Here is a 144,179-nt window from a genome sequence, read left to right on the forward strand (position 1 = left end):
CCTCTAGCCTTCCATCAGGAGTCTTGGCTAGAGCCAGTGGGCCCATTGAGGATCTCCTTACCCAGTCAATTTCCTGGGAAATACGTCTCTCAAGCACAGCAATGTCCTCTATCAGAAGTGATCCTGCTTTAACAAAATAGTTATCGGTGGTACCTTTAGCGGCTCCTGCCGCAGCCAGCGAAGATTTGCTCCTTGTTTCCCTGGTACACATTCCGACGTCTGTATGATCCGGTCTTTGTGGGATGGGATGGTGAAAAGGTCCGACCAAGGGGAGTGGCCCGGTCCCGGTCTCTCCCGTCCTTGAACGGCCTCAAACTGCCCGCCCTTTGCCCGGGCTTCGCTCCGCGCGCGTCCCGCGTGCGCGGGTGTAGGTCTGATTATGTACGTGTGTGCTTGGGGCGTGCCTTGCAGGGAGAGTGGGCCAGGTGTCGACTATTGGCCACGCAGGGACTCCTGGTAGATGGAGTCCCTGCCGTCATGCTCGCAGCCCTGTTGCGCTGCCACAGACCCCGCTGAGTGCCCTTGTGAAGCGGGACCCGCGGAGCGTGTCCGGCAAACAGTCTTTGGAGGCAAAACGGAGCAACTTGGTCCCAGCACAAAGTTCCATGGTCCGGTTAGTCCAGGGTGCAAGTGGATATGCGGAGAGTCCCACCAGCACAGGAAGGAAGGGCTGACTTTCAGGCAACCGGTGCGCTGGGGGCGTGGCTTGCAGGGAGAGCGGGCCAGGTGTCGACTATTGGCCACGCAGGGACTCCTGGTAGATGGAGTCCCTGCCGTCATGCTCGCAGCCCTTTTGCGCTGCCACAGACCCTGCTGAGTGCCCTTGTGAAGCGGGACCCGCGGAGCGGGTCCGGCGAACAGTCTTTGGAGGCAAAACGGAGCAACTTGGTCCCAGCACAAAGTTCCAGGGTCCGGTTAGTCCAGGGTGCAAGTGGATATGCGGAGAGTCCCACCAACACAGGAAGGAAAGGCTGACTTTCAGGCAGCCGGTGCGCTGGGAGCGTGGCTTGCAGGGAGAGCGGGCCAGGTGTCGACTATTGGCCACGCAGGGACTCCTGGTAGATGGAGTCCCTGCCGTCACGCTCGCAGCCCTGTAGCGCTGCCACAGACCCCGCTGAGTGCCCTTGTGAAGCAGGACCCGCGGAGCGGGTTCGGCGAACAGTCTTTGGAGACAAAACGGAGCAACTTGGTCCCAGCACAAAGTTCCAGGGTCCGGTTAGCCAAGGGTGCAAGTGGATATGCGGAGAGTCGAACCAGCACAGGAAGGAAGGGCTGACTTTCAGGCAGCCGGTGCGCTGGGGGCGTGGCTTGCAGGGAGAGCGGGCCAGGTGTCGACTATTGGCCACGCAGGGACTCCTGGTAGATGGAGTCCCTGACGTCACGCTCGCAGCCCTGTTGCGCTGCCACAGACCCCGCTGAGTGCCCTCGTGAAGCGGGACCCGCGGAGCTGGTCCGGCGAACAGTTTTTGGAGGCAAAACGGAGCGACTTGGTCCCAGCACAAAGTTCCAGGGTCCGGTTAGTCCAGGGTGCAAGTGGATATGCGGAGAGTGCGGTGCCCACAGGTCGCGGTGTGAGCAGCGGCTCGGTGGCGCCACCAGATGGCGGCGTCGTGAGACCAGGGTCAGGGTGTGATGTTGCGGCGGTGCCCTCTGCAGTGCCTTCAAGACGTGCACCTCTTTACAGACACAACTGTGGCATGCACTTGTTTACAAGCACACCTGAGACGTGCACCTCTTTACAGGCAAAACTGTGGCATGCACTTCTGTACAACACACCTGAGGCGTGCACCTCTTTACAGGCAAAACTGTGGCATGCACTTCTGTACAAACAGTGTAGAAAAAAGAATTTCCTTTCTGTGTAATTCACTATATCTAGACTCAAGACCTTATTATGTAGTTTAGAGTAGAACCCAAAGCATTTATCTCCCCACACAAATTTTAAAAAAATTCCCTTGGTTTTATTTTCTAAAAACTGGCATTTGATGCCCCAATTGTCATAAAATATTCACAATATATCAAACATTTATCAATTTTTCACAAAATACATAATGTGCATAAATAAAATACAGTTAAAAAGAAGTCCTTTTGTCGACGCGTTTCGGTGTATTGTTCTTATTTTGTACACACCTTCCTCAGGACTGTTCAATTTTAAAAAACAAACATCAAATTTAAAAAGTATGTGTATCTATTCTTCAAGATATTCAAATTTTCCTTAGAAGTTGACCGGTAATAAGCTTTTGGTCCTTCTTCCAGAGGTTCAACGGGACATCTTCATTTGTATTGATGTTTTTATCGCGCAGTGTTATTCAAACTGTAGTTGCATCGTCTTGGTTACTGATGCTCCTGATACCATTATTAAACCCGGAAGGTGGCCAACGCGGACGACTCTTCACTTTTACGCAAGGTGTATTTACATTTATGTACACCGAAAGGTATCGAGGCGAGGTGTGGCTCACTGGTTAGAGGCGGCAGACCCGGAGGCTGAGAACGGCCCGGGACCAGGGTTCGATTCCCGACGCGGCAGGGTCGAGGACCAGGGTCAGCGGACTGATAATTCTCGCCTCGGTGCCCACTTTGGGCAGTGATCACACTCGGTAACTCTGGGCATTAAGCTTGCCTCATCGCTACAACGGCCCCCCACAGACGCCGGGGATGCCTGGCTTCACCTTGGAGATACCCAGCATGGGACCATCTCACAGGGAAAGCCAGGACGGGTTCCCCAGCGGTCATTCGCGCCAGGATACTCCGGTAGTAATTGAGCGCGCTATAAAACACCTTACATTTACATTTACATTTACATAAGGTGACACGAACAAGATTAACACAAACTGGATTAAGCAATTAAGGAGGATCTAATTCCCCTCAGGAGCATCAGTAACCAAGACGATGCCCCTACAGTTTGAATAACACTACGCGATAAAAACATCAATACAAATGAAGATGTCCCGTTGAACCTCTGGAAGAAGGACCAAAAGCTTATTACCGGTCAACTTCTAAGGAAAATTTGAATATCTTGAAGAATAGATACACATACTTTTTAAATTTGATGTTTGTTTTTTAAAATTGAACAGTCCTGAGGAAGGTGTGTACAAAATAAGAACAAGACACCGAAACGCGTCGACAAAAGGACTTTTTTAAAATGTTTTTTATTTATGCACATTATGTATTTTGTGAAAAATTGATAAATGTTTGATATATTGTGAATATTGTATGACAATTGGGGCATCAAATGCCAGTTTTTAGAAAATAAAACCAAGGGAATTTTTCAAAAATCTGTGTGTGGAGGTAAATGCTTTGGGTTCTACTCTAAACTACATATTAAGGTCTTGAGTCTAGATATAGTGAATTACACAAAAAGGAAATTCTTTTTTCTACACTGTTTGTACTTCCCAGTCCTTTCTGGTACAAGGGAAACTCTCTTTTTTTGAAAAGATGCACTTCTGTACAACACACCCGAGACGTCCACCTCTTTACAGGCAAAACTGTGGCATGCACTTCTGTACAACACACCTGAGGCGTGCACCTCTTTACAGGCAAAACTGTGGCATGCACTTCTGTACAACACACCTGAGACGTGCACGTCTAAACAGACACAACTGTGGCGTGCACTTCTGTACAAGCACACCTGAGACGTGCACCTCTTTACAGACACAACTGTGGCGTGCACTTCTGTACAACACACCTGAGACGTGCACGTCTAAACAGACACAACTGTGGCGTGCACTTCTGTACAAGCACACCTGAGACGTGCACCTCTTTACAGACACAACTGTGGCGTGCACTTCTGTACAGTACACCTGAGGCGTGCACCTCTTTACAGACACAACTGTGGCGTGCACTTCTTTACAACACACCTGAGCTGTGCACCTCTTTACAGACACAACTGTGGCGTGCACTTCTTTACAGCACACCTGAGACGTGCACCTCTATACAGACACAACTGTGGCATGCACTTCTGTACAAGCACACCTGAGCTGTGCACCTCTTTACAGACACAACTGTGGCATGCACTTCTGTACAACACACCTGAGCCGTGCACCTCTCTACAGACACAACTGTGGCATGCACTTCTGTACAACACACCTGAGCCGTGCACCTCTTTACAGACACAACTGTGGCATGCACTTCTGTACAACACACCTGAGCCGTGCACCTCTTTACAGACACAACTGTGGCATGCACTTCTGTACAACACACCTGAGGCGTGCACCTCTTTACAGACACAACTGTGGCGTGCACTTCTTCACAAGCACACACACCTGAGGCGTGCACCTCTTTACTGACAGATCTGCCGTGCTGACTATAACTACCTACAGCTCTCGCTGTAAATACTTACTTCTGTGTCTGTGCACAGACCTCTCTACAGACCCCCTGATACCTCTTTTGTCTCTTTAGAGAGACTCTCCGCCTGCACCGCCTGTCATTGCACAGACACCTGAGGGCGCACACCTGGGCGCTGGAGACGCTTCTCACACTGTACTTGGCGCTAGATGGCGTGGGCCTCGAGGCATACATCCACCGGTGTGTGCAGCCCCTCCCCCGCCCTGGGGGGGTACATTCCCCACGCAGTGTCGACACCCGCTGCAGGGGCCCCCGGCCCTCCCCGGAGCCCCGGGACACACATTCTCGGAGCAGAGACAGCTCCTGAGCGCTGCGCTCTGCTTCCAGGCGCACAGCGCCCCCTCCCGGCCCTCCCCGCCCTCTCACACTCCCACAGCCTGTCCCTCTGTCTGTCACACGCTCAGTTACAGCTGAAGGTTCAGGGAGGACGGTCACCTCCACCCCGGCTCCGAGGCCCCCGGGGGCGCAGGGCGGACCCCGCTGACCGCACGGGTGGAGAGGGAGTGACAGCGGCCCGGAGACGGGGTAAGAGACAGCCGGGGACGGCGAGCTGGGAGGGGGTGTGAGAGAGTGACAGTCCCGGGGAGCCCTGGGAGAGGGTGGGAGAGAGTCACAGGGGAGGGAGACGTGCGCTCTGGGGGAAGAGACAGCTGGGAAGAGAGAGTGCAGAGAGAGTGTCAGGGGAAGAGAAGAGGGGAGACGTGTGACCTGAGAGAAGAGACTGCTGGAGAAGAGAGGGTGCAGAGAGGGTGTCAGGGGAAGAGGGGAGACTTGTGCTCTGACAGAAGAGACAGCCAGGGAAGAGAGAGTGGGAGAGAGTCACATGGGGGGGCGTGCGCTCTGGGGGAAGTGACCGCTGGGAAGAGAGTGTCCAGGGAGAGTGTCAGAAGAGGGTAGACGTGTGACATGGGAGAAGAGATAGCTGGGGAAGAGAGGGTGCAGAGAGAGTTTCAGGTGAACAGGAGAGATGTGTTTTCTGGGAGAAGAGACAGCCGGGGAAGAGAGAGTGTCAGAGGAAGAGAAGAGAGTAGACGTGTGACCTGAGAGAAGAGACAGCCGGGGAAGAGAGAGTGTCAGAGGAAGAGAAGAGGGTAGACTTGTGACCTGAGAGAAGAGACAGATGGGGAAGAGAGCGTGCAGGGAGAGTGCCAGACACAGAGAAGAGGGGAGATGTGTAACCTGAGAGAAGAGACAGATGGGGAAGAGAGCGTGCAGGGAGAGTGCCAGACAAAGAGAAGAGGGGAGACGTGTAACCTGGGAGAAGAGACAGCTGGGGAAGATAGTGTTCAGAAAGAGTGTCATGGGTAGCCGGAAGACTTGCGCTCTGGGAGAAGAGAGAGAGAGATGGACGCGCGGCAGAGGAGAGGCGAGTGCTCTCGGACATGGGACAGCGGGGCAGAGAATCAGAGGGGAGTGAAGCGAGAGGGGCGCACTCTGGGAGAAGAGAGACGGGATTAGAGAGAGTGTGGCAGAGGGACACGTGAAAGTGAGCAGGGAGAGGTGTATTTTGGGACAAGAGACAGTGTCGGCAGAGAGAATCACCGGGGAAGAAAAAAGACAGAGGACGTAGAGGGAGAATCAGAGGGGAAGGGAAGAGATGGCGTGTTTTTGGGGATAAGAGACAGTGCAGAGACGGTCAGAGTGGAAAGGGAAGAGTGAGAAATGTGTTCTGGGGTGAAATATGTGTATGTGTCCGTGTGTGCATGCATGGCTGCACGTAGGAATCTCTCTTCACGTGCGCACTGTGGGATATAGACCTGTAAGTCTGTGTGCAGCGGAGTCCAGCGCACTGAAGCCACTGACGCAGAGCGCAGCGCTGGATGCTGCCCACCGCTGAGAGCGCGGGAGGGGGGTCCTGTTTAGAGAGAGGTTGGCGAGTGGGCGGAGCCACAACCTCAGGGTTAAGGTTCTGGCGGTGACACAGACCGGTTCAAGGTCAGCACTAGGGCAAAGGTCACGATAAGGTTAAGGGATGCAGTCACGGCACCTGTGAGGCAGCGTTTCCCAAATTGTGGGGCGTGGTCGGAGCAGGCTTTTGGTGGGTCGCGAAAATCCGAGGAATAAAAATAAAGATGCATTTATTAATTTAATTATTAGGGAGTTTTATAAAGCGCGAACATGACCCGAGAGGAAGAGAGCGCTGTAAGTGAAGCGTACATATAAAGATAACGGCGTATGTGCAGGCAAAGAGCATTTTAAAAATAATGGTTATTAGGTAGTTAAGTGCACAGATTGCATCGAAGCACTTTATGTTAACTTTGGATCATGGAGGTTCAAAATATGATACGCGGCGCACATAAACTCCAGAATAGACGCGATTACCCAGTATTGTTGTGTTATAGCCCGATCCGTCACCGCACGAGGGATTTACAAGAAGAAAAGCGTTCACACCTTTCTTGGAAGCCCAAGAGAAGGGGTTTGTGAGGCACTAGAGGGAGGGAGGCCCATGTCCCGTACACACTACCAGTAAAGCGTCCAGAACAGGCGCTTTCTGGTTTTTTATCCAGGAGGTTCGAGGAAAAGATTTATCCAGTCACATTTTCTGGCTTTAAAGTCAGAGGTCAAGTGTCAGGCAGTGCCTTTCGACAAATTGTGCTTATGTTTTTAACATGGGGATTGGTGTTTACAACTGCTCTCTCTTTGCAGGCAGGGAGAGAACAGTAAAGGGAACCATGCAACAGCCCTGCTGTGTTACAGGCAGGGTTTTAAGTGGGCCGGGTCTCACCGGTGCTTAGCAGTGGTAGTTTTGTAAAGGAGGACTCGAAACGGGTCTCTATCCTATCGGGCTCTGTTTTGTGCCCGTTTTGTGCTTTTCCGGACTGCAGTGACAACAGGCACATGGATGTGCTCATACTGCTCACTTGTCACTATGACGTCATGGCAGGTGAGCCTTGTAGGGTAAGGAAACCCCTTTAAAGAGAGCGTTTTCTCTCTGCATTCCCCTTCTCTTTTTGAAACTCAAGAGCAGCAACATCGTTGTGGTGTCACCAGGGCTTTAAGTGGAAGCTTTTTCAATATTACTTACAAGCCATAGTTGCTGCTTATTTATCTTATGCAGTTAACAACCATTGACAAAGCCAATAGTCCTGAGATTTTGTAGGTATGATGTTACTTGTTGTATCACATATCTGGATGCAATGACAGAAACAGCAAAATACCAGTCGGGCGGCACACCATGCTAAGCACACATTTCTAGCTTATGTGTTTTAAGCCACGCCCTTAATTACATTGGCCACGCCCCTTTGAGAGACCCCCCCCAGTTTTTTCATCCCATTTAAAGACCTGGGTACAGGGACTGTGAAAGGAAAGGCTGAGGTGTCAATTTTGTGACACACAACAGAATGTAAACACCTGTAAAGGTGCTGTGCCTATTCAGCCAGTGGCTTAGCATAGGCCCCGCGGTGCGGGGGGGGGTGAGGGGGAGGAAGCTCCAGGGCCCTCGTTATCATTTGTATGCAGTATAGTGTCATCAGTAAAACTGTGTCTGCAAATGTAGTGTCTGTTTAAATGGAAAATGTGCCGTTTGTAAATGACAGAGCGCCACCCCATGATGCTTTAGTTACATAAATAAGATGGCGCCGCCTCGTGTTCAATAAAGCTGGGTGGGCGGCAGAAGTTTGTCGTTCTAAAAAGGGGGTCGGGGTTCTAAAAGGTTTGGGAAGCACCGATGTATGTTTACGGTCATGGCCAGAGCCAGGCTTAGGGTTAAGGATAGAGGTAGGGGTGGGGTTACGGCTAGAGTAAGGGGTAGGGCACGGTTGTGGTTACAGTAAGGTTTGGGGTTAAGGTTTGAGAAAGGCTTAAGGTTAGGATTTGAGTTCTGGTTATAGATAATGTCAGGGTTAAGCATAAGGATACTGCTAGTTAGAGAAAGATTTATGATTAATTTTAGGCTTGCGGTTAGAAAAAGCGTCAAGGCTATGAGATGAGTTGGGTATAGGGTAGGCCCAGGTTATAGTTGGGGTTACAGTAAGGGTTTGGGTTAAGGTTAGTGAGTGGTTTAGGGTAAAGGTGAGGATCACATAAAGGTTCAGGGTTATAATCAGAGCAGGGTTTAGGGCTAGGGTTATTGTTAAGGGTACAGTAAGGTTTAGGGCTATGGTCAGATAAAGGTTTGGGGCTATGATTAGAAAAGACAGGTTTGAGGTTATGGACAGGGTTCGAGTACACTGTGGGCAGCTAGGATGCAGGGTTACGGTTAGGCAGTAGTGTTAGGATAAGGTTTGGGGTAGATGCACAGTCAGTGTAGTAGTGTTGTTGTAGTGCTAATTACATTTCATGCATGCCAGGTGAACGCAGCGGCTTCGGCTCACCTGTAGTTCAGTGTAGCAGCATTCTACCCAGGTGCCCTCTGGTATACAATTGTGCATGTTGCATGTGTGTGTGTATGTGTATTTCTGGTGCTTCCTGCACAGTGCATGGTGCTGATGGATAGCTCATGGCCCTGTAGGTAGCTAGCGCCTTGACACCTTTGAGTAATTGTATTGCGCTTTATAAATCTCTCTTTCATTTCATTCATTGCGTGGGTTCCCGCAGAGGGTAAGTGTGGAGAGGACATCATTCTTGACATATGAGGTTCTACTCCTGACCGAGTATTGATAATTGAACCAACGGCAGCATTTCCACTATAAATGTCGCACATAGTACGCGGTCTTCTGGAGTCGGGTGTATGTGGAGCCAACGTCGCGGGTTTCTACATAAAAGTGATTGATACGCTTATGTGAGGAGTCTTTCTATAAGACAGGATACTCAGTGTTATTTCGTGGTGAGATACATTCAGAACACCTATTTTGGGTATTCATACCCTTCTTGCATTTAGCCACTTCCGGCTGGAAGTCTCTTGAAATATATATATGTGCAACATTTTTCGTCCTGATGATGGTCCTGAGGATCTAATAGACCGACGGGGGACCGAAACGTCGACGCACAACATCGTTTTGCTTATACATTAATTTTTGTGATTCTGAATTTGACGATTTGTAACGTGAAATTTATGTTATGTATGGTATTTTACTCATCCATACTGGAAGCAAAAGGTGTTTTATACACTACTACCAATTGTTTTTAGAACCTGAATAGTATGTGTGTTGCCATGTTGCAATTATAAGTAAATAAAGCACAAAAGTGTAATTAAATATTTGTGTGGCATTTGTGCAAATTTCCCTGCATTTGTGGATTTATGATCACTGTTGTGACATCTTTAAATTGTAATTATTCTTAAACAATTCCTTGGGGGACAATTTATGCTTCTGTTATGGACGATACCCAGTCCTTATGGGATTATTGGGTGGCTCTATTGTGTTTAGCACATAGTACCGACCACGGACCGGCGGAGGGGGTCCTGCTGGGGGGATCACTGTGGGGTGGTGAGGCAGTGAGCCAAGTATGGTGGTTCTTGACCCACACTGATCATCGCATGGTATATATTGTTCAGCATTAGGGTTGCTGCGAGTGGATGGTTGATGGTGGGGGAGTTAAGCTATGGAGTAAGCTGGGTTGTAAGATCAGGAGGGCGGAGATCACTAAGGGTGAATGCAGGGGGCATCGGAGTCTGAAACTCATGAATCTGTTTGCAGCACCGCACGCTGCGGTTGGCAGACTGAAGTATCCTGCTGCGGTGTTGCAAGGGAACATGCTGTTGATGTGTAGGACAGTGTCCTGAGTGCCTTGAAGACAGGTGGACAGTGCCCAGTTTTAAGAGTCTAACCATCCATCCATCCTAATGCTGGTGAAGAGGGTTCTCTTGGTACACCTGATGTTCCTCATTCATAGAAGAGCTGTTTCATTCATGAGCTCTGAGGGAATGTTCCTCTTTCATTCATGAGCTCCGAGGGAATGTTCCTCATTCATTCATGAGCTCTGAGGGAATGTTCCTCATTCATTGATGAGCTCTGAGGGAATGTCCTCATTCATGGATGAGCTCTGAGGGAATGTTCCTCTTTCATCGATGAGCTCTGAGGGAATGTTACTCATTCATTGATGAGCTATGAGGGAATGTTACTCATTCATTGATGAGCTCTGAGGGAATGTAACTCATTCATTGATGAGCTATGAGGGAATGTTCCTCATTCATTCATGAGCTCTGAGGGAATGTTCCCCTTTCATTGATGAGCTCTGAGGGAATGTTCCTCATTCATTCATGAGCTCTGAGGGAATGTTCCTCATTTATTCATGAGCTCAGAGGGAATGTTCCTCATTCATTCATGAGCTCTGAGGGAATGTTCCTCATTCATTCATGAGCTCTGAGGGAATGTTCCTCATTTATTCATGAGCTCTGGGGGAATGGTCTTCATTCATTCATGAGCTCTGAGGAAATGTTCCTCATTCATTCATGAGCTCTGAGGGAATGTTCCTCATTTATTCATGAGCTCAGAGGGAATGTTCCTCATTCATTCATGAGCTCTGAGGGAATGTTCCCCATTCATTCATTCATGAGCTCTGAGGGAATGTTCCTCATTTATTCATGAGCTCTGAGGGAATGGTCTTCATTCATTCATGAGCTCTGAGGGAATGTTCTTCATTCATTCATGAGCTCTGAGGGAATGTTCCTCATTCATTGATGAGCTCCGAGGGAATGTTCCTCTTTCATCGATGAGCTCTGAGGGAATGTTACTCATTTATTGATGAGCTATGAGGGAATGTTCCTCATTCATTTATGAGCTCTGAGGGAATGTTCCCCCTTTCATTGATGAGCTCTGAGGGAATGTTCCTCATTCATGAATGAGCTCTGATGGAATGTTCCTCATTCATTCATGAGCTCTGAGGGAATGTTCCCCATTCATGGATGAGCTCCGAGGGAATGTTCCTCTTTCATCGATGAGCTCTGAGGGAATGTTCCCCATTCATGGATGAGCTCCGAGGGAATGTTCCTCTTTCATTGATGAGCTCTGAGGGAATGTTCCTCATTCATTCATGAGCTCTGAGGGAATGTTCCTCATTTATTCATGAGCTCCGAGGGAATGTTCCTCATTCATTCATGAGCTCCGAGGGAATGTTCCTCATTTATTCATGAGCTCTGAGGGAATGTTCCTCATTCATGAATGAGCTCTGAGGGAATGTTTCTCATTTATGGATGAGCTCTGAGGGAATGTTCCTCATTCATTCATGAGCTCTGAGGGAATGTTCCTCATTCATTCATGAGCTCTGAGGGAATGTTCCTCATTCATGAATGAGCTCTGATGGAATGTTCCTCATTCATTGATGGGCTCTAGCTCTCCGTCGTAAGGTTGCGGTGGAGCACGTCTACCTCTCCTATGTGTTGTCATAAGGTTGCGGTGAAGCATGTCTAGCTCTCCTTTGTTTTGTCAGAAGGTTGAGGTGAAACACCTGTAGCCCTCCTTTGTGTTGTTGTACGGTTGCAGTGAAGCACGTTTACCTCTCCGTATTGTCGAAAGGGGTTAGTGAAGTGCCTCTAGTTCTCCTTCATTTCGTTGTAAAGTTGCAGTGAAGCGCGTTTACCTCTTATTTGAGTTGTCCTAAGGTAGTGGTGAAGCACATCTAGCTCTCCTTTGTGTTGTCATACGATTACGGTGAAGCGCTTCTAGCTCTCATTCATGTTGTCGTAAGTTTGCCATGAAGCAACTCAAGCTCTCCTTCATGTTGTGTTGTGTTAAGGTTGCGGTGAAGCACATCTAGCTCTCATTTGTGTTGTCATACAGTTATGGTGAAGCGCTTCTAGCTCTCGTTCATGTTGTCATAAGTTTGCCATGAAACGACTCAAGCTCTCCTTTGTTTTGTTGTATTATTGCAGTGAAGCACGTCAAGCTCTCCTTTGTGTTGTCGTAAGCTTGCGGTAGAGGGCCTATAGCTCTCCTTTGTGCTTTCGTAGTTTTGCGGTGCAGCGCGTCTAGCTCTTCCTGGTGTTGTCATAAGTAGCTGTTAAGCACATCTGGCTCTCTTCATCTTGTCAAAATGTTTCTGTGAAGTGTGTCGAGCTCTCCTTTGTGTTGTCATATGGTTGCGGTAGAGCGCGCCTAGCTCTCCTTCGTGTTGTCGTAAAGATGAAGTATTTATAGCTCTCCTTCGTCTTGTCATAAGGCTTTGCGAAACACATCTTGCTCTTCTCCGTCTTCGTTTTGTTGTATTGTTGTGATGGAAGCACCTGTAGCTCTCCTTTGTGTTGTCTTAAGGTTGCTGTAGAGCGCGTCAAGCTCTTCGTTGTGCTGTCGTAGGTTTGCGGAGGAGCGCACCTAGCTCTCCCTGGTATTGTCATAAGTTGCAGTGAAGTTCGTCAGGCTCTCCTTTATGTTGTCGAAAGGTTTCAGTGAAGTGTTTCTAGCTCTCCTTCGTGTTGTCATAAGGCTATTGTGAAACACGTCTTGCTCTCAGTATTGTTGTAAGGTTGCGGTGAAGCACGTCTTACTCTCCTTCATGTTGTCGAAAGGTTGTGGTAGAGCGCATCAAGGTCTCCATGTTGTCATAAGATTTTGGTGAAGCACATCTAGCTCTCCATTGTGTTGTCATATGGTTGTGGTGAAGCATGTCTTGTCCTCCTTCATGCTGTCGTAAGGTAGCGGTGAAGCACGTCAAGCTTTCCTTTGTGTTGTCATAAGTTTGCAGTGAAGCCCTTTTAGCTCTCCTTTGTGTTGTTGTAAGGTTAGAGTGAAGCACTTCTAGCTCTCCGTATTGTCGTATGGTTGCAGTGAAGCCCGTCTAGCTCTCCTTCGCTTTGTGGTAAGGTTGCAGTGAACTACATCTAGCTCTCCGTTGTGTTGTCATACGGTCACGGTGAAGCGCTTATAGCACTCGTTCATGTTGTTGTAAGTTTGCAGTGAAGCGAATCAAGCTCTTCTTCGTTTTGTTGTATTGTTGTGATGAAGCACCTGTAGCTCTCCTTTGTGTTGTCATAAGGTTGAGGTGGAGCACCTGTAGCCCTCCTTCGTGTTGACATCTAGCTTTCCTTTTTGTTGTTGCGTCTAGCTCTCCGTATTGTCGTACGGTTGCAGTGAAGCCCGTCTAGCTCTCCTTCGCTTTGTGGTAAGGTTGCGCTGAACCACGTCTAGCTCTCCGTTGTGTTGTCATACGGTCACGGTGAAGCGCTTATAGCACTCGTTCATGTTGTTGTAAGTTTGCAGTGAAGCGAATCAAGCTCTTCTTCGTTTTGTTGTATTGTTGTGATGAAGCACCTGTAGCTCTCCTTTGTGTTGTCTTAAGGTTGCTGTAGAGCACGTCTAGCTCTTCATCGTGCTGTCGTAGGTTTGCGGAGAAGCACACCTAGCTCTCCCTGGTATTGTCATAAGTTGCCGTGAAGTATGTCTGGTTCTCTGTTATGTTGTCGAAAGTTTGCGGTGAAGTGTTTCTAGCTCTCCTTCATGCTTTCATAAGGCTTTGTGAAACACATCTTGCTCTCCTCCGTCTTGTCGTAAGTTTGCATAGAAGCACATCTAGCTCTCCTCCGTGTGGTCATAAGGTTGCGGTGAAGCATGTTTTGCTATCCTCCATTATGTTGTAAGGTTGCAGTGAACCATGTCTAGATCTTCTTCGTGTTGTTGTAAGGTTGCGGGGAAGCGGTCTTGCTCTTCTTCTTGTCATAGGGTTGAGATGAAGCACGTCCTGCTCTACTTCATGTTGTCATAAGGTTGAGGTGAAGCACCTGTAGCCCTCCTTTGTGTTGACGGCTAGCTCTCTTTTTTGTTGTTGTAAGGTTGCAGGGAAACACGTCTACTTCTCCGTATTGTTGAAAGGGGTTAGTGAAGCGCGTCTAGCTATCCTTCATTCCATTGTAAGGTTGCAGTAAAGCGTGTCTAGCTCTTATTTGAGTTGTCCTAAGGTAGTGGTGAAGCACATCTAGCTCTCCTTTGCATTGTCACACGGATGCGGTGAAGCACTTCTAGCTCTCGTTCATGTTGTTGTATTGTTGCAGTAAAGCACGTCAAGCTCTCCTTTGCGTTGTCGTAAGGTTACTGTATAGCGCGTCTAACTCTCCTTTGTACTGTCGTAGGTTTGCGGTGGAGCACGCCTAGCTCTCCGTGGTGTTGTCGTAAGTTGCAGTTAAGCACATGTGGCTCTCTTCATGTTGTCAAAAGGTTGCTGTGTAGTGTGTCGAGCTCTCCTTTGTGTTGTCATATGGTTGCGGTAGAGCACGCCTAGCTCTCCTTCGTGTTGACGTAAAGATTCTGTGAAGTGTTTCTAGCTCTCCTTCGTGTTGTCATAAGGCTTTGTGAAACACATCTTGCTCTTCTCCGTCTTGTCGTAAGTTTGCATTGGAGCACGTCGAGCTCTCCATCGTGTTGTCATAAGGTTGCAGTGAAGCGTGTTTTTCTCTCCTCCACGTTGTCGTAAGGCTGAGGTGAAACATGTCTAGATCTCCTTCATATTGTTGTACGGTTGCTATGAAGCACATCTTGCTCTCAGTATTGTTGTAAGGTTGCGGTGAAGCACGTCTTGGTCTCCATCATGCTGTCGAAACGTTGTGATAGAGCGCATCTAGTTGTCCATGTTGTCATACGATTTTGGTGAAGCACATCTAGCTCTTCTTTGTGTTGTCATATGGTTGTGGTGAAGCATGTCTTGTTCTCCTTTGTGCTGTCGTAAGGTAGCGGTGAAGCACGTCTAGCTCTCCGTGTTGTCGTAGGGTTGTGGTGAAGCACGTCTAGCTCTCCTTTGTGTTGTCATAAGGTTGAGGTGGAGCACCTGTAGCCCTCCTTCGTGTTGACATCTAGCTTTCCTTTGTGTTGTTGCGTCTAGCTCTCCGTATTGTCGTACGGTTGCAGTGAAGCCCGTCTAGCTCTCCTTCGCTTTGTGGTAAGGTTGCGCTGAACCACGTCTAGCTCTCCGTTGTGTTGTCATACGGTCACGGTGAAGCGCTTATAGCACTCGTTCATATTTTTGTAACTTTGCTGTGAAGCGAATCAAGCTCTTCTTCGTTTTGTTGTATTGTTGTGATGAAGCACCTGTAGCTCTCCTTTGTGTTGTCTTAAGGTTGCTGTAGAGCACGTCTAGCTCTTCATCGTGCTGTCGTAGGTTTGCAGAGGAGCACACCTAGCTCTCCCTGGTATTGTCATAAGTTGCAGTGAAGTTCGTCAGGCTCTCCTCCATGTTGTCGTAAGGTTGCAGTGAAACATGTCTAGATCTTCTTGATGTGTCTGTAAGGTTGCGGTGAAGCTCGTCTTGCTCTTCTTCATGTTGCATAAGGTTGAGGTGACCTACCTATAGCCCTCCTTCGTGTTGACGTCTAGCTCTCCTTTGTGTTGTTGTAAGGTTGCGTGAAGCACGTCTTGCTCTCCGTATTGTCGTAAGGTTGCGATGAAGCGCTTCTAGCTCTCCTTCTTGTTGTCATAAGGTTGAGGTGAAGCACGTCTAGCTCTCCTTTGTGTTGTCATATGGTTGTGGTAAAGCATGTCTTGCTCTCTTTTGTGTTGTCCTATGGTAGCGGTGAAGCAAGTCTAGCTTTCCTTCGTGTTGTCTTAAGGTTGTGGTGAAGCATGTCTCTCCTTTGTGTTGTCATAAGTTTGTGGTGAAGCACGTCTGGATCTCCTTCATGTTGTGGTAAGTTTGGGGTGAAGCACGACTAGCTCTCTTTTGTGTTGTCATATGGTTACGGGGAAGCACTTCTAGCTCTCATTCATGTTGTAAGTTTGCTGTGGAGTGAATCAAGCTTTGTATTGTTGCAGTGACGCATGTCTAGCTATCCTTTGTGTTGTCGTAGGTTTGCGGTGGAGCACGTCTAGCTCTCCCTGGTGTCATAAGTTGAAGTGAAGCAGATCTGGCTCTCTTCATGTTTTCGAAAGGTTGCGGTAAAGTGTGTCTAGATCTCTTTTATGTTGTCATATGGTTGCAGTAGAGCACGTCTAGATCTCCTTCATGTTGTTGTAAGGTTGCGGAGAAGTGTTTCTAGCTCTCCTTCGTGTTGTCATAAGGTTTTGTGAAACACATCTTGCTCTCCTCCGTCTTGCGTACGTTTGCAGTGAACACGTCTAGCTCTCCTCCGTGTGGTCATAAGGTTGCGGTGAAGCATGTTTTACTCTCCTACATGTTGTTGTAAGGTTGTGGTGAAACATGTCTAGATCTCCTTTGTGTTGTTGTAAGGCTGCCGTAAAGCACATCTTGTTCGCCTTGTTGTTGTCATAAGGTTGAGGTGAAGCACATCTTGGTCTCCATACTGTCGTAAGGTTGCGGTGAAGCGCTTTTAGCTCTCCTTGTTGTCGTAAGGTTGAGTTGAAGCACGTCTTGCTCTCCTTCATGTTGTTGTAAGGTTGTGGTAGAGTGCATCTAGCTCCCGTATTGATGTAAGATTTCAATGAAGCACGTCTAGCTCTCCTTAGTGTTGTCATATGGTTGTGGTGAAGCACATCTTGATCTCCTTCGTGTTGTCGTAAGGTAGCGGTGAAGAACATCTAGCTCTCCTTCGTATTATCGTACGGTTGCAGTGAAGCACGTTTTGCTCTCCTTCGTGTTGACATAAGGTTGCGGTGAAGCACGTCTAACTCTCCTTCGTGTTGTCATAAGGTTGCGTGAAGCACGTCTTGCTCTCCTTCATGTTGTCATAAGGTTGCGTGAAGCACGTCTTGCTCTCCTTCATGTTGTCATAAGGTTGCATAAAGCACGTCTTGCTCTCCTTCATGTTGTCGTAAGTTTGTGATGAAGCGCCTTTAGCTCTTTCTCTAACTCCCTTGGGTGCTTCGGGTTTGTGTTGTAGGACATCTCAGCCTGTGGAGGATGCAAGATACAGCTGGAATATGCTCTGGATCACTGAGGAGTGGTCCGGCCAGAGCTGGGCCTTCACCACGAGGACATTGTCAGTGTCTGACCGGAAGTGCCACTGGGTCCTTCACCACTTGGTTTCAGTGCAGATCTTTGATGTTCTCTGTGGAGACCAATTCACAAGCTTCATTTTAGGAGCCAAACTCTCCTCATCATGCTTACTCACGCAATTTGGGTAGATTTCCTACTATTTTAGAATTCACAAAAAATCCCCAGGAATACATTTTCTTGTGTACTCCTACCTCCTTCCTTTTACCTCTAAATTGATCATGCGTGGCACAATTCTCTACACTCCGACGGGCTTCACTTATTTTCTGCACCAGAAAATTATTTTCCAGCTGGAGAGCCCACTTCTGTTCAACTCCATGAAATTTTATCAAAGTTTTCTTTGCTTCCTTCCTAACATTCTCGCACTCATGTTTTGGAGTTGATTCACACATGTTTCCTGGTGACAATGTAAGCTGAAATGCTTCATACATCCGTGAGGATCTGGTGCCTGGTGATCTGTGAGCTCCTAGTGCTTGGTGTGCACAAGTCCTGGTGATGCCGTCAGCAGACCTTGCCTGGACGTACAGTGAGCACTTTGTGTGCAGTGCCGGTCGACACTGTGTGCATACAGTGCCGAGCAATACTGTATGCATACATGGCCGAGCGATACTGTGTGCACAAAGTGCCGGGCAATACTGTATGCATACAGTGCCGGGAGATATTGTATGCATACAGTGCCGAGCAATACTGTATGAATACAGTGCCAGGTGATATTGTATGAATACAGTGCCAGGTGATATTGTATGCATACAGTGCCAAGCGATACTGTATGCATACAGTGCCGGGAGATATTGTATGCATACAGTGCCGAGCGATACTATTTGCATACAGTGGCGGATGATATTGTATGCATACAGTGCTGAGCAATACTGTATGCATACAGTGCCGGGTGATATTGTATGTATACAGTACCAGGTGATACTCTATGCATACAGTGCCGAGCGATACACTATGCATACAGTGCCAGGCTATACTCTATGCATAGAATGCCGGGTCATTTTATATGCCTACAGTGTCGAGCGATACTGTTTGTATACACTGCCGGGTGATATTGTATGCATACAGTGCCGATCGATATCGTATGCATAGAGTGCTGAGCGATACTGTATGCATAGAGTGCCGAGCGATACTGTATGCATACAATGCCGGGTCATTTTGTATGCATACAGTGCTGAGCGATACTGTATGAATACAGTTCTAGGTGATATTGTATGCATACAGTGCCGATCGATATCGTATGCATAGAGTGCCGAGCGATACTGTATGCATAGAGTGCCGAGCGATACTGTATGCATAGAGTGCCGAGCGATACTGTATGCATACAATGCCGGGTCATTTTGTATGCATACAGTGCTGAGCGATACTGTATGAATACAGTTCTAGGTGATATTGTATGCATACAGTGCTGAGCCATACTGTATGCATACAGTGGACAGCGATATTGTATGCATAAAGTGCTGTGTGATACTCTATGCATACATTGCCAGGTGATACTCTATCCATTTATTGCCAGCTGATACTCTAAGCATACAGTATAGGATGATACTCTATACATTCAGTGTCAGGTGATACTGTATGCATACAGTGCTGGGTGATACTGCATGCATACAGTGCCGGGTGGTAGTCTATGCATACAGTGCCATTATGAGACTCCATGCAACAGTGCCGGGTGAGACTCCATGCATACAGTGCCGGGTGATACTCTATTCATACAGTGCCGGGTGATCCTGTATGCATATAGTGCCAGGTGATACTCTATGCATACAGTGCCGGGTGATACTGTACTGTGCTGAGTTATACTGTATGCATACAGTGCCAGGAGATACTGTATTGTACAGTACAGGGGGATAATGTATGAGTACAGTGTCGGGTAATACTGTATGCGCACAGTGCCAGGTGATACTGTATGCGTACAATGCCGGGTGATAATGTATGCATACAGTGTCGGGTGATACTGTATATGTACTGTGCCGGGTGATACCATTTGCATACAATGCCGGGTGATACCGTATGCATACAGTGCCGGATGATACTGTATGCATACAGTGTCGAGCGATACTGTATGCATTCAGTGCCGGGTGATAATGTATGCATACAGTGTCGGGTAATACTGTATATATACAGTACCGGGTGATACCATATGCATACAGTGTCGGGTGATACTGTATGCATACGGCGCCGGGTGATACTCTATAAATACAGTGCCGGGTGACACTCTATAAATACGGTGCCAGGTGTTACTCTATGCATACAGTGCCGAGTGATACTGTATAGATGCAGTGCCTATTTATACGGTATGCATACAGTGCCAGGTGTTACTGTATCCAATACTGTATTCATACAGTGCCGGGTGATACCGTATTCGTACAGTGTTGGTTGATTCTGTAAGCATACAGTGCTGGGTGATACTGTATGCATACAATGCCGGGTGATACTGTATGTATATAGTGCTGGGTGATACCGTAATTGTACAGTGCCGGGTGATTCTGTATGCATACAGTGCTGGGTGATACTGTATGCGTACAGTGCCATGTGATTCTGTATGCATACAGTGCTGGGTGATACCATATGCGTACAGTGCCAGGTGATACTGTATGCGTACAGTGCCGGTGATACTGAATACATACAGTGCTGGGTGACACTGTATGCATACAGTGCCAGGAGATACTGTATGCATACAGTGCTGGGTGATACTGTATTCATACAATGCAGAGTGCTACTGTATATGTACAGTGCCGGTGGATACCATATGCACACAATGCCAAGCGATACTGCATGCGTACAGTGCTGGGTGATTTTGTATGTGTGCAGTACCAGGTGATACTGTGTACATACAGTACCGGGTGATATTGTATGTGTGTAGTGCTGAGTTATACTGTATGCATACGGTGCATGGTGTTACTGTATGATTCTGTATGCGCACAATGTAAGGTGATACTGTATGTGTACAGTGCCAGGTGATATTGTATGTGTGCAGGGCTGGGTGATAGTATGTGTGTTCAGGGGCAGGTGATACTGTATGATACTACATACGTACAGTGCAGGGTGATACTGCATGCATACAGTGCCGGGTTATACTGTATGTATACAGTGCTGGGTGATACTGTATACATACAGTGCCGAATGCTACTGTATGCATACAGTGTTGTGTGATAATGTATGCATACAGTGCCGGGTGATACTGTGTATGTACAGTGCCGGGTGATACCATATGCATACAGTGCCGAGTGATACTGTATGCATACAGTGCCAGGATATACTGTAAGCATACAGTGCTGGGTGATACTGTATGCATACAGTGCCGGGTGATACTGTGTATGTACAGTGCCGGGTGATACCATATGCATACAGTGCCGAGTGATACTGTATGCATACAGTGCCAGGATATACTGTAAGCATACAGTGCTGGGTGATACTGTATGCATACTGTGCCGGGTCATACTCTATAAATACAGTGCCGGGTGACACACTATAAATACGGTGTCAGGTGTTACTCTATGCATACAGTGCCGAGTGATACTGTATAAATACAGTGCCTGTTTATACTGTATGCATACAGTGCCAGGTGTTACTGTATCCAATACTGTATGCATACAGTGCTGGGGGATACCGTATTCGTACAGTGTTGGTTGATTCTGTAAGCATACAGTGCCGGGTGATACTGTATATATACAGTGCCGGGTGGTACTGTATGCATACAGTGCTGGGTGATACCATATTCGTACAGTGCCGGGTGATTCTGTATGCACCAGTGCTGGGTGATACTGTATGTGTACAGTGCCAGGTGATTCTGTATGCATACAGTGCTGGGTGATACCGTACGCGTACAGTGCCGGGTAATACTGTATGCCTACAGTGCCGGGTAATACTGTATGCCTACAGTGCCGGGTGATACTGTATGCATACAGTGCCGGGTGATACTGTATGCATACAGTGCCAGGAGATACTGTATGCATACAGTGCTGGGTGATACTGTATGCATACAGTGCCAAGTGGCTGGTGATACTGTACATGTACAGTGCGGGTGATACCATATGCATACAGTGTCGAGCGATACTGCATGCGTACAGTGCTGGGTGATTTTGTATGTGTGCAGTACCAGGTGATACTGTGTACATACAGTGCCTGGTGTTGCTATATGATTCTATATGAGTACAATGTAAGGTGATACTGTATGTGTACAGTGCCAGGTGATATTGTATGTGTGCAGGGCTGGGTGATAGTATGTGTGTACAGGAGCAGGTGATACTGTATGATACTACATACGTACAGTGCAGGGTGATACTGCATGCATACAGTGCCAGGTTATACTGTATGTATACAGTGCTGGGTGATACTGTATGCATACAGTGCAGAGTGCTACTGTATGCATACAGTGCTGGGTGATACCATATTCGTACAGTGCCGGGTGATTCTGTATGCACCAGTGCTGGGTGATACTGTATGTGTACAGTGCCAGGTGATTCTGTATGCATACAGTGCTGGGTGATACCGTACGCGTACAGTGCCGGGTAATACTGTATGCCTACAGTGCCGGGTAATACTGTATGCCTACAGTGCCGGGTGATACTGTATGCATACAGTGCCGGGTGATACTGTATGCATACAGTGCCAGGAGATACTGTATGCATACAGTGCTGGGTGATACTGTATGCATACAGTGCCAAGTGGCTGGTGATACTGTACATGTACAGTGCGGGTGATACCATATGCATACAGTGTCGAGCGATACTGCATGCGTACAGTGCTGGGTGATTTTGTATGTGTGCAGTACCAGGTGATACTGTGTACATACAGTGCCTGGTGTTGCTATATGATTCTATATGAGTACAATGTAAGGTGATACTGTATGTGTACAGTGCCAGGTGATATTGTATGTGTGCAGGGCTGGGTGATAGTATGTGTGTACAGGAGCAGGTGATACTGTTGATACTACATACGTACAGTGCAGGGTGATACTGCATGCATACAGTGCCAGGTTATACTGTATGTATACAGTGCTGGGTGATACTGTATGCATACAGTGCAGAGTGCTACTGTATGCATACAGTGCTGGGTGATAATGTATGCATGCAGTGCCGGGTGATACTGTATATGTACAGTGCCGGGTGATACCATATGCATACAGTGCCGGGTGATACTGTATATGTACAGTGCTGGGTGATACCATATACATACAGTGTCGAGCGATACTGCATGCGTACAGTGCTGGGTGGTTTTGTATGTGTGCGGTACCAGGTGAAACTGTGTGCATACAGTACCGGGTGATATTGTATGTGTGTAGTGCTGACTTATACTGTATGCGTACGGTGCCTGGTGTTACTGTATGATTCTGTATGCTCACAATGTAAGGTGATACTGTATGTATACAGTGCCAGGTGATATTGTATGTGTGCAGGGCTGGGTGATAGTATGTGAGTACAGGGGCAGGTGATACTGTATGATACTACATACGTACAGTGTAGGGTGATACTGCATGCATGCAGTGCCGGGTTATATTGTATATACACAGTGCAGAGCGATACTGTATGCATATAGCGACTGGTGATGCTGTATGCATAGTGCCGCGTGATGGTGCATGCGTACTGTACCGATTGATGGTGTATGCGTGCAGTTCACTGGATATGCATACAGTGTATATGCATAAAGCGCTGGTGATACTGTATGTATGCAGTGCAAGGTGAAACTGTCTGCGCACAGTGCCTGGTGATACAGTCTGCAAGCAGTGCTGGGTGATACCTTATGTGTGCCATGCCGGCTGATACTATATGTATAGAGCCGGGTGATAGTGTATGCTATAGTGCGGGGTGTTATTCTATGTATACAGTGCCGGGTGATACTGTATGTGTGCAGTGCCGGGTGATACTCTATGCATACAGTATGAGTACAGTGCCGAGTGATACTGTATGCGTACAGTGTCTGGTGACACTGCATGCACACAAGACTCATGATAGTGTAAGCACACAGTGCCCGGCGATACTGCGAGTATGTGCTCGCTGGTGATACTGTGAGTACACGGTGCCTGGTGATACAGTATGCACACAAAGCCTTGTAATACTGTAAGAGCACAGTGCCTGGTGATACTGAGTATATGTGCTGGCTGGTGAAACTGTAAGTACACAGTGCCTGGTGACACTTCAGAACCTCACCCGCAAGCTACAGAACATCCAGAACGCCTCCGCAAGACTGGTCCTCAACCGGCCAAGCCACTGCCACATCTCCCAGCACCTGCGCACACTCCAGTGGCTCCCCGTCTAGGCGAGAATCACTTTCAAGATACTCACTTATGCACACAAGGCCCTCAAGGGCATCAGACCAGCATACCTGAACAGCCGACTCAAATGCCACGCACTGCAAAGGACCCTACGATCAGCCTAGCTCTCCTACGACGTGGTCCCCCGCACCAGAAAGACCAGATCGGGAGGCCGCTCCTTCTCCTTCCATGCGGCCAAGGCGTGGAACGCCCTTCCGCTCCACCTCAGACAGACAACATTGGTCCCCATCTTCATAAGAGACCTCAAGACCTGGCTCTTCGACAGACCCCCGACTGGGACCTGCACCCCCCCGCCCCCAGTGCCTTGAGACCCTCCCGGGTGAGTAGTCGCGCTCTACAAATGCCTGATTGATTGATTGATTGATTGATTGAGTATGTTCTGGTTGGTGATACTGTAAGTACAGGATGCCGGGTGAGACGGAATGCACACGATCCTTGTCATGCTGTAAACACACGGTGCCCAATGATACTGTGAGCATGTGCTGGCTGGTGATACTGTAAGTGCTCGGTGCCCGATCACATTATGAGCACACCGTGCCGTGCAAAACTGTACGATACGTCATGACACTGTAAACACACAGTGCCTGTCTGATATAGTGCCTCGAAATACTGCGAGCACATAATGTCTGCTGATGCCGTTCAGTATCTTGTGACACAGTGTTTGGTGCTACTGTACAGTACCTGGTGATACTGTGTGCACTGTGCTTCATGATAAAGTGAGTACACCGTGCCTTGTGATACTGCGAGCACCCGGTACTTATACTGTGAGTACACCGCGTTTCACGACACTGCGAGCACGGTCCCTGGCAGGTGACACTGTTCACTGAATCGTATTACTGTGAGTGCAAAGTGACAGGTGGTACTGTGAGCACACGGTGCCTGGTGATACTGTGAGTGCACAGTGACAGGTGATACTGTGAGAACACGGTGCCTGGTGATACTGTGAGCACACGGTGCCTGGTGATACTGTGAGCGCACAGTGCCTGGTGATACTGTGGGCACACAGTGACAGGTGATACTGTGTGCTTGGTGCTACTGTGAGCGCGCAGTGCCAGGTGATACTGTGAGCGCGCAGTGCCTGGTGATACTGTGAGCGCTCAGGGCCTGGTGATACTGTGGGTGCACAGGGCCTGGTGATACTGTGAGCGCACAGGGCCTTATGATAGTGTGCAATGCCTTGTGATACTGTGAGTTCACAGTGCCTCGTGATGCTGTGAGTAGACAGTGCATTGTGACACTGTGAGTACACAGTGTCTTGTGATACTGTACAGTGCCTCGTGATACTGTGAGTACACAGTGTCTCAGGATGCTGTGAGTAGACAGTGCATTGTGACACTGTGAGTACACAGTGTCTTGTGATACTGTACAGTGCCTCGTGATACTGTGAGTACACAGTGCCTCGTGATGCTGGGAGTACACAGTGCCTCTAGATAGTGTGAGTACACCATGCCTCGTGATGTTGTGAGTACACAGTGCCTCGTGATGTTGTGAGTACACAGTGCCTTGTGATGTTGTGAGTAGTGTCCCGTGATGATGTGAGTACACAGCGCCTCATGATACTGTAAAGTGCCTCATGATGTTGTGAGTACACAATGCCTCATGATTCTGCGAATACACAGTGCTTCATGATGTTGTGAGTACACAGTGCCTCTGGATGTTGTGAGTACACAGTGCCTCGTGATCTTGTGAGTACACAGTGCCTGGTGATACTGTGTGCTTGGTGCTACAGTGAGCGCACAGTTCCAGGTGATACTGTGAGAACACAGGGCCTGGTGATACTGTGAGCGCACAGGACCTGGTGATACTGTGAGCGCACAGGACCTGGTGATACTGTGAGCGCACAGGGCCTGGTGATACTGTGAGCGCACAGGACCTGGTGATGCTGTGAGTAGCCAGTGCCTGGTGATACTGAGAGCACACAGGACCTGGTGATACTGTGAGCACAGAGTGCTTGGTGCTCCTGTACATTGCAGTGTGATACTGTGAGCACTCGGTACGAGCAATACTATACAGTGGCTGTTAAAACTAGTGATACTGTGAGCGCACAGGACCTGGTGATACTGTGAGTACCCAGTCCCTGGCGATACAGTGAGTACACAGGGCCTGATGATACTGTGAGTACCCGGTGCCTGGTGATACTGTGAGTACCCAGTGCCTGGTGATACTGTGAGCACACAGGGCCTGGTGATACTGTGAGCACGCAGTGCTTGGTGATACTGTGAGTGCACAGGGCCTGGTGATACTGTGAGCACACAGGGCCTGGTGATACTGTGAGCACACAGGGACTGGTGATACTGTGAGCACACAGTGCCTGATGATACTGTGAGCGCACAGGGCCTGTTGATACTGTGAGTACCACACAGGCCCTGGTGATACTGTGAGCGCACAGTGCCTGGTGATACGGTGAGTACACAGTACTTGGTGATACTGTGAGCACACAGGGCCTGGTGATACTGTGAGCACACAGTGCCTGGTGATGCTGTGAGCGCACAGGGTCTGCTGATACTGTGAGTACCACACAGGGCCTGGTGATACTGTGAGCGCACAGTGCCTGGTGATACTGTGAGTACCCAGTGTCTGGTGATACTGTGAGAACCAAGTGCTTGCTGATACTGTGAGCACACAGGGCCTGGTGATACTGTGAGCACGCAGTGCTTGGTGATACTGTGAGTGCACAGGGCCTGGTGATACTGTGAGCACACAGGGCCTGGTGATACTGTGAGCACACAGGGCCTGGTGATACTGTGGACACACAGTGCCTGATGATACTGTGAGCGCACAGGGCCTGTTGATACTGTGAGTACCACACAGGGCCTGGTGATACTGTGAGCGCACAGTGCCTGGTGATACGGTGAGTACACAGTACTTGGTGATACTGTGAGCACACAGGGCCTGGTGATACTGTGAGCACACAGTGCCTGGTGATACTGTGAGCGCACAGGGTCTGCTGATACTGTGAGTACCACACAGGGCCTGGTGATACTGTGAGCGCACAGTGCCTGGTGATACTGTGAGTACCCAGTGTCTGGTGATACTGTGAGAACCAAGTGCTTGCTGATACTGTGAGCACACAGGGCATGGTGATACTGTGAGTGCCCAGGGCTTGGTGATACTGTGAGCGCACAGGGCCTGGTGATACTGTGAGTAGCCAGCGCCTGGTGATACTGTGAGCACACAGGGCCTGGTGATACTGTGAGCGCACAGGGCCTGGTGATACTGGGAGCGCACAGGGCCTGGTGATACTGTGAGCGCACAGGGCCTGGTGATACTGTGAGTAGCCAGCGCCTGGTGATACTGTGAGCACACAGGGCCTGGTGATACTGTGAGCACCCGGCGCCTGGTGAGCCTGGTGATACTGTGAGCACCCGGCGCCTGGCGCCTGGTGATACTGTGAGCACACAGGGCCTGGTGATACTGTGAGCACCCGGCGCCTGGTGATACTGTGAGCACACAGGGCCTGGTGATACTGTGAGCACACAGGGCCTGGTGATACTGTGAGTACCCAGTCCCTGGTGATACAGTGAGTACACAGGGCCTGGTGATACTGTGAGTACCCGGTGCCTGGTGATACTGTGAGTACCCAGTGCCTGGTGATACTGTGAGCACACAGGGCCTGGTGATACTGTGAGCACGCAGTGCTTGGTGATACTGTGAGTGCACAGGGCCTGATGATACTGTGAGTACACAGGGCCTGGTGATACTGTGAGCACACAGTGCCTGATGATACTGTGAGCGCACAGGGCCTGTTGATACTGTGAGTACCACACAGGGCCTGGTAAAACTGTGAGCGCATAGTGCCTGGTGATACGGTGAGTACACAGTACTTGGTGATACTGTGAGCACACAGGGCCTGGTGATACTGTGAGCACACAGTGCCTGGTGATACTGTGAGCGCACAGGGTCTGCTGATACTGTGAGTACCACACAGGGCCTGGTGATACTGTGAGCGCACAGTGCCTGGTGATACTGTGAGTACCCAGTGTCTGGTGATACTGTGAGAACCAAGTGTTTGCTGATACTGTGAGCACACAGGGCATGGTGATACTGTGAGTGCCCAGGGCTTGGTGATACTGTGAGCACACAGGGCCTGGTGATACTGTGAGCACACAGGGCCTGGTGATACTGTGAGCGCACAGTGCCTGGTGATACTGTGAGCGCACAGTGCCTGGTGATACTGTGAGCACACGGTGACTGTGAGCACACGGTGCCTGGTGATACTGTGAGCGCACAGTGCCTGGTGATACTGTGAGCACACGGTGCCTGGTGATACTGTGAGCACACAGGGCCTGGTGGTACTGTGAGCGCACAGGGCCTGGTGGTACTGTGAGTGCACAGGGCCTGGTGATATTGCGAGTACCCAGTCCTTGGTGATACTGTGAGTACACAAGGCTTGATGATACTGTGAGTGCACAGTGCCTGGTGATACTGTGAGCACACGGTGCCTGGTGATACTGTGAGTACCCAGTGCCTGGTGATACTGTGAGCACACAGGGCCTGGTGATACTGTGAGCGCACATGGCCTGGTGATACTGTGAGCACACAGTGCCTGGTGATACTGTGAGCGCACATGGCCTGGTGATACTGTGAGTACCCAGTGCCTGGTGATACTGTGGGTACCCAGTGCCTGGTGCTACTGTGAGCGCACAGTGCCTGGTGGTACTGTGAGCGCACAGGGCCTGGTGATACTGTGAGTACACAGGGCCTGGTGATACTGTGAGTGCACAGTGCCTGGTGATCCTGTGAGCACACGGTGCCTGGTGATACTGTGAGCACACGGTGCCTGGTGATACTGTGAGCGCACAGTGCCTGGTGATACTGTGAGCGCACAGTGCCTGCTGATACTGTGAGCACATAGGGCCTGGTGATACTGTAGGCACACAGGGCCTGGTGATAATGTGAGCGCACATGGCCTGGTGATACTGTGAGTACCGAGTGTCTGGTGATACTGTGAGTACCCAGTGTCTGGTGATACTGTGAGTGCACAGTGCCTGGTGATACTGTGAGCGCACAGTGCCTGGTGATACTGTGAGCACACAGGGCCTGGTGATACTGTGAGCGCACATGGCCTGGTGATACTGTGAGTACCCAGTGCCTGGTGATACTGTGAGTACCCAGTGCCTGGTGATACTGTGAGAGCACAGTGCCTGGTGATACTGTGAGCACACAGGGCCTGGTGATACTGTGAGCACACTGTGCCTGGTGATACTGTGAGCGCACAGTGCCTGGTGATACTGTGAGCACACAGGGCCTGGTGATACTGTGAGCGCACATGGCCTGGTGATACTGTGAGTACCCAGTGCCTGGTGATACTGTGAGTACCCAGTGCCTGGTGATACTGTGAGCAAACGGTGCCTGGTGATACTGTGAGCGCACAGGGCCTGGTGATACTGTGAGCGCACAGGGCCTGGTGATACTGTGAGCGCACTGGGCCATGTGATACTGTGAGCACACAGTGCCTGGTGATACTGTAAGCGCTTAGGGCCTGGTGCTACTGTGAGCGCACAGGGCCTGGTGCTACTGTGAGCGCACAGGGCCTGGTGCTACTGTGAGCGCACAGGGCCTGGTGATACTGTGAGCGCACAGGGCCTGGTGATACTGTGAGCACACTGGGCCTGGTGATACTGTGAGCACACGGTGCCTGGTGATACTGTGAGCACACAGGGCCTGGTGATACTGTGAGCGCACAGGGCCTGGTGATACTGTGAGCGCACAGGGCCTGGTGATACTTTGAGTGCACAGGGCCTGGTGATACTGTGAGCACACAGGGCCTGGTGATACTGTGAGTACCCAATGTTTGGTGATACTGTGAGTACACAGGGTCTGGTGATACTGTGAGCACACAGGGCCTGGTGATACTGTGAGCGCACAGGGCCTGGTGATACTGTGAGCGCACAGGGCCTGGTGATACTGTGAGCGCACAGGGCCTGGTGATACTGTGAGCGCACAGGGCCTGGTGATACTGTGAGCGCACAGGGCCTGGTATACTGTGAGCACACAGTGCCTGGTGATACTGTGAGCGCTCAGGGCCTGGTGCTACTGTGAGCGCACAGGGCCTGGTGATACTGTGAGCGCTCAGGGCTTGGTGCTACTGTGAGCGCACAGGGCCTGGTGATACTGTGAGCGCACAGGGCCTGGTGATACTGTGAGCACACTGGGCCTGGTGATACTGTGAGCACACGGTGCCTGGTGATACTGTGAGCGCACAGGGCCTGGTGATACTGTGAGCGCACAGGGCCTGGTATACTGTGAGCACACAGTGCCTGGTGATACTGTGAGCGCTCAGGGCCTGGTGCTACTGTGAGCACACAGTGCCTGGTGATACTGTGAGCGCTCAGGGCCTGGTGCTACTGTGAGCGCACAGGGCCTGGTGATACTGTGAGCGCACAGGGCCTGGTGATACTGTGAGCACACTGGGCCTGGTGATACTGTGAGCACACTGTGCCTGGTGATACTGTGAGCGCACAGGGCCTGGTGATACTGTGAGCACTCAGTGCCTGGTGATACTGTGAGCGCACAGGGCCTGGTGATACTGTGAGCGCACAGGGCCTGGTGATACTGTGAGCGCACAGGGCCTGGTGATACTGTGAGCGCACTGGGCCTGGTGATACTGTGAGCGCACTGGGCCTGGTGATACTGTGAGCGCACAGGGCCTGGTGATACTGTGAGCGCACTGGGCCTGGTGATACTGTGAGCGCACAGGGCCTGGTGATACTGTGAGCACACAGGGCCTGGTGATTCTGTGAGTACCCAATGTTTGGTGATACTGTGAGTACACAGGGCCTGGTGATACTGTGAGCACACAGTGCCTGGTGATACTATGAGCACACCGGGCCTGGTGATACCGTGAGCGCACAGGGCCTGGTGATACTGTGAGCGCACAGGGCCTGGTGATACTGTGAGCACACAGGGCCTGGTGATACTGTGAGTACCACAGGGCCTGGTGATACTGTGAGCGCACAGGGCCTGGTGATACTGTGAGTACCACAGGGCCTGGTGATACTGTGAGCACACAGGGCCTGATGATACTGTGAGCAAACGGTGCCTGGTGATACTGTGAGCACACAGGGCCTGGTGATACTGTGAGCAAACGGTGCCTGGTGATACTGTGAGCACACAGGGCCTGGTGATACTGTGAGCGCACAGGGCCTGGTGATACTGTGAGCACACAGGGCCTGGTGATACTGTGAGCGCACTGGGCCTGGTGATACTGTGAGCGCACTGGGCCTGGTGATACTGTGAGCGCACTGGGCCTGGTGATACTGTGAGCGCACTGGGCCTGGTGATATTGTGAGCGCACAGGGCCTGGTGATACTGTGAGCACACAGGGCCTGGTGATACTGTGAGTACCACAGGGCCTGGTGATACTGTGAGCGCACAGGGCCTGGTGATACTGTGAGTACCACAGGGCCTGGTGATACTGTGAGCACACAGGGCCTGATGATACTGTGAGCAAACGGTGCCTGGTGATACTGTGAGCACACAGGGCCTGGTGATACTGTGAGCAAACGGTGCCTGGTGATACTGTGAGCACACAGGGCCTGGTGATACTGTGAGCGCACAGGGCCTGGTGATACTGTGAGCACACAGGGCCTGGTGATACTGTGAGCGCACAGGGCCTGGTGATACTGTGAGTACCACAGGGCCTGGTGATACTGTGAGCAAACGGTGCCTGGTGATACTGTGAGCACACAGGGCCTGGTGATACTGTGAGTACCCAACGTTTGGTGATACTGTGAGCACAGAGTGCTTGATGCTCCTGTACAGTGCATTGTGATCCTGTGAGCACTCGGTACTAGCAATACTATACAGTGCCTGTTGATACTGTGTGCACAGTGCCTGGTGATACTGCAAGCACTCAGGCCTTGGGGATATGTTACAGTCCCTCATGATACTGAGAGCACATGGTGTCTGTTGATACTGTACAGTGCCTTGTGATACTGTGAGTACACAGCACTTCGTGATACTGCAGCAGGGTTCCTTGTGACACTGCACATTGACTCGTGTTACTGTGAGTATACCGTGCCAGGTGGTACTGTGAGCACACGGTGGTGGTGCTACAGTACAGTGCATCATGCCTGGTGATACTGTGGGTGCAGAGCGCCTCCTGATACTGTACAATGCCTTGTGTTAGTGCAAGTACACAGTGCCTCGGGATGCTGTGAGTACACAGCACCTCTGATACTGCAAGCACATATTGCCTTGTGATACTGTACAGTGCCTGTACAGTGCCTCATTATGTTGTGAGTACACAGCGTCAGTTGATACTGTAAAGTGCCTCATTATGTTGCGTACACAGTGCCTCGTGATTCTGCGAATACAGTGTCGTGATGTGAGTACACAGTGCCTCATGATGTGAGTACACAGTGCCTCGTGATGCTGTGAGTACACAGTGCCTCATGATGTGAGTACACCGTGCCTCATGATGTGAGTACACAGTGCCTCGTGATGCTGTGAGTACACAGTGCCTCATGATGTGAGTACACAGTGCCTTGTGATGCTGTGAGTACACAGTGCCTCATGATGTGAGTACACAGTGCCTCGTGATACTGTACAAGTGCCTCATGATGTTGTGAGTACAAAGTGCCACGTGATTCTGCGAATACACAGTGTCTCGTGATGTTTTGAGTACACAGTGTCTTGTGTGGTTGTGAGTACACAGCGCCTCGTGATGCTGTGAGTACACAGCGCCTCGTGACACTGCGAGCACGGTGCCTGGTGATGGCTCAGCGGGTTAACTGCCAGATGCATTCTGATTCCTCAGCTGATCTGCAGCCCGCTGCCCCGGCCACATGACGTCATCTGCTGTTATTGATCCTAATTAAAAACAGGATGTTTGTTCCCCTCGCGTCCTCAGGGGGAGTCAACAACTGGAGTGAATTGTAAAGTCACGGATCCGAGGAAGAGATAAGGGGAGGAGGGGGGAGGGGAACGATGAGAGATGGGGAGGGTGAGGAGGGAGCAGGAAGCATGAGGAGAGAGGGAAGGAAGAAGAATGGCGGGAAAGCAGGGAGTGAGATGTGAGAGGAAACGAGAGGGAAAGAGGACAGGAGGAAAGGTAGTGACTGCTGCTCTTTTGTGACAGTTGTGAGAGAGAAGGAAGAGACAGCTGTGAGAGAGAAGGAAGAGACAGCTGTGAGAGAGAAGGAAGAGACAGCTGCGAGAGAGGAGGAAGAGACAGCTGTGAGAGAGGAGGAAGAGACAGCTGTGAGAGAGAAGGAAGAGACAGCTGTGAGAGAGAAGGAAGAGACCATGGTGGGAGGGGAAGTGACAGCGGTGAGAAGAAAAGACAGCTGTGAGAGGGAAGGAAGAGACAGCTGTGAGAGATAAGGAAGAGAAAGCTGTGAGAGATAAGGAAGAGACAGCGGTGAGAGATAAGGAAGAGACAGCTGTGAGAGATAAGGAAGAGAAAGCTGTGAGAGATAAGGAAGAGACAGCGGTGAGAGATAAGGAAGAGACCATTGTGGGAGGGGAAGTGACAGCGGTGAGAAGAAAACACAGCTGTGAGAGGGAAGGAAGTTACTACGGTGAGAGGGAAGGGAAGAGACAGCGGCTAGAGGGAAGGGAGCGCCACAGTGAGAGAGAAGGAAGAGACAGCTGTGAGAGATAAGGAAAGGGACAAAGGTGAGAGGGGAAGTGACATCGGTGAGAGGGAAGGAAGCAACAGCTGCGAGAGGGAAGTGAGTGACAGCAGTCAGAGGGAAAGGAGTGACAGCAGTCAGAGGGAAAGGAGTGACAGCGGTAACAGGGAAGGAAGTGACCTGTGAAAGGGAAGGAAGTGACAGGTGAGAGGGAAAGAAGTGACAGGTGAGAGGGAAGGAAGTGACAGGTGAGAGGGAAGGAAGTGACAGCGGTGAGAGGGAAGGAAGCGACAGCGGTGAGAGGGAAGGAAGCGACAGCGGTGAGAGGGAAGGAAGCGACAGCGGTGAGAGGGAAGGAAGTGATAGGTGAGAGGGAAGGAAGTGACAGGTGAGAGGGAAGGAAGTGACAGGTGAGAGGGAAGGAAGCGACAGCGGTGAGAGGGAAGGAAGCGACAGCGGTGAGAGGGAAGGAAGCGACAGCGGTGAGAGGGAAGGAAGTGACAGGTGAGAGGGAAGGAAGTGACAGGTGAGAGGGAAGGAAGTGACAGCGGTGAGAGGGTAGGGAGTGACAGGAGAGAGGGAAGGAAGCGACAGCGGTGAGAGGGAAGGAAGTGACAGGTGAGAGGGAAGGAAGCGACAGCGGTGAGAGGGAAGGAAGCGACAGCGGTGAGAGGGAAGGAAGTGACAGGTGAGAGGGAAGGAAGCGACAGCGGTGAGAGGGAAGGAAGCGACAGCGGTGAGAGGGAAGGAAGCGACAGCGGTGAGAGGGAAGGAAGGGACAGCGGTGAGAGGGAAGGAAGTGACAGGTGAGAGGGAAGGAAGTGACAGGTGAGAGGGAAGGAAGCAACAGCGGTGAGAGGGAAGGAAGGGACAGCGGTGAGAGGGAAGGAAGTGACAGGTGAGAGGGAAGGAAGTGACAGCGGTGAGAGGGAAGGAAGCGACAGCGGTGAGAGGGAAGGAAGCGACAGCGGTGAGAGGGAAGGAAGTGACAGGTGAGAGGGAAGGAAGCGACAGCGGTGAGAGGGAAGGAAGCAACAGGTGAGAGGGAAGGAAGTGACAGGTGAGAGGGAAGGAAGTGACAGGTGAGAGGGAAGGAAGCGACAGGAGAGAGGGAAGGAAGCGACAGCGGTGAGAGGGAAGGAAGTGACAGGAGAGAGGGAAGGAAGCGACAGCGGTGAGAGGGAAGGAAGTGACAGGAGAGAGGGAAGGAAGCGACAGCGGTGAGAGGGAAGGAAGTGATAGGTGAGAGGGAATTAAGTGATAGGTGAGAGGGAAGGAAGCAACAGCGGTGAGAGGGAAGGAAGCGACAGCGGTGAGAGGGAAGGAAGTGACAGGTGAGAGGGAAGGAAGTGACAGGTGCGGTGAGAGGGAAGGAAGCGACAGCGGTGAGAGGGAAGGAAGTGACAGGTGAGAGGGAAGGAAGTGACAGGTGCGGTGAGAGGGAAGGAAGTGACAGGTGAGAGGGAAGGAAGCGACAGCGGTGAGAGGGAAGGAAGGGACAGCGGTGAGAGGGAAGGAAGGGACAGCGGTGAGAGGGAAAGAAGTGACAGGTGAGAGGGAAGGAAGTGACAGGTGAGAGGGAAGGAAGTGACAGGTGAGAGGGAAGGAAGCGACAGGTGAGAGGGAAGGAAGTGACAGGTGAGAGGGAAGGAAGCGACAGCGGTGAGAGGGAAGGAAGCGACAGCGGTGAGAGGGAAGGAAGGGACAGCGGTGAGAGGGAAGGAAGTGACAGGTGAGAGGGAAGGAAGCGACAGCGGTGAGAGGGAAGGAAGCGACAGCGGTGAGAGGGAAGGAAGGGACAGCGGTGAGAGGGAAGGAAGTGACAGGTGAGAGGGAAGGAAGTGACAGGTGAGAGGGAAGGAAGCAACAGCGGTGAGAGGGAAGGAAGCGACAGGTGAGAGGGAAGGAAGTGACAGCGGTTAGAGGGAAGGAAGCGACAGCGGTGAGAGGGAAGGAAGCGACAGCGGTGAGAGGGAAGGAAGTGACAGGTGAGAGGGAAGGAAGCGACAGCGGTGAGAGGGAAGGAAGCAACAGGTGAGAGGGAAGGAAGTGACAGGTGAGAGGGAAGGAAGTGACAGGTGAGAGGGAAGGAAGCGACAGGAGAGAGGGAAGGAAGCGACAGCGGTGAGAGGGAAGGAAGTGACAGGAGAGAGGGAAGGAAGCGACAGCGGTGAGAGGGAAGGAAGTGACAGGAGAGAGGGAAGGAAGCGACAGCGGTGAGAGGGAAGGAAGTGATAGGTGAGAGGGAATTAAGTGATAGGTGAGAGGGAAGGAAGCAACAGCGGTGAGAGGGAAGGAAGCGACAGCGGTGAGAGGGAAGGAAGTGACAGGTGCAGTGAGAGGGAAGGAAGCGACAGCGGTGAGAGGGAAGGAAGTGACAGGTGAGAGGGAAGGAAGTGACAGGTGCGGTGAGAGGGAAGGAAGTGACAGGTGAGAGGGAAGGAAGCGACAGCGGTGAGAGGGAAGGAAGCGACAGCGGTGAGAGGGAAGGAAGGGACAGTGGTGAGAGGGAAGGAAGTGACAGGTGAGAGGGAAGGAAGCAACAGCGGTGAGAGGGAAGGAAGCGACAGGTGAGAGGGAAGGAAGTGACAGCGGTGAGAGGGAAGGAAGCGACAGCGGTGAGAGGGAAGGAAGCGACAGCGGTGAGAGGGAAGGAAGTGACAGGTGAGGGGGAAGGAAGCGACAGCGGTGAGAGGGAAGGAAGCAACAGGTGAGAGGGAAGGAAGTGACAGGTGAGAGGGAAGGAAGTGACAGGTGAGAGGGAAGGAAGCGACAGGAGAGAGGGAAGGAAGCAACAGCGGTGAGTGGGAAGGAAGTGACAGGAGAGAGGGAAGGAAGCGACAGCGGTGAGAGGGAAAGAAGTGACAGGAGAGAGGGAAGGAAGCGACAGCGGTGAGAGGGAAGGAAGTGACAGGTGAGAGGGAAGGAAGCGACAGGTGAGAGGGAAGGAAGAGACAGGTGAGAGGGAAGGAAGCGACAGGTGAGAGGGAAGGAAGTGACAGCGGTGAGAGGGGAGGGGGTGACAGGTGAGAGGGAAGGAAGCGACAGGTGAGAGGGAAGGAAGCGACAGGTGAGAGGGAAGGAAGCGACAGGTGAGAGGGAAGGAAGTGACAGGTGAGAGGGAAGGAAGCGACAGGTGAGAGGGAAGGAAGTGACAGGTGAGAGGGAAGGAAGCGACAGCAGTGAGAGGGAAGGAAGCGACAGGTGAGAGGGAAGGGAGTGACAGCGGTGAGAGGGAAGGAAGTGACAGGAGAGAGGGAAGGAAGTGACAGGTGAGAGGGAAGGAAGTGACAGGTGAGAGGGAAGGAAGCAACAGCGGTGGGAGGGAAGGAAGTGACAGGTGAGAGAGAAGGAAGCGGCAGCGGTGAGAGGGAAGGAAGCGACAGCGGTGAGAGGGAAGGAAGCGACAGCGGTGAGAGGGAAGGAAGTGACAGGAGAGAGGGAAGGAAGCGACAGCGGTGAGAGGGAAGGAAGTGATGGGTGAGAGGGAAGGAAGCGACAGGTGAGAGGGAAGGAAGTGACAGGAGAGAGGGAAGGAAGCGACAGGTGAGAGGGAAGGAAGCGACAGGTGAGAGGGAAGGAAGTGACAGGAGAGAGGGAAGGAAGCGACAGGTGAGAGGGAAGGAAGTGACAGGTGAGAGGGAAGGAAGTGACAGGAGAGAGGGAAGGAAGCGACAGGAGAGAGGGAAGGAAGTGACTGGTGAGAGGGAAGGAAGCGACAGGTGAGAGGGAAGGAAGTGACAGGAGAGAGGGAAGGAAGCGACAGGTGAGAGGGAAGGAAGCAACAGGTGAGAGGGAAGGAAGTGACAGGAGAGAGGGAAGGAAGCGACAGGTGAGAGGGAAGGAAGTGACAGGAGAGAGGGAAGGAAGCGACAGGTGAGAGGGAAGGAAGCGGCAGCGGTGAGAGGGAAAGAAGTGACAGCGGTGAGAGGGGAGGGGGTGACAGCGGTGAGAGGGAAGGAAGCGACAGGAGAGAGGGAAGGAAGTGACAGCGGTGAGAGGGAAGGAAGTGATAGGTGAGAGGGAAGGAAGCAACAGCGGTGAGAGGGAAAGAAGTGACAGCGGTGAGAGAGAAGGAAGTGACAGCAGTGAGAGGGAAGGAAGCGACAGCGGTGAGAGGGAAGGAAGTGACAGGTGAGAGGGAAGGAAGCGACAGGTGAGAGGGAAGGAAGCGACAGGTGAGAGGGAAGGAAGTGACAGCGGTGAGAGGGGAGGGGGTGACAGGTGAGAGGGAAGGAAGCGACAGGTGAGAAGGAAGGAAGCGACAGGTGAGAGGGAAGGAAGCGACAGGTGAGAGGGAAGGAAGTGACAGGTGAGAGGGAAGGAAGCGACAGGTGAGAGGGAAGGAAGTGACAGGTGAGAGGGAAGGAAGTGACAGGTGAGAGGGAAGGAAGCGACAGCGGTGAGAGGGAAGGAAGCGACAGGTGAGAGGGAAGGGAGTGACAGCGGTGAGAGGTAAGGAAGTGACAGGAGAGAGGGAAGGAAGCGACAGCGGTGAGAGGGAAGGAAGTGATGGGTGAGAGGGAAGGAAGCGACAGGTGAGAGGGAAGGAAGTGACAGGAGAGAGGGAAGGAAGCGACAGGTGAGAGGGAAGGAAGCGACAGGTGAGAGGGAAGGAAGTGACAGGAGAGAGGGAAGGAAGCGACAGGTGAGAGGGAAGGAAGTGACAGGAGAGAGGGAAGGAAGTGACAGGAGAGAGGGAAGGAAGCGACAGGTGAGAGGGAAGGAAGCGACAGGTGAGAGGGAAGGAAGCGACAGGTGAGAGGGAAGGAAGTGACAGGTGAGAGGGAAGGAAGTGACAGGACAGAGGGAAGGAAGCGACAGGTGAGAGGGAAGGAAGCGGCAGCGGTGAGAGGGAAAGAAGTGACAGCGGTGAGAGGGGAGGGGGTGACAGCGGTGAGAGGGAAGGAGTTCTAAGCATTCTGGGGCTTGTGCTCCTGGTTTTATTCTGGGTTCGGAAAGACTATAAGTCCCAGAATTATAAGAAAAAACAGGGCTCGCCTGACTAGTTACGCAAGGACCTGGGATACTTGGCAGGTTCTTGATGATGCATATTGTTTAGTGTATCACAGATTATGTTAATTTTTAACCCATACTATTGGCCTTTTTCCTTTCTGTGATATTGTATGGTCTGCAAATCAAGTGCTTTAGCCACTGAACTTCATTTATCCTTTCTTAGACTTGGGGAGGCTGGAGGCTCGTGGCCTCACTGCTGGAGGCCGGGGTCGGACAAAGAGTGTTCACTTAGAGGCTGGAGGCTCGTAGCCTCACTGCTGGAGGCCGGGGTAGGACAGAGTGTATTCGCTTGGAGGCTGGAGGCTCGTAGCCTCACTGCTGGAGGCTGGGGTTGGACAGAGAGTGTTCACTTGGAGGCTGGAGGCTCGTAGCCTCACTGCTGGAGGCTGGGGTTGGACAGAGAGTGTTCACTTGGAGGCTGGAGGCTGTAGCCTCACTGCTGGAGGCCGGGGTCGGACAGAGAGTGTTCACTTGGAGGCTGGAGGCTCATAGCCTCACTGCTGGAGGCTGGGGTCGGACAGAAGGTGTTCGCTTGGAGGCTGGAGGCTGTAGCCTCACTGCTGGAGGCCGGGGTCGGACAGAGTGTGTTCACTCGGAGGCTGAAGGCTCGTGGAGGCTGGAGGCTCGTGGCCTCACTGCTGGAGGCCGGGGTCGGACAGAGAGTGTTCACTTGGAGGCTGGAGGCTCGTAGCCTCACTGCTGGAGGCCGGGGTCGGACAGAGAGTGTTCACTTGGAGGCTGGAGGCTTGTAGCCTCACTGCTGGAGGCCGGGGTCGGACAAAGAGTGTTCACTTGGAGGCTGAAGGCTCGTAGCCTCACTGCTGGTGGCCGGGGTCGGACAAAGAGTGTTCACTTAGAGGCTGGAGGCCCGTAGCCTCACTGCTGGAGGCCGGGGTCGGACAAAGAGTGTTCACTTGGAGGCTGGAGGCTCGTAGCCTCACTGCAGGAGGCCGGAGTCAGACAGAGAGTGTTCACTCTGGGGCTGGAGGCTCGTAGCCTCACTGCAGGAGGCCGGAGTCAGACAGAGAGTGTTCACTTGGAGGCTGGAGGCTCGCAGCCTCACTGCTGGAGGCTGGGGTCGGACAGAGAGTGCTCACTCGGAGGCTGGAGGCTCGTAGGCTCACTGCTGGAGGCTGGGGTCAGACAGAGAGTTTTCACTCGGAGGCTGGAGGCTCAGAGCCTCACTGCTGGAGGCCGGGGTCGGACAGAGAGTGTTCACCTGGAGGCTGAAGGCTGTAGCCTCACCGTTGGAGGCCGGGGTCGGACAGAGAGTGTTCACTCGGAGGCTGAAGGCTCGTAGCCTCACTGCTGGAGGCCGGGGTCAGACAGAGAGTGTTCACTCGGAGGCTGGAGGTCCGTAGCCTCACTGCTGGAGGCCGGGGTCGGACAGAAGGTGTTCATTCGGAGGCTGGAGGCTCGGAGCCTCACTGCTGGAGGCCGGGGTCGGACAGAAGGTGTTCACTTGGAGGCTGGAGGCTCGTAGCCTCACTGCTGGAGGCCGGGGTCGGACAGAGAGTGTTCACTTGGAGGCTGGAGGCTTGTAGCCTCACTGCTGGAGGCCAGGGTAGGACAGAGAGTGTTTACTTGGAGGCTGGAGGCTGTAGCCTCACTGCTGGAGGCCGGGGTCGGAAAAAGAGTGTTCACTTGGAGGCTGAAGGCTTGTGGCCTCACTGCTGGAGGCCGGGGTCGGACAGAGAGTGTTCACTTGGAGGCTGGAGGCTGTAGCCTCACTGCTGGAGGCCGGGGTTGGAAAGAGAGTGTTCACTTGGAGGCTGAAGGTTTGTGGCCTCACTGCTGGAGGCCGGGGTCGGGCAGAGAGTGTTCACTTGGAGGCTGGAGGCTCGTAGCCTCACTGCTGGAGGCTGGGTTCGGAAAGAGAGTGTTCACTTGGAGGCTGAAGGCTTGTGGCCTCACTGCTGGAGGCCTGGGTCGGACAGAGAGTGTTCACTTGGTGGCTGAAGGCTTGTGGCCTCACTGCTGGAGGCCGGGGTCGGACAGAGAGTGTTCACTTGGAGACTGGAGGCTCGTAGCTTCATTGCTGGAGGCCGGGGTCAGACAGAGAGTGTTCACTTGGAGGCTGGAGGCTCGGAGCCTCGCTGCTGGAGGCCGGGGTCGGACAGAGAGTGTTCACTCTGAGGCTGGAGGCTCGTAGCCTCACCACTGGAGGCCGAGGTCAGACAGAGAGTGTTCACTGGGAGTCTGACGGCCCGTAGCCTCACTGCTGCAGGACGGGGTCAGACAGAGAGTGTTCACTTGGAGGCTGGAGCCTCACTGCTGGAGGCCGGATTTGGACAGAGAGTGGTCCCTTGGAGGCTGGAGGCTCGTAGCCTCACTGCTAGAGGCTAGTGTCAGACAGAGAGTGGTCACTTGTTTATTTATAAAGTTTTATATAGCGCTAGCTAGACCCGTGGGCATCAAAGCGCTTCACATACACAAAGGAAAAGAAAAATTGCATAACATCGCAGGACATGAGGATACATAATGATATAAGCAAAGACATCATACTTACGTATAAAGTGAAGGGGAGAAGACGCAGGTGGTTGACAGTCAGATAACCACCATCCTTGAAGGTCAGAGTGAGAGGGAGCCCGTTAGGTTATTGATGCCTGGGTTGGTTGACTTGGCCGGTAAAGCATTTGTTGAGGAGAAGGATTTTCAGGTCCTTTTTGAAGCAAGAGAAGGAGGGGTTGCATCTGAGGTCAGTAGGGAGTGCGTTCCACATCCTGGGTACGTTACCAGAGAAGGACCGGCACTGGGACGTTTTCTTTTTCAGTTTCGGAGGGATGAGATGAAGTGAGTTGGTGCTTCTCAGAGTTCTGGATTTTCCTGCTTTTACTAGTTTGCTGTTTAGGTTGTTTGCGGATTGGGCGTGAAGGGCCTTGTGCGTGATGCAGGCCAGTTTGTAAATACATCTCCCTTCCATGGGAAGCCAGTTGAGAGCGTTGAGGGTTGGTGAGATGTGTTCAAATCTTTTTATACCAGTTATGAGTCGAGCGGCCATGTTAAGGACAGACCTTAGTGGGGCTAGGTGAGCTTTTGGTGACCCTGTTAGGATGGCGTTCCCATAGTCCACTTTAGAGAGGACTCGGGATTGAACAATTGTCTTGAGATCCTCTTGAGGAATGAAAGGTTTAATTTTCTTGAGATGTTTTGGAGAGTAAAGCATACTTTTTGCAGAGTCCTTGATGTGGTCCTTTATTGACAAGTTCTTATCCAGGGTAACGCCTCGTGACTTTACCGAGTCGGATCGGACGAGGTAGCAGTTTAGAGCATTAAGCTCCTTGAGCCAGTTTTGAATTGGTCGGTGCTAGACGCTCGAAGCCTCAATGCTGGAGGCCGGGTTCGGACAGAGAGTGGTCACTTGGAGGCTGAAGTCTCGGGGGACAGTCCCCGCCCCCCCAGGTTTGCCTTTGAAACAGACAATTCTTAGCTGTGACAGTGACGGGACTCTTCCCAGATCATGTCCATGAGTCGCACTTCCGGTGGCTGCTTCTGGTGGGTCAGAAGCACAAAGAGGCCTTTTAAATGCCGCACGTGCCACTTATAACTGCCCGTTACCCTAACACTGCATTTAGCCATAGATTGATGGAAATGCGGTTCAAACCCCCACACGCTCCGTGTTCTCTAGTTTGTGTCCGTCTGTACAGTACACTCCGTCTTCTGTGACAACCCCGGGGCCTTTAGTGGGATAACTTTAAAGGATAGGATAGGATAGGATTGGATAGTAGCTTCTAAAGCGCTCGAATGCCGCGGCGTCTTGGCGCTGTGTGTGTGAGCAGGGCGAGCTATGCTGTAGACTCAAGGGTTATTGTTTACCGGGCACAGCACTCCCTTTTAACAGTTGTACCAGCTCCTCTCTGAACGCCTTTTAACCACAATGGCAGAGGCAAAACTACAAGTCCCAGAAGGCAACTCGCCGCTTGATGAAGATGTCATAGATTACATGGGTCCGCTCGGCACCTATGTGCAGATAAAACGGCACTGAAGCAAGGTATCAATCCAGTGATGCCTTAAAAGTAGCACTTACCCTTTGGCCATCCATGAGAGATGGGCGCCCCTCCTCCGGGCACCTGTGGGCCTCCCCCGGCTGCATCTGCACACTGCAGCAAGACCGCTCAGTCCCAGCACGGTAGTTGTGCAGGTTGCGTGTCTGCTGCACGGGTGCGATCTGAACCGAGACACTGGACGTTTGTGACCAGACAGTGACAAGCGAGGGCATCACTGCAGAGTTCCTATCGAGAGTGCCGGCCTCTTTGGAAGGCTGTGAGGCCGGCGCCTGGATTGGTTTCCAAGCCCTAGTGCTACATGGCCATATTCTGGCGGCCATTGAAGAGAATACATGGGTTTTAGAATGCAAGAATAACACTATTTTGCAAGAAGTCATGTCATTTATTCAGAATGGGTGGCATAAAAAAGAAAAGCTTGGATGAGTCACTTAAACATTTGTGGGAAGTGAGGTCGGTAGGAAGGAATCCTGCTCAGCCCTGACAGAATTATACTTCCAGATAAGTTTTTTTGTATGAATATGGAGCTATGCCATGAAGGTCCTTTTGGAATAACTAGAACGAAAACTGCTGGAAAGGCATTGTTTTGGTGGCCTGGAATGGATCTAGCTTTTGGAAGATTTGTTAAGAACTGCAAAGATTGTTCTATGGTGGACAAATCATAGCGTACATCAGGGCTTTAAGCGGGCCAGGTCTCACCGGGTCTGAGCACCAGCCGTTTTTCAGGTCTCGCCTGCGTTGCAGCGCATGCGCTGCTTTGCCTTGGTGAGATCTATAGTCGTTGGTTTTGTGTCCCGCTTCTTTGGAAGTGGGGTTTGTGTCCGCCCTGTCTCCCTTAGGCCCCGCCCACCCAGACTGAAGATTTAGCTTGCACACGCTCGTGCACGGCGTCTCTTCCAGACACGTGTGTTTATTTTTGCTTCGTGCTTTCACGTAAGGTGAAAGCGCGATGTATATATAAACTAGCGGCAGACACGTGCAATGATGTGCACGCGCACGGCGTCTGTTGTGTACGGCGTCTCTTCCGTCTTGTTTGTGGAAGGCCTCACGGTGGTTGATTACATCCATTTCATTGCTCGAGCTGTGAAAAGCACCACAGGTGTTGTGACGTGTTGTGATTCCTGCTAGACTGCTCGCACTAGCGCCTATTCCAATATGGGCTCTTGGCCAGATTTTCCCCGACGCACAGTTAGAAGCGTCTTTAAATGGATTAGAGGCATATGGTTCGTTAGCCTCATTTCCTGTAGCCCAGCTTTTGCTGCATCTGAGTCTTATATCTGACGAGGTCGGTCGGTCACCCCTTGGCCTTTAACAGGCTGTCGGGGCACCCCCCTCTCATTAGCACCGCATGTACCTGCAGCACACCCTGAGCTGATCTTGAGGGCAGAGCTATTGACGCAGTGATTCGATTCATCGCAGGGGGTGTTTCCTGTGACTAATGACAGACCTGTGTCTGGTGCGCTGGACCCCCTCCGGTGTTTATGGGCCACTGTATTTGCCTACGTGTAGCCACTGCCAGTCAGTGCCTATTGAATGAGTATTCAGCCTTCGCGGATTCGAGGTCGGTAGGTTTAACTGGGCCTTTTCACAAGTGCAAAGAAGAACGTTTTTTTAGTGCAATTAATCTTTAATGTAGGGTTTCTCCATTGAAAATGATATCAGTAGGTTTTTCGGAAAACAGGATGCCTAATTCCTTGCAATGCATTTTCTCGGTTATTGTACGATCAAGATTAGTATATTGCTAACAGCGTGATAGATTTGAACAGAAGTTGAAGCAGAATGTCTGTTTGTTTCTTGTCATCCGTACCAGGGTTCGCTTACTAATTTGTGTTCTCTAAACAAAAAAAACTCTGCTTGAGCAAAGTTTCAGCTGTCTGTTTTTAAACCCAGTTGTCAATCCAAAAGACTAAAGAAACAAGCATTTGCAATGCAATAGGTCTCTCATTTATGCGAGTGTGAGATATTGACATTGCAAATGACAATGCCTTTTATTTATGTTTTAAAAACGAAAACAAAAATAAAAGGCATTTTCATTTGCAATGTTAATAGCTCAAACTCGCGTAAATGCGAGACCTATTGCATTGCAAATGCTTGTTTTAAGGAGGCCTCAAAATGGGTCTCTATTGGGCTCTGTTTTGTGCTCTGGCACAGGCGGTCCATTTTTTTTTCCGGACTGCAGTGACAGCAGGCACGTCGATGTGCGCGTGGTGAGCGTTGTAGGGGAAGGGAAATCCTTTAAAGAGAGTAATTTTCTCTCTGGATTTCCCTTCTCTTTTTGAAACTCAGGAGCTGCAACATTTTTGTGGTGTCACCAGGGCTTTAAGTGGAAGTTTTTTTACAATATTATATACAGGCCATAGTTGCTGCTTATTTATCTTATGCAACTAGCAACCATTGACAAAGCCAATAGTCCTGCCTTGTTGTAGGTATGATGTGACTTGTATCATATATCTGGACGCAATGACAGGAACAGCACAATACACGTTGGGTGGCACACTGTGCTAAACACATATTTTAGCTTACATGTTTTTAAACCATGCCCTTAATTACATTGGCCACGCCCCTTTGAGAGACCCCACAGTTTTTTCATCCCACTTAAAGCCCTGGCGTACATTATTACAACCCCCAATGTGCGATGGTCTGATTCCAAGGCACACTTGGGAAGTGTGGTCATTCATATCATGTTGTCCATTAACCTCTTAAGTGCTCCGTCGGGGCGTTGGCCGACGGCAGCACTACCTCCCCAGTGCTGCGCACGTCCATTGGACGTCCATTCAGCACTAGTTCCAATGGACAGCGCAGCACTGGGGAGGGATATTTGCGCCGCATCTAAGGTGATAGACAAGCCTCAGAAATGTTTTTGGGTTTTGTTGGATTTGTTTACTAAATGACCAGTGCTTAAAGTAGTGGTTGTGGCTGATACAGATTTGCTTTTGGAATTTTTAGATCAGACTTTTGTGTCGCAAGTATCCCAGCGTCGTTAGCCGGTGATAATGGTGTCCAGTTTACGTCTCACAAAGCGAAGGCTTATTTTGAAAAACTTGGTATAAAGCACAGAACTACATTGTTCTAGAGTCCCAGTGGCAATGGCATGGTGGAAAGGATCAACCATTATGAAAGGCGTTATTCAATCTTTCAGGAATTGTAAAGGGGATTGAGTCATTCAGCTGGTTAAGGTGATTTGGGCGTACTGGGTTACTTAAGTTGATGATGGCACCGCTTTGGCCCGTTTGTTATGATGAGAGGAAGGAAACCGCGTTCTTAACACAGTCCAACTGGTTATTCTATTCTGTTGAACAGTGGTCTGTGGATGATGTTTGTGAGGAATTGCTGGATAAGCACGACAAGAGTAAGGCTTATTACAATGTTAAACATGGCGTTAAACCTTCTCATATCAAAGTGGTTTAGGAAGTGCGCCTTTTTGCATGGTACCCCCCACTTTCTGCCTGACATCTGATGCAACCTGACTTGATGTGTTCTGGTTCCCTGCCAACAAGGTCCCCAGGGCCTGTTTTCTTTCCCAAAACATACCTTTGTAGCCACAATTGGCACATCCCTGGCCACAGGTAAGCCCCTTGTTAAAGGTACCATGGGTACCAAGGGCACTGTGACCAGGGAAGGCCCCTAAGGGCTGCAGCACCTTTTCTGCCAACCTTGGAGGCCCTGCACCTTAACACCCACACACTGCCATGGCAGGCTGCGTGTTTTGGTGCAGAGAAAAGTGAAGAGTCGACATGGCACACATCCCTGTGTGTCTTGCCTGCAACCCACTGCCTGAGGCCTAGGTAAGTCACCCCTCTAGCAGGGTGCACCAGCCCTCAGATGAGGGTACATGTGCATGAGCCCTGTGGCCCTACAGTGTCTAAGTCCATCCTTAGACATTGTAAGTGTAGTAATGCCATAAAGAGTATATGGTACTGGGAGTTTGTCATTACAAACTCCACAGCTCCATAATGGCTTTACTAAAATCTGTGAAGTTTGGTACCAAACTTCTCAGCACATTAAACCCACACTGATGCCAGTGTGGGATTCACTGTAAAATGCACTCAGAGGGCATCTTAGAGATGCCCCATGAAAAACAACTCTCCCAGGTGTAGTTCCTGAATGGCTGCCTACCATTTGCCACCACCAGACAGGTTTTTGGACCCTTGGGTAGGGGGCCTCTGCTCTCAGGGTCCAGAAACAAAGCTCATCCTGGACAAAGATGTCAGGCTTTCTGCCCCGGGATGGGCTGGGTCAACGAAGGGGAAGCTTCAAAGGCCTGCTATCTTTGGGAATTGTCCCTGCCTTTTGCTGCCCCCAGCAACTGGCTCCCACCGGTCCTGCCTCCCTCCACTGCTGCCAAGAGAATAGGCAGAAAACCCAGCTAGGAAGTAGTGTGTGCCCACCTTTGCCCACCCCACCCCTCAGGTGGAGAAGGAGAAGTGAAATCCACATCTCAGCCCCCTCCATCTTGAAGATGAGGGAACTTGGCCAATTAGGGAGAGGTTCATGCCCCCTCCCACTGGAGGGTGGCATAATAGGGAGTGTATCCACCCCAAGGAATGGTTCCTGACCTGCACACCCCTTCAAATGCCCCTAAATCTAGTATTTAGGTGCAACCCTGATCCTTGCCTCCTCAGATTTGAGGAAGAAAGAAGAAGAGTCGAAGAGCTGGGTTGTCCCAGAAAGAAGAGGATCCTTACTGCTTTGGCCCCAGCCCTACTGGCCTGTCCCAACTCCGACCTGACTACAGAGAAGAAGCCGGTGTGTCCAGCAGTCCCCCAGAGCCTGGACGACCTGCCCTGCACGCACCTAACTGACTCTGTCTCCCGTGAGACCTGGGTTTGCTCAACAAAGACTCCAAGACCAGAATCTACATTCTGACGACTCCGGAATTCTGCACCACTCTGCATCCGACGCCCACGACCTGAGTTCAAGTGGCCCAACACTACGAGGAGGTCTCCCCGGTGATCCTGACCTGAGATCTGGTGACCACAACCTTCAAGACGACCCCTCTAGCCTAAACCTGAAGGGCCCCCCTGACCACGAACGGAGCTGGTAAAGAAACCCGACGTCAAAAAGCACCTGTGCACCCGATGCCACAGGGCCATTGGGGTCCAACTGACGGTGTCCAGTCATCCCCCAAGAACCCAGCTTACCTCTCCAGCCAGTGGTCTCCTTCAGGTAGTCTCCCTACCCAAGCCTGTAGCAACTTTGACGAACCAAAGGTCACTATTGAGAATCATAGGGTCCCCGATGTCTCCTTGGCACCGTGCACCCGTCCACCCTGTGCCACTGGTGGTACAGTTCCTGTGCTGATTGCTGGTCCCTGCAGTGCTGACCTTACCTCCAGGAGCTTTGCTCCCACACCTGAGTGGGCTACTCATAAGCAACCCTTAACCGGAGGCCTCCTTTGCCCCATTGGCTAACATAAGGCCCCTGCACTTTGACCCGGCCGCCCCAGTGCTGCTGATATTGACATTTGAGTCCCTACCTAGACCTTGGGGAACCTTGGACCTAACACCCAAAACTCCCACTTGTAAGATGTTTACTTACCCATGAAACCGATAACCATTTTTCTCCGAAAGGAACCCATGTTGTGAGATTTTGGGCCTAAAATGTTTGCGCTGAACTGGGTTTTGTCTGGAAGAAAAAAAGTCAATATAACTTAACCCAAGAAAAGTCTTACTTACCTTGTATTGTGAGGTCCTTAGGTGTGGTATCTAGGCATACCACACCCATTAATCAAAGTAATCTATTTTATTATTATTATTATTATTAATATTATAGTCATTTATATAGCGCACAGCTACCTCCAACGGAAGTGACCCGGCGCTAGTAACAACTGCAAAGACCGAAGACCCCACAAAGAGCGGGAGACCAGCCTAATCCAAACAAAACAACCATGTTTTCAGAGCTTTTCTGAAGGCCAATTCCTGAGGAATTTCCCTAAGCTCTTCAGGCATCGAGTTCCAGAGCGAAGGGGCACGTACTGAGAAAGCCCGCCCGCCCTTTCTAACTTTTGAGAATCTGAGGACCTTCAGGAAGTGCTGATGCCTGGAACATAATGTCCTTGATTGCACGTGCCTCTGAATTCTAGCTTTCAAATACTTTGGGCCGACATCATGCAAAGCCCGATGAACCGAAATCAGTGTCTTAAAGAGGACTCTTTTCTTTATCGGCAGCCAATGCAAACTTACAAGGATGAGGGGAGATGCTATGCCTTATCGGAACATTTCTGATAAGTCTGGCGGCCGCATTTTGAATAAGCTGAAGCCTGGCCGTCAAATATTCCGGAAGTCCAATGAATAGACTTTTAACATAGTCCAAGCGTGATGTTATAACTGCATGGATGACTGTTTTCCGACAGTCTACCGGGAGAAAAGTATTCTAAAAGCAATTATGGTGTAATGTAAACTGCTTTTTGAATCCATACCAACCTATTGCAAATTGGACCATGAATGCATTTCTTTGTGAAGTCTTGCATTTGAGAGAATATTTTACTTACCTGTGTCAAGTCCTGATTGGTTCTTAAAATAAAGCATGAGTATACCTTTTTATACTTACCCAATTGGTCTGGATTCAGTCTCTGAGTGTGTGCCATCGGTCTTGATTGAGTGAATCCAATGAATGCTGAACACACCCTCAGGATAAGCCTCGTTGCTCACCCACACTACCACAGAGAGAGCTGTTAGTACTGACCTAATTTAGCCTCTGCTATACCTCTGGGACTCCCGGGACTCTGTGCACACTTTACCTTGGTTTGGTATAGTATAACCAGAGCCAGCCTCCTGCAAGTGGGCGATTCAGTACGTACTTAAAAATCTATAAAGCTGCGCATGCGCGGCCGCCCGCGCATGCGCATTAGTATCCATGACGGCGGCGCGATTACAAGAGGGAGCCCCGAGGACGCAGCGGACAAGTAAGTGGTTTTTAATTCATTTTTAAAAGGTAATTTAAGTATCTAGGGAGGGCGGGGGGGGGCAGGTGGCGGGCACCTTCGCTGCGCCCACAGAGTGGGCGTAGTGTTGCCTCCTACGCCTACTTCGCAAAGGGCGAAGTAGGCAACACTACGCCCACTCCGTGGGCGTAGCGAAGTACTTAGCCCTGGCTTACTTATAAGTAACTCTGCTTTTGTCCTCGTTCCTCTATATGGTCATGGAACTCCAGGGGGTACTTTATCCAAGATATACAATGAGGACCAACAGTCCCAGAAGGCAAAGATAAAACCTAGAGTGAATAACCTGCTCGGGTATGGATGGACCCAGGTAGCTTGAGAGCTTGGCTGCATTTGCCCAGAAAAAAGCTGAACTCCTTTTGGAGCGAAGGGGCTGAGGGCGGGGTGAAGTGGTATTTAAATGCCGCAATGTTTTGACCAACATTAGAGGGCTAATGTACTAAAAATACACCAGGACGGAGGAGGTCTGCTAGGATTTCAAGCACATGACCCGAGGGACAGACGCAGACGCTGAAGCACTCAGCTCGCTAAGCCATCTTGTCAACTTTACAAGGCTTCTTTAATTCATGCTGTAATCCAAGCGCCTCGTGCACTGGCTGCGTCACGGGGAATGTAAAGCAGAGTCCGGGAGCGCGCGCAGTGCACGCGCAAAGAGAAGGGACCCTTTCAAAGGGGCTCAGCTCTGGTGCTGCAAACCCCCGTGAGGGCTCTCGTCTGCAGGGGGGGGGGGGCACTCCCACCCTGGCCCCACCCCCTACCTTCAGGTGCACGAGTAATAAGAATGCAAACCCCCGTGAGGGATCTCGTCTGCCGGTGGAGAGTCGGGGGTAGGGGTGCGACCCACTCCCACCCTGGCCCCACCCCTACCTTCAGGTGCGCGAGTAATAAGAATGCAAGCCCCCGGCCTGCAGATCCGGCTGCACTTTCAACCCTCGGCGCCGCACAAAGCAGCCTCTGTTCCCATTAATCTTCTGCAAACACGAGGCTTGAAACGCGCCTTTATCGGGGAAACGAGAACGTGAGGCAGGTGCGGGGCTTCATCTGAGGCGGAGGTGTGCAAGGAACCCAACAGGGCCTCACCTGAGGGGAGGCGCGCAAGGGACCCAACAGGGCCTCACCTGAGGCGGAGGTACGCACGGGATCCAGCAGGGCCTCACCTGAGGGGAGGCACACACAGGGCCTGGGAAGCCTCACCTGAGTAGAGGCACACACAGGGCCCGGGAGGCCTCACCTGAGCGGAGGCACGCACAGGGCCCTGAGAGGCCTCACCTGAGGTGGAGGCACACACAGGGCCCGGGAAGCCTCACCTGAGCAGAGGCACACACACGGCCCAGGGAGGCCTCACCTGAGCAGAGGCACGCACTGGGCCCATGGAGGCCTCACCTGAGCAGAGGCACACACTGTTTGTGCCTCACCTCAGTGGAGGCACAAACAGGGCCGGGGAGGCCTCACCTGAGGTGGAGGCACGCACAGGGCCCAGAGAGGCCTCACCTGAGTGGAAGCACGCACAGGGCCCAGGGAGGCCTCACCTGAGCGGATTTACAAAAAGGGGGTGGTGATGAACAGAGTGTCTGAGTTAAACAGACCACTCTTACCCAGTCCAAAGATCAGGGCTTGATCCATCACCGTTATTTATCTCACTGCCCCATCCCAGCTCAGAACCTGACTATATGCAAATCAGTCTGTCCCTGGCCCAGTGCATCATGGGAACAGGGCAGACTAAGCATCATGGGAACAGGGCAGACTAAACTACCAAGCCAATTCTTCACCAGAAAGGAAACAAGCTACCGGGGACCGGTTTCTGGCATTTCAGCCTTCTTCGGCCCGGCTTGCTTGAATCCTGATGGAGCAGTGAGAAAGGGACTCATGTCTGAGTATACCCTGCCACACCTATAGTGGCCAAAAACGATTTACAAAAAGGGGGTGGTGATGAACAGAGTGTCTGAGTTAAAGAGACCACTCTTACCCAGTCCAAAGATCAGGGCTTGATCCATCACCGTTATTTATCTCACTGCCCCATCCCAGCTCAGAACCTGACTATATGCAAATCAGTCTGTCCCTGGCCCAGTGCATCATGGGAACAGGGCAGGCTAAACTACCAAGCCAATTCTTCACCAGAAAGGAAACAAGCTACCGGGGACCGGTTTCTGGCATTTCAGCCTTCTTCGGCCCGGCTTGCTTGAATCCTGATGGAGCAGTGAGAAAGGGACTCATGTCTGAGTATACCCTGCCACACCTATAGTGGCCAAAAACGATTTACAAAAAGGGGGTGGTGATGAACAGAGTGTCTGAGTTAAAGAGACCACTCTTACCCAGTCCAAAGATCAGGGCTTGATCCATCACCGTTATTTATCTCACTGCCCCATCCCAGCTCAGAACCTGACTATATGCAAATCAGTCTGTCCCTGGCCCAGTGCATCATGGGAACAGGGCAGACTAAACTACCAAGCCAATTCTTCACCAGAAAGGAAACAAGCTACCGGGGACCGGTTTCTGGCATTTCAGCCTTCTTCGGCCCGGCTTGCTTGAATCCTGATGGAGCAGTGAGAAAGGGACTCATGTCTGAGTATACCCTGCCACACCTATAGTGGCCAAAAACGATTTACAAAAAGGGGGTGGTGATGAACAGAGTGTCTGAGTTAAACAGACCACTCTTACCCAGTCCAAAGGACAGGGCTTGATCCATCACCGTTATTTATCTCACTGCCCCATCCCACGGAGGCACGCACAGGGCCCAGAGAGGCCTCACCTGAGCGGAGGCATGCACTGGACTCGGGAGGCCTCACCTGAGCAGAGGCACGCACAGGGCCCAGGGAGGCCTCACCTGAGCGGAGGCACACACAGGGCCCAGGGAGGCCTCACCTGAGGGGAGGCACACACAGGGCCTAGGGAGGCCTCACCTGAGGTGGAGGCACACACAGGGCCCTGGAGGCCTCACCTGAGCATAGGCACGCACTGGGCCCAGGGAGGCCTCACCTCAGTGGACGCACACACACGGCCCAGGGAGGCCTCACCTGAGCAGAGGCACGCACTGGGCCCATGGAGGCCTCACCTCAGTGGAGGCACACACAGGGCCAGGGAGGCCTCACCTGAGGTGGAGGCACGCACAGGGCCCAGAGAGGCCTCACCTGAGCGGAGGCACGCACAGGGCCCAGAGAGGCCTCACATGAGCAGAGGCACGCACAGGGCCCAGGGAGGCCTCACCTCAGTGGAGGCACACACAGGGCCCAGAGAGGCCTCACCTGAGCGGAGGCTCGCACTGGGCCCAGTGAGGCCTCACCTGAGCGGAGGCTCGCACTGGGCCCAGTGAGGCCTCACCTGAGTGGAGGCACGCACTGGACTCGGGAGGCCTCATCTGAGTGGAGGCACACACAGGACCCCATGCTAAGCCTCTGGTAATGCACCTTGGCGCCCTGCAGTGGGGCTATGAAGCGCTATATTAATGCAGTAACAATACAATATTATCCCGCTCTCGATCCCCAAGCAATAACCTCATCCACAGCCGTTCATTGGCCATTAATGTTACCCCTAAGTGATAAATACATTCCCGGCTCACCTTAGACACGCAGTGTGAGCTTCGCCCTCGGCCCCGAGCACCCTTCTGGGCCAAGGACATAGCATGGGCGGTGGGCGCCCTGTGTAGATTGGGGTGGTGGGGCCGGAGCTGAGACAACAAAGGTAAAGTCTGAAGCCTTAGCCTTGTACATGATCAGTGGGTGAGGGACGTGGCCTTTCTTCGGCTCGGGTGGGCATGGATATCCCCTTCACGGTGCCACACAACATAAACCCACTGAACATAAGGTTAAGTCATACATGCCAACATTTCAGAAGAGCAAAGTGGGAGAATTAAAAAAAAAAACGGGAGAATGGGGCATTGAATCGGGTTAACTGCATGTATGGGCTTTGGAAGTGGCTGCTGCAGGATCGGACATTTGAAACGTAAATGCACGTGTTTTTTAAAACTTTCAGATGCACGGAGCGCAAAGGCAGGAGAGAGAGGGTGATGCAAGTGTTGTGCACTGGCCTGTCAGGTTGCTGGCAGTGCATTCACTCCTCCTCCCCCTCCTGTGTGGCAGCCCGGTCTGTAACAGCTTCCCCGCGCACACACAGCCGCCCTAGTACTTCACACGTCTTTAAAAGACCATTGCCTTGTTAATGACGCTTTGTTGGTTTTTCACCCCTTCTAGACCCCCTGCATCACCACTCTGAATATTGCTGGAAGAATTAGCACCTTACACAATACCAAACCCTGTCAGCTAAAACCTCTGAGGAATCGGGCTTTTGCTTGCAGGAATCGGGAGGCGGGAGACTAACCTTGAAATCGGTAGTCTCACGCCTAAATCGGGAAGGTTGGCATGTCTGGGTTAAGTATGCATTCCCGAATCCCAACTCTCTGAAGCCCGGATAGGTTGGAATCTGCACTGCATAGGATGATACATTAAAACGCGTGTTTTATACAGTGCTTGCAGCCAAAGAGTGTCGCTGCTTCGTAGCGCTGTACAGAGCAGACGTTACATTTACTGAACTCAATGGCACTCGTTTTATCTGAATCTGATCTATAAGTAAAACATACTGCGTTAGAAGCTTCCGTGTTCAACCCAGTGTGACCTTCGGCCTCCCGTGGAACCTCTGCAGCGGGTGCACCAACCCCCAGAGCTGTCTCGCTGGCTTTCTCACGCGAAGCTTCACCGCTATCCACGTGTTCTTCTGGAATAAAACAGCGTTGAAATCCGAGATACAGGTGCCGGGCACGGGCGTTGTCTGAGCCCCCTGAGCCGTCGGTCTCCACAGGGCGGAGGAAACTCGGATTACAGCCCTGGGGCCGGGGCGGGGAATGTCCCGGCCTTTGTTTCAACGCTCACCATCCTGCCTTTAGAAAGATCGTCTTTTAGTGATTGAACGTTAACTTTTTGTTCTGAGAGCAGAGCAAAGCCCAGCGTGAGAAACCGGACGCTTTGCGGCTGGTCGCCACCTCCCTTGGTGACGCAGCCGAGCGCCTGGCTTCTCTCAGACGCTGGTGGAGGCGCTACAGTTCAGGAACGCTGAATATTACTGACCAAGGGACAGGGTCTGCAGACAGGTGGAATAAAAAACAAATTATTAATAATAGTACCTGTCAAAACAGGAGGGGATAAATTAATGAAAGGCGGGCACCGAGACAAACCCATTTCTGAGGGGATGCCGCGTCATCAAAAGTTTAAATCAAAATCCTCGATGCTCTGAAGACTGAGCTGATCAAGCAGAGAGCCGGCTCTGGTGGCTCAGTGGACTAATGCAACCACTGCAGGGGCCAGTGTTCGACTTCATGCTTACGCGTTCAAATTCTGGCAGGTCCACTCAGCCTTCATCCTTCTGAGGTGGATAAATTGAGTATCATTGAGTTGGGTAACAATAAACATCTGTTATTCAGCGCCAGGAGGCCTATGGGTGAATGTGCACTTTACAAATGCACGTTATGTTATTTGACCGAAAGCCAAACGAATAGCCACAAACTATTTAACCCCCATCAACCTATTCATACCTCACCCCCATCTCAGACCCCCGCCGCCCTGCAAGTGAACATCACATTAACTGCATTTTGGCCAATTCAAAGGAGTTAACTCATGGTTCCCTAACGCCAACAACATTGGCACGAAGAGCCTGCTAGCAAGGCTCGGGATATCCTTTCCGCCCCTGAGCCGGGCATTCATCCCACAACAGACGGATACACTGAATGTAAGGCTGACCCACTTGATGAACGTGCTCCCTGGAATGCAAGAATAAAAGACCGAAGCCCCCTCTCCCCTGGCTCTCAAAGGATCTATTTACTGAAAGTTTTCTGCGGCATCTTCACCCCTTAACTGCTGAGCTTTAACACCCCCGCCCTCACCCAACTCTGCACTATTTTGGCAGTTTGCACTAGTTCGCGCTTAGGGCTACATACATTTTTGTTCTCATAAGTTATCCACAGCAAATGTGCGTCCCCGTCCTTTTTTTCCAAAGGCAACCAGGGTCTGTGGATTCCCTTGGAAGGGGCAGAGAACATAGACCTTTTCTGGTTATGGGGCTATATGGGGTTGTATGTTCCCCAAGGGCCTACCCAGAGCAAACAACCGAGCTGCACGTACAATGGTTTTTCATTGCCACCGAGTATAGGCCAATTCATATGGTGAAATATATAGAGAGACAAGCATTTGCAATGCAATAGGTCTCGCATTAGGAAAGTTTGAGGTATTGGTATTGTAAATGACACTTTTTTTTATTTATGTGTTGGTTTTGAAAATAGCGAAATTAATAGCTTTGTCATTTACAATGCCAATAGTTTTAACTTTCACAAACGTGACACCTATAGCATTTGTACTGCAATATGTGTTGTATTTACATGACTTAGATGTATTAATATTACAAATAACAATAGCTTTTAATTTTTTAAAGAATTAATACTTAAATGAAAGTTATTGTAATTTATAATGGCAATAGCTTAAACTTTTGTAAATAACTTTTGTGAAGATTATGTTCAGTGTATTTTATTGTGATGAAAATCCAAGAACAGAAGTAAAATATTAACATCTTTTTGTGACATTTGTAATAAAGCTTGAAACATTGAGAGAACATATTTGAACCAGTTGTTGTTGAATGGTTGCACAGATTGATGCTGTGGCATTCAGTGGTGCTGAGTGATGCTGTGGCCTTCAGTGGTGCTGAGTGATGCTGTGGCCTTCAGTGGTGCTGAGTGATGCTGTGGCATTCAGTGGTGCTGAGTGATGCTGTGGCATTCAGTGGTGCTGTGGTGTTGAGTGGTGCTGAATGATGCTGTGGCATTGAGTAATGCTGTGGCATTGAGGGATGCTGTGGCATTGAGGGTTGCTGTGGCGTTGAGGGATGCTGTGTGCTGAGTGGTGCTGTGCGCTGAGTGGTGCTGTGGCGTTGAGGGGTGCTGTGGTGTTGAGGGGTGCTGAGTGATGCTGCAGCGCTGAGTGATGCTGTGGCGCTGAGTGATGCTGTGGCGCTTGCGCTGAGTGGTGCTGTGGTGCTGAGTGATGCTGTGGCGCTGAGTGATGCTGTGGCACTGAGTGGTGCTGTGGCGCTGAGTGGCGCTGTGGCGCTGAGTGGTGCTGTGGCGCTGAGTGGTGCTGAGTGATGCTGTGGCGTTGAGTGGTGCTGTGGCGCTGAGTGGTGCTGTGGCATTGAGTGGTGCTGTGGCATTGAGTGGTGCTGTGGCATTGAGGGGTTGTGTTGGAGGGTTGTGTTGGAGGGTTGTGTTGGAGGGTGGAGTTGGAGGGTGGAGTTGACGGGTGGAGTTGGAGGGTGGAGTTGGAGGGTGGAGTTGGAGGGTGGATTTGGAGAATGGAGTTGGAGGGTGGAGTTGGAGGGTGGAGTTGGAGGGTGGAGGGTGGAGTTGGAGGGTGGAGTTCGAGAGTGGAGTTGGAGGGTGGAGTTGGAGGGTGGAGTTGGAGGTTGGAGTTGGAGTTGGAGGGTGGAGTTGGAAGTTTGTAGGTGGAGTTGGAGGGTGGAGTTGAAGGGTGAAGGGAGAATTAGGAGTAACAGAAAGAGCGTGGGTGCGATAGCGAGAAAGAGATGTAGAGAGAGGGGTAGGAGGAGAAAAAACAGTGGACAAATGCATCCATATAATGCTGCGTGTGTCTCCATCAGGGTGTCCACACAGCCTTTCATTGAAATGTGAAATTATTAACACCAGTAATGAGTTCCTAGAAAGGTGGTACTTCTCAAAGGGTGATTTATATGCTTACTGTTTATTACAAAGGCCGGGTGGGGACAGCAAATCCTCCACCAGTTAAGTAAAAATAACATAGGAAGCCAATAGATAACTTTAGATACTAGATACGTGTGCCAAGATACAACAGGTAATTTCAAAATAGCATTTCAAAAGGTGATCAAAGAATCTTAAGTGAAGAACCGAATCAACTATTTACCATTTGCAAGTGGTGAACTGGCTCTTCCACCAGGCAGATAATGTAAAAAGAACATCAGCAGCATGTCTGCTAGAATTAAACTGATCAGCATAGAACAAAAAAAATACACCAAATATAAAATGAAATACTTGATGCGTTTAGTGCAAACCTCATTTTTTGATAGTTTTGACAATCCTGCCTGGGTTTCACAAATGGCTAGTATGTTTTTTTGTTTGTTTGTTTAGTACATATTTTTTATACGCTGGTCTACTTTTATTTGTAAATCATAAGGAAAAGTCCCCTTTTGGTGATTGTTGCACTTTTTTTTTTAAGCAGTTGTTTGTATCTCAAAAAGGATATTTTTCTGAAGACCATCCTCAGTGGCTGCAACGAAAGTTAACTCTGCAGACTGTAGGCCCAGTTAGTCGCAGCACTGGGAAGCTTATTTGGTATGCAAATGTGCTCCCGTGTAGCATGGAGCTGCTGCTGTCGCCCTGGCTGGAGGTACTCAGAAGGTAAGGGTGAGGCAGTGATCAGGAAAGCCTCCCCTGGGGGCCTTCAAGCTTTGTAAAAAAATGATGTATGAGACGGGGCCTCCTTTGGAACACGAAGGGTACATGACAGACAGGATAATATGGGAGGAAAACACTGTCGTCATAATTGAGACGGATTGTCGTATCCTGTCTCTTTGTAATTGTTAGCGGCCTGGCCTGAAATGTGAGCTTTCTTATGAGGCACTACATTTTGTGGCAGCTAATGTATGTTAGACACTCTGTCCTCGGTGATAGCTTTCCATCCAAGGTGCGGGCGCTGACAGCAGCCAGAAATCTATTTGATGGGCGTATTTGATTTGCAGTTTGGTGAAAATTCCTGCTACTTTCAAATGCAGATTCGCCAGGAATGGCAGTGTTCCCATAATCATGTCCTCTGCGATGTGACAAATGTAAAAAAAAACAAGTCGTAACCTGCCAATAGCTACACACATGGGTACATGCGCATGAAGAACATCTGGCCTTCAGCTTCGCTTTTGCTTTCGTCTAGGCGAGACCTAAAAAAAATGGGCATCAAGGAAACCCATGTATTTTTGAAATGGTAACAAGATATGGAGTTTAAGAGCAGTGGTTATTTGTACATCACTGAATTTGTGGGTACCCGTACTAGCATATGATTTAGTTTTTTTTTTTAAAGTCTTCTTTCTAACACTAGCTTACATTTGAAAGGCATAAATACAGCAAAATCCAATTAGTAATAACACATGTTCTACTATTCCATACTTCCACATCTCTTCCAATAAAAATGGTACCTCCCTTGTGGGGGTAGGGTTAGTGCAGCGGTAGGAAATGGCCATAAACACAACATGGCTACATCACATCATTGGGCTCCAAACGAACCCTTTTTTTGTGCAGTGGGTAGTTGTGGACTTTGGGCCATAAGGGCCCAGCCGGCCCTTAGGGAAACCTAGCAAACATACACATTTTTTTAAACTAGACACCTGGGGGAATCCAGGGTGGGGTGTCTTGCCTGGCTCTCACCAGGTTTTTAAACACAGAATCCCTCGCAAACCTGAAATGTTGAAAAAAAAGCTTTCTCATGTTTCTGTGATGGAAAGTTCTGGAATCTACAGAGCGCCACAAACTTTCTTCCACCCAGCATTCCCATACCTCTCCCGATAAATGGTACCTCACTTGTGTGGGTAGGTCTTGTGCTCATTGACAAGAAACGGCCCAAAACACAACATGGATACATCACATTTTCCACTCAAAACTGACCCTTAATTTTTTGCAAAGTGGGTAACTGTGGATTTTGGTCCGTAGCTCAGCTGGCCTCTAGGGAAACATACCAAACGTACATATTTTTGAAAACGAGATGCCCGGGGGAATCTAGGGTAGAGGGACTTACATGGCTCTTCACAGTTTTTTTACCCAGAATCCCTTGCAAATCTGAAACTTTGACTAGCAAAACACATTTTCCACACCTTTCTGTGATGGAAAGTTTTGGAATCTGCCTGGAGCAACAAACTTCTTTCCACTTAACATTCCTCCAAGTCTCTTGTTAAAAATGGTACCTCACTTTGTGCTCTGCAGTCCTGTTGGTGGCGTAACACTATGCAAAGGTGTGCTTTTCCCGAGTAATCCCTTACCTCTACTGGGCAGCCCATTTTGCATTGATGGCTTTATCTAGTAGTACTCCTATAATGTAGGTATGACCTCTTTCCCCACACAATACAAAGGTGTACTTATTCTAATTTTTTTTTTTTACCTCACCGGAACTGTCAGACGAGCCGAGTGGCCCAATATACATTATTGAGTCTGACTTGAAGTATTTTTTAACGTATTGCTTGCAGGATGCCTTATTGAAATTCCCAAGAAACCACAGCTTCCAGAAAACTTTAGTCAGACGACTTTTGTCCTGATGAGGCCCGAAGACTATTGGTCGAATTGCCCCTAAGTTGCTTTAAAAACATGTTGTGGTTCACCATGAGATACCATGTATGAACAAACAGGATCTCCGCTTATGTTTGTTTTATATAAAATCCTATACAGCATTGGAATCTGTTCACTGTCTTGTTCTTTAATTTTGCATACATATTGGTTCCCTGTCTGAGCACTACTTTGTCTGCACTAATTTCTATACATTCTGAAATGTATATTCTTCTTATACTAAAAATGTGCAAATCATCATGATGCAATATATTGTGTCTTGTATCCTTTTTCAATAACACTGTTTAAGATACAAGTTACTAATTGAGTTTGCACACTTTCAAAGCAAATAGAAGGGCAGGTGAATTAGTCTCACTGGACATTTCGCTTATTACACTTATTCTGGGTCTCGTGGGCAATCGGGGTGGCACATGTGTTGTGTACATAAGTTCCTTAAAAAGCACTTAAAAAACTAGTCCAGACTTTACATTTTTGCCACACAGGGTACGCTGTGACAACGTGGCTTATGTTCCGTCAATGCACTTGTCAATCGGCGAATAGAACACCTACCGCGTTCTGACGGGCGATAAAGATGCCGAGCAGGCCATAAGCAAGCGGATGATTTCCTCAAGTAGAGGAACAGACACTCTACGGCTGCTTGCCTATTGAAGTAGTGGCGCATGGAACATAGATATCCATGCACAGCCATTGAAAGCTTTAGCTAACGGCAGCTCCAACTCAGTCAACTTCCCAATACTTCACTTTTGCATGGTACAACATAAAACTAGTTGTAAAACACAGGGCTCGTTGAGATGGGCACTGGGTACAGTAAACACAACTATTCTCCTGTCTCTTCGCTTGCTTAGAGCAGACTCTACAACGACAACATGGTTGAGTATTTTTAGCTGTTTCAGTAATGCGATCGGCAAAGTTCACTCCTGCAGCCTAGCCAAGACCTCCAGAGCATATGAGTCTTCCGACGATAAACAACATACACACTGTATGTTGCCTATCTAGATCTGGTAGGTAAATAGTTTATTCCAAGTGCGAGTTTTACAACTTGCATTGTATGGCTAAAGAACCTGGTCATTCTTTTCCACTCCGCCCATGTACTTGTTGTAATCAAGTATACAGGCGGGCTTGTGAACTTCGGCCATCTGACCTCGATCGTGATGGGGTAGTGCTCTCATCCTGAATTGTAGTGAGCATGTGCACATCACAACTATTAGAGAACTTGATTACAAGCAGTTAATTGGAACCCAAGGTAGTGTTCTGAGATTTTTGGAGTTTTTTATGAACAAGTTCCTGCTGGAATCCTTTGCGACCACCACGTACTGTACCTCATGCCACATTTCCAGCTTTGTACTGCTCACTTCATTTCTCTACTCCTGTATAGATGTTGTCCACATAAAGGGTATAACCTTTGTGAAGGCGTGGCTGGACAAACTCCCATACAACCTTTCTTGTGCCCCCTAGTGTGGGAGGGCAACCTACAGGGTTCAGAGTAGCGTACTTCCCTGTATACACTCTGAAGCTCTACACATAGCCTGTAGAGTTTTCACACAGTATGTACAACTTGATGCCATAGTGAGCTCTTTTGCTTGCAAAGTACTGCCCGAATAGCAGTCGCCCTTTGTACAGAATCAAGGAGTCATACATCTCTATATTCTGTACAGGAGAATAAACCTCTGGAGAACTAGCAGACCAATGTTTCACGGCAGGCCAACTTTTGAAGAACCTGTCATGGAAAGCAAAGGAGAAAAATTGTCATTAAAAAGTACCATACGTTGCAATAGAAAAAACAATCTCTGCTAATGTGCGGTGTAAAGATGGGTGTTACCCAAACTGTGCGTGTAGACCAGTAGGTCTGCAAGCTCGATTTGTGCACTAAACCCATATTGAGAGTAAGGCCCAAAATATCTTCAGCTCTTAAAGTGAAGTGGAGGTCCACTAGTGTGCCCTAGATGGATTCCCTAGAGTGCCTCTATGCTCCCTCAGAAATTGTTCAGCACACACATTTGTTTGCTGCACAATTTGTTCAAGGAAGTCAAAACATCCAGCGTTGCCAGTGAAAGACAGAATTTGGGGAGGAACTCAATTGGGGGGGGGGGTGCCGAGAGAGTGCGCCGACTGTGCTGGCCGCTGCACGTGCCTGCTCTCTGGGTTAGTCTAACCTGCTATGGTTGCTCCACTGTACAGACTGTGCTTGAAAAGGAACAGCACGACTGCCATAGTCATGTCCGTCAGAATCCCTGGAAGATGAGTCGTCGGATTGAACCCCGCCGACTGGAAAATCACTTCCAGATTCTCTTCCATTTTCCTGTCCCTCAGATGCTGTCTCAGTCTCTGATCCTGCCTCGGGGCTGTCCTCCATAACCCGAGTTAGGGCCTGGACAGCAGTCATCCACCGAGACACCATCTCTGTTGAGTGGCTAAAACCTTCCTTCTAAAACACTGTCCTACGTAGAAGACAGAAGTATTGTTCTAAATCAAGGGAGGGTGTGTGTGTGTGGTGTGTGTTTGTGTGTGTGTTTGTGTGTGTGTGTGTGTGTGTGTGGGCGTGGGTGTGTGTTTGCGTCTGTGTGTGTAAATAAACACAAAATTATGTATATGGGGTCCTGAATCTGCAGGTTCTTCAAAGACAATAAAAAAAGACAGTTGCCAGTATAAAAGTAATTTCTGAAACCAAACTTCTACCTTTGTTGTCAAAAGCACACATTCATGCAGTAGCCCCTGCAACTTTGTGTGCTGCATACTCCTTGTGAAATCTCACAGTACTATCACCAGGGTCATTGGAAATATGCGGAGGAAGAACATCAAACTATGTGAGGGTTTACTAAATTATGCAGCAAAAAAGGTCAAATTATGCGACACAATGCTGCACTTTATTTGACAGTATTACTCTTTTGTGATTTGAAAACCAAATGCTGCCTGGGCAAACATTTCCCCTCAATAGCACCAGGTTAGCAACCAAATACATAAATACGCCACTGAATGATGACCCGTCAGCCTTTGTGCATTTCCTTCTACTGTGTGCGGACATGCTACAACGTTTGTACTCACTTTTGACCCATTGGAACTACAAGCATTTTTTAATATAAAACTGCAGATCATGTAGGGATGACTGATTATGTGGCTTTTTTTTATATATATATATGGGTGGTTTTACCCCTGGAAGCGCAATGGCCCCCCCAGGGAAAAACACATTTATTTTTAAAAAATGCCACATCTACAATCTCTGCATAATCTACAGATATACATATAAAACCAATGTTTGTAGCTCAAATGGGCCAAAACGACTCCCTGCCTCTTATTTTTAGTTTTTAGGAAATGTGTGGTTTCCCGCGGGAGCTGCGATCAGCCCCCTTACCCCCAATTAGGGCCCACAGGGGGTCGGCCCATATGGCTGCAGGGCCAACCCTCTGACAATTTCATTGTTTTATTAATTTAGTTGTTCATCCCCCCCCCCCCCCCCGAGAGTGCGATCGCGCCCCTAGGATAAAAAACTTTTTTTAAAAAATTTGTACTGGGGGAAGGGATTAGCCCACCCAAAAAAGGCCATTGTGGCCTAGTGGTCTTCCTTTCTGTGGATCGCAGTGCAACCACGATCCACAGCCAGGAAAACATGTCAGGAAGACATCGTTGGAAAGCGGAAACTCCACTGGACCGCAGAGCACACACACACCTCTTGTCTTCGTCGCCGCCGTGAGAATCTATGACATCAGGGCACCTCGCGGCATGCTGATGTCACAGATGGGTAGGAAGAGGCCTGATGAGGAAGTATTTCCATGTCGCCCAGGCCCTTTCGTAAAAAAAAGGAATCCTCCAGTGCGAGCGCCGGAGGATCATTTGTGACCCTTTCCAGCGTTGGCAAATGGCCGACAGATGCACTGGGGAGGAAGAGCCATTGGCTGATGGACCGACTTATTGGGTTAAGAATATCTGGGGACAAGCGCCGTCGAAAATGACTGTTCTGAGGGTTGCCAGGAGAAACTACAAATCAAGCATCTTCAAAGCTAAATCTAGCCATATTAAATCCATGCTTAATCATCGCTAAAATTGCGATTCCTTATTTTGCGCAAGCATTTAGGGAATCGCAATTTGCGATTCCCTCAATGCTAGGCTAGTAGGCATCGCAAATTGCGATGTTGCCTTAAGGAATCGCAAATTACCACCAACTTCAAGTTGGTGGTAATTTGCAATTTCTTTTTAAAAAGCACTTTTTTGCTTTTTTAACCCCTTCGAAGCTAATGACGAGCTGGGCTCGTCATGGCGCTTACCTGCCGTGCGCTGATGACAAGGCCAGCTCGTCATGAAATAATGTAAAACAATAATTTGCAGCACAGGACGGGAAAACGCCTAGCAGCCATGTTGTTAAAAGTGCCATGTGGCAAACATTCATGCCCTTAGGGCATGTATGTGTGCCACATGTGCACACATGCACATTTCAGGGGTGCAACAGGGTGCCCCTACGAAACCCTTGCACCCTTGAAATTGTGCCCGCAATTTGCGAGTACCTTTTGGGTACACCCAAATTGCAGGCGAAATTCCCATTCATTCCTATGGACCTCTAGACCCATAAGAATGAATAGGAAGGTATTCCTTCATTGCAACTCACAATTTGCAATTCGCAATGCGCAATTAAGGAATATTAAGGAATCGCAAAAAATATTGCAATTCGTACCTACATGGCATTTTGCAAGTCCTTAATAGCGATTCGGTAAAAATCGCTATGAAGGACTCGCAAAACTGACTTTACCTTCATCTGGCCCTTAGTTACTCACTGCAGATTTTCTACTATGGTTAGCTAACTACTTCTTATCCTGTAATGTCTTTGCAGGTATGACCTGTTTATTCCTTGTTTCCCTGGTGCTACTATGTTGTTTTATGATTTCTGTTAACCAGAACTTGCGTCCTGCTCTCTCGTAAACACTCTAATGCCTTTGGGCCAAATCCACGCTATATAAAAACTGCTCCACAACCCTCTGTCCCACCTCTGTAGGGGGCTGCCACCAAAAACCCAGGACCAGCATGATGGGGTTGAGCTGTGGTGGGTGAAACACGCATTGATACATTCTGTTAGTTGATTCAGGAGACTGTTAAAATATTAAAATAGTCCTTTTTACGCAAAAGCAATGTTGACAGAGGCGCAGCTACCATTGGTGCAGCTGGTGCAGTGCACCGGATCCGCATGTGGGAGGGGACGCAGTCTGCCCTGCTGGTTATTTCAGACACTGCCTGTTCTGTTGATTGTTAAGATACAGTACATGGCAGGGGCTTGGTCATGTGAGGGGAACAGAGGAAGTAGACACTAAATGAACAATAGAGAAGTGAGAGGAAAGGATGAAAGAAAAGGAGAGGGTAGACGAATGGATAGGAGGGCAGAAAAAGGTGGCAGAATTGGAGAAGGAAATAAGGTGAAGCAAAAAAGAGAAAGGAGATAAGCATGAGCAAAGTGGGAGGGGGAAAGGAAGAGAAATGAATCAGAAAGAAGGAAAGAAGGAGGAAAGGAGAGGAAGATGAGTGAAAGACCGATTGCCGGCGGGCGCCGCTGCGGTTGTTTTTGCCCTTGTTTTGTCCAACATTTGTGCCTGTTTGATATAATTTTGGTTTTCTCCTTGTTTTCCTTGTTTTGTCGTGAATTTGTGCCCGTTCTGTATAAATTTTATTTCCCCCGTGTTGTGGCTTCCTTCCTTGTTGTCCGCCTACCTCGCCGCCCTCCGCCCTCCCTTCCCGCCACCGCCGCTTTTCCCCGCCCCTTTTTCTATTCTGTACCCTCCCCGCTCCCGCCTCCCAGCTGCTCCGCCCACCCGCGCACTTGGCCTTAAATGGCGACCGTGCGACGCAGGTGAGTGTGACCCACTTGTGGGACACCCCCGCGCCGCACGGCCACCAGCTGCTGCGTGTGCCCCTTGCCTGCCCTCTGCCTCGCTGCTGCCTCGTTTTGCCGATTGCCGGCGGGCGCCGCTGCGGTTGTTTTTGCCCTTGTTTTGTCCAACATTTGTGCCTGTTTGATATAACTTTGGTTTTCTCCTTGTTTTCCTTGTTTTGTCGTGAATTTGTGCCCGTTCTGTATAAATTTTATTTCCCCCGTGTTGTGGCTTCCTTCCTTGTTGTCCGCCTACCTCGCCGCCCTCCGCCCTCCCTTCCCGCCACCGCCGCTTTTCCCCGCCCCTTTTTCTATTCTGTACCCTCCCCGCTCCCGCCTCCCAGCTGCTCCGCCCACCCGCGCACTTCGCCTTAAATGGCGACCGTGCGAACGCGCAGCGGTCACGCGCAGCGGGCGCGCCGATTGTGCGCCGAAGGCGCGCCAAAGGTAAGCCCGTCTGCGCCCGTCCGCGCCTGGACCGCGCCCAGTGCCAGGACCCCTGGACCTCGAAGACCCCGACCGACCCGCCTGACGTACTCCGCCGCCACCCTCACCGCTCTCAACACCGGCCGACTCCCAGAATGCCATCAAGCCTCTCCACGACGTACCCACGGACCCTTCAGCTGCCACGCCTGCAAGTTCACTTGCATCCGGACCTGCCTCGCACCAGCACCCACCAAGCCGAACACCAGCAGCACCCACCTCAAGTGCATCCTACTCAACACCCGCTCCGTCCACAGACATGCCATCGAACTCTGGAACCTCCTCGACACCACAGCTCCAGACGTTGCCTTCCTCACGGAGACCTGGATGAACGCCTCTTCAGCTCCCGACATCGCCATCGCCATCCCAGAGGGCTACAAGATTGTCCGGAGGGACCGAAACGCCAACCAGATGGGAGGAGGCATCGCCATCATCCACAGGAGCACCATCCGTCTCACGACCAGCACCGACAACTCCCTGACCACCGCCGAACACCTGCATTTCCAGATCCACACCAACCCGAACACCACCCTCAGAGGCACCCTGATCTACCGACCCCCTGGACCACGCACACAATTCAGCGAGGACATCGCCGACTTCGTCAGCCCACATGCCCTCCCCTCCGCTGACTACATCCTCCTGGGAGACCTCAACTTCCATCTGGAGAACAACAACGACCGCAACACCAGCACCCTGCTCGACAACCTCGCCAACCTGGGACTCAAGCAACTGGTGTCCACCCCCACCCACCTCGCCGGACACACACTCGACGCTGTCTTCTCATCCAGCAAGGACATCGACTTCAGCCACGCCACAGAGCTTCAATGGACGGACCACAGCTGCGTCCACTTCACCTTCAAGAAAACAACGACCCACCACCACCAGCAACAGGCCGCCCGCAGAAGCTGGAACAAGATCACAGCAGACCAGCTCGCCACCTCCCTGAGCCAGCACCCTCCTGCCAGCTCAACGAACCCCCTCGAGAAAGTCTGGAGAAGGGAACCGACACCGGACAACAGGACCTCCTTCAAACTTGCCACCCGGAAACACCACCAGCTGATCCGCGCCGCCAAGAAAACAGCATTCAAGGACCGGTTGGACAACAACGCACACAACTGCAAGGAACTCTTCAACATCGTCAAAGAGCTTTCCAACCCCAGCGCAGGAAACAACGACATCACCCCATCGCAAGACCTCTGCAACTCCCTGGCTTCATACTTCCACAACAAGATCGCGGACATACACAACAGCTTCAACAACCAACCAACGCACACGATGACCGAACAACCACCCCCCACCACCACCCTCCACGCCTGGACCCCGATCAGCACCGAAGACACCATCCGCACGATGAACTCCATCCACTCCGGATCACCGACCGACCCCTGCCCTCACCACGTCTTCAACAAGGCCGACGCTGTCATCGCACCCCACATGCGAGACATCATCAACACATCCTTCGACACCACCATCTTCCCCGAGAGCTGGAAACACGCCGAACTCAGCGCTCTACTCAAGAAACCAACAGCGGACCCCACCGACCTCAAGAATTACCGCCCCATCTCGCTCCTCCCGTTTCCAGCCAAAGTCATCGAGAAGACCGTCAACAAGCAGATGGCCGCTTTCCTCGAGACGAACGGATCCCTCGACCCCTCACAGTCCGGCTTCCGAGCCAACCACAGCACCGAGACCGCCCTCATCGCCGCCACCGATGACATCCGAGCCCTGATGGACAACGGAGAAACAGCGGCCCTCATCCTCCTGGACCTCTCCGCGGCATTCGACACGGTCTGCCACCGCACCCTAGTACGGCGCCTCAGCAACGTCGGAATCCAGGACAAGGCGCTGGAATGGATCATCTCCTTCCTCGACGGGAGAACACAGAGAGTCCGCCTACCACCGTACAAGTCAGAGGCCACCGAAGTCATCTGCGGCGTCCCCCAAGGATCATCTCTGAGCCCCACACTCTTCAACGTCTACATGAGCCCCCTCGCGGCCATCGTACGCAAACACAACCTCAGCATAATCTCCTACGCCGACGACACCCAGCTGATCCTCTCCCTGACCAACGACCCCGCCGCCGCCAGAGCCAACCTGCACGAAGGGATGAAAGAGGTAGCCGAGTGGATGACGACCAGCCGCCTGAAACTGAACTCGGACAAGACGGAGGTCCTCATCCTGGGCTCCTCTCCCTCCGCCTGGGACGACTCCTGGTGGCCTCCCGCCCTGGGCACCGCACCCAAACCGACAGACCATGCACGCAACCTGGGCTTCATCCTGGACTCCTCCCTCTCCATGACCAGGCAAGTCAACAACGTCTCCTCGGCATGCTTCAACATCCTACGCATGCTACGGAAGATCTTCTGGTGGATCCCCACCGAGACCAGGAAGACCGTCACCCAGGCCCTCGTCACCAGCCGACTGGACTACGGCAACTCCCTCTACGCCGGTACCACCGCCAAGCTCCAGAAGAGACTCCAGCGGATCCAGAACGCCTCAGCCAGACTCATCCTCGACATCCCACGAACCAGCCACATCTCCGGACATCTGAGAGACCTTCACTGGCTCCCCGTCAACAAAAGAATCACCTTCCGCCTCCTCACCCACGCACACAAAGCCCTACACGACCAAGGCCCGAGCTACCTCAACAGCCGAGTCAACTTCTACGCTCCCAAACGCCACCTCCGATCAGCCAACCACGCCCTCGCCGCCGTCCCCCGCATCCGAAGAGCGACTACAGGAGGAAGGTCCTTCTCCTACCTGGCCGCCAAGACCTGGAACTCCCTCCCGACCGACCTGCGCCTGACCCAAGACCACCTCTCCTTCAGGAAGAAGCTGAAGACCTGGCTGTTCGAGCAGTAGCGCCCCCCCCCCCCCCAGCGCCTTGAGACCCTACGGGTATGTAGCGCGCTTTATAAGTGTCACTGATTGATTGAAAGACCGAGGAATAGGACAGAGACGATGGGTGATGGAGATGAGAGGCCGAAGACGGCTGTAATGCCAGAAACCGGTCCCCGGGAGCTTGTTTCCTTAACCCTAAGCGTGGAAGGGTATTCTCAGATGTGAGACCCTTGCTCATTGCACCATCAGGATTCAAGCAAACCGGGCCGAAGACGGCTGTAATGCCAGAAACCGGTCCCCGGGAGATTGTTTCCTTCCCAGTGTAAGAATTGGCTTTGTAGTTTGGTTTGCCCTGTTCCCATCATGCACTGGGACAGGAACAGACTAATTTGCATACAGCCAGGTTCTGAAACTGGGATGGTGCAGTGAGCTAAAAAACGGTGTTGGATCTAGCCCTGATCTCTTGACTGGGTGAGAGCTTTCTGCTTAATTCAGAGACTCTGTCCCTCACCACCCCTTGTTGTAAATAATTTTGTCCACCCTAAGCGTGGAAGGGTATTCTCAGATGTGAGACCCTTGCTCATTGCACCATCAGGATTCAAGCAAACCGGGCCGAAGACGGCTGTAATGCCAGAAACCGGTCCCCGGGAGCTTGTTTCCTTCCCAGTGTAAGAATTGGCTTTTGTAGTTTGGTTTGCCCTGTTCCCATCATGCACTGGGACAGGAACAGACTAATTTGCATACAGCCAGGTTCTGAAACTGGGATGGTGCAGTGAGCTAAAAAACGGTGTTGGATCTAGCCCTGATCTCTTGACTGGGTGAGAGCTTTCTGCTTAATTCAGAGACTCTGTCCCTCACCACCCCTTGTTGTAAATAATTTTGTCCACCCTAAGCGTGGAAGGGTATTCTCAGATGTGAGACCCTTGCTCATTGCACCATCAGGATTCAAGCAAACCGGGCCGAAGACGGCTGTAATGCCAGAAACCGGTCCCCGGGAGCTTGTTTCCTTCCCAGTGTAAGAATTGGCTTTTGTAGTTTGGTTTGCCCTGTTACCATCATGCACTGGGACAGGAACAGACTAATTTGCATACAGCCAGGTTCTGAAACTGGGATGGTGCAGTGAGCTAAAAAACGGTGTTGGATCTAGCCCTGATCTCTTGACTGGTTGAGAGCTTTCTGCTTAATTCAGAGACTCTGTCCCTCACCACCCCTTGTTGTAAATAATTTTGTCCACCCTAAGCGTGGAAGGGTATTCTCAGATGTGAGACCCTTGCTCATTGCACCATCAGGATTCAAGCAAACCGGGCCGAAGACGGCTGTAATGCCAGAAACTGGTCCCCGGGAGCTTGTTTCCTTCCCAGTGTAAAAATTGGCTTTTGTAGTTTGGTTTGCCCTGTTCCCATCATGCACTGGGACAGGAACAGACTAATTTGCATACAGCCAGGTTCTGAAACTGGGATGGTGCAGTGAGCTAAAAAACGGTGTTGGATCTAGCCCTGATCTCTTGACTGGGTGAGAGCTTTCTGCTTAATTCAGAGACTCTGTCCCTCACCACCCCTTGTTGTAAATAATTTTGTCCACCCTAAGCGTGGAAGGGTATTCTCAGATGTGAGACCCTTGCTCATTGCACCATCAGGATTCAAGCAAACCGGGCCGAAGACGGCTGTAATGCCAGAAACCGGTCCCCGGGAGCTTGTTTCCTTCCCAGTGTAAGAATTGGCTTTTGTAGTTTGGTTTGCCCTGTTCCCATCATGCACTGGGACAGGAACAGACTAATTTGCATACAGCCAGGTTCTGAAACTGGGATGGTGCAGTGAGCTAAAAAACGGTGTTGGATCTAGCCCTGATCTCTTGACTGGGTGAGAGCTTTCTGCTTAATTCAGAGACTCTGTCCCTCACCAGCCCTTGTTGTAAATAATTTTGTCCACCCTAAGCGTGGAAGGGTATTCTCAGATGTGAGACCCTTGCTCATTGCACCATCAGGATTCAAGCAAACCGGGCCGAAGACGGCTGTAATGCCAGAAACTGGTCCCCGGGAACTTGTTTCCTTCCCAGTGTAAGAATTGGCTTTTGTAGTTTGGTTTGCCCTGTTCCCATCATGCACTGGGACAGGAACAGACTAATTTGCATACAGCCAGGTTCTGAAACTGGGATGGTGCAGTGAGCTAAAAAACGGTGTTGGATCTAGCCCTGATCTCTTGACTGGGTGAGAGCTTTCTGCTTAATTCAGAGACTCTGTCCCTCACCACCCCTTGTTGTAAATAATTTTGTCCACCCTAAGGGTGGAAGGGTGTTCTCAAATGTGAGACCCTTGCTCATTGCACCATCAGGATTCAAGCAAACCGGGCCGAAGACGGCTGTAATGCCAGAAACCGGTCCCCGGGAGCTTGTTTCCTTCCCAGTGTAAGAATTGGCTTTTGTAGTTTGGTTTGCCCTGTTCCCATCATGCACTGGGACAGGAACAGACTAATTTGCATACAGCCAGGTTCTGAAACTGGGATGGTGCAGTGAGCTAAAAAACGGTGTTGGATCTAGCCCTGATCTCTTGACTGGGTGAGAGCTTTCTGCTTAATTCAGAGACTCTGTCCCTCACCACCCCTTGTTGTAAATAATTTTGTCCACCCTAAGCGTGGAAGGGTATTTTCAGATGTGAGACCCTTGCTCATTGCACCATCAGGATTCAAGCAAACCGGGCCGAAGACGGCTGTAATGCCAGAAACCGGTCCCCGGGAGCTTGTTTTCTTCCCAGTGTAAGAATTGGCTTTTGTAGTTTGGTTTGCCCTGTTCCCATCATGCACTGGGACAGGAACAGACTAATTTGCATACAGCCAGGTTCTGAAACTGGGATGGTGCAGTGAGCTAAAAAACGGTGTTGGATCTAGCCCTGATCTCTTGACTGGGTGAGAGCTTTCTGCTTAATTCAGAGACTCTGTCCCTCACCACCCCTTGTTGTAAATAATGTTGTCCACCCTAAGCGTGGAAGGGTATTCTCAGATGTGAGACCCTTGCTCATTGCACCATCAGGATTCAAGCAAACCGGGCCGAAGACGGCTGTAATGCCAGAAACCGGTCCCCGGGAGCTTGTTTCCTTCCCAGTGTAAGAATTGGCTTTTGTAGTTTGGTTTGCCCTGTTCCCATCATGCACTGGGACAGGAACAGACTAATTTGCATACAGCCAGGTTCTGAAACTGGGATGGTGCAGTGAGCTAAAAAACGGTGTTGGATCTAGCCCTGATCTCTTGACTGGGTGAGAGCTTTCTGCTTAATTCAGAGACTCTGTCCCTCACCACCCCTTGTTGTAAATAATGTTGTCCACCCTAAGCGTGGAAGGGTATTCTCAGATGTGAGACCCTTGCTCATTGCACCATCAGGATTCAAGCAAACCGGGCCGAAGACGGCTGTAATGCCAGAAACCGGTCCCCGGGAGCTTGTTTCCTTCCCAGTGTAAGAATTGGCTTTTGTAGTTTGGTTTGCCCTGTTCCCATCATGCACTGGGACAGGAACAGACTAATTTGCATACAGCCAGGTTCTGAAACTGGGATGGTGCAGTGAGCTAAAAAACGGTGTTGGATCTAGCCCTGATCTCTTGACTGGGTGAGAGCTTTCTGCTTAATTCAGAGACTCTGTCCCTCACCACCCCTTGTTGGAGATGAGAGGCGAGCAGGCTGGAGTTGGAAGGAGAGGCAAGTAGAATGAAGAACTTGGAGACTTGTAAATTCAATTAGTGTAGCAGGGGCAGTGACACCGAAGTCCAGGGCTGTGATGGGCACACTGCGCCTTATTTATAGCAGTATTTAAATCCCAGCTAAGGTGCCTAGATTCATTGCTTGCTCTAGGGCCCCTGCCCCAGGCTACGCCACTGGATATCGGCCACAAAGGGGGTCTTTATGGGGCGAATGAACAGGCATATTTTGACTGGATGAATGAAATAATCAGTGCATCAGGCTTCCACGAGGGACCTTGCGCCCAGTGCTTAATTTGAGCCGTGGTTTCCAGTGCTCGGCACCATCACTTAATTGTCAACACTGGATCTTGTGACAGTCTGCCACAAGGTGGCGCTGTCTGGTTAATTTAGACATGACCACAACAACATTTAATTATTAATTCAATATTCATTAAAAATGACTGCTACCTGCAGCACAAGCCATTCTTATAGCTTTAAGGGCCTGGAGTAGTCCGAATTGTTACGCTTGTATGCGTGGGATGGTTAGTAGTTGTGTTGTTACTATTATTGGCAGCGCTGGCAGGGGCAATGTGCGGTGCAAGCTGCAGCGGCCTCCCAGAGCTCTGGCACTTATTTTTTTATATATATACAAATTAAGCACTGCTTGCGCCCTCATTAAAAATAAATCTACTGTGTTCTGTTGTTCACTCCTCATTATTGGGAACTCGGTGGCACATGTGCGTCTAATGAGTTCGTGGAAGAACAGACGTCCCCTGGACCCACTGTGCCAGGCGCTGGCTTGGGGCACTCCCTGGGTGAAGGCTGCCCTGGGAGTGCCTGGAAAGCCAGAGTCCAAAATTAACATTTCTGCTTCATTTCAAGCATTCTGTGTATTGCCTTTGGCAAGTCTTGTCGAACCCGTTTGCAATCAAGTAATCTGTCCTGAAATACACTTTGTAAGAAAATGATGAGGCTCCACCCCCTACCCCCCGCCCCCTTCCCCACCCCCTTCCCCCAGGTGCGGGAGTGCAAGGACCCCTGATCTCTCTGTGGAGGGGGCCCTTGTACCCCCTTCTACATCCCTTCCGCTTCAGCTCTTGCAGACTTCTTTTATCAGGGACCTTGGACGCTGTTGTTCTGGAGGCTGCTTGGCTGCCTGACAGTTTCTGGGGAGGGAGAGGGGAGCAGCAGAAAGGGCGGGCCGGGGAGTGGGGGTGAAGGGGTGTTCGTCCCTCAGCGACAAGGTGAAAGGCATCTGTTTATCACAAAAGTAACTGAGCCAAAACTCAGTAATCGAGCCAGAAAAGTTGTTTGACTGGTGAAATGGCTTTCGTGAGCCACACTGAATCATGGTTTGTAAGGATACAGAAGGGGGGGGGGGGGGGGTTCCTTCCAAGCTGCATTTTGGTATGCAATGCATAAACGGTTTGTTTATTTATTTATTTATGCGTTTTTATATAGCGCTGACTTTACACAAAGGTGTCAGAGCGCTTCACAATAGGAACAGAACTGATACATGAGAACATTACAAGTGAAAAAATTACAAAAGCAAACGTTACATTACATGAGGCAAAAGTAACAATAGTGAGCAAACAAAATACAAGAGGAAGCAAAGGTGCATTACAGGAGGAGAAAGTGACATGCGTGCAGGTTACAAAAGCCTACAAAGTACAAGTAGAGGTATAATACTGCAATAAATGGAGGACACTCAAACACAAGAACAAATGTTACATAGGCAATGGGGGCACTTGTGCAAGTATCAAAAGCAAACAAAATGTAAGAGGTAGCAAACAAGAGAAAAGAGACGTGTGCATGTTACAAACGAGTACCAAACACAGGTAAAAGGGTAATACTGCAAAAAATGGCAGACTCTCAAACCACAAGAACACACTGGGAAGGCACTTCCATAGTCATGGAGAATAGAACTTTTCTGAACTAAAAGGTCTTCCTTCAGATAATAGAGAGGGCGTGAATTAACTTTGGAGGTGTCCTTGAAGGAGGAGAACTTTGCGGTCAGTTTTGAAGGCCTGGGAGGAGGTGGTGGTCCGGAGCTGAGGCGGAAGTGAGTTCCAGATTCTCACTGCGTTGCCTGAAAAGGGTTGGGCCATCGATCTTTCCTTCTTGAAAGTGGGAGGTTCAAGCAGTAGATTTTCTGCATTTCGTGAAGGTCCAGAGTAGTGATACTCAAAGTACCGCCCAGAGGCCACTTGCGGCCCTCTTGACCGTTACATGCGGCCCCCAGGTGAACAGCAGCAGAAACTACTGTTAAGTTGCTGAGGAATAATATGCAGAACAAAATGTTAAATAAATGGGCAAGCATTTATTAACCTGCAAATAAATTCTTGCCCGTTTATTTATTGTTGGACCCGGCCCTTTTGGCAGGTTCACCCCGAGACTTTTTGCTTTTTCCTAGCCTGTTTATGTGACCTGGTGTTGGTGATTTTAGGCCTCTGCGCACTTTTTCACTGTGGTACAGTATAAAGTGCTTGAGCTCTCTGTGTATGTGTGGTGAGTGACCTGCCCTCCCATAGGAATGAATGGGGAATATGTATGCCCATGCTAGTTCCTGATGTGTGGGGAGTGCAGGGTCGAGTTTGATATGTACAAACTCGTGAGATCGAATGCTGCGTAATGATATATGCGCCATGAATGTGTCTAGTGTAGAAGTGCCACTTTTAGAAGTCGGCATATTTGTGTAATTTGTGTCTGGCGTGTGATTGGCTGGTAAGCCTGGTCCGGAGTGCCTGGGCCTGCTTGTGGATTGACTGTCTGGTTTGAGGGTGACAGGGGCTGGGGAGCCCCAGGAGGTTGTCTGAGTCAGCCCGTGGATGAAAGGCTGCATCTGCTGCCAGGGAAGTGGGAGGAGATAGCACCTGGGAGTGAATGAGGCTGTGCCTGCCTTGCACAATGCTGGCTCCACCTCCCGCTGGGCGGCTGTCGCCTCTGCCCCTCACAGTCAAAGGAATTCCCTATAACCAGTTCTAGCTGGTTCTCACACTGCCTGCACCCTTTATACAAAGGATTTTACATTATTAAAAGGGGCTGTGTCCCCTTCCAAAATGTTCTTGTTTTTGGACTTGAATCTTGCCAGGGGCGTGCTGCTGCTTGGGCCTAGGGGAATCCCTGGGCCCTGCCCAGCCCCTGGACACCTGATGGACTTTCCTGGACTTCTGGGGGACCACTCTGCCTTGCCTGGGCTGATTGGGGGGGGACTTTGCTTTGCCCTTTGGGAATCTCTGGGACCTGTGGCAGCATGGAGGAGCTGCATTTCCCTTCCGAGAACTTTGTCTTACTTTTGCCAGGGCTTATTATAGCCTAAATTGCCTGGAAGCGCTTTGGTTGCTGTTCTAGCGCTAGGAGCGCTGTGGATTGGCCTTTAGTGCTTGGGAGCGCTTTATGTACGAGTGCCAGTGCCCACCCGGCACCTTTATTCAATTATTTTTATTCATGGGTGCCACCCCATTTATATAATTGCCTAACGGGTGCTCACCCCGTTTCTATTCTTATTTTGCCAACCGAGGGTGCCTACCCCTCATTTTGCCTCTTGTTAATCACCGCCGTGGCCCTCGCGCCGCGACCAGGAAGTCAGGCACCGTAGTGCCTGATGTGAGGCGGGACTTCCGATTCTCGGAGGAAGTCCCGCCTGCTGCCGCGCTCTGATTGGCCCGTGCGGTCAGGGAAGCAGAGGAAGCGTGGAGCACCAGTGCGGGGCTCCCGAGAGGGAGGGAGCCCCGAGAGAAGAAGAGGGGCTGGTAGAGCCCCGCAAGTGTGGTGATGGTAGCAGTAGGGGGCCCGAGGCACATTGCCGGTGCCTGGCCCCCGCCGCGGATGACAAGGTTCACGGAGGCGGCAGCCTGGAGACTCGCTGGCTTCCCCCCCCTCTTGAAGTCCCGGTCCCGAGATGGGGGACCGGGTGAAGATGAGCGGGCAGAGAAGATGGGGCTCTCGTGGGTGAGAGAGCCCCGCAGCGACCACCGCCTGTGTCCCCTACGCATGGGGAAGAGAATTCCCCGCGCTGGAGCCCAGTAAGGAGAGGGCTCGGGGGTGTTGGTTCTTAGAGTGCCCCACTTGGCAGCGGGCCACTCCAGCAGTGTTGGTGCATCGTGGGCGGCCCCGAGTGGCAGTGGGTCGCCCCTACGTCTTATTAATTAGTTACAGAGCCCGTGCGTGGCTCCAGTTTTGGGGGCACTTCCACTGTTTCGAGAGCCTGTGTGGCTCTGACTGGGCCAGATGTGGTTGCAGGGCCCATGGGGGTCCCGAGGGCCAGAGGGGCCTGTGTTCCTGCCCCTGTTGGGGGTACATTCAGCTTTGGAGTCCAGAAGGGCTCACCGCCCACATGATGTTTAAAGCCCAGTGAGGCTCCTGGGGGACACGAGTGTCTTCAGAGCCGGTGTGGCTCCAACCCCTGTGGCGCAGTTCTGTTCTAGGGTCAGTGAGGGCCCTGTCGCAGTTTTTATGATTCTCCAGCTGCCCAGCAATTAGTGGGCAGCTGCACCGTTTAGGCGCAAGATGGAGAGTGAGTCCCTGAGAGGGACAGAGATGGCACCGAGGTGCCCGGCCAGTCACAGCTGCGCAGCACTTAGTGCCAGCTGCAGCGTTTAGACCCTTTTGATTGTTCCCAGGTGCCCAGCAAATAGTGGGCACCTGCAACGTTTAGGTTTTGCGCCAGTGGCGCACCCCTGACTGGCGCTGCGTGGCAGCGCGCCCTGACATTCTGGACACAGGGCTCCTTAGTCCCTTTATTAGATGGGGGCTGGTATGTGATTTCTGCGCAATGTGATTTCTATGTTTTTAATAGTAATTGCTAAGGTGTTTTTGCGCTATTGAGTTATGTTCTGGCACCTCTGAATGTGTTTATGCATCATGTGTCTTCCTTGATTTCTCACCTCTGAATGTTTTTATGCATCATGTGTCTGTCTTTCCCTGAGCTGCACCTCTGAATGTTTTAGGCGTCATGTGTCTCCTAGCGCTGCACCTCTGAATGTGTTTGTGATGCATCATGTGCCTTGTTCTTAACACCGCTGAATGTGTAGGTTTATGCATCATGTGTTTTCCTTTACTACTCCTCTGAATGTGTTTCATGCATCATGGGTAATGTGTTCTTGTTTATACCCCTAAATGTATTTTATCCTTAGGTGGTTGTTCTTTCTAATGCAGGTGGTCCTAGTGAGGTCCTGGTTCCCTGCGTGACATTCTCCTAAGGTGTTTAGGGTTGCGTAGGTGGTACTTACCTGTTCCCAGTAGTTACTGGATCTGGTTTATAACTGTTATTTGGTGCTATACTTATCCTATTTCTAAAAGTGTTGATTCGGACAGTGGCCCATGTGGCCCTGTCCTGTAAATAATCCCTTGTGAATATTGCCCGTGCCAGTTGGCACAATGTACATGTGTGATACTATCTGATGTGTTTTTACAATACAAAAGTTATTTTATAATAATCTTGTGTGGAGTTCCTTTTGTGGTGTGCCTGGGATGTTGTTGCTGTTGTGTGCTGGCGCAAATGCTTTACACATTGCCTCCAAGTTTAGCCTTACTGCTCGTGCCAAGCTACCAGGAGGTGAGCAGGGGTTATCTTGGCGTGTGACTCCCTTGCCCTGACTAGAATGGTGGTTTCTGCCTAGCTTTGGCGTCAGCCTTAGCCAACCAGAAATAGCCAGTTCTAACATTGTTGGTCAGCGGTGCGGATTAGGACTTGTGTTTGCGCAGTGCCACAGCGACAGCTGGCTACAATACAAAACTCTGCATTTTTTTTAGATAGTCACATGTTTGGGATTATTGTTTTTGATTTTGTTTTTCCTCAAGAGTGTCATTTTCAGATGGTGTTCCTACGCTTTTATGTTTAGTGGCAGATGAGAGAAAATGACAGGGCGGTACGCCAGTAGAGGGGGAGGTTCCCATAGATAAGGAATCCCTTGCTGGGTCCAGTGCCCAATCCCTGTTCCTGTCCCTGTGTGGGTAGATGGAAGAGAGGGAGTGTGGAGGAGAAATGACTTGCTTGGGAGGGTGGTTATCCCCTGAGTGTAGTGTGTGTGTGTCTGGATTCCCCAGTACTAGGATCCAGTGGTGGCAGCTAAAATGTGTCCAGTGCGTGTGAAGTCCCATTCCCAGTTTCCAGAGTATGGTGCCTGGTGATCAGTAAGAGGGGTACAGGTTGCGTCAGAGGCAGTGAGGAACTGTCTCACCAGTCTGGTGGGGGAGTGTGTGGATGAGTGGTGTGTTGAACTGGAGGAGTTGGTGTGAGGTTTTTTTTTTAAGGAGCTTGCACGTGAGGTGTACCTCTGGTGGTGTGCAGGAGGTCCTGCAGAGGTACTGGACAAGAAGGTGGATGTCTGGCGGTGTGCTAGATGTCTTGCAGAGGCATTAGGGAGTGATTCTAAAAGTAGTGGCTTGTGTATCTGATGATCCTGTGTAGGGGAAGAGGTTCATGTGTAGCCCAGCTAGGTCCCAGTAGGATGATAGGGGTATAGGGGCTCACACCCTGTCTCAGCGGAGGCGGAGTGAGTGTGGGACGGTGTGTCCCACGTTGGCCCGAAACCCTATGTCAGGGCCTGGAGGGTTCCCTAAGGGAGTGCCAGGTCAGGGGCCTAGGCTGTACTTACAGGTCATTTGAGGAGGATCTTCCTGTGTCTAGAGGACGGGGAGTGTCTGTAACCAGAACTCCGGCGGTCCTAGTGTTGGGCAGTACCGCTCCTAAGTGGAGGGTGCAGAAGTCCTGGCTCGCTGAGCATTTGACCGTCTAGAGTGCTTGACCATTTGTGGGGCCTCTGGAGGTTGTTCCCCGAGGAGGGGGGAGGCCAGGTTCAGGTTCAGCCTGACCTGGAGGGAATGGCATCTGTACTCAGTGTCCTGACCGGTTTTGGCTTCTAGGGGTACCGCTCCAAGGTGGGAGGGTGCAGAACTCTAGAAGGGGGTGCAGAGGGACGGTGTACTTCTGACCCCCGTGCAACCTGAGGGTTTAGATCCTAGGTTGAGAGATTAGGAAGCTTCCAGGTCAAGAGGAATCTCTACCAAAGTGGATCAGCTGAAGAGACTGAGGGGGCTGCCCTTGCTGTGTGATCTGGGGCTCCCCTGCAGTTTGTTGTTTCCACTAAGGTAGAGGAAAGGGGACTCTGCTGTGTGCTGTGTCCCCCCACCTGCTTGAAGAGGAACTTTGCTGTGTGCTTTGTACCTCAGAAGTGAAATAGTTTCCAGGTGGTAGACCAGTGAGGGAGTGAGGTCCTGATCTGGTAGGAGAAGAGAGTTCTGGTTTGGAGGTAACCAGGTGGGTTCAGAGTGGCTTGGAACCCGAAGGTGTCCCTGCCGTGCGGGTCCGTGTCCGTGTTTTGTCGCCCAAAGCAAGGAAGCCCATCAGTGGAGTGATTGGTCTACCCTGCGTTTTGGCTGGAAGGGGGTTGTGTTGGACCCGGCCCTTTTGGAAGGTTCACCCCAAGACTTTTTGCTTTTTCCTAGCCTGTTTATGTGACCTGGTGTTGGTGATTTTAGGCCTCTGCGCACTTTTTCACTGTGGTACAGTGTAAAGTGCTTGAGCTCTCTGTGTATGTGTGGTGAGTGACCTGCCTTCCCATAGGAAGGAATGTGGAATATGTATGCCCATGGTAGTTCCTGATGTGTGGGGAGTGCAGGGTCGAGTTTGATATGGACAAGCTCGTGAGATTGAATGCTGCGTAATGATATATGCGGCATGACTGTGTCTAGTGTAGAAGTGCCACTTTTAGAAGTTGGCATATTTGTGTAATTTGTGTCTGGCGTGTGATTGGCTGGTGAGCCTGGTCCAGGAGTGCCTGGGCCTGCTTGTGGATTGACTGTCTGGTTTGAGGGTGACAGGGGCTGGGGAGCCCCAGGAGGTTGTCTGAGTCAGCCCGTGGATGAAAGGCTGCATCTGCTGCCAGGGAAGTGGGAGGTGATGGCACCTGGGAGTGAATGAGGCTGTGCCTGCCTGCCACAATGCTGGCTCCACCTCCAGCTGGGCGGCTGTCGCCTCTGCCCCTCACAGTCAAAGGAATTCCCTATAACCAGTTCTAGCTGGTTCTCACACTGCCTGCACCCTTTAGACAAAGGATTTTACAGTATAAAAAGGGGCTGTTTACCCTTCCAAAATGTTCTTGTTTTTGGACTGGAATCTTGCCAGGGGCGTGCTGCTGCTTGGGCCCAGGGGAATCCCTGGGCCCTGCCCAGCCCCTGGACACCTGATGGAATTTCCTGGACTTCTGGGGGACCCCTCTGCCTTGCCTGGGCTGATTGGGGGGGACTTTGCTTTGCCCCCTGGGAATCTCTGGGACCTGTGGCAGCATGGAGGAGCTGCATTTCCCTTCAGAGAACTTTGTCTTACTTTTGCCAGGGCTTATTATAGCCTAAAGCGCCTGGAAGCGCTTTTGGTTGCTGTTCTAGCGCTAGGAGCGCTGTGGATTGGCCTTTAGTGCTTGGGAGCGCTTTATGTTCGAGTGCCGGTGCCCACCCGGCACCTTTATTCAATTATTTTTATTCATGGGTGCCACCCCATTTATATAATTGCCTAACGGGTGCTCACCCCGTTTCTATTCTTATTTTGCCAACCGAGGGTGCCCACCCCTCATTTTGCCTCTTGTTAATCACCGCCGCGGCCCTCGCGCCGTGACCAGGAAGTCAGGCACCATAGTGCCTGATGTGGGGCGGGACTTCCGGAAGTCCCGCCTGCTGCCGCGCTCTGATTGGCCCGTGCGGTCAGGGAAGCAGAGGAAGCGTGGAGCGCCGGTGCGGGGCTCCCGAGAGGGAGGGAGCCCCGAGAGAAGAAGAGGGGCTGGGAGAGCCCCGCAAGTGTGGTGATGGCAGCAGTAGGGGGCCCGAGGCACATTGCCGGTGCCTGGCCCCCGCCGCGGATGACAAGGTGCACGGAGGCGGCAGCCTGGAGACTCGCTGGCTTCCCCCCCCCCCTCTTGAAGTCCAGGTCCCGAGATGGGGGACCGGGTGAAGATGAGCGGGCAGAGAAGATGGGGATCTCGTGGGTGAGAGAGCCCCATAGCGACCACCGCCTGTGTCCCCTACGCATGGGGAAAGAATTCCCCGCGCTGGAGCCCGGTAAGGAGAGGGCTCGGGGGTGTTGGTTCTTAGAGTGCCCCACTTGGCAGCGGGCCACTCCAGCAGTGTTGATGCATCGTGGGCGGCCCCGAGTGGCAGTGGGTCGCCCCCATGTCTTATTAATTAGTTACAGATCCCGTGCGTGGCTCCAGTTTTGGGGGCACTTCCACTGTTTAGAGAGCCTGTGTGGCTCTGACTGGGCCAGATGTGGTTGCAGGGCCCATGGGGGTCCCGAGGGCCAGAGGGGCCTGTGTTCTTGCCCCTGTTGGGGGTACATTCAGCTTTGGAGTCCAGAAGGGCTCACCGCCCACATGATGTTTAAAGCCCAGTGAGGCTCCTGGGGGACAGAAGTGTCTTCAGAGCCTGTGTGGCTCCAACCCCTGCGGCGCAGTTCTGTTCTAGGGTCAGTGAGGGCCCTGTCGCAGTTTTTATGATTCTCCAGCTGCCCAGCAATTAGTGGGCAGCTGCACCGTTTAGGCGCAAGATGGAGAGTGAGTCCCTGAGAGGGACAGAGATGGCACCGAGGTGCCCGGCCAGTCACAGCTGCGCAGCACTTAGTGCCAGCTGCAACGTTTAGGCCCTTGTGATTGTTCCCAGGTGCCCAGCAAGTAGTGGGAACCTGCAACGTTTAGGTTTTGCGCCAGTGGCGCACCCCTGACTGGCGCTGCGTGGCAGCACGCCCTGACATTCTGTACACAGGGCTCTTTAGTCCCTTTATTAGATGGGGGCTGGTATGTGATTTCTGCGCAATGTGATTTCTATGTTTTTAATAGTAATTGATAAGGTGTTTTTGCGCTATTGAGTTATGTTCTGGCACCTCTGAATGTGTTTATGCATCATGTGTCTTCCTTGATTTCTCACCTCTGAATGTTTTTATTCATCATGTGTCTTTCTTTCCCTGCGCTGCACCTCTGAATGTTTTAGGCGTCATGTGTCTCCTAGCACTGCACCTCTGAATGTGTTTGTGATGCATCATGTGCCTTGTTCTTAACACCGCTGAATGTGTAGGTTTATGCATCATGTGTTTTCCTTTACTACTCCTCTGAATGTGTTTCATGCATCATGGGTAATGTGTTCTTGTTTATACCCCTAAATGTATTTTATCCTCAGGTGGTTGTTCTTTCTAATGCAGGTGGTCCTAGTGAGGTCCTGGTTCCCTGCGTGACATTCTCCTAAGGTGTTAAGGGTTGCGTAGGTGGTACTTACCTGTTCCCTGTAGTTACTGGATCTGATTTATAACTGTTATTTGGTGCTATACTTATCCTATTTCTAAAAGTGTTGATTCTGACAGTGGCCCATGTGGCCCTGTCCTGTAAATAATCCCTTGTGAATATTGCCCGTGCCAGTTGGAACAATGTACATGTGTGATACTATCTGATGTGTTTTTACAATACAAAAGTTATTTTATAATAATCTTGTGTGGAGTTCCTTTTGTTGTGTGCCTCGGATGTTGTTGCTGTTGTGTGCTGGCGCAAATACTTTACGCATTGCCTCCGAGTTTAGCCTTACTGCTCGTGCCTAGCTACCAGGGGGTGAGCAGGGGTTATCTTGGCGTGTGACTCCCTTGCCCTGACTAGAATGGTGGTTTCTGCCTAGCTTTGGCATCAGCCTTAGCCAACCAGAAATAGCCAGTTCTAACATTTATCATGACTTTAAACCTTCTTATTTAATCCCTGAACCACCCAGACCCCCTACCGCCACCCTAATGGTATCAGTGCGGCCCTCGGTCACACCACAGACCGTACTTTGCGGCCCCTGGGCAAATGTTTGTGAGTACCCATGGTCTAGAGCCTCCAGAGAGTTTCAGTTTATTCGCCAGGTAGCGAGGAGAGGAGGAGTGCAAGGCTTTGTGGGTGATGCAGGCAGTCTTGTAGATAGATCTTGCCTCGATGGGAAGCCAGCAGAGGGTGGATAACTTGGGTGTGATGTGGTCGCTTCTTTTGGCCCAATAAATGAAACAAGCTGCTGAATGGAGAAAAGACTTAAGGGGGGACAGGTGGGATTTGGGGAGGCCAGTAAGAAGAGAATTGCAGTAGTCCAGTCTGGAGAGGACCAGCGATTGGACCAGGCTTTTAAGGTCATGCTCCGGGAAGAAGCGACAAATCCCCCAAAGAAGGCGCAGTTGGTATCGAGCAGACTTTGCAGTTGAATTAATGTGAGAGAGTAGATTGAGTTTTGTGTTGAGTATGACACAAGGGATTTTGCGCTGTCGACAATGATGGGTTTATTGTGCAGTAGATTGATCTGGTCCATCCATGATTGATCCGGGGGAGGAGAAAGTGAGGAGGAGAGGAGGAGGAATTCAATTTTGGATAGATTCAGAATCAGTTGATGTGTTGACATCCAGTTTTGAATGGAGTCCAGAGTAGAGCTTATGACGGTGAGATCGCGAATGGAGGCAACCTTGAGGTAGATTTGAGTGTCGTCTGCGTAGAGATGATAGTAGACCCCGGATTTACTTAGGAGATTTCCCAGTGCTTCCAAATAGAGATTGAACAATGTGGGTGCAAGTATAGAGCCTTGAGGAACACCTTGACCCACCGCCAAATGAGAGGAAAGACTGTCTGCTATTTTGATCATTTGGGATCTATCAGAGAGGAAGGAAGCATACCATTTGAGCACAGTGCACTCCAAGCCCATTCTCTGTTGAAGAGTGTTGAGGAGGGTGTTGTGATTGACAGTGTCAAAGGCTGCAGAAAGGTCAAGGAGAATTAGAAGACAAGACCCCCCCCCCCCCGAATCGAGTATCCGCAGCGCTTCATCAATCACTTGCAGCAGGGCTGTTTCAGTGCTGCAGTTTTGGATGAAGCCGGACTGAAAATTGCCAAGAAGATTATTGTCCTTGATATGATGAGAGAGTTGTTTCGCAACACATCTTTCTGTAATCTTCGCAAGAAAGGGTAGGTTAGTGATGGGGCGGAAGTTGTTGAGGTCATTCGCATCAGCTGTGGGTTTTTTAAGCAGAGGGGTGACCTGCCCAGTTTTGCAGGGAACAGGAAGGGAGCCTTGACAGAGGGAGAGGTTGACCAGAGTGGTCCAATAGGGAAGAGAATGGGTATAGAAGTCAATGGCAATGGCACTAGGGATGGGGTTAAAAGAATGGTTGGAGGGCTTTGTTTCGAGGATACACTTGAGGAGGACATCTTCAGAGATGGGGTCAAAGTTCTGCCAAATGGCTAGTAATTTTTGCTCCTCTGGAGGGGTAGGATGAGCGACCTGATCCACCAGTGATTTCACTTTTTCGTCAAAGAATACAGCGAAATCCGCAGCTTTCTTTGTAGAATCCCCCAACTTGGAAGTTGGGGGAGAGCAGTTAGTATTCTTGATGAGATCAAATAGTTTTTTGGGTCTATTTTTGGCTGAGTCAAGGAGGGTTCTGAAGTGTGATGCTTTCCCAAGGAAGATGTGCTTGTGGTACTTGGATCTTGCTGAATGAAGCGTGGCCAAATTATCAGTGGAGGGTGCTTGCCTCCGTTGTTTCTCCAGGCATCTTAGGTGTTTCCTTTCTTCATAGGGATTTGTTGAACCAAGGTACTGAGGGAATGGGCCTTTTCTTTTTGCTTTGGAGAGGAGCGACGTTATTGATTTTGGCTGCAAGGACTGAGAGGCATTGGGAGGTGAGATCGTCAACATCTAGGTTCGGGTCTAGCCTTGGAAGTGACAGCAAAACTGATTCACAGAGGGAATTGGTGTCAATATTTTTAGAGTCACGGAACCAGGAGGTAGCCCTCTTAGGTTGGCCAAGAGTTATAGAGTGTGCTAGATGAAGGGAGAAAGGGATGAGGAGGTGGTCAGACAAGTCTCCAAGAATAGGGGTAGAGATGGAAAGCATGCCTGCTTTAGAATTAACAAGGTCCAGGATTGAGCCCTTAGAGTGTGTTGATTCTGTGCAGTGTAGGATAAGATTGGTTGTAGAGAGGAAGGTGACCAGCAAGTTCACGGAAGAGTGTTGCAGAGAGCTCCAGTGGAGATTGAAATCACCCACGAATGTCTGATTGTCACTTTGCGAGTATTGGTCGCTGATGAAGTCAGTGAGTTCCTCCATAAACGAAGGGCCGCTGCCAGGTGGGCGTTAAATGACATGGAATCTGAGGGGTGAGCGGTGGTGTAGTTGAAGCTCAAGAGATAGACATTCAAAAGTGTGGAGGGCACTGATGGGAGAAGCCTTAAGTTGAAGGGAGTTTCTAAAGATGACTGCAACACCTCCCCCAATTTTGATAGGTCTGTCATTCCTAAAAATAGAATAGCCTGTGGGTGATAGGAGATCATACATAGAGTGAGAGGTATCATTGAACCAGGTCTCTTTTAGGAAGAATATGTCAGTATTGTGAAGGGTGATGGTATCAGAGATTTCGAGTTTGAGTTTTATTGCAGATCTGCAGTTGTGGAGCAGACAGCGCAGCTCTGTGAGATTGTCTTGGTGACGGGGGCACTTGTCCAGGTTCAAACCATCCATCCGTTTTTGACACCTTAGTTTAGGCGACAACTGATTCTAAAGTGGGCCCCTGCTCCACTGGGGTTTGTGTTAGCCTCAGTGTGAGTGTGTTCTGAAACAGAAAACTTGTATTTTAGTAAAGAAGCAGTGGTTCCTTTAAGAAACAGGTTGCTTTTAAAACAAGACAAGCATTTACAATGCAACGGTCTCGCCTTTGCAAAAGTTAGCGCTTTTGGCATTGTAAATGACAAATGTTTTATTTATGTGTTGGTTTTGGAAACAGATAAATAAATGGCATTGTCATGAGCAGTAGAGAGTGAGTAGTAGAGAGTGAGTAGTAGAGAGAGTAGTAGAGAGAGTAGTAGTGAGTAGTAGAGAGAGTAGTAGTGAGTAGTAGAGAGTGAGTAGAGAGTAGTAAGTGAGTAGTAGAGTGTGTAGTAGAGAGTAGTGAGTGTGTAGTAGAGAGTAGTGAGTGTGTAGTAGAGAGTAGTGAGTGTGTAGTAGAGAGTGTGTAGTAGAGAGTGTGTAGTAGAGAGTGTGTAGTAGAGAGTGTGTAGTAGAGAGTGTGTAGTAGAGAGTGAGCAGTAGAGACTAGTGAGTGTGTAGTAGAGTGGTGAGTGTGTAGTAGAGTGGTGAGTGTGTAGTAGAGTGTGTAGTAGAGTGTGTAGGAGAATGTGTAGTAGGGAGTGTAGTAGAGTGTGTAGTAGAGAGTGTGTAGTAGAGAGTAGTGAGTGTGTAGTAGAGAGTGTGTAATACAGAATGTGAAGTAGAGAGATTGAAGTAGAGAGATTGAAGTAGAGAGATTGAAGTAGAGAGATTGAAGTAGAGAGATTGAGGTAGAGAGATTGAATTAGAGAGATTGAGGTAGAGAGATTGAAGTAGAGAGATTGAAGTAGAGAGTGTGGAGTAGAGAGTGGAGAGTCTGTAGTAGAGTGTAGTAGAAAGTAGTGAGTGTGTAGTAGAGTAGTAGAGAATGTGTAGTAGAGTAGTAGAGAGTAGTAGAGGGTGTGTAGTAGAGTGTGTAGTAGAGCGTGTGTGTAGCAGAGTGTGTAGTAGAGTGTAGTAGAGTGTGTAGTGTAGAGTGTGTAGTAGAGAGTGTGTAGTAGAGAGTGTGTAATGTAGAGTGTGTAATGTAGAGTGTGTAATGTAGAGTGTGTAGTAGAGTGTGTAGTAGAGTGTGTAGTAGAGTGTGTAGTAGAGTGTGTAGTAGAGAGTGTAGTAAGTAGTGACTGTAGTAGATAGTGTGTAGTAGAGAGTGTCTAGTATAGAGTGTGTCGAAGAGAGTAGTGGCTGTAGTAGTGAGTGTGTAGTGAGTGTGTAGTAGAGTGTGTAGTAGAGAGTAGTGACTGTAGTAGAGAGTGTGTAGTAGTGTGTAGTAGAGAGTAGTGACTGTAGTAGAGTGTGTAGTACAGTGTGTAGTAGAGAGTAGTGACTGTAGTAGATAGTGTGTAGTAGAGAGTGTCTAGTATAGAGTGTGTCGAAGAGAGTAGTGGCTGTAGTAGTGAGTGTGTAGTGAGTGTGTAGTAGAGAGTAGTGACTGTAGTAGAGAGTGTGTAGTAGTGTGTAGTAGAGAGTAGTGACTGTAGTAGAGTGTGTAGTACAGTGTGTAGTAGAGAGTAGCGACTGTAGTAGAGAGTGTGTAGTAGAGTGTGTAGTAGAGAGTGTGTAGTAGAGTGTGTAGTAGAGAGTAGAGTGCGTAGCAGAGAGTAGTGACTGTAGTAGAGAGTGTGTAGTAGAGTGTGTAGTAGAGAGTGTGTAGTAGAGTGTAGTAGAGAGTAGAGTGCGTAGCAGAGAGTAGTGACTGTAGTAGAGAGTGTGTAGCAGAATGTGTAGTAGAGAGTAGTGACTGTAGTAGGGAGTGTGTAGTAGAGAGTAGTGACTGTAGTAGAGAGTGTGTAGTAGAGAGTGTGTAGTAGAGAGTGTGCAGTGATTTGAGTTTTACATCAAATTAAAAACGGGAACGGAACAAACTCATCCTATACATTATTGTGGTAGGTGCCCACGCATATAGGGTTAAATGATGCGTTAGATGCCACAGGTCCCACCAACACGCTTCCTTTATGATAGGAGAATGCCCAACATCGCGGAGATTTGCTCTCTGCTCTTCCCGGATATTTGTATTTTCAAATGTATAATGTTATCCTGCTAAACGAAGACGATGCTCAAACTATAAAAGAAGAGGGTTTCACAGATATGTTAGTCCTTCCGGGCAAACGAAATGACCCAAAGAAAGATCAAGTGACAGTTTAGAGCTCCAAGTGAGTCTTAATAAAATCAGTGTCTGGAACGCATAGCATCAAAAAACGAGCGGGGCATCAAACTGCAGTGTCATTCAATCAAAGCTTCAAGGCTTCTGAGCGCTAGCCGAGAATTATTTTTTGTGAAGCCCTAATCACTGTGGAAGGTGCCCCTGCTATCCCAGATGTGAGAAGTCAGTCTGATATGAAAATAAGCAGTATTTGGAATGAATGTATTTGGCAGGGGGAAGGTGGGGCGGCGCAAGACCGTACTGACGAGTGAACAGGAGCCATTTTGTACCGAGTGATTCTGCCTGTGTGCATGTAGACAAACCAGGCAGCAGCATGAGCATGTGATTCGGTAAAATAACAAGCATTTACAATGCAATGGTTTTGCCTTTGTTAAAGTTAGAGCTATTGGCATTGCTCTTGACACTCTGAAGCTCCACTCTGCATTCTGAAGCTCCACTCTGCACTCTGAAGCTCCACTCTGCACTCTGAAGCTCCACTCTGCACTCTGAAGCTCCACTCTGAAGCTCCACTCTGAAGCTCTAAAGCTCCACTCTGAATCTGCACTCTGAAGCTCCACTCTGCACTCTGAAGCTCCACTTTGAATCTGCACTCTGAAGCTCCACTCTGCACTCTGAAGCTCCACTCTGAATCTGCACTCTGAAGCTCCACTCTGCACTCTGAAGCTCCACTCTGAATCTGCACTCTGAAGCTCCACTCTGCATTCTGAAGCTCCACTCTGAATCTGCACTCTGAATCTGCACTCTGAAGCTCCACTCTGAAGCTCCACTCTGAAGCTCCACTCTGAAGCTCCACTCTGAAGCTCCACTCTGAAGCTCCACTCTGCACTCTGAAGCTCCACTCTGAAGCTCCACTCTGAAGCTCCACTCTGCACTCTGAAGCTCCACTCTGAAGCTCCACTCTGCACTCTGAAGCTCCACTCTGAAGCTCCACTCTGCACCCTGAAGCTCCACTCTGAATCTGCACTCTGAATCTGCACTCTGAAGCTCCACTCTGCACTCTGAAGCTCCACTCTGAAGCTCCACTCTGCACTCTGAAGCTCCACTCTGAAGCTCCACTCTGCACTCTGAAGCTCCTCTCTGAAGCTCCACTCTGAAGCTCCACTCTGAAGCTCCACTCTGAAGCTGCACTCTGAAGCTCCACTCTGAAGCTCCACTCTGAAGCTCCACTCTGAAGCTGCACTCTGAAGCTCCACTCTGAAGCTCCACTCTGAAGCTCCACTCTGAAGCTCCACTCTGAAGCTCCACTCCGAAGCTCCACTCTGAATCTGCACTCTGAAGCTCCACTCTGAAGCTCCACTCTGAAGCTCCACTCTGAAGCTCCACTCTGAAGCTCCACTCTGCACTCTGAAGCTCCACTCTGAAGCTCCACTCTGCACTCTGAAGCTCCACTCTGAAGCTCCACTCTGAAGCTCCACTCTGCACTCTGAAGCTCCACTCTGAAGCTCCACTCTGCACTCTGAAGCTCCGCTCTGAAGCTCCGCTCTGAAGCTCCGCTCTGAAGCTTCACTCTGAAGCTCCACTCTGAAGCTCCACTCTGAAGCTCCACTCTGCACTCTGAAGCTCCACTCTGAAGCTCCACTCTGCACTCTGAAGCTCCACTCTGAAGCTCCCACTCTGCACTCTGAAGCTCCACTCTGAAGCTCCACTCTGCACTCTGAAGCTCCACTCTGAAGCTCCCACTCTGCACTCTGAAGCTCCACTCTGAAGCTCCACTCTGCACTCTGAAGCTCCACTCTGAATCTGCACTCTGAATCTGCACTCTGAAGCTCCACTCTGAATCTGCACTCTGAATCTGCACTCTGAAGCTCCACTCTGCACTCTGAAGCTCCACTCTGAAGCTCCACTCTGCACTCTGAAGCTCCACTCTGAAGCTCCACTCTGCACTCTGAAGCTCCTCTCTGAAGCTCCACTCTGAAGCTCCACTCTGAAGCTGCACTCTGAAGCTGCACTCTGAAGCTCCACTCTGAAGCTGCACTCTGAAGCTCCACTCTGAAGCTCCACTCTGAAGCTCCACTCTGAAGCTCCACTCTGAAGCTCCACTCTGAAGCTCTACTCTGCACTCTGAAGCTCCACTCTGAAGCTCCACTCTGAAGCTCCACTCTGCACTCTGAAGCTCCACTCTGAAGCTCCACTCTGAAGCTCCACTCTGAAGCTCCACTCTGCACTCTGAAGCTCTACTCTGAAGCTCCACTCTGCACTCTGAAGCTCCACTCTGAAGCTCCACTCTGCACTCTGAAGCTCCACTCTGAAGCTCCACTCTGAAGCTCCACTCTGAAGCTCCACTCTGCACTCTGAAGCTCCACTCTGAAGCTCCACTCTGCACTCTGAAGCTCCACTCTGAAGCTCCACTCAGAAGCTCCACTCGGAAGCTCCACTCGGAAGCTCCACTCGGAAGCTCCACTCTGAAGCTCCACTCTGAAGCTCCACTCTGCACTCTGAAGCTCCACTCTGAAGCTCCACTCTGAAGCTCCACTCTGAAGCTCCACTCTGAAGCTCCACTCTGCACTCTGAAGCTCCACTCTGAAGCTCCACTCTGAAGCTCCACTCTGAAGCTCCACTCTGAAGCTCCACTCTGAAGCTCCACTCTGAAGCTGCACTCTGAAGCTCCACTCTGAAGCTCCACTCTGAAGCTCCACTCTGCACTCTGAAGCTCCACTCTGAAGCTCCACTCTGCACTCTGAAGCTCCACTCTGAAGCTCCACTCTGAAGCTCCACTCTGAAGCTCCACTCTGAAGCTCCACTTTGAAGCTCCACTCTGCACTCTGAAGCTCCACTCTGAAGCTCCACTCTGAATCTGCACTCTGAAGCTCCACTCGGAAGCTCCACTCGGAAGCTCCACTCGGAAGCTCCACTCTGCACTCTGAAGCTCCACTCTGAAGCTCCACTCTGAAGCTCCACTCTGCACTCTGAAGCTCCACTCTGAAGCTCCACTCTGAAGCTCTACTCTGCACTCTGAAGCTCCACTCTGAAGCTCCACTCTGAAGCCCCACTCTGAAGCTCCACTCTGAAGCTCCACTCTGCACTCTGAAGCGCCACTCTGAAGCTCCACTCTGAACCTCCACTCTGAAGCTCCACTCTGAAGCTCCACTCTGAAGCTCCACTCTGAAGCTCCACTCTGCACTCTGAAGCTCCACTCTGAAGCTCCACTCTGAAGCTCCACTCTGCACTTTGAAGCTCCACTCTGAAGCTCCACTCTGAAGCTCCACTCTGAAGCTCCACTCTGAAGCTCCACTCTGCACTCTGAAGCTCCACTCTGCACTCTGAAGCTCCACTCTGAAGCTCCACTCTGAAGCTCCACTCTGAAGCTCCACTCTGAAGCTCCACTCTGCACTTTGAAGCTCCACTCTGAAGCTCCACTCTGAAGCTCCACTCTGAAGCTCCACTCTGAAGCTCCACTCTGCACTCTGAAGCTCCACTCTGCACTCTGAAGCTCCACTCTGAAGCTCCACTCTGCACTCTGAATCTGCACTCTGAATCTGCACTCTGAATCTGCACTCTGAAGCTCCACTCTGAAGCTCCACTCTGAAGCTCCACTCTGCACTCTGAAGCTCCACTCTGAAGCTCCACTCTGAAGCTCCACTCTGAAGCTCCACTCTGAAGCTCCACTCTGCACTCTGAAGCTCCACTCTGAAGCTCCACTCTGAAGCTCCACTCTGAAGCTCCACTCTGCACTCTGAACGGTCAGACTCCAAAAATCGGCCCTAATCACAATAGTATTATTTCACCTGCGTGAATATAAGTCTGTGAAATTCTGGCCAGTGGTAATACACACAAGTAATATAAAATTGTTGTTCCAAAGAGCATTAAATGGAAATAAAACAAGTACCAGACCCATTGATGCCTGCACCTTAAAAGTGAAACTGACTGAAGCAAGCGCCAGGGCCACGCTGAAAAAAAAAGCCACACACATTAGATGCAGTCAAGACGCGCTCACGAGGTCAGAAGGCACTCCACATGAACAACTACCAGACACATTGACGCCTGCACTTTCAAAGTGAAATGAAACAAAGTGAAACTGACTAAAGGAAGCGCATGGCCCATTAGATGCAGTCAAGGCGCGCTCACGAGGTCAAATCTCCAAAGGAGAAGCTCGTGACTGCCTGACTACAGCAGAAAAAGCTCGTAACAGTCTGATGTCCACAATATTCCCAGAAAAGTGGCAACATAAGTTGTCTCGCATAGACAGCAAAAGCTTCGCTTTTGCTTTCGTCTAGGCGAGACCTAAAAAGGTGGTCAATTTACCAAAGAAAACACAGTGTATGATGGCTTTCTGTCAATTGCAGGTCATTATCCTTGTATTTGTAGCAAATCACATGGGTCTCAGATATTCATTGGATAGGCCAGTTCGCAACAAGTCTGCCGTATTTGTGGCCACTTTTTATGAACTGACTCTTAGAAGGTCTAGCTCAAAATCATCTGTATGTAAACTGGAGCCTCTGACAGGTGCACACAGACGAAGGTTGAAGTGCTGTCCCTGTCCCAGCCCAACCCATCCTAACTTGTAGAGCTGTGGTCTCATGCACATAAATGAGGGTCAGCCAGGGACACAGTGCTAGGCCGTTGCATCCCAAGCACTGCTAATGGTGTTTAGGGGTCAAGAGGACGTGGCGGGAACAGAAAATAAACACGGGTCTGAGAGGCCCATTTACGTCCGGTAACTCCACCCTCCTAGCAGCCAATAGGAGGCTGTTCAGGTATTCAGATTGGACAAGAGGTCAACCCTGTGACGTCAGTGAAGATCACATGGTGTGGTGGCAAGTTATATCACTACCCAGCCCACCTGCCCCTCTGTGGCTCAGGCAGTCTGGTGACTCTGCACTAGGGCACAAGTCCTAAAACAAGAAGTGGGGGGACTAACCTAGTTAGTCAATATGCACGTGGCCCCACAGAGCGTGACATCATGGCGCTGACATTGTGGCATGTGAATAGATACTCACTGTTGACATGTACATATGCAAGCAATGGCATATATACATACATGCATAATGCTGGCATGCAGAGACATATGTAATGTTGGCATGTGTGCATGCATATCTAATGCTGGCATGTGTGAATACAAGGTAATGTTGGTGTGTGTGCACACATACTTAATGTTGGCATGTGTATATATATGGGCATGCTGTATCCCTAAAGCCTGCCCATGGGTTGGGTAGATCAGGGACTGTGTTAACCTTAATGTCATGAGGCAATGTATCCCGGAGACAAGGTGCAAATCAACATATTAAAAAAAAGCCAGTCAAGGAAAGACTGACTCAGTAAGCGAGTTCTAAAGGTTGTTTTTACTACTGGGTTACATAGAAATCAATTGCCATAAAGGCCATCAATTCAAAATTATACAGAATAGAGACACAATCCGATAAATGTCAAGTCCTATATGTGCAGCAAAATCGACAAGATATCGGACAGCATCCTTAGTACAAACCAAAACTTTCTGTCTCTCCCACAAATTCAAGGGTTTAATTGTACATTTTCTCCGAGAAGAATATGAAAACAGGATTTTCACTGTGGTGTGAGCAGAGAAATCAATTTTAACAAATCAGAATACAGATTTTAAAATGATCACACAACTCTACCCCTTACGCACTATATGTAATATGAATATTGAATCAGCTCCTCTGACATGCAGAGGTGTCAGATTAACTCATCATATACACAACAGTGAACCATTGTGAATGAATGCAAGCACAAGATCCTTGGAAAAAGGTTACACTACTGAGCCTATGCTAAAAAGACTTCTTTGAGAGCAGTCATTCGGAAATAAACAAAACACATCTTGCTTGACCACGTGCAGCAGAATTAGAAACGTAAGCAAGAACATGATCAGCCATCCTTTTTTAACAAAGTGACTGGCCTAGTTAGCATTGCTTAATTTGAGCTGGTGGTTTCCGGTGCTCGACACTGGCACTTAATTGTCAATACCTGCACTTACGTCAGCTGTCACATGGGGGCGCTGTTTGTGCAATTAAAAGATTAGCAAAACAACTTTAAAAACAACTAACACCAGCTACCTACCCCATTTTTAGGTCTCGCGACCTATCAATGCGCGCAGGCGCATTGAGCGTAGCGAGAATTCATGTCCTCAAAACGCTCGTGAAACCAAGGGTTTCGTTTGTGCGGTTTTGTTTAAGTTCACGTGAATCACGTGACCAAACAAGCACGCGCATTCACAGCCGCACAGCACATCAAAGGGCTTCTCCTCCCCTAATTATTCATGGCCGGCCGCAGGCCGGCCGTACTTTCAGTTTCCCGGCCGCTCTGCATTATCAGTATCAGGAACGTGTTGTTTTTCTTCACTTTGTCTCCGTGCCTGCGTCTCCCTCGTTGTTTTCCCCCACCACTTGTGTTGTTCTCTCCCTTGTGAACCCAACCCACCCGTCCCCCCTTGCATTTCCCGTAGTTGTCTTTTTTCTTCTCCACTTTGAACCTTTGCTTTCAGTGTCTGCATGCTTCACGTGTGATCTTACGCTGCCGGCACCCATCCCTCACTCTTACTCTGCTTCCATGCCCCTGATTTACCTATATTACCCTAGGTATATCCCCGGATGTGCAGTGCTTCTCTTGATTCTGTGCTTCACTTGTAACTCTTCCACACGTGTACCCAGCTTCCCATGCCTGATGCTTTGTGTGCGCTTTTGCCTCAAGTGTAACCGTCCTCCACATGTGCCGTGCTTCCTGTGTCTGTGCTTTCCTTGTAATTCTGCTCTCATTTACCCTTTCTCCCCACAAGTACCCCATTTCCGAGACAGATGCTTTACACGGAGTTCTGCTTCAGGTGTAACCCTCCTCCACATGTGCTGTGCTTCCCGTATGTTGGTGCTTCTCTTGTTATTCTGCAATGTTTTTACCCCTACTCCACAAGTAATCTGTTTCCCGTGCCTGATGCTTTACTTGGAGTTCTGCTTCAAGTATAACCTTCCTCCACACGTGCCGTGCTTCCCGCCTGTCCCTGCTTTACTCGTTATTCTGCCCTGTGTGTACTCCGTATCCCCACTAGTACCCATTCCCCATGACAAATGTAGGGTTCTGCCTCCGGTGTAACCATCCTCCACATGTGCCCTCCTTCTCGTGTGTCTGTGCTTCCCGTGTGTCTGTGCTCCACATGTTATTTTGCCCCGCGTGTACTCTGTATCCCCACAAGTACCCATTCCCCCTTGACGGACTTGGAGTTCTGCTTCCGGTGTAACCCTTCTCCACATGTGCCCTGCTACCTGTGGTCCGTGTTTCCTGTGTGTCTGTGCTTCACTTGCTATTTTGCCCCATGTTTACCCCTTCTCCACAAATACCCATTCCCCTGTGACGGTGCTTTAGGTGGAGTCTCTACCTCGGGCGCAGCCCTCCTCCACATGTGCTGTATCTAACGTGTAAATCTGCCCCCCGTGTGTACCTCTGCTCCACAATTACCTTGTATCCCGTGCCACATGCTTCATGTGTAATGTTGCCCCAGCCCTTTGCTTCCTGTCTCTCTGTGTTGCTGACATGCAGTCGTGCTTTCGCCGTAGCACTGCCCTACGTGCACCCTTGCTTCCTTTACTCCCGTGTTTCATGCGTAACACGACCCCAGGCAATCTCTCCCTTTTGTGTATCAAGGCTTTGTGCTTGGCTCCTCAGGGTAACCTAGTGTCCCAGCTCCACGCAAATCATTGCCTCCTATGTCCCCATCCCCTTCTCGATCCTCAGATTCCTGTGTACCCCTTTTTTTTTTAAGCAGTTTTCACATTTAAGACATCTCGGCTTTTACCCCTGATTTTGTGTTCCCTGCTTCATGTGCATCCCGTACTTCAAATCATGTAAACATGGGTCACTGACACCCAACTTTAGATTGAACACATTGGCTTCATTAGTAGCAGACCCTGGTGGCGTAAGATGATCACTACTTAACCTAAAGTCTGTAAGGTGTTCTTTAAGGAGGTTTTTGTATAGGTGGTGGGAATCTGAGGGTCGTCATCCAACACATAAATAAAAAAGCACTGGCGTTGCCAATAGGTTTCGCATTTGGAAAGTTGGAGCTATTGGTTTTGTAAATGACATTTTATATTTATATATCGTTATTGGCATTGTCAATAACAATATATAAATATAAAATTCATTTACAAAACCAATAGCTCCAACTTTCCTACTGCCAGACCTATTGGCAACGCCAGTGCTTGTTATAGCTTTGGGAGTTCTCAACCAGTCTGAATTGTCACACTTGCAGCATTGTGATAGTAGTTATGTTGGTACTGTCATTGGCAGCGCTGGCTGAGTCAATGGGTGATGCAAGTTGTGGTTGCCTCCTGACCAGGGCCCTGTCACATGTTTTTACAAATAAAGCAGTGCTACTTAGCATAAGCAAAGAAAACACACTTTAACCCCTTCCATGCTGATGACGAACCCCAGCCGTCATGCACTACGGTGCTCGTGTGCTGATGACGGCTGGGGTTCGTCACGGCCCGCCCCTGTTCGTGCTGTTTACAGCACACCAGGGGAATCGCGGCCGCATCGAAGGGGTTAACAGATCATAGCAAATTCGTTTCAACGGCAATAGTTTCATATTAAGATATATGTGTGAAATCAGGCGTAAATTAATATTTTGCAGATTGTTAATAATGCACATTTTTGATGAATGCGCAAAAGCTCCAGCACATGCGATATTGGCATGTGTAGGTACACACATAATGTTGGGAAGTGTGCGTACACACGCAATGTTGTTATATGTGTGTACATACGCAATATTGGTATTCATTTTATTTAATGCATTTTTATATAGCGCAGACTTTACCCGAAGGTGTCAGAGCGCTGTACAATAGAACCAGTTACATTACATGAGAGAAATGTTACAAAATAGAACGTTAAAAAAATAAACAGGAGATTAGAGGTAGGGAAAAAAAACATAGAAGGCAAGAACACAATATGTATGTGTGCATATACAAGCAATTTTGTCATGTGTGCATTCATATGTATTGCTGACATGGATTCATACATCCGCAATGTTACCATGTGTAATCTAGTTATTTAAAGGTGAGCATTTTCTAAACATCTTCCTCAGCCTTGGGCTCCACCCACTTCCGGGCCTGGCCACCGGCACTGCGGGCTGCGTCAGTCTGACGGCGCGGAAGGAGCTGCGCGAGGCGTGCCGCGTCCGCTGCCGACCCTGAGCCGCGCGCTCCTGTTTCTGTAGCCGATACCGCTCACTTTTGTCCTGTAGGAGTCCCCGTACAGCAGCTCCTGGTGTCCGTCTTTTAATCGCTGCCCCTGCCCTTGGGGTCATGTAGTGCTATTGTGGTGAAGCAGCCTCAACAGGCGAAACCCAATGAGAAGCCTTCACTCGAGGGCTTGGGGCCTGGAGGTGCAGCGGGTGCAGTGGCACCGCCGCCGGCGAGAGGGCCTCTGGAAGTGCTCCTTCTCGCAGCTTCCCATGTGTGCTCAAGGACAGTCAAAGGTCAGCGGCATTACGGGAAGTGCTCCATCTGACCAAGTACTGCTCTTTAATTTGTCAAGGACAGCTCCCTTTATATTTACTTTTTTTTTAAAAGAAAGGAATAAACAGACGTACAATTCTTTCTAAAGAATGCAGATATTCAGAATAATGTGTTTAGTTTTGAAAGTTGAAAAGCTGTGCATTGCCCTAGAATTCTGAATTAGATTTGAACAAACTTTACAGAAGTGTTAAAACAAATTGAAACCAACTGCGTGCCGTGCACAAAAGACAGCAATCGCTCCGTGTATTATTGAATTTGAATTTGAAGGTATTTGTAGAGCGCTCGTACACCCAGCGGTTTCATGGCGCTAATATTGTTCCTTTCTGATATCTTGTGTTCTCCACTTGTAGGCGACACAAGGCCAGGTCCAGGGATGCCTCTAACGTGCCTTAGGGTCCTCAGTACTGTTGTCCACAATGATGGTGAACTGCGCTCTCAGATGTGGTGTTTCTTTCAACCTTCCCACCTGTGACCCTCAGCACTTTCAGTGTGTGTTATATTACGATGCGCGCAGCTGTGCTGTTGTCTGCTGTACAGAGCACATGCTTTGCAGGTGATTGATATTCAATTTTTCTCTTTTTTGAGGTCCGTGCAGGTGGCACTGGATTCACCACTGTACCTTTCGTGTTCAGTGCCTGCACCTGTCCCACCCAGGTTGGCTGACAATGTTTACATAATACATGCCATCAAAAGGGTGGTTTATGTGATCTGCCTCACCTGTGTTGGGATAAGTACTTACTTGTGAAGCTACTTTGAACATTTGCGGTTTTTATATTTACCTCAATTAATTTTGAGCACCTTTTCTGGTTTCTTTTTCTTGTTTGAATAGGTAAGAACCACAAAAGCTTTTGAAGAGCCATATTTTATTTTGTAAATAAAGGGATATGTTTATGAGGGCCTTGCATCTTGCTTGCCTCACGCAAAGGGATACATGCACAACGCAAATCTCAAAGGCTTTGTACGGCTTCATAAATATGGAGTAACGCAACACGGTATACATCGCTGCGTTGCCTTAATCCGTGCAAGGGAGGCGCTCCATGGGTGCTGCATTGGGCGTTCCCATGAAGCTCTCATCGTTTTTGAAGCATTCTCAGATTTACAAGGACATGTAAACCTAGGAATGTGTCAAAATCTTACACCTCCCGAGGTGAAGCGTAAAAAGTAGAAATATCTCTATTTCTCCTCGTTTCTTCCTCTTTTTACAAGTGCTGCATTCTGCAGCAGACATAGAAAGAGGAAACGCCTCTATGGATTGTTTTTGTGCAGGAAGGTGCTTCTTCCTGCACAAACACAATCCTGCCGACAACACAGGCACCCTTGCACCACGGTACAAGGGTGCCGGCATTGACGCTAGGCTGCCGAAACGGTTCCAATGCAGGGGAAAGGCCAGGAATGCACAGTATTGCTTAAATATGCCCGTTCCTGACCTTTCCCTGTGGCTCAGTGCAGCACGGTGCCTTGCTGCGCTCCTCTGCGCCACAATCCCATAAATATGCCCCAAAGTATCTGAACGCCGAAACTATCTAAAGAGTGTTGTGCGCATGTGGTAACTGCACACGTAGGTGGTAAACAGAGGCTGGAGTACAGTGCTTGCAAAGCTGTACACATTTGTAGGAGACACAGAAACAATAACAAATTGACCCCCGATCTGAACATACATTCAGGGCATCAGTGGTTGTAGTTTTTTCGTTTTTTGGTTATTGTGGGTTCTGGTGAACTATCAGGGCATTAACTGGCCCTCTGCCGCAGATTAAGAGTCCATTCCGAGTGGAACTTCATTAGTGACTCTTAATAATGTAAATATGGACTTCACTAATGCAAGGATCACTGAACCGATAAACACAATATCACGGCCCAAGTGCCACATTTCACAGCACAGAGTAGCAATCACTGTGGTATTAGGGGGAATGCTGCCTTTAATGCCCTAGTACCAATGGGGACATCCACAGTTGAAATCATAGTCTATGTACCAAACTTGCCTATTTTCTGATGCACCAGGCAGGTGGTGGCAGCCATTCTTTTTGGAGTTCCGCATGTGCCACACAGGCCAAATCTGTGCCCTACAGGTGGCTCCACAGTGGTGGGTTTTCCCATACAATTGCGCTTAAGGTGGAACCTGTGACCTGCACATCATGGTGTACCCAAAGGGTCGGAATACAGATGCAGACTCTTGAAGGAGTCTGTTCAAAGCTAGAAAAGGCTGGTCATGACTATGGGGTAGCTACGCAGGGGGTTACACATGCACTAAACCATCCCTTGATCCTGTGCTCAAGGACTGGACCTACAAAAAGTGTTGTTCCACACAAGTCCACCTAACTATAAATCTCACCTGACCCACTGAGCAGCTGCACACGAAGGTGATGTACTTACATGTGCAACATGTCTGAGCCTGCATAGGTTTGTTGAGTTCTTGTTACATGCACCGTAGGGTACGCCTGCGTCTTACAGGCAAAGAGAGGTGCACATAGGTCTGTTGAGTTCTGGTTACATGCACTGCTGGCTACGCCTGCATCTTAGAGACAGACTAGCCCAGTGCATTGTGGGTAGACTATGTGTCGCTTCTGGGCTCGTGCATTAACCTTCCCTGTACTACTGTACATTACCCCATGGCGTTATGCCCATATGTAGAGGCAGGGATTCCTGTCGCAGAAGGATGACAAGCTATGACTCCTGTCTCGAGATATGGACATGACGCCATATTGATGTCAGGCACAACATGTGACAAAAGGTACATATCCCCAACATTGGGAGGCATGTTTTGCCTCTAAGTCTGTGGTGTGATTACTGGGTTATTCTTTTATTTACATTAAAGGCTGCCCCGCTGTGTTTGTGATGCTGCTGTGTGTAGCACTGTATTGTAGCTCCTCTGGTTTGATATTCGGAAACCCTGCAAGGAATTGGACCGTCTTTGGTGAAAACTAGGACATGCACAGTGTATGCTTGTGGCTTGATTGTGGTGGTGAAATCACCCAGGAAAGGCCTACATGGGCCCTGTGCTGTGCAGATAAATGTACACTTTTATTCCTTGGTGGTCATGATTCAAGTTTCCAATATGTGCTGTTCCTTCAGATTTGAAGAGAGGACACTGGTGCTTGCTGTGACCTGCAGGCCTCTTTTGCAGCTCCACCTTTCACCACCAGAGGGCAGTGAATAGTGACCAGTAACTCGCCTATGGCAGTCCTGGCCTTCTCTCTCAAGCTGAAACTCAAGGTCACAAGTCGAGGACAAGCCAGGCAGTAGGGAGGGCGATAACTGAGAGGAGAATGTAGATTTCCCGTGGTTCGGTGAGTGCATTTCACAAACCCCTGGTTCAGGTTACAGCTGGCAGTAAGTTTAACCTCAAGGAACATTTGCACAGCACCCTCCCTTCTACTTGGTCTGTCTAGATCCTTGCCTGAAATCCCACACGATGGTGAAAGGTCAAGGCAGATGCTTCTTTTGCAATGCTCATCAATTAATTGTGCTTTCTGTGTTTGCTAGTCCGTGCTTAATTTGGGACTGTGGTTTTAGGTCCTCGGCACCAACACTTAATTTTTCAACACCAGCACCTTTGACGGTCCAACACATGGTGGCGCTGTTAATTTAGTTGAGAGACGAGCACAGCAAACGTTGTTTGTCAATTCAGTATACCTTATAATGACTAATACCTACCTGGAATAGTCTGAATTGTCACACTTGAAGGTGTATAATAGTTGTGTTGGTGCTGTCACCGGCAGCCACAGCGCTAGCCGGTGCAAGGGGTGGTGCAGGCTGCAGTGGCCTCCTGGCGAGAGCCTTGGCACTTATTTTTCCCCCAAATTAAGCATCTGGCTTTGCCTTCCTTGCCATAGTGCTGTTATTGTTTGGCATTATCTTGGTAACACTACTTGTTCTCCACGGCTGACCCTCAATGGGCTGACCATCAATGGACGGTCTGAGAGCGTTAGGAAAAGCTTAGTCAGATCCGGGAGAGTTTGACTTTGACAGTAAAAAAGCTGTTGTAGCAAAGCTCAGTTCAGAAGAAGCGGACATATGGCTGACCAGATTTTTCAGTTAGTATTGTTTTTAGGCTAATAGGCTATGTAATTGCATTGCATTAGGTGTTTATCTTACAAATGTTTGTTTCTTTGATTGCAGGGCCTGCACCATGAGCCTCCTTGAGATCCTCGCCACCTTCTTCTTGATTCTCTACAGACAAGGCCTGCACGGTTTCTCCACTGATGTCTTGGTAACACCCCAGGATCACATTCCAGCCTTCATACCCCAGTCTACTCTGCCTCTGGACCGGCCACGCTTCATAGCGAAACCCATCCTGGACCTCACAACGTACTGTGACGAGGAGTGCGCGAGACGCGAGGCCGGGCTATCTCCCCAGGACTTCCAGGAATACCTTTCCTACGAGACCGTCTATGCCAATGGCTCCCGCACCCTCACTACTGTGGGGCTACAGGGCGTCAATCCAGGCAACACCACATCCGATGGGTGGAGCAGGAAGCGCACCAGGAGGCATGTTCGCCACAAACGGCACATCTACGGCACGGACGGGCGGTTCTCCATTAGCAGCAAGCGCTTCCTACTGGACTATCCATTCTCCACAACGGTGAGGATCTCCACCGGCTGCACTGGGATTCTGGTGTCTGAAAGACATGTCCTTACAGCAGCCCACTGCGTCCATGATGGCAAGGAGTACGTCAAGGGTGCAGGAAGGATCAAAGTGGGCTTCTTGGTACCACATAAAAGCTCAAAGAACATGACGCAGCCGGACAAGTTGGTGATGCGGTGGGTGCGGGTGAAGCGCACGCAAGTACCCAAAGGATGGATAAGGGGGCCCAGTGACCTCAGTATGGACTATGACTACTCTTTGCTTGAGTTGCGGAAGCCACATGAGCACCCTTTCATGAAGCTTACAGTCGCCCCTCCGGTGGAAGACATGGCCGGCAAGAGGATCCATTTCTCTGGCTTCGACAGCGACCGCGCTGGAGAGCTGGTCTACCGCTTCTGTGGCGTGGAAGATGAGTCCGCCCACCTCATTTACCAGCATTGTGATGCCCGTCCAGGCGCCAGTGGCTCTGGGGTTTATGGCAAAGTCTGGGACGCTGGGAAAAAGAAATGGGAGAGGAAGGTCATCGGGATCTTCTCAGGCCACCAGTGGCTGGAGGTGGATGGCGAGCAACAAGACTACAATGTGGCAGTGCGCTTCACAGCTATGAAATATGCCCAGGTCTGTTACTGGATTAAAGGTGACTACAAACATTGTCAAAATGAGTGAATGCTGTGTTAGCCTTCATTGGGTTGAGAAAGGTCTCTCTCCTGCAGATGTGGAGTAAATTTGTCCTGTAATGAGTGGATGGACCACAAACACACGAGCACTTAGAGAGGTTTGGAGAAGATGGAAGGAGGCTGCTACAGTCAGGATAAACCATGCTCTAAACCGCCAGTTTGACACAAGTCATGATGTGAACATAGCGTGTGCGCTTTTGACTGCAACATATGAAGTTAAAGGGAATCTTCACAGCTGACCAATTTTTTCTTTGTTGTGAGGTCATTTAGGAAAGACCTTTCTTTGAAATGTGAACATCGTCTTATGGATAGTGGCAATTGGAAGCTGATAACCTTATGGACCTACACCCTGCTGGCACCCTTCCACGCAAAGGTCTTTCTGTGTCACTGAGGGGGGAAAGGTGTCTACCTTCTTCAAAAAACCTTGTCCTTGTTCCACTAAGGTAGACTTCATGTTTCCTCACTGACCAAGGGAAGGCTTCTTTTGGCCTCAGAGCAGGTCCCCTGCTTTCCTGATTAGTCCATTTGCTTTTTTTGCACAAATCAGAAGCACCTAGTAATAATCGAGCAATTGGATGAGTGATTCATCAAAAGTGACCCTGAACTGACTTCTATTGATTGAAAGGGGTGTTTCCCTTTCTAGTAGCCCTCTTGCACAGACAGTGGAAGGACTGTGGAGTACTTACCCAGAGATGCTGTATCCTTTCAGGATACACTGCTGCCCCCTCTGGAGACATTGACTGAAATACCATCCTTTCCATCTATCACGCACTTCGTAATTGCACTTCCGGTCGGGTGGGTGAGAATGTATGTCAGGCATTTGAATCAAAGTAACTCAAAACTGTTTCAGAATCCTCCTTAGGTAACATGCAGAAGATGTCAAGAATAGATGAGAACATAAATCCATACAGAAAAGGCATAGAAGGCACTGTAGGTGGCTAAAGCTGAGAACATTCAAGGTTGAGTTGAAGAGCATGAGAGATAAATATTAAGTAGCTTATCGAGAAGGCGAGGGGGAGACAAGTGATCAAGTTGATGACTTGATACAATGGTTGAAGGTGAAGATAGAGGAAATTGAATTGTTGAATAGATGACATTGACAACAGTGATGTTAGAGGTGATTGACTTGATTAATACTCTAGGAGAATGTCATTAGTGGTGAAGATGGCGAAGGTGTTGAGCTGACGTTTGTGACGGGGAGGACAGAGGTGATTAAACTGATGAATGGACGGATCGGGGATGCTGATCCTAGAGCTGGTTGAGATGAGGAACAGACTAGGTGGAATGTTAGGAATAAACATGGCTGAATGGATCACTGGAGGATGTGGATGACTGCAATGTATGCGGCGCCCAAGGTGATAGACCACAACCATTACATCGATTGTAGGGAGGATGAATTGACCATTGGTCATAAGTTGATGAACAACGAGACAGAATAAATAGAAGGATAGAGATGTCAGAGTTAAGCCAGGAAGAAGTATGACACTAATCTGAGATTAGATTCTGATTATGAACAGATGATCTGGATGGTTAAGTTCAGGATTCCACGAGATGCATTATGATAATAATAGAAGCAGCTGAATCCATAAATGGAAGAGACATGTGGCAGTATTAAGAGAGGAGTTCAGTGGAAAGAATAGACCAGATGTATAAATACAGTAGGATCAAGAAAGTAGGGTTATGGCTAGAGGAGGTCATTGAGATTTATAGATCATTGGAGGAGAGTTAGAAAGGGCAGATATTGGAAATTAGAGTTGATGAGTAAGAAAGATACTTTATTTAGATTGAGATGATGCACTGATATGGTAGAGTATCGAGCTGTTTAGCGCTGGAAAACCGTGCTGGGTAGCCATGCGCTCTATAAGATCTAAGTAATAATAATAGAGTATGAGAACATAAGATTAATATTATCGATAATGAAGACCAGGGGATATGCAGATGATGGATGTGAGTGTAGGAGGAAGCAGAGGTGTCCACTGGTGGGAAGATAATTGTGGGCATGAGATGATGGTTGATGGATAGAAGAGATGGTGAGTGATGAATAGAAGACCGAGCGAAAGCAGATAAAGACATGATGACCATTAGTGGTTTCCATGTGCAGCGGATCTTCCCTGATCGCAGCATTCACAGTACCAGGAGGGAATTCATACAGCACGCTACACCTACCGGCCATGATTGTCTTTCTGCACTGGCAGTGTGCACGAATAAACAGAGTTTACTTTTTTGTGTACTGGGTTGAAAATAAAGGTTTTCATGAAAAAACAACTTTTTAACAATCCCTGATTCCCCTACCTTGTCTGTCTTTGCTATGAATGTGCGCACACAGTTTTACTCCTCTACAGCTGCCACAAGAATGGATCAACTAGGTAAAAATGTACTTGATCCTGTCCAACACCGTCTTCCGAGTGTTACGAAAGTAGGATCCTGTAGAGTGAACGGTATAAGATCACAAATGTACTAAGAACATAGTAAACGGTGGAGCAATGCCTAACTTATTAACGATTCAGTGAATTGTGTGGTGGTTCCTAATCCGTTAGCAAAAGAAGAAGGATTTGCAAATTTTCTAGCTCAATAACATTTGAATGAATAGTTTGGAATTGTCATATTGCCTCAAACTGTTCCTTTGATAGCCAAGTACTGTAAACCCTTCATATTAGCGCAGTTCGGCTCCCTTCTTTCTAGTGCGCACACTATTTTCCATAGGAGAATGATCTTCTTTCCTGTCTGTCTATAGTCCTCAATCACAATCTGTCTGTCTTTTTCTGTGCCTGTCTTTCTCTGGTATGTGTTGCCTACAGTATGCATTAATAATGGTTGATCAAAGACCTCTAATGAAACAAGATCACATCGTAATAGTACATTGAAGATAGTTCATTATGGTGGTTTAGTACCCGCTGCAGTTCTTTCTCGAAGACGCGCAGGGACTGAAACATGTCTATCAATAAGAACAATGTGTGCTGTTTCTCAGTAAGCATTTCTTCATTACTCATTTTTGACTTGAAATAGTTTTGTTTTACAAGTGCATGTTGTATGGGCCTTACCACTCCTGATGAAGCCTTGAAGTGTCGCGGTAAGTAGCACACTACTCCTGAACCCAAGGTTAATGGTTAATCCAGTGGTTGTAAGTCATTAGAGGTTATCTCGGGGAACGGGCGGCGGGTTAATGGTTAATCCAGTGGTTGTAAGTCATTAGAGGTTATCTCGGGGAACGGGCGGCGACACGCATGGCTGAACTGCTTATGGCCCTCGGCCGCCCCTGGCTTGTGCCACAAGCCATGGATGGAGCCTACCCATTCTATTAGAATAGTCTCACAATCACATGCAGCAGATAGGTCCAGCTCCCATCTGTCCAGCTCTTGGTCTTCTCTTCAGGTCCTCATCCCTGAGAGGGCACTCGTTGTTCAAGATGCTTCCCAGGGGCCCATGAAAAAGCAGCATTTGGGAAATTTGCCTGCCCACTGATCAGTCATGCCCGGTTTGCAGGTGGCCTGCGCCCATTTGCCCCCTCCGTTAACCTTAGCACTCATAACCCTTTTAGGCCACACTGGTGTCAACTGGGTTTTCTAAATAAAACAAGAAATAAATGTGAGGAAGACAGCTGCAGCAAAGTGGGTTCCACCTATTTTAGCATCTGGATTATTTGCTCTTTGATCACCCGAATTTGAACATATAGGCCTCATTACGATGCCGAACGGATGAGCGTCCTTACTGTGAGGGAGTCTTACTCGCTGTGAATTCCATAGAATGGATGGACTGAGGGTGCTGACCACCAGTGCCTGCCTTTCAAGATATGGTCACTGTTGTGCAGCCATGGTAAGATGCTGTGACCTTTACTCTGCTGACATACAGAGATCCTGTAAGTCGCCCGGAGACTGTAGGTCCTGGGAAGTGCGGCGCGGAGGGTGTTCTGCTTATTGTCTGCTGACGGGCTGCAGAAGATGCCCCCAAAGCAGGAGAGAGCATCAGGAGTCCAGGCAAAGCAGCGGTCTGGCAAGAGAGCAGCAAAATCAAGCTACTCAAAAAAGGAAACTATAGAGGCCTGAAGAGATTGCTTCTGGTGGCTAGAACCTTCTTTATTTAAAATTTTGATGGGGGAGGGTGTGTGCATGGGCCCCCTTCTCCATAATACTCTTGTCCCCCTTCAGGGGCCGGGCGCACAGCACGGTGATGCAGGGGGGGGCCATCTCCCAGAGACACTAACTCCAACAAGTACCGGTGGATTTCCTGCCCCAGCGCCCATGTACCTGAGTCTGAGGGGGTGGGCGGACGAGGTGGGCCTGCATCCTGCCTCCAGCCAGTGGCCTGACCATGCAAGACAGCACTGAGTTGCTTCTGCCTCCAGATGAGAGCATAAAGAAGGCAGTTTGCTCCCACCCAAGGACGGAGCAGGAAAGAGTGAAGGCTTGTGGGGAGCTGGCAGGGTCTACAGGGTCCTTGAGGCTCCCCCAGTGGTCCTCAACGAGATGTGTACCCAAGTCAGCATGAGCATCCGGTAATGAAAGAAACTGCAGCTCCAGGCCACATATCAGGGGCATGCAGCAGAAAGCCAAGGAGTGCCCCATAAGCCCCTGGGAGTGCTTTAGATCTGCATATTTTCTCCCAAGAAGGGTCAGAGACACCACCAACCTATTTAAAACGCCATTTGGGGGCTGCAAGTTCAGTACCCCTCCCCTCACCCCCCAGACGTTTTTACAAAAGTGCCTTTACGTCTCCCACTGGATTAAAGTCCTCAGCTCAGGACAGGCTTTTCATGTTATTGAATACTCCTAGAGCCTGTCATTGTGTCAAAGATCTCTGGAGCGCAGGGATCTCATTGGTTGGTCATAAAGTTGCAGTGGCAGCCCTGTAAGGGTAGGACTAAGACTCTGGGACAATGTTAATTTAAAAACATTTGAGTTTTATATAGCACAAACTAGACCCGAGACATCGGGTATCAGAGCGCTTTAACATAGCACCGAAGGACACATTCATTTTTGTTAGGCACAGGGAGTTTAAATGATTTTCCCAGAATCACAGGATGTTGAGCGTCGTTGCCGAGACTCGAACCCTGTTCCCCAACCTCGAGGTCGACCGCTCTAGCCGTAAGGCCACATCCTGTCCCCTTAATGATTGACAATTCGATGTTTTATATGTTAGTGAACAGTAGTGGATGTTGGTACTGTTTCCATGGATTTCAATAGTGTTGAAATGATGGATTATAAAAAATTTTGTTTTACTAATATAGTGAACACTCTGTCAGAGCCAGGCCTGCCTTATTGATAATAAAAGCCCCTCAGATTGTAAATTAATATCGAGTACAGGTGGGGAACTGTGATTTATTATAGTTATGGCTTGCTGGGGTGTTAACATGTTATGGGGGAGTCACCTAAGGTATTTCCATCTACCTGAATGTACCTTTTGGTAAAGTATTGCGTAGTATTTAGTAGTTTGTGTTCAATAAAGTACTTTTCCTTTTTAAAAGAAAAACCACTGACTAGGCAGTGATTTGAGTGTAGTTGTTGCGTACCAGCGAACCTGGGGTACTAGCCCATCCCACCTCCTCTGAGTAGGTCTTGGGCTGCTCTGCTTTGATACCCCGAGAGAGTCAATTGCTACAATGAAGTACTGGGCTCTCATTAAAGAGGAAGTTGTTTTCTTATTACTGGTGATGGACTCGCATCCTTCTCAGCTAAAAGCCCACTTTATTACAGTAGCCATGTTACCTCCATATTTAGCACATGGCAGTAACCTCTGCAATAATTTTAACTTTTATTATAGGACACACTAAGGGAAGCATAATTCAGGACTGTTAACATCCTAAACAATCCCACCACTCAAATGCAGGTGTAATTCAATTATCTGCCTCATATCGATCTCTCATACCTCCTCACCCACCACACAGCTAAGAAATGCACCATATAACACGATAACCACACCTCGAAGGTCGTGACGCACAAATTGGAAACTCTTCCCACATAGGATGAAAAAGAAAGACAATTTCCAACCTCACAACGTAGCTTTCGATCCATGTTGGCAAGTGCTTCAGTTCTCCACATAGGGGTGGTAAGCATTATATATACACTGTAATACAATATAGTACAACCCTATCAACATCCACAATCACAGGACCATATAGGAGGAGGCTGCACACTTCCTGCCTCTGGAAGAAATAACCCTAATGTGCTTACATGCAAGACAGGAAGAATAACATTGAACGGGAGCAAAAAGGCGACGAGTATACCACAGCCAAGATTTTAAGTACTCATCAGGAGTGCCAGCTACACAATGGAAACATATTGGCTTTATGTCTTGACCATCAGTGAAATTTGTTTTTATAGAGAAGAACATTAAACCTAAATAACACATACATATGTATGCACAAACCTACATCAAACTCAACACCCAAAGCAGTGCAGCAAAGTCACAAATGCTGATACTACCAGCTGTCCGACTGTCCTGAAATGCTCCAGAAGCATAGAGGAGTGTATGGTATTGCTACATTGAGGTCCTATTACAGACAGGGCGCACTGTCCTTGATTGCACCATGTCACAACTTTTAACAGGTGCACCGGGCGCAAACGGGGACAGTGCACCCTATTGCAAGTAGTGCGCTGGCCTGGGGAAGTGCATTCAGTAAAATATAGAGTGGCTGTTTACATGCCACTCTGTGTGTCATGATGCAGGCAGGATGTCGTTTGCACTTCAAAGAAGGGGGAGCGTCTCCCGAGCAGGCAGGTGAAATGAGTGTCTGCAGGGGGATGTCTGAGTGTCCTCTCCTCTCCTCCAGAGGGCCTTATTTATATGTGAAACAATCCTAAAAACTGCTCCCAGAACACAGAAAATATTTGTTTTCTTTCCCTGGCAGGAAGCCTGTTTGGGATGGGGCCATAAAATGAATTAACTCTAAAGGGGCCTGATCTATTATAAGCAAATGTTAGGTGACACTTGTCCCTTGAACCAAACTAGTTTTGAACCGGTTTTGAGTGACCACAGAGGAGGGGACTAGTCATTTCCCTGACCAAACCGCTGGATGGGCACACAGGCTCTGCACAAGGGGAGGAGGGTTGCCCCATCTTGGATTTTGAGAGTGAGGGACCCTATAGGACTGTTTACTCCTAGTAACCCCATTGGAAAGGGAGTGGTCAGGTGTCACCACCACCCACTAGCTGTTGCTGGGGATAACTGTAGCCACCAAGTCATCCCCCTCAGAACATCTTCTGGCGAAGATCCTAAGAGGACAGGACCTGCTCAGAAGTGTACGTCTATCGTTTGGGCACCAGAAAAAAGGTTGGAAATTGAAATGCCTGACCTCCAGAGTTTCAGGGGGACCTGCAGGTCAAAGTATCCAACCATCAGTTCCACTGTAGTGGATTGAAGTTCAGCTTCACCCGCCTCCTTGTACCTCAGAAAAAAATACTAAGTCCAATTCTGCATTAGGCATTTGAAGAGAGATCTCCAAAGCTCCATAGATCCGGCGAGACCAACCTGCTTCAATTATTCAGCCTTGGGTTCCATTGCGGTGGCTACAATTTCAGTGGTGTGTTTTATCTAGCAGGGGATGGACTTATCCTCTTAGGTAGACACTAGATGAGTACCTCTTGAAGAAACAAACCCTCCATGTCAAAAGATGAGGATGGAAGGTACCAGAACGTCACTCTGCCTAGTAGGGCAATGGCTCACAGGGCTACTAACATGGTAAGTTAATTCAAGGCAGTCAGTTAGGGGACAGCAACAGGAGTGCACTTGATTGTGGCACGAAGCAGCACAACTGTATGCCGAACATGGCAGCCACAAATCAGCTCAGCTCCGCACAGCCAGCTATCATCTGCCATGATCCTGTGGCAACACATACGAGGAAAAGTCACCAACACAAAGATATGGGTCTGAGGAGTACCCACAGCAAAATACGGGTGCCTTCAGCCAACCCGGAACACAGATGGAGCCGCTGTGGGCAAGATGGGGCCTTTTCCCCTTGCCAGATGAGGCAGGAGTTGTCAGGTTTCTGCTGTGGTGACTTGGAACAGTGCGGCTGAGGTTTGAGTTGGGGTGATCTGGGCAGTCCTCGGTCGCAGAAGTTAGCAGACAAGGGGGCGTCTGCTTGGAGCCCTCTTCAAACTCCCCGATCAGCATGCCTGGCCCGACCATGGGAGGCGCCAACAGCACGCGGGCCATGGCAGCATGACTGGCGTGAAAACATTGCTCACAAAAGGGGCCAATGGACGCCAAGAGACACCCAACGGATTTAGAGAAGAAGAGCGGCATGTCGGGCCCCATGATCTAAGCGGTGAGGAGCGTCTGATCCCTAGGGGCAGCTCACGAGACCACGGAGCAGGCAAGGCTGGGTGGGCCAGCCAAGAGACTGATGGGGGGGTGGAGGGACATCGTCTACAGACATTAGAAGGCTGGGCATCAGCAAGCCCTAATTCTGGACACGGTTGAGCCCGATGCACGGCTTGATAAGGCCCACGGGCCGCCCCAACCCCGCATGGCCGGGAACAGTGGTGTGGCATCATAGGGGATTCGCACCAGTATAACTGCCACAGTCCTGCTGAGCCCCAACTCCACATAGCAGCAGAGTGGGGGAGACATGCGTGCAAGCTCAGGCCCACTGGGTACACACCAGCCATAGGTGCAATCCGCTGCTCACTTTATGGGAACCAATGCCACAAATCTTTAAGGGGCTACAGCCACTTCCAGGAGCAAGCACCCATAAATACCAGATCCCCTTAGAGGGCATCATAGAGGGTGGGCACATCGGTCACGGAGATGGCCAAACTAGGCTTCGTGCAGTTTGTGACGTGGTGTGTCTCCCACCTTCTTGGTTGTCTTGAGCCTTGCCTGGTGCCGGTATCCTGACGGGAAGGAAAGAGAGGCAGAGAAAACCGCCCCGTGCTGTGAGAAGAAAGTCAATACAGCAGGAGAGTCACGGAAAGTTACTTGAGACTTTAAGACGCCAGATATGTTTTAAAGGGCTACCACCCACATGACCGGCTTGATATCAGGATCCGGTCGGTCAGAACAGCTACGGGAAAGCAAGAGAAACAGGGAAAGCCGCCCAGTGCTGTGAGAAGTGTGTCAATACAGCAGGAGAGCCACGGAAAGACACTTGAGACGTTGAGACGCCGGATACGTTTTAAAGGGCTACCACCCGCATGATCATCTGTAGGGAAGCCCTATGGTACCTGTAGAGTACGGACTATTGCATAAGCCCAAGTCCTGATGAGGCCCTAAGTTAGTGGGCTGAAACGCGTCGACACCTTTGTTTGAGAGAAGACCCCAGCCAAAATATTGAAAACTATAAACAAAACAATTGGTTTCACAAGGAGCAAAAAGGACATTGAACAGATCCAAAAATTAAAAACGATCTGGTACACTCTTTGTAAATAGGACTGGAGGAGCTTACTACCTAAGGAATGCTGAGGCTGTACTATGAGCCAACATCCTGTGTAAAAAATTGGGCTATCAAAATATACCGCAGTACCAGTTTATCATTGTTTGTATGTATTGTATATGTATATATGTAAAAAGTGATGTGTATATATATATATATTTGTTTGTCTAAATGTGTCAAAAATAGACTCAAATGAATAAGAAGTCTAATTTAATTAAATTGAAAATTAAACACATAAAAAGCATTTTGCTATTCTCTATATAGGGTTGGGTCACCGGAGAAAATGAAATATAAGAATTCGATTCATCCAAATACAATGTATTGGGTATAGGATGCGACAATTAAGTGGTCCCATTCTGGAAATAACATTATGCTAGTAGAGTCCTAAGCATCATTTTTGCTTTATAATATATCCTGATACAGTCGCCACATGGGCGGCAGATCTGACTGCACGTGCTGCCCCAGGGACACGCAGTGAGGGTGAGGCAGGTCAGAGGTAAATTGAACCCGCAGTGAGCTGGGAATCACGGCCCAGACTAACTCTGCAGCATGACTAAAGAAAAGGGGGCTACCAACAACCAAACGAAGTACTCTCGACAAATACACTCAGCCGGGCTGTCCCTGCCACGGACGACGTCGGACAGCCAGGAGGGAATGGTACCAGACTATGCAGCTCTGTTGGCTTCTATCACCCAATCTTGTAATATCCTTGACGCTAAGATAGGTGCTGTGGGCTCGGAGGTGACATTGCTGACAAAAGACTTCTGCAACGCAGTAGAGCAGATCACAGAGGCGGAGATAAGGGTCTACGGAGTGGAAGATTCAGTCACTTCCCTGCAGACTAACATTTTTAAGCTCACCTCTCTGACCAGGGAACTCGTGGCACTTGTAGGAGACACTGAACAATGGGCGCCCGCAATAAGCTAAGCTTCGATGGATTCCCGGAGGGCTGTGAGGGCAACTCGATAGAGCATTTCCTGGATCAATGGCTTCATGGGTTACTGCGATCCAGAGCCCTTTCCCCCAGTTTTGTGGTTGAGCCGGCCCATAAGGCTTTAGTGCGCCAACCTCTTCCAGGGTCCAGGCCTAGACCAGTCATTGCGAAATTCCTGAATTACATAAATGGGGACAACATCCTAAAACATGCCCGATTACAAGGGGAGATTAAGTGCCAATCACACAATTTTATGATCTTTACATATTACACTAAGTTGGTACAGCAACAGCGTCAATCCTTTCAAGCCGCAAAACAGTGCCTCTGTGAGTTAAATATCAGATAGAATGCTTCAGTAGGCTGCAAAACTCAAAGCAGCAAAAAACTCAAAGCAATCTTCTAATCTCAGATGCTGTTCTTCGACTCTCAGGAGAAAGGTATTTCAGTGGACAGATTAAAGGATCAGTATTAAATCCCATACACCACCACGCCTGGAGTCTGACTCTTCACAGAATGATAGACAGAACAAGAATACAAAGATACCAGCTACTTGTTGACACTGATCTCGCTCATCATGGAGAAGCTCCAGGAAGATGAGTGACGCTCCAGCGTCTAAAGGGGTCTCCCCAACTTCCTTGACATCAGGCCTCAATTTTTGTTTTTAATGTTCTCAGGTGTGATGAAGAAGCCCCCTGGAGAGTAGCCGACAGTCTATCCCGCTTGTGCTCGGCGTGTAACTTTCACTTCTGCCCCACGCTTAGCTGTTCTGAGCAAGTTAGCGCGGACCCTATATTGATTAGAGCAGGGCTAATTAACGCCAGGTCTATGGTGAAGCATGCTGCCGATGTTTTTGAAATATTGACGGAGGACCAACTTGATCTGTTTTTTATCACCGAGACCTAGTTAAATGATTTGTGCGCCCCGGTGGTGGAGCTAGCCATCCCGCGGGGCTTTAAGATCACGAGGGCAGACCGCCCACTCGGTAGAGGGGGTGGAGTTGCAGTGATCTATAGGGATAAGTGGGCATTCTCCTGCGAACCCCAGGTTGGATTGGGAGATGCGGAGTTGCTCCACTTCTCGCTTGTACTTAACCCACATTTTACTCTAGGCGGCACATTGTTGTACCGGCCCCCGGGGAACGCTGGGGCGTTTATTGAAGCCTTAGAGGAGGTTATTGTACTGCGAGTCCTGAGATTCTCAAAGTTTTTGCTCCTAGGAGACTTTAACATTCATGTCGATGTATCTGGCTCTACTGAGTCTAAACGTCTAGGTGAAGTCTTAACTATGTCCCACCTCATTCAATGGGTCGACGCCCCAACTCATGTGGGTAGCCACCTCTTGGATCTGGTATGTTCCAATTTTGATATTGTGATGGCTGGTCCTGAGAGTGTGACATGGACGGACCATAAACTGATTAGGTTCTCCTGGTCCTTGGATAGAATGGTGGGGACAAAGGGTACTCCCCCACTTGCGCATTCTGAGAGGATCAATTTAGTGTCCCTGGCTGAATCCTTATCCCAACACCATCCTACATTGACCTCGGAGATTGACGAGGCGGTCAGTGTTTTTATTTTAACGCATGGGTTGAACAGGGATCAGCTGCCTCTATCAACCAGGGTTGTATTCGTAGGATGCGGTCCTCTCCCTCTAAACCATGGTTTTCCCACACTCTTCGGGAACTGAAGCTTGGCTGTAAGAAACTCGAACGAGTGTGGAGACAAGCCTATTCTCCTGCGGCGAAGAGTGACCTACGATCCGCACAAAAAGAGTACTACGCGGCGATTAGGGCTGCCAAGAGCAGCTACTTCGCAGGTAGAATTGAAAAGGCAAACAACAATAATAAGGAAATCTTCTCCATTGTTCAGAGCTTTTTATCACCTTGCACATCGCAGCCTATGCTGCCTTCATCCAAACATTGGTGCGAAGAGCTCTCTTCCTTCTTCGTAAATAAAATTGTTAAAATCCAAGAGGAATTACGAGCTACCTGTGACAACTTTAAACCCTCACCAGCTCTACCACCTCTCCTTATGCCCAAGCCAGTTGAGAAGTTTGATGTCTTCTCTTCTCCTACTGAGTCGGATATTCTGGCGGTACTGAAGGCTCTAAAATCAGGGTCTCCTTCGGACTCTTGTCCTGCTAGGGCCCTTGGCGGGGTGGCTGAGGTTGTGTGCAGTGAGGTTACTCAGATTGTTAACCTCTCTTTTTCTTCAGCCACTGTCCCGTCTTGCTGGAAGCAAGCCAAACTCCTTCCTCTCTTAAAAAAGACTGGGTTGGATCCGGCTGTCCTTCCAACTTCCGGCCTATCTCACTATTGCCAACTCTGGCTAAAGTTTGTGAGAAAATTGCTTTCCGCCAGCTAGACCATTTTATTAAGTCATCTCGGGCGCTGCATCCGGCCCAGTCAGGGTTCAGGGCCGCCTATAAAACTGAAACGGCCCTGGTTGAGATGTCTGAGGCGATTCGGGAGTGCCTGGATGGAGGTGGCAGAGCGGTTCTGATTTTACTAGACCTCTCTGCCGCCTTCGACACGGTGCCCCACAGCCTACTTCTCACCAGATTGGCGGCAGTAGGCATTTTCGGATTGGCACTTGATTGGGTAACATCCTTTTTGGACAATAGGACTCAACAAGTCTGGATGCCTCCTTACGCTTCTATGCCTAAGAACCTCACTACCGGTGTCCCACAGGGGTCTACTCTTAGCCCCCTGCTTTTTAATGTGTATCTGACGCCTTTGATTTACCTGGCAGAACAGTTGGGGGCTAAAATAATGTCCTACGCCGATGATACCCAACTTTTGTTCACTTGGCCTAAGGACAATTTGGATACATCGGCAGTTAGATTGTGCCTCTCATCTGTCTTTCGCTGGTTAGCACTGGCCCAGCTCAAGTGCAATGAAGACAAGTCCGAGGTTCTTCTCTTTGGATCCTTTCCCGATAATGTTGGTGTTCTCTTATGGCCACCTGACCTGCCTCGCCCCAATTCAATGGGGGGCCCAGCTAAGAATTTGGGGGTTTGGTTTGGGAGCAATCTGAAATTTGAGGACCACATAAGGAAACTCACCGGCACATGCTTTGGCACTCTCAAAACCTTACGTAGGTTTTTTCCACTCCTTCCGCAAAAGGCCAAAGAGACTGTGTCACGCGCCTTAATCCTCTCCAGGCTTGACTATGCGAATGCCCTGTTTAGTGGTCTACCTGCTTACCTGATCCAACAGTTGCAGGTGATCCAAAATGCGGCTGTTCACCTTCTGTTCACACTGCCTGGGAGGGTTAGCGTTCGTTACCATCTTCGCAGCCTCCACTGGCTTCCGGTGGCTCACCGGATTCTGTTTAAATCACTGGTCCTCTCCTTCCGAGCTATCCATCAGCTCGGGCCGATGTACCTGAGGAAACGGTTTACCTTTTATGTTCCGAATCGTTGCCTCCGATTGACCAATCAATCTCTGATGGTGGTGCCTAGATTCAGGTACTCTAGACTGGGTGGCCAATCCATTTCTGTCAGGGCCGCCAGGGCCTGGAATGCGCTTCCTCTGTGTCTCAGGGCTGCTCAGTCCATTTCTGCTTTTAACCACATGCGTGCGAGCGGAATTCTGCTCGCATGCTCAGATTTTCATAATCCCATTATTCATGATGAGCTGGGCTCGGCATCAGCGTGCGAGGAGGCTACGCCATGACGAGCCCAGCTCGTCATGAGCCTGGAAGGGGTTAAAAAGGAACTGAAAACCCATCTGTTTAATAAGCCCATCTAACTGCTTTCCCTCTTGATGCCCTACTCTGCTTGCCACTTCCCCCTCCGCACCAGGATACTAGTTTAGTAACAGAGCGCGTTATAAAATCTTTTATAACATAACATAACAATAAGGGCCCCAATGGGGGTAACTATATTAGATGGGGCTATCCTCGACCTCCAGTGTGTATAATGCTATAGGAGGCCACGCGACACAGTAAACAGGAGCTTACGCCCTGCTGATAGCATGCTAATGTTGGGTTGGGGTCAGCCTGCATCCCAATCCGCGACAGATACTTCTGGTTCTTGCAGTATGGGGAGGAGGGGTATTCCATATCAGTTGTATTCACGGTTGGTTATTGCACTGGAATACTGGTATACTATTTGGTGGTGTTGCTACTATTATGTTTAACTGTTCTCTTTTTTGGTGCCTGCCAGATACCCACCTTCTCACACACCCAGTAAATAGACACTACACTATGCTCCAACCATGGGTGCTCAGTTGCAGTCATGTTCATCTGTCCACATGCAGTTAGTGTTGTGGAATGTAAATGGTCTACTGGACAAGGTGAAGAGAGGGGGGTCCTGAATCAGGCCAAGAGAATGGGGCAGATGTCCTACTTGTACAGGAGACTCACCTTATAGGGAACAAGGTTGCATGCTTAGCTAGATGGGGTAACACACAAGTCTACCAGTCGGGGTTCACACCGGGTCCCAGGGGTACAGGTATCCTAATTAAAAAGACAGACCCTTTCCTATCTTAAGATATAGGTAGATAAATATGGTTGAATCACAGCAGTTATGGGGTCGCTTAATGGAGAAGCTATCACAATGCTAAATGTATATGCCACCCCCTCCATGCACACTCTTTTGTTGAACTACTGATGGGGCGAGATACTGGGAGGGATCCTGTTGGGGCGAATTGGATTGGAGTAATCGCCCCAGAGGCAGATAGATAGCATCCTCAAGGACCTCCTTTGACATCGGTCCAGAAGCCCCATTCCTCCTTTGCCTAAAGCACTGGGCATCACCGCTGTATGGCAAGCCCTCACCACTTCTTTGTGTGGTTATACCTTCTATTCGGCAGCACATGGCTCTTGTTCTCTTGTCGATTATTTCTTGGTCCCAGTCAGCAGTTTAGTACGGGTAATAGATATTGCGAACTCCCTAAGGGACTTTCAGATCTCTCCCAAGTGGCCTTGGGTCTTCGGGTTGGTCACCGGCGCCCGGCATTCTGATGGCGCCTATCTCCATGGCATCTTCATAGCCCTGATTATAGCAAACACATGGCATATTGCATAGATTGATATTTTACAAATAATATAGGCACAGTGAGGTCCCCCAGACTTTATGGGAGTCCCTGAAGCCCAAGTTTCAGGGGATGGAAATGAGCTATTGTGCAGGGGAGCGCCGATGAAGACTGTGGGACATCATTGATCTTGAGACCAAAATCACAGAGCTGAACCCGCACAGTCACCAGCCTGATGGCCGGGGAGCGCATAGACAACTCGGCATAGCAAAACAGCAATACCACCAGGCCCTGATGGGTGAGACGCAGTTGGCCGTCTCAGAGCCACATTTATCATTGAGGAGACAAATCAAATCAATTACTTCATAGATTATGCCAGGGTACCCCTATAGCCTCCCACCCTCCATTCACCTAATTAAGAGCAAGTGAGGTACCTTACTCAAATCCATGAGACATAGTGAGTAACCTTCACTTCACATTGCGAAGGGGTCTACACCAAGAACGAATATATATGCGTAAGCTTCAAACTTATCTCCAGGATGTGGTCTTGTCGCAACGGCCACAGCAGGTATGCCACTGGATTGGCACCACGCAGAGATCGTGGTCTTCTACAAACCAGTGCGCCCGGCAGACGGCAACACATCGTACCATCCAATTTCCCACTTAAACCCATAGTTTAAGATATTAACCAAAGTTGTGGAAAATAGACTAAATTCCCACATTACGGATTTGATCCACACCGACCAGTCCCGGTTCACCCCACGCCGGATGACCAGCCACAGTATACGGAGAGTGTATAAAGCTCTGGCCGAAAGGCTGAAAGAGCCTCCGATGCTCTTCCTTGCGGACAAAGATAAGGTATTTGATTCCCTGAGCTGGGTGTATCTATTTCTGCTCCTTCAGCACCTCAGTTTTGGCCCACGGTTCCTCTCATATCTCCAGCTGCTATATACAGACTTAACGGCATCAGTGCGGGTGGTGGGGCTCAGTCGGATACTTCCCCTATACCATGGGGAATGCGGCAGGTTTGCCCCAGCCCCCCTGTTGTTCGCTCTTGCTATGGAGCCACTGGAGGTCTGGGTGAGAATTGATGCGCAGGTGCTGGACTTTGAGTGGGGAGACGGGGAGTTGGACAGGATCGCACTGTGTTCCAATGAACTTCCCTTCTTTATAACAACACCAGACACAACTGGAACGGCTGTTGCAGATAATGTGTATGTTGGGAAAACATCGAGCCTCTTCCTAAACCCCTCTAAATCCACTGTATATGTGGTCGATTCTGGGCCACGTAGACTTGGATGTGCAGCGGAGTGCAGGTGGCCACTGAGGGGATCAAATACTTAGGTGTCCATATATCCCCGGTGGAGACATTTGCATGGAGTGCTAACATAGAACCAGTATTCAATCGCCCGAAGGAAGCTATACATATATAGGGCATGCTCCCGCTGTCCTTGACAGGATGGCCGACGATATTCAAAATGGCCTCCTTAGCCGGATTCCTTCACCAACTACAAAACTTCCCATTTGCCCTGCTGCGACTGGGGTTTCGTAAACTAAACTCCATCCTAAATGCCTTTCTTTGGGACAGGGGTGCTCCCTGCATGGCCCTTAGTAATCTTCAAACTCTGGGGGCATTGCAGCAGCCGATGTTGAGTCATCTTATGTAGCGATTCAGAAAAGGGGGTGGTGATGAACAGAGTGTCTGAATTAAGCAGACCACTCTTACCCAGTCCAAAGATCAGGGCTTGATCCATCACCGTTTTTTAGCTCACTGCACCATCCCAGCTCAGAACTTGGCTATATGCAAATTAGTCTGACCCTGGCCCAGTGCATCATGGGAACAGGGCAGACCAAACTACCAAGCCAATTCTTATACTGGGAAGGAAACAAGCTACCGAGGACCGGTTTCTGGCATTTCAGCCGTCTTCGGCCCGGCTTGCTTGAATCCTGATGGTGCAATGAGCTAGGGACTCACATCTGAGTATACCCTTCCACGCTTATGGTGGACAAAAATGATTCAGAAAAGGGGGTGGTGATGAACAGAGTGTCTGAATTAAGCAGACCACTCTTACCCAGTCCAAAGATCAGGGCTTGATCCATCACCGTTTTTTAGCTCACTGCACCATCCCAGCTCAGAACTTGGCTATATGCAAATTAGTCTGACCCTGGCCCAGTGCATCATGTGAACAGGGCAGACCAAACTACCAAGCCAATTCTTATACTGGGAAGGAAACAAGCTACCGAGGACCGGTTTCTGGCATTTCAGCCGTCTTCGGCCCGGCTTGCTTGAATCCTGATGGTGCAATGAGCTAGGGACTCACATCTGAGTATACCCTTCCACGCTTATGGTGGACAAAAATGATTCAGAAAAGGGGGTGGTGATGAACAGAGTGTCTGAATTAAGCAGACCACTCTTACCCAGTCCAAAGATCAGGGCTTGATCCATCACCGTTTTTTAGCTCACTGCACCATCCCAGCTCAGAACTTGGCTATATGCAAATTAGTCTGACCCTGGCCCAGTGCATCATGGGAACAGGGCAGACCAAACTACCAAGCCAATTCTTATACTGGGAAGGAAACAAGCTACCGAGGACCGGTTTCTGGCATTTCAGCCATCTTTGGCCCGGCTTGCTTGAATCCTGATGGTGCAATGAGCTAGGGACTCACATCTGAGTATACCCTTCCACGCTTATGGTGGACAAAAATGATTCAGAAAAGGGGGTGGTGATTAACAGAGTGTCTGAATTAAGCAGACCACTCTTACCCAGTCCAAAGATCAGGGCTTGATCCATCACCGTTTTTTAGCTCACTGTACCATCCCAGCTCAGAACTTGGCTATATGCAAATTAGTCTGACCCTGGCCCAGTGCATCATGGGAACAGGGCAGACCAAACTACCAAGCCAATTCTTATACTGGGAAGGAAACAAGCTACCGAGGACCGGTTTCTGGCATTTCAGCCGTCTTCGGCCCGGCTTGCTTGAATCCTGATGGTGCAATGAGCTAGGGACTCACATCTGAGTATACCCTTCCACGCTTATGGTGGACAAAAATGATTCAGAAAAGGGGGTGGTGATGAACAGCGTGTCTGAATTAAGCAGACCACTCTTACCCAGTCCAAAGATCAGGGCTTGATCCATCACCGTTTTTTAGCTCACTGCACCATCCCAGCTCAGAACTTGGCTATATGCAAATTAGTCTGACCCTGGCCCAGTGCATCATGGGAACAGGGCAGACCAAACTACCAAGCCAATTCTTGTACTGGGAAGGAAACAAGCTACCGAGGACCGGTTTCTGGCATTTCAGCCGTCTTCGGCCCGGCTTGCTTGAATCCTGATGGTGCAATGAGCTAGGGGCTCACATCTGAGTATACCCTTCCACGGACTGGGTAAGAGTGGTCTGTTTAACTCAGACACTCTGTTCATCACCACCCCCCTTTTCTAAATCGTTTTTGGCCACTATAGGTGTGGCAGGGTATACTCAGACATGAGTCCCTTTCTCACTGCTCCATCAGGATTCAAGCAAGCCGGGCCGAAGAAGGCTGAAATGCCAGAAACCGGTCCCCGGTAGCTTGTCTCCTTTCTGGTGAAGAATTGGCTTGGTAGTTTAGTCTGCCCTGTTCCCGTGATGCACTGGGCCAGGGACAGACTGATTTGCATATAGCCAGGTTCTGAGCTGGGATGGGGCAGTGAGATAAATAACGGTGATGGATCAAGCCCTGATCTTTGGACTGGGTAAGAGTGGTCTGTTTAACTCAGACACTCTGTTCATTACCACCCCCCTTTTCTAAATTTTATGTAGCAACCCATCTCCCAGGCCATAAATGACTGGTGTTACGACACACTGGGAGACCCTACATACGCGCTCGATAAATTGGTGATGTACACAACTCCGCGGCAAGCTTATCTGTATGGAGAGGGGAAAAGCCCTCCCCCAGCAACAAAAGTTGTCCTAAACCTGTGGCGATCAACGCCTTAGACGGACGAAGTGGTGGGGCAGACTGACAGAGTAGACTCCATTAGGGTGCAGAGCCATACTCCCACAGGTGGGCACGCTGACTGGGTTCTGGAAATAGGATCTTATTGGTATCTCAACCTTACGGGATGTCATGCAAGGCACAGTCCTTAAATCTTATCAGACACTCCAGACAGAATTCCAGCCTCATCGCAGTCCATTTCACAAGTTCCTCCAACTCCACCATGCACTAAACCCCAACATGAAAGCATTACTGGACCTCCAGAATGTACTCCTTCAGTGGGTAAACTTATCACTTTTGACCATAAAATTGTCAAAATCTTCCAGACCCTAATTTCTAAACAACCAGATACATCTGGAGCCCTACGCGCAGCAGGGGAGCCCGACGCGGGTGACTCAGAGAATGAAGATAGGACAGAGGTCCTGGAATCCCTCTAGAGGAGCGGCCATAGCAGCACGGGCTAGTGAGAGAAGGGAGGGATGTGGTGTCACCTGGAGTTAGGTAACGGAAGGAGGCGGCAGTGTCTGCAGACAGTGGATGGAAGGAGGGAGGGTGTGCTGGACCCTGGTACTGAGAGAAGGAAGGGATGGGGTGTCTCCTGGACTGAGTCGATGGGGGGAGAGGGGAGGGCTTGTCTTCTGCACTCTTGAACTGAGTGGAGGGAGGGAGACGGTGTCTCCTAGAATCACACAGTGAGTGGCAGGAGAGAGTGTTACATTTAAATAGATGCCTCAATTATGGTCGGTGCTATGGAAACCCCCGAGGCTATAAAAGGCAAGTTTTGGCAGAAACGCCGCTGCCTCACTCCTAAATCCAAAGCTTTCAATGTGAAAAAAGCCCGAGTGCTGAGACGTCTGCCTTTCAGGGCTGTGTCCTGACAGGGGGGAGTAAAACTGTAATTTACTGTCCTCCTGGTAACAATGCTGGGGTTGTTTTTCGAGCGGGCGAGGCGTGGGCAGTGCACATGGGCCCCACGGTGTACAATTGTATGGAGGGGGCTTATCTGGGCTATGGTACGGGTGGGAGGGGGGCTTATTGCTGCCTTGGAGCTCTATGCAGGACTTAAAGTGGCGCGAAACACCCTGGGGCTCAGACCCGGAAGTGAATCAAAACTGGCTTTGAAAGGGAACCCTGTATGTATTCTTGGTCATTGCAGGGAACACGCTGATCAGTTCTCAACAAGGATGTCTCATCTGTGACTGTCAAAACCCTTCAGTTTATCCATGTCACTGAGGTGCAGAGCTGGAACTGCAAAACAATCACTCTGGAGTGGAACCCATACCTTGGGGAAACGGGGTGGTCTCACAGGGGGCGGAAGTCTAACAGCCTATGTATACATTTACTTTAAAAAAATCTTCTGCAAAATACCTGGCAAATTGGACAAATGCGAAAGTAAATCTGTTCTAGATTACTTGATTGATCACAAAGAGGCAGCATTTTAAAATGTCTTACACGGTTAAGACACCTGCTGCAGGGAACACCGTGTGCCCACCAAGGGAAGGGGTTTATAACAGCAGGAAGATAGCTCTGTTGGTTCATGCAGTTCTGGGAGACTTCTGTGTTTTCTCCAATCATCGTATTGACTCATAAAGCAGCATAGAGGGCTAATGTGCCTGCTGCAAATCACATCCTGCTACAAACACATCAAAGATCTGTATTTTATGCAAAGTGGAAAGTGGACTGATGTTTTTAACACTGAGATCGTTTTCTTCCAGTTCATAAATTGCAATCATTTGTATATAGCACATTGATCTAGTTACTGGCTTCAAGGAGCTGCATGCAAACTGTAAGTCATGGGTTTAGACTACTATTGTTTCCCTCAATCTGTTGTTATTTTAAGAATGCAAAGAAGGGTTCCTTTGAGTAGAAAAGGCCTTGTTATTACAGCCATCCCTAATCACTGTGTTACGTGTTACATCCTGGCTTTCTGTCTCACCTGACCATTCACTCTTAACATATAATGTCTGACGGTATTTCTAAACGTTATAACCCTTGAAGTCTCATTTAACATTTCTTTTTTTTTCCAACATTTTTATTTGCATTTTAAGATAATTCAACAATACAATCATGTCATTTTCATCACACATTTCTCGGTCTCCCAATTCCCGCCCTCCCCCCCATACATCTCTATCTAGTTCCATGTCAGTGTAGGCCAGAGTCTAAAGTGCAATAGTGCAATAGTCCTTCATAGTCGGCCGTTGATGTCTCCCTAGATGACGTAGACACATTCCTAGTTCCCTTCTAGTTATGCAGTCTTCATAACCCACCATCCAGCCCATGATATTTTCTCCATTTGCCCCGGACCCTACGGAACTTCTTCGGGCATCCCCTCGCCTTGTAAGTAACTCTTTCAGCGGCCATATATAGGTCGAGCCCTCTCCTCCATTCCTCCACTACTGGTGGAGGAATGGAGGCACCCCAATACTTAGCTATACCTCTTGACCATCACCAACGCCAGGACCAAAAAGGTCTGCAAGGGACGTGCTAGGTCTACGTCATTTGTCATGCCTAGAAGGGCCAGTTTGGGCTCCGGGTCGATAGGGATCTCCAACACCTCGCTTAACTCTGTAAATATGGTTCCCCAGTATTCGTGGATTGTTGGGAAGGTCCAGATGATGTGGTAGAAGTCTCCTCCCGTGTCCCTGCATCTAAGGCACCTAGTGTCTTCCGTCCGTCCCATTTTATGAAGCCTAACTCTGTCATAGTACGTTCTATGCATCACATTAAACTGAATAAGTCACAGTCGGGACTTAATGGCCACCTCCCTAAGGTGCATTAGAACCAGTTCCCAATCTATATCCTCCATGTCTCCCACCTCACTCTCCCATGTTCTCCTGAGTTTCTCCAAATCGCCTAGCATGTTGTTTGTTAGGGTTCTATATGTGAGTGACACCGCTTTTTCCTGTATCTGTTCCTGTAACAGCCAACCCACTAGAGGGGCATATTCCGGGAGCCCGTCCAGTTGTATCTGTTCCGCTCTCCATGCATGTCGTAACTGGGCATATTTGAGAAACTGTGTGCGGTGCAGTCCGAATTCTGACCTCAAGGCCGTGAATGACTTCAGTTCTTCCCTTGCCACTACGTCGCCCAGGGTGGAGATACCAATATCGTCCCACCTCTGGAAGCCTTTTAACTTGTTCAATTCTGCGAACCACACGCAGTGCCAGATCAGAGTCTGTCGGGTGTGTTTCTTTCCCCAGCCCGTGCGACTCATTGCCTTGTTCCACAGTTGCAAAGTATTACTCGTAGCGGGGGAAGCAGTCCTCGTCGTGCACCCCCATATAGGTAGTACAGCAGCGGCCTGGCTGAGAGTTTATGCCTCTCAAGGGCATAGGTAGGGTGGTCCGCCGGTGCATGCAGCCAATCGTTTCATTTAACATTTCTTGTACATGGATTTACACACTTGTATGATTTATTGTGTTCCCCTTCCTAACCTTTCCTTCTTTTTCTTTATCTCTCTTTCTTTTTCTTTTCTTTTCTCCTCCTACTTTCTTCTTCCCCTCTCTTCCTTTTCTCACATTATCCGAACCAACTCTCCGTTTCATCTCCTTCTCCTTGTCTTTTCACATTGGTTCTGATTTTTTGTATACTGTTATATTATGCTGTACTCTTTCTTAAACAAAATAAAACTTTCTTAAACTGAAAAAAAAAAATGATTTATTGTGTCTCTGTGTTTACGCAAACACACAGATAAATCTAGCAATTTTACACTAAATGCACCTCTCTTACACAGGGGAGGTTGAACAAAGTAAAAAATCTGCCTCCCAGTCAAAGTTTCTTTAAAGTACCTTTGAAGTGATAAGCAGTGCAACTTTGGTTACTTCCATTGCATTGACATCTATCTGTTAGCCTGCAGGTAGCTCCCAGCCAAGATGGCACTTAAAGAATAAATAGGCTGCTGGCCCTTTTAATCAGGCTTTGTTTTTTAAGCCCAGCTGGAAGTAAACATAAGAAAGGCCTCTCTGTGCCCACAGTTTGCTGTTCTGAAAAGAATGCCGACTAAGGTCCTCGTCTACAAGAAATGACGCAGCGCTGCGCCACAAGCCATTTAGCAGCGCCATGCTGTGTCATTTTCAAAGCACAGGGATGCATCGTATTAACAACAATTAATTTTATTTATTTATTTTATTTTCAAAGTTTTATATAGCGCGAACAAGATCTTTGCAGATATCAGAGCGCTTTACAGAGAGGAGGGGTAAGGGAAACAAGAGGGTGATTAAGCAGACTTTTGTTACAATATTGATAATAGGTAGTACGTGAGTAACAAAATAAGATCGCAATCAAATAAAAGCATAATACATGTAGATAATCAAATAAACAGCTAATACAGAGTCGACGTAAAGTCTTAACTCGGACAAAAATAGAGTTCAGGTGAATTTAGCCATTAGTATGGCTTTTACTTCTTTCTTAAAAAATGCAGTGGGGGAGATCAGCCTCTTTTCGGGCGGGAGTGCATTCCAGATCCTAGGTGCCATTCCTGAGAAGGAGCGTTTGTATGTTTTTTCCTTCCGGAATCTTCGAGGTTTCAGGAGGAGATTTTTTGAGCTTCTATTGGTTCTCGAACCTCCTGATACGGTCAGCTTTTGGGTGAGGTAGTTGGGTGACCTGTGGTGTACAGCCATGTGTGTCATGCAGGCAATTTTCAACTGTATTCTGGGTTCGAAAGGCAGCCAGTTCAGGGATCTTAAGTCAGGGGAAATATGCGAATGTTTTCTTGATCCAGTGATCAGTCTCGCAGCAGCGTTCAAGGAGGCTCTTAGTGGTGCGGTTGTAGCTAGGGGGAGTCCGCTGAGAGCCACAATTCCATAGTCTATGCGTGGGATGACTAGGGCTTGTACTGCGGTTTGGAAGTCCTTAGCAGGGAAGAAGGGTTTAAGTTTCCTCAAAGTGTTGATTTGGAAATTAGCTCCTTTAGTTGCTTTGCTGATGTGCTGCTGCATGTTGAGATTGGCTTAGAACAGAGACCTGCTACGTTCCAAAACAAAACAGAAAACGACCGGTTAGAGATAACTGTGTTACTTATACTCAAAGAAGCCTCAGTAGGTGAAGTTCCTGGGCATGAGAATGTATGTAAGGTGGGAACAGGAAAATAAGGTACCAGCTGTTCGTTGGGTCCGGAAGGATTATCTTGTTCTAAGTCTAGGTCTAATAAACTTGGGGAGGGTTCTTGCTTGTAACATTTGGAGGCTCTATCAGTGCTAATACTACGCTGGGGACTGATGGTAGAGGGGTCATTTGTACAATAGAGGGAGGTATTAATGGACTAGAGTTAGCCGTTAAGACTACGGTACCATCTGTACGGTGTGGAGTCGGGGAGCAATAGGCTAGATGCAATAATTTAGCCTCAGGAAGGATAGGACCTGTGCTATCCTGGTTAATGGCGGGTGGTGGTCAATCCACCATTTCCAAGCAATCATATCTATTAGATAGTCGAGCACCTCTCCATCCAAAAGAAGGAGCAGCGTCTCTACCTCCGTGTCCTGGCCAGTCTATCCAATCTCGTCTTCTATCCCAGTTACCAACTTGGGTCCAGTTCCATTCTGGACCGTCGTTATATCTAGGTGTCGGTGGATAGAAATAAGAAAGTCTTTTGGTATCAATACCGTCATTAGTTAATTGCCTACCCCAGGAGCATATATGCTCAACTGTGAGTGGATCCTCAAAATTTACAATGACGCAGTCTCCCTGGGTTCTTTTGGGCTCTGTACCTATCCATGGGACCCTACGGACCGATGTCACTCTGGTGACTGAATACGGTGGAAGGGGTCTATTAATGGATAACCAGTGTATTACTTTGTTTCTCAGTGACCAGCCTGGTTATTCCGAGTTAGTACTCAACTCGGGAACCCCAGTCATGATCACCACATACGGGCTGGCTTCAAGGGGGGAGGTGGATCGAATGGCCAACCCTCCTCTTAGTCCTAGGGATAGGGTTTTGGACCAATGGTAGCTTAGGTTGGACAGGCGCCGGAGTGGGTACAATAGGTGGAGCTTTTGTTACAGCTTTTGTTACAGCAGGACTCTTCTTCTTCACCGCTGTAGGTGGAGGTGCTCTACCCAGCACTGGCGCAGAATTGGCTATCGCACGCCAGCACAGGCACCCTTGCGTCATTTTGAAAGGGTACCTGCACTGCGGGGATGATTGTTTTTGTGCAGGAAGCACAAAAGCAATAAGTAATGGAATTTTCCTCTTTCTGTGCATGTTTCAGAAGGCAGCACACATCGAAAGAGGAAAAAACGAGGAGAAATCAAAGTATTTCTCCTTATTGTACCTCCTTGTGCCTCCCCTGGGAAGGAGTAGGATTCCGACGCATTCCCAGTTTTACAACATTCCTTAAAGCTGGGAATGCCTCATGTTCCATGGATGTTGCATGGGACACCCACAGCAACAGCCATGGGACGCCTCTTTCATGCAGAGTAATGCGTAAAAGGGGCCATATTTACAAGGCCATGAAAAGTCATGGAAGGGTGACTCTACGTGGCCTTGTGAATATTTGCGCCGCCGGTTTGTCACAAAAAGTGACCCACAGATGAGGCAATGGACTTGTAAATAAGCTCCTACGCTCGGGCTGCCCAGTCTGTCCAGGTGTTGGAAAATGACACCAAGACAAATTTAGCACACTTCCCTGACTCAGATGTATCCCAGGCCCGGCTCAGAAATAGCTGCCAGGACGAAGATCGGGGGGGGGATGCCCCAACTTTCCAGCACGACTGGGGTGGCTCCTCTTTACATTTTTCACTTTATATTTCATTTCCTTCCCTACGTGTATTTGCCTTTTTCACTATGTTGTTGTTTCTGCAGTGTTTTTCATGAAGCATGCCTCTTGTATATCATACACTTTGAACTGGGTAGTCTGTAGGTGTCTATGCAAGCTCAGGTTGTAGGTGGGTGTTCATAACCAGCCATTATTGGGAGCTCTAGAGTTCAGGCTGAAGGTGGCCATAAAGGTGACTGGCTACATGCCCATCCAGTCCTCGGCTCCTCTGCAGAGAGCTCAGAGCAATGTCACCAGCCACTTGTAATTGCAACCATGTGCTAAAGTGTGTGAAGGGGAGGCAAGAAGCTCCTGAAATATTAACAGGAGATAAATAACAGAAAATGAACTCTGTTTAGGTGATTTGTGTGGGAGTGGTGAAGGCTATGCAATGAGGTTTGTGCAGAAGACAAGGGTGCAGCAGAGGGAAGAGCTGAGGCATGAAATATGAAGGGGGGGATGTTATGTTATGTTATTGGTCTTTTGTAACGCGCATGACTCACCCAGAGGCATCTCAGCGCTTACTTTGGCAAAAGAAACCGGAAGAAAAATGGTGCATCACAGCTGAAGGGAGTTAGAATAGGAAAGCCTTGAGTTGTTTCCTGAAGACCAGATAGGAAGAGCATTTACGTAAAGCCTCCGGTAATGAATTCCAATATTTAGGGGCGATATATGAAAACGCTTTGCCCCCCATACGGGTACGTCGGGTACGAGGGATCTTCAACGGTGCCATGTTGTTTGATCTCAGGTTACGGCAGGAGGACTGCTTACAAAGTTTCTTTTGCAAGTAACCAGGGCCTGTACCATGAATGGCTTTAAAAGTAAAATAGCAGACTTTGAAGATGATCTCTTTTTAACTGAGAGCCTGTGAAGCTCTCTAAGAAGTGGAAGTGATGGAGATCCTGGGTGTCATTTAAGACCATCCTAGACGCAGTATTTTGGATGACTTGAAGTTTAGCTACCAGAGTTTCACCTACTTCTGCCAGTAGAGCGTTCCCGTAGTCCAAGCGACTCACTAAAATCGCCTGGACCACCGTTCTGCAATGTTTCACTGGTAAGTATGGAAAGATTCTACGAAGGAGACAAAGACAATAGTAGCAGGAGCTTGTGATGTTCTTGACATTATCCTTCATAGTCAGTTTGTCATCCAAATAAATTCCCAAACTCTTCACTGAGGGTGAAGGGTTGGGCGCCCTCCCCAACTGGGCAGGCCACCAATCGGCCATATTGAGATTATTAATTCTTCCCAGCAGCATAAACTCTGTTTTTTCTGGATTGAGTTGGAGATAACATTCTGACATCCAGTTTGATATGGCCAACATTCCAGCTGAGAATCGCAGTCTCTCCTCCTCATTAGGATTTGATCCTATAGGGAAGATTAGCTGTGTATCGTCTACATACTATACAATCTTGAACCCGAAAGGTCTAACAATCTTGGCCAGAGGGGCCATATATATGTTGAAAGGAGTAAGACTCAAGCAGGAGCTCTGAGGTACTCCCTTATCTAACCAAAATTTTTTTGACCTGAAGGGGCCCAGCATGACCGTTTGCCCTCTGTCGGTCAAAAAGCTTTTTAGCCAATGCAAGGCCATGTCCTCAATACCACATTCCTGTAGCCTCTCAAACAGCAATTGATGGGAGACAGTATCGAAAGCTGCGGAGAGGTCCAAGAGGATGAGTATTGCAGAGCCGCCCTCGTCCAGGGATAGTCTTATTGAGTCTGTGACTGCCAATAGGGCGGTCTCGGTACTAAAGCCTGGCCGAAAGCCAGATTGTGAGGGATCCAGAAGGTTGTTTGTCTCTAAATAATGGCTCAATTGTTTTTTTATATGTGTTTCCAGTATCTTCCCTAACAACGGTAACAATGATATTGGTCTGTAATTATTCAAAACTTGAGGATCTGCTGTCGGTTTTTTAAGGATTGGTCGGACATATGCTTCCTTCCAGACTGTTGGGATACAGCCCGTTACAATGGAGGAATTAGGAATTTCCTGAATTGATGGAGCACAAGTAGAGGAGAGAAGAGCCATTGTAGTAGGGGAGCATATGTCACTCGGGGATCCCGATTTTGCTGTCAGCAGTTGATGTTTTATATCTTCCAATGACATGGTTTCGAAGGGCTTAAGATGGCAGCCATGCACTATAGTGGCGACATCAGCAACCCCGGTAGATCTAATATAGTTAGAGCTGCTGGTAGGGAAGCTGTCATATATTAGTGAGATTCTGTTTTGAAAAAAAGTTACTAAGGCATCACAGAGCTCCTGCGTTTCTAAAGAAGATTGTTTACAAGCAGGAGGGGAACCGAAATCTTTCACAATATTGAATAGAACCTTAGATGGATTTCCGGCTTGTTCTATTTGAACCTGTATGAATAAGCATCTAGCCGTTTTAATTTTATGATGATAGCGAGATAAAGCTACTTTATAGCTTTGTTTATCCGCCTCATCTTTAGATCTTTTCCATCGCCTCTCTAAGATATTACATGCAGATTTATCAGTTTTTAGATCTCCTGAATACCATGGGGCCGATTTCCGTTGGGTCGAGGATTTCTTATTACACTCAGGGATGACTACATCCAGAGTCTGTGTCACACCTAAATTGAAACTCGTCAACTTGGCCGAGGTGTCCTGAGGGTGACGTCCGGCGTCCTTGTTAAAGAGAGGAAAAGTCTCCCCAAACGCTTCCATGGTGAGCTTCTGCCAAGGTCTACCCCTTTGGGTATTTAAAGGGTTGCAGTGCTTTTAATTAGAACAACCTTTATCAGGAGGACATGAAAAAAGAATCAAAAACTGATCCGTCCATGTCAGAGGGCGCACAGAGTGAAGCTTCAAATGTTCCATATTTGTGAAGATCATATCCAACGTATGGCCTGCGCTATGGGTGGGGCCGCAGACCTGGTGCGATAGACCCATGTCATGTAGACTCGAGAATAACTGAGTGACATCTGGATTAGACAGATCCTCTCCATGAAAATAGTGCAGAAGGGCGTGGGGAGGAAAATGATGCAAGTGTTTCAGAGAGAGGATGTAGAGGAAAGTGCTGTGAAGGGGAGAACAGGAGTGACTGAGGCACCCTGAAGACCACTGCCCCATCCACAAACCTCAGCCACTTTTCAGTCTCATATTGTATTCAGAATTGAAAGGTTTTCAATTCTACTCTTTTACAACAAAGTAATTGCTATTTAGATGATACTGCTAACAAGTACTGGCATAGCCAATGCACATGGCTTGTTTTAGGCCCATGTCTGCATTTGTGTGATGTGTCTGCATGCAATCAGAGTATGCTCAGGGAGAGGCACTCAGAGGCCAGGCAGGTGGCATGCCGTGTGAGGCACAGTTTCTTGTTTACATGTTTTAAGCCACACCCTTAATTGGATTGGCCATGCCTTTTGAAAAGGATTCATAATTACACCTATTTGGCCACGCCCCTTTCAGAAATTCCCTCCAATCGACACCAGCTTAAAGCCCTGGATCTGTGTCTAGTAGAGGAGACAGGCTTCAGGAAAGGTGAGACTGGATGGGCCTGGGGGCTTTTCTGCAAGAAATGGCCAGACTGCATTTGCACAGAGACCCATAAGAATCTAGGGGAACATGTCCCTAAGGGCTGGGAGTCTGGGTGGGCCTGGGGTCTTCTATGAAAGGCTCTTATCGAGGAAAATGGAGGACACACTGGATGAGCCTAGGCGCCCGTTCTATTTGGGATGGAAAACTGCATGGGTCTGTGGTCTCGCTGTGCACAGAGATGGCAGCCTGAGCTGGCCTAGCAGGCTTGAAAAGTATGGATGAGGACTGCCGGGATCACTGAGAGAACATCGAGGAGAAGAATATCGAGCTGCCACAATATCGAGGTAAAAATATTGAGTGAGAGAATATTGACTTCCTATCTACAAACAGGTAAGTACAAAAATATTGAATCCTAAATATTGTTGTAAATAATATAATTAAGTAAAACATACTTAAAAATAAATTGTAAAAGATTAAAATTAATAAATAATAAATGTGATGTAAAAAACATGCATTACATTTTTTAAACATATATTAACTTAATAATATTAAAAAAATATGTAATATTTTTAATTATAAAATATTAAAAACTGAATTTAAAATATAATCATATATATAAATAAACCTATATTATAAATATAAAAATAAACGATATATTATAAGTTAAAACATTAAAATAAATATTTAAAAATATTTATTTACACTACATTGTATACTGAAAACGTTGCATAGCATAGGGGATAAAATTACTATTCGCACTCCAGTGAGTGATATAGTAGGGAAAGTTTTGGATAGTGGGAGGGTAAAAATTACTATTCCCACTCCAGCGAATGCAACAGTAGGGAAAATGTTAGATAGTGGGTGGGAATAATTTAATATTCCCACTCCACCAAGTGTAACAGTAGGAGAAGTGTTGGATAGCGTAGGAGAATAATTCAGTAAACCCACTCCTGCAATATAATTAACATTAATTAACAATTAATTGTTTTTTCAAACTTAATTTACCTCCCACCATTTCCCCCTATAAACCTCACCGACAATATTGTAAAATATTAATAAATTAACATATTTAATTAACAATACATTAACTAATAAAAATTAACAATAAAATGAATAACCATCAAATCAAAATTAATTCACACAATTAACACTATAAAATAACATTTAGTAAATATTATATAAAAAATAATACAAATTACATTAAAATTAAATTACTTCCCACCCTACTCCCCTATCAACCCTCAACCCACTTCTAAAAAAATACACAATTAACACATTTCCAAATTAAATGTTAATAGTTAATATCTAATTAATTACTAATTAATAAAAAAAATCACACAATTAACATAATTACAAATTAATTATTGTTATTGATCAATTTATAATTAATTAATAATACATTAATTAACTTAATTAACAACATAAATGATTAAATACTAAATTATTAATAATAAAATGATTAATTTAAATTAAATCACTTCCCACCCTATTCCTCTATAAACCCACAACCCGCTACATAATTAAATTGCCAAAAAAGTAATTCATATATAATTTATTCATTCTAAATAATTATTTACAAATATATTATAATTAAATAACTTCCCACCCTATTCCCCTATAAACCCACAACCCCCTACAGAATTAAATTACGCAAAAATTAATTAACATAAAATTCATTACTTAAAAAAAATTCAAACATACTTTACACAAATAATACGTACTTTTAACACATATACTAACATACAAAACACTAAAAAAATCGATATTATTAGCAACAATATTTTAACAAACAATATTACTAACTTCGAAATTATTAAAAACAATCTTACCTGCATGTCAATATTCTTAACCACTATATTTTTGCAAGTCGATATCCTGTCCACTCGATATTAAAAACTCAACATTTTGTCCACTCAATATTTTTCATTCGATATTATGACTAGTTCCCGGACAGCCAGGGTCTGCATCTGCAGAACGTGTTCGGACCAGATGGGCCTGGAGGTGTTTATCTGCAAGCGACCCGGCAAACTAGATGGACCTGAAACAGGTCCACCGCAGGGGGGATGGCAGACTGGGTGGATGAATGATGGATAAACGAAAGGCTCCTTGTAAAACACACAAGAATCACCTCCCCTGTCAGAGTCTGTCAGAGTGCAAAACAGGGATGCTTAGAAAAGCTGTGTACAGAAATATCCATAGGTCCAGGTGGTTCCGGGGAGTGTATGAAGACAATTCAAGGCTTTTCCGCTCCCTCTTTTCCTCTGACAAAGTGGGTATCTCAAATTCTAAAAATACACCCTTAAAAAAGATCCCTCCTAATGGTTCACACAACTCCACCAATCCAAGTAGGGAACTCAATCACTGGAACACACCGAGCTCTATTTCATGACCCCAGGATTAACTTAGAGCAATTAAAAAAAAAATGTATTTACCAATCCAAGATGGTGGATGCTACTTAGGGTAGTAAATAAAAAGCTACATTTTCAAGCGTGCTGAAGGTTTTTTATTTTAGCAAGTGAGTGGCCCAGCAGAAAATGAGTGCTGCAAACAACCTGCAAGAAATGTAAAAAAAAATATTAAAAGACCTTGAGGGTTAGACAAGTAATGGAAGTGTGGATGGTGGAAACCAATAGGGAGTGATCAGATGGGGGGGTTAAATAAAATAAAATAAAGCTGGTTGGGGGAGGAGAGGTAAAATAGGGGAAACACACCACTGGTGGGAGAGACTAACACTGAGCATGGGCATGCTTGGCAGAGGGAGGAGTGCATGAGGGAGAGAGAGGGAAAACACATGCACTCTCATAGAGTGCTTAGTGAAAAAGAATAATATACTTTCCTAAAAGTGAGCAGTGGAAGGATAAACGTCAGCCAATCAAAAGGATTATACGGAGGATCTGTTCCAGGGGAGGGGCAAACACTAGAAGAAGAAGGCAAGTAATCTTATAAGAAGCAAGCAAATGAGAGTGTCTATAACGCCATCCAACGGTCAGCAATAGGTGGGCTTTAAGCCAACCGTAAGGTTTCGGTGTGGTCCACAAGAGGCTGCTGCCTATCAAGTGGAGTGGTGTGGCTTACTGGTTAGAGGCGGCAGACCCAGAAGCAGAGGACGGCCTGGGACCAGGGTTCGATTCCTGACACGGCAGGGTCATGAACCATGGTCAGTGGACTCGATAATTCTCGCCTCGGTGCCTACTCTAACCAGGGATCACTCTGGGCATTAGCTTGTCTCATCTCCACAATGGCCCCCCACAAACGCCGGCGATGCCTGGTTTCACCTTGGAGATACCCAGGAGGGAACATCTCACAGGGAAAGCCAGGACGGGTTCCCCAGCGGTCTATAGTGCCAGGACGCCTCCGGGTAGCAGTGCGCTTTACAAGACATACAGATTTACATTTACATTTACATCAAGGTGTCTAGTAGGTGAAACATAAGAATGGAGGAGCGCCTGAACTCCCTCCCAGCACCTGCCAGTGACAAGGGGTTTAATTGAAATAAATTCAAGATTGAAGAGACCTGTTCATCTAATGCTCCACTCTTTCAATTCTGCAGTGTTATAAAACTGAAACTCGTTGCGGCTCTACACCAGCAAATGACACTGTCTAGAGGAAACATGTATTTTAATAACAAAGTATGCCTAGTATTGAGGGATGAATTAGACCCTCCTGTGGTGGTCACAGGCCACCAAAACACTGTCTGTCGAAAAATAATGAACACGGATGTGAAACAAAGGTCTTACGTTGAAGTGGCACTTTTATTCATTAATTCATTAGCTCAAAAGAGAATATATTCATCAACTCATTAGCTGGAGAAAGAGTATTTAAAAACCTGACTTCAATCCGTCAGCAATAAAAACACAAGTACACTTTTAAGGTGTGCAAGAGCCTAGGAGGCGAACCTTAAATGAGAAAAGAGTCATGCAAGAATTACAGTTTTAAGGTACATTAAATGCAATGAAAGGGTGAAATGTCATGGTCCTTGGGCACTGAACCAAGGCAGCTTAATTTGAGGGCATGCTTCTGCAAATTTATGAAAAAATAGACGTGTAAACAATAGAGAAAAATAGCTTTCTGATTTATATGAAAGAAGAACCCTTTTTAAGATTCAATAATGAGCCTGGGAGTCTTAGCAAAGTCTTGGCATTTAAAGACACATTTCTGGAGTGAAGAACAAACTCATGAAATGCAAATATATTTTAAATCAATGGAAATACTTTCAAAATGCAACATACACTTGACTGCAATCCTAGGAACGCACACGTTAAGTTAGGAGGAACAAACTTTATTGCTTTACAATTGCAATAATATTTTAGAATAAGGGCAATGCAGAGGAGCGAGAGAGAGACAATTTCAAAGTACAATAAGCAATTAGAGATTCAGCCAAAGGTGCTTAGATAGAGGCTGAAGGAGACCACACAGGCGTCAGTGACCCAAGGGGTCACTACAGCGGGGTTTTCCGTCAAATGGATTGAGGAGCAGATCTTTATACTCTTTCAATGATGAACCTTTGACCATAAAGGAGAAGTGTGGCTCAATGGTTAGAGCGGCAGACCCTGATGTAGAGGTCTAACCCGGGACCAGGGTTCAATTCCCCGCCTCGGCGGGTCTTGGGCTCAAAATTCCACGGACCTGATAATTCTCGCCTGTGAGCCTATTCCAATCATGGAGTCCCACTCTGCAACTCTGGGCAATAGCTTGCTTAATCTCCACAACGGACCCCACAACGCTAAGGATGCCTGGCCTTCACCCTGGGGCTGGCCAGGAGTGGACCCTCACAGGGAAAGCCAGGACGTGTTCCACAGCGGTATTCGTACAAGTGCCTTGAGACCCTTGTGGGTGAGTAGTGTGTTATACAAGTATCAATTTACATTTACAAAATGATGACATTATCAAGTGTCTTTGACATATAGGACATGACGCATTTTGGTCACTTCTCGGAAATATTTAAAAAAATAGAAGTGCCACCTACAGTACAAATAGTTTCTCAAAAGGCCACAGGATGTTTGACCATGAATCGTAATGATATTGAACATCTATTAAACAGGATTTGCGTCACTTCAGGAAACTTTTATCAGAAAGTGGAACATTTAGTAAGATATTGGTTGCATGTCTTAGTTATATTAAAGCTAGCAACAGATACAATAATAGGAAAGATGACAGATGGCAAGTGGCCTCAGCCATCAGGTATTGCATGATGCCTCTTTTGGCTCGAGAAGTTCCCTATTCTTGCAGTATCTAAGTGGGTGTAAGGGAAGAGCACATTGAGGGAGTGGGGGCCCCGGGGGGAGCTGGGCCTCGCTGAGGAAATATTGTGTGAGAGAGACACTGTGGGGCCTATTCATAGAAAAAGTACAGCTGGGACAGTTTGGTTAGCCTAACAGATTCCTCCAATGCCTGCTGATGGGGGCTTATCGGGGTCTCATGCCTCAGGTGTGAGCAGAATTGGCCTGGGGTACTATATGATAAAAAATAGATCCTGCTTCACTAGCGCGAAATTAATGGAGTAGAACAGTTTATTGAAATGTACATCTTTTCAATGAAAACTCATTACTAGGGAAAGAGTATTCTTTTCCCTTGTAGCTCCTAAAAAGTAATCACTATTCTGATCTCCAACCGCATAAAGACATCTCAACGAATCTGAATACTGAATGCATTCAAATACATTACTCAGTTAACTTACGCTCACATTTTTTTTTTTACAGAAAAACATATGCAAACATTTCTTTTCTGATATGAATAGAGATGAGTTTCAGCTTAAGATTCGCGTATGTACAATGTGCGTCTCAAACCCAGGCGAAAGTGTACTGGGTGGGAATAATGAAAATGACAAGGTAAAATGCATGAGGTGCAAAATGAGGCACCGGTTTCCATTCGATCTCATTTTATGTGGCTTCTGAAACCCCTCTAACCCAACCAGCTAACTAAGGGGCCGATTACGATGGCGGGTGGACAAAGTCCGCCCGCCATCGCAGCTGCAAAAGGGACCGCCCGCCATAGGTGCGGCGGTCCCGCCATAAGAATTAGGATGCACCCGCCACACTGGCGGGTGCATCCTGTATTTTAACATTGCTGCTGGTGGCAGCACCCGCCACAATGTTAAAAAACATGTTGAGCTTTTGTATGTACAACGTGACAGGCACAGTGCGGTGCCTGCCACCTTGTAGATGCAAATACAGGGGGATACCATAGGCACCGCCCACGTGCAGCACCCACCCCCCACCACTCGGGAGGCCCGTAACGGGCCCCCGAAGGCATTCTCCGCCTGTCTTTTTGCAGCGGGATCTCCGCCGAAAAAGACAGTCATGCAAATGCACACGACGGTGCCTGCATTGCCCCATAGTACCTGGAAAAGGACCGTCTTGTAGGACCACGGCAGACGATCTTTCCGTCCGCCACAGTACCTTTCCCATTCCCACCACCATCCTAATTTGGCGGTGGGAATATTCAGGGTGATGGCGGGTGGCCCGCCACCGCCGGGCCAGCGGTGACGGACATCCCGCCATCATAATCAGCCCCTAAGTAATACATTACAAAGACATATTACACATGGGTAAAGGGTGTAAAATTGGGGTGAAAAGTAGAAACCGTTTAGAAATTGAATCAAGACTATCACATAAAATCCTCATGTGCAGGGGTAGGTTATAAAACTGTAGTTGACAAAGTGTTCCATAAGGAATAGCCCGGTATCCGAAGCAACTTAGGTTGTAGATGATCTTTATACATCTGATGCAAATTACATTCTACAGGATGAATGTATAAGTTATATCCTGTGACCAGAAGTGTGCATAAACCATGGTCACCTGTCCCTTGTACTGTGATAACCAAAATCAGCTTGCATTTCATTTTAGGGCACCAACTTGTTTAAAAATCTGCTCATAGCCAATATCTCCCCTTGCACATTAGAGAGAAATGACATTGTATATCTAAAGATAGCTAATGACAGTAGCTATCTAAGGATATATAATGACAGTGGACATCTAAGGAGATCTAATTCCAGAGTTTAGCTAAGGATAGCTAATGACAGTGGATATCTAAGAATTTATAATGGCAGTGGATATCTAAGGATATCTAAAGACAGTAGATATCTAAGGAAAGCTAATGAAAGTGACTATATATAAGGGTATCTAATGACAGTGGACATCTAAGGATAGCTAATTACTATGAATGTCTAAATATAGCTATATAAGGATATCTATATAAGGATATCTAATTACAGAGGATATCTACGGATAGCTAATGACAGTGGATAGCTAAGGATACCTAATGACAGAGGATATCTAAGGATTGCAAATGACAGTGGCTATCTGAGGTTAGCTGAAGACTGAATATCTAAGGATAGCTAATGGCATTGGATATCTAAGGATAGCTAATGGCATTGGATATCTAAGGATATCTAATGGCAGTGGATATCTAAGCATATCTAACTATAGAGAATATCTATGGACAGATAATGACAATGGATATCTAAGGATGATTAATGCCAGAAGATAGCTAAGGATAGATAATGACAGAGGATATCTAATGAGATAATGACGGTGGCTATCTAAGGCTATCTAATGACAGTGGATATCTAAGGATATCTAATGACAGTGGATATCTAAGGATATCTAATGACAGTGGACACCTAAGGATATCTAATGACAGTGGATAGCTAAGGGTAGTTAATGAAAGTGAATATATAAGGGTATCTAATGACAGTGGATATCTAAGGAAAGCTAATGGCAGTGGATATCAAAGGATATCTAATGACAGTGGACACCTAAGTATATCTAATGACAGTGGATAGCTAAGGGTATCTAATTCCAGAGTATAGCTAAGGATAGCTAATGACAGTGCATATCTAAGGATATATAATGGAAGTAGATATCTAAGGATAGCTAATGAAAGTGAATATATAAGCGTATCTAATGACAATGGATATCTAAGGATAGCTAATTACTATAAATGTCTAAGGCTATCTAATGACAGTGGGTATCTAAGGCTAGCTAATGACATATTGTAGTGTAGTTCCCATATTCCTGATAGGCTCTATGCATTGGAATAATATACACTGTAGTTGTGGCATAGGGCTGAGGTCAGTATGCCTCTATCGAGTACATTTAACGTAATTATTTGTGTGTGCCAGCTAATTCAGAGGTCACTAGAAACTTCTCGAATAAACAAGAAGGGAATCGTTTCTGACAACCGCATCCACATGACAACTTTGTTTCCCTTAAATCGGAAAAATCTCATAATCATGGAAACAATAGATAACAGTTTCACTCAGTCAATTGTGCATGCTTCGTTTCTACAGAGTTTACACAGAAGTAGTTAGACAGGCGTTTCAATAAAAAAGGTTTATTGAACAGTCTTATTTCTTGTGGAAGAGATATGAACTGCTACAATCGTAAAACAGAATGCAAAGTATAATACGTACAGCGATAGCAGTAAGATTAAATAATACTGCAATAGCTTGGTTTGTAGCTATGAAATATATACATCAAAATACATACATAAATAACACAGGCTAAAATGTGAATACTCGCCTAGCGCTTCTAGCTAGTTCTACCCCAGTGTACCTAACCTACGCGTGTAGTACGAGGTAAGAAGTAGGCGCTGTTTTGCTATAGTCTAGTTTAGCTATAGTTAGGATTGGTGTTGCCAAGATTTGCAAAGGTCCCTCTAGGTTCTGGCCTGCCCCTTACCTTTGAATGAGAAAGGTTGGAATCTCTATCCGGGTCTCGATTGCTAACACCCCGCAAGGAGAGTCAAAAACACTGGAGCTGGATTTTCTGCGAGGAGGATGACAGAGTCTGGTCAGTGCGTCAGGCGGGGACTCGAATTCCTTCCAAATTTGCCGTGGCAAGCTGAGCAAGTATGCAGCCATGACTTGCCATAGCAAGTGAAAGTATATTTATACCTTGAAGGTGTTTCGGAATGCCAGTTTTGTCGTAAAAGTCGAGCAGAGGAATGTCATGGATGAACCCCTAAGGAATAGATGTTCATGCATAATAAATGAGTTCTTGGAGAAATCAATAATCCAAGCAAGGGGAAGTCCTAAAGGCTTAAGAGTCTGGTTTTCCAATTCTCGTTGTGACGTGGATGGACGGATGTAGGTGGCCATGCCTGTATTTGGTTAGCATGTTTAATGCCTAAATAAGGATTGGATTTCCATGCCTAAATAAGGGCAATGTGAATTGTGCCAGCATAAGGGCATAAGTCGGGAAACCTATATACGGTATCTAAATCGACACACAACAATATGATATCTAAGAATATCTAATGACAGTGGATATCTAAGGATAGCTAACAACAGATGATATATATAAGGATAGCTAATGAGCTAATGACAGTGGATATCTAAGCATATCTAATTAAAGAGAATATCTAAGGATAGCTAATGACAGTGGATCTCTAAGGATAGCTAACGACAGATGATATATATAAGGATAGCTAATGAGCTAATGACAGTGGATATCTAAGCATATATAATTAAAGAGAATATCTAAGGATAGCTAATGACAGTGGATCTCTAAGGATAGCTAACGACAGATGATATATATAAGGATAGCTAATGAGCTAATGACAGTGGATATCTAAGCATATCTAATTAAAGAGAATATCTAAGGATAGATAATGATAATGGATATCAATGGATGTCTAATGCCAGAAGATAGCTAAGGATAGCTAATGACAGAGGCTATCTAAGGATATCTAATGCCATAGGATAGCTAAACATATCTAATGCCAGAGGATAGCTAAGGATATCAAATGACATGGGATAACTAAGGATAGCTAATGACTTTGGATATCTAAGGATAGCTAATGACAGTGGATACCTAATGACAGTGGATAGCTAAGGATAGATAATGCCAGAGGCAACCTAAGGATATCTAATGCCAGAGGATAGCTCAGGATACCTAATGGCATTAGTTATCTAATAATAGCTATTTACCATGAATGTCTAAGGATAGTTAATGATAGTGGATATCTAAGGACAGCTAATAAAAGAGGATATTAAAGACCAAAGGTTCCTTAAGATCTAAAATAAAATATGTAGGACCAAGACTTGTGAATGGATTACAACTCATGAGTATGCAGGTATGAACCAGGCATAAGTGTCTGTAGTATCGCTCACCCGTATCATAAACACTGGTGGAAGGATCTGGTTGCCAAATGGAAAAATCGAGTGAATGTCACACAAACCCAATGACTCAACCTATTCAACATGGCCCCCAAAGTTGTTATACAGCTCTATTTGAGTTGGATAGAATTGACCTATCCTAACCCTGAAGCTATTGGGGGTGGAAGCTTACAATGTCTGCAATTCTTCTATGTATGTATGGTGTTTTTTTGGAACACAAACATAGCAAAAGATCAAGAGAGTATGAATAGTCTTCACCACTACTCTTAGAACAATACATTTAAAAAAAGTAAATTATATATGGGGAGGTAAACGTCACAGAACTATGCCGGTGAGATTGCTATGACAAGTTATTTCCTGCCACACGACGTGTGACTTGACCCAACCAGCATCGGTCTTCTGTTGAGAAGTGCCAGATGAACTCACATCAAAGACAATTCTTTTCGGTGTTTACTTGTTACAACGCATTTTTTACAACGCACTACTGTTACAACGCATCCATTACAACGCGGATACTGTTACAACTCATGTTTTTACAACGCATTTTTTTACAACGCAGGTACCTTTACAACGCATACCATTACAACGTAAGTATTGGTAAGTATATAGTTATTTTTTAAATGTTATATGTTTGGGGTTAAGGGGTATTTTTAGGGGTTAGGGTCAGTTTTGGGTTTTAGGGTTAAGGGGTATTTTTAGGGGTTAGGGTCAGTTTTGGGTTTTAGGGTTAAGGGGTATTTTTAGGGGTTAGGGTCAGTTTTGGGTTTTAGGGTTAAGGGGTATTTTTAGGGGTTAGGGTCAGTTTTGGGTTTTAGGGTAAAGGGGTATTTTTAGGGTTCAGGGTCAGTTTTGGGTTTTAGGGTAAAGGGGTATTTTTAGGGTTCAGGGTCAGTTTTGGGTTTTAGGGTAAAGGGGTATTTTTAGGGTTCAGGGTCAGTTTTGGGTTTTAGGGTAAAGGGGTATTTTTAGGGTTCAGGGTCAGTTTTGGGTTTTAGGGTAAAGGGGTATTTTTAGGGTTCAGGGTCAGTTTTGGGTTTTAGGGTAAAGGGGTATTTTTAGGGTTTAGGGTCAGTTTTGGGTTTTAGGGTAAAGGGGTATTTTTAGGGTTCAGGGTCAGTTTTGGGTTTTAGGGTAAAGGGGTTTTTTAGGGTTTAGGGTCAGTTTTGGGTTTTAGGGTAAAGGGGTATTTTTAGGGTTCAGGGTCAGTTTTGGGTTTTAGGGTAAAGGGGTATTTTTAGGGTTCAGGGTCAGTTTTGGGTTTTAGGGTAAAGGGGTATTTTTAGGGTTCAGGGTCAGTTTTGGGTTTTAGGGTAAAGGGGTATTTTTAGTGTTCAGGGTCAGTTTTGGGTTTTAGGGTAAAGGGGTATTTTTAGGGTTTAGGGTCAGTTTTTAGTTTTTGGGTAAAGGGGTATTTTTAGGGTTCAGGGTCAGTTTTTAGTTTTTGGGGTACAGGGTAAAAATAAATTAAATTTAATTTTAATTTAAATTATTTAATAGCAAAAAAATTAAATTAAATTACTTTGCATTTTTTTGGGGGTTGAGGGTCAGTTTAGAGTTTTTGGGGTACAGGGGTACAGGGTAAAAATATTGTAACATTAATTTAAATTTAAATTAATTTACGGAAATTAAATTATTTAAAATTACATTAAATTATACTTTAAAAATTAAGTTAATATTATATTATTCTTATTAATATATACTTACCAATACTTACGTTGTAATGGTCTGCGTTGTAAAGGTACCTGCGTTGTAAAAAAATGCGTTGTAAATACATGCGTTGTTACATGACCCGCGTTGTAAAAACCGCGTTGTAACAGTATGCGGAGTAAAAGTCCGCGTTGTAACATCATATATCCATTCTTTTCTGTCTCTCCAGCCTCCCGCTGGTCTGTCCATCTATGATTAGCCATCAAATTTCAACAATCCTCACTGGTCAAGTAGTGTGTTATCAGCATGCTACCTCCATGAATCGGACACTGGTCTTAACGGTTTTAAGGCGTT

General features: G+C 48.6%; 1 protein-coding gene across 2 annotated transcripts; it reads left to right on the forward strand.

Moving 5' to 3' along the window:
* The first annotated feature begins 4,728 nt into the window (after positions 1-4,728).
* On the forward strand, positions 4,729-104,823 carry LOC147718353 (serine protease 23-like). Of its 2 annotated transcripts, none has more exons than XM_086918295.1 (2): positions 4,729-4,866; positions 101,405-104,823. In XM_086918295.1, the coding sequence occupies exon 2, from the start codon at positions 101,415-101,417 to the stop codon at positions 102,534-102,536; it is 1,122 nt and encodes a 373-aa protein (XP_086774421.1). In that variant the 5' UTR covers positions 4,729-4,866; positions 101,405-101,414; the 3' UTR covers positions 102,537-104,823. The 2 variants fall into 2 exon arrangements, with proteins under 2 accessions (XP_086774421.1, XP_086774422.1); XM_086918296.1 differs by lacking the exon at positions 4,729-4,866 and adding an exon at positions 97,051-97,248 and having other exon boundaries at positions 101,405-104,812.
* The last annotated feature ends 39,356 nt before the right edge of the window (positions 104,824-144,179 follow it).

This window comes from Lissotriton vulgaris, chromosome 4_1, assembly GCF_964263255.1.
Source record: "Lissotriton vulgaris chromosome 4_1, aLisVul1.2, whole genome shotgun sequence".
Lineage (NCBI taxonomy): Eukaryota > Metazoa > Chordata > Amphibia > Caudata > Salamandridae > Lissotriton > Lissotriton vulgaris.

What these genes read in the sequence shown, in the direction of transcription:
- LOC147718353 (XM_086918295.1), top strand. Translation starts at nt 101,415, where the DNA reads ATGAGCCTCCTTGAGATCCTCGCCACCTTCTTCTTGATTCTCTACAGA.